General features: G+C 32.2%; 10 protein-coding genes across 12 annotated transcripts; 6 read left to right on the forward strand and 4 right to left on the reverse strand.

The window, feature by feature from the left end:
• The first annotated feature begins 2,362 nt into the window (after positions 1–2,362).
• LOC123703043 (S-methyl-5'-thioadenosine phosphorylase) lies at positions 2,363–7,465 on the forward strand. Its single transcript, XM_045650915.1, has 8 exons — positions 2,363–2,386; positions 4,320–4,495; positions 4,870–5,007; positions 5,441–5,620; positions 5,801–5,876; positions 6,616–6,702; positions 6,995–7,117; positions 7,334–7,465. The coding sequence occupies exons 1-8, from the start codon at positions 2,363–2,365 to the stop codon at positions 7,367–7,369; spliced, it is 840 nt and encodes a 279-aa protein (XP_045506871.1). The 3' UTR covers positions 7,370–7,465.
• Positions 7,466–10,087: 2,622 nt separating this feature from the next.
• On the forward strand, positions 10,088–15,690 carry LOC123703236 (S-methyl-5'-thioadenosine phosphorylase-like). 2 transcript variants are annotated; one of them, XM_045651176.1, is made up of 9 exons: positions 10,328–10,926; positions 11,219–11,442; positions 12,797–12,972; positions 13,415–13,552; positions 14,521–14,700; positions 14,829–14,904; positions 15,079–15,165; positions 15,303–15,425; positions 15,580–15,690. In XM_045651176.1, exons 1-9 carry the CDS (start codon positions 10,542–10,544, stop codon positions 15,613–15,615), a joined length of 1,425 nt encoding a protein of 474 aa, XP_045507132.1. In that variant the 5' UTR covers positions 10,328–10,541; the 3' UTR covers positions 15,616–15,690. The 2 variants fall into 2 exon arrangements, with proteins under 2 accessions (XP_045507131.1, XP_045507132.1); XM_045651175.1 differs by lacking the exons at positions 10,328–10,926; positions 11,219–11,442 and adding an exon at positions 10,088–10,299.
• Positions 15,691–15,734: 44 nt separating this feature from the next.
• LOC123703180 (transcriptional repressor p66-alpha-like) lies at positions 15,735–35,306 on the reverse strand. Its single transcript, XM_045651093.1, has 20 exons — positions 34,797–35,306; positions 34,353–34,437; positions 32,944–33,082; positions 32,331–32,479; positions 31,750–31,890; positions 31,269–31,367; positions 30,504–30,620; positions 29,878–29,964; positions 29,417–29,461; positions 28,900–28,995; positions 28,380–28,498; positions 27,597–27,774; positions 24,501–24,659; positions 23,426–23,517; positions 22,692–22,771; positions 22,316–22,371; positions 21,781–21,868; positions 21,324–21,476; positions 20,427–20,555; positions 15,735–16,623 (listed from the first exon to the last, which is right to left on the reverse strand). Exons 1-19 carry the CDS (start codon positions 34,832–34,834, stop codon positions 20,428–20,430), a joined length of 2,049 nt encoding a protein of 682 aa, XP_045507049.1. The 5' UTR covers positions 34,835–35,306; the 3' UTR covers positions 15,735–16,623; position 20,427.
• Positions 35,307–35,783: 477 nt separating this feature from the next.
• LOC123703165 (exosome complex component RRP41) lies at positions 35,784–38,092 on the forward strand. Its single transcript, XM_045651074.1, has 6 exons — positions 35,784–36,081; positions 36,454–36,526; positions 36,613–36,749; positions 37,255–37,459; positions 37,676–37,770; positions 37,999–38,092. The coding sequence occupies exons 1-6, from the start codon at positions 35,911–35,913 to the stop codon at positions 38,068–38,070; spliced, it is 753 nt and encodes a 250-aa protein (XP_045507030.1). The 5' UTR covers positions 35,784–35,910; the 3' UTR covers positions 38,071–38,092.
• A 399-nt stretch (positions 38,093–38,491) lies between these two features.
• LOC123703246 (maternal protein exuperantia) lies at positions 38,492–44,724 on the reverse strand. 2 transcript variants are annotated; one of them, XM_045651186.1, is made up of 10 exons: positions 44,556–44,724; positions 43,760–43,926; positions 43,079–43,231; positions 42,706–42,848; positions 42,122–42,327; positions 41,663–41,798; positions 41,252–41,400; positions 40,534–40,673; positions 39,987–40,098; positions 38,492–39,302 (listed from the first exon to the last, which is right to left on the reverse strand). In XM_045651186.1, the coding sequence occupies exons 2-10, from the start codon at positions 43,910–43,912 to the stop codon at positions 39,253–39,255; spliced, it is 1,242 nt and encodes a 413-aa protein (XP_045507142.1). In that variant the 5' UTR covers positions 43,913–43,926; positions 44,556–44,724; the 3' UTR covers positions 38,492–39,252. The 2 variants fall into 2 exon arrangements, with proteins under 2 accessions (XP_045507142.1, XP_045507143.1); XM_045651187.1 differs by lacking the exon at positions 44,556–44,724 and adding an exon at positions 44,295–44,478.
• A 510-nt stretch (positions 44,725–45,234) lies between these two features.
• On the forward strand, positions 45,235–48,713 carry LOC123703074 (tRNA (adenine(37)-N6)-methyltransferase). Its single transcript, XM_045650953.1, has 6 exons — positions 45,235–45,407; positions 45,495–45,592; positions 45,980–46,208; positions 46,736–46,893; positions 47,353–47,545; positions 48,117–48,713. Exons 1-6 carry the CDS (start codon positions 45,340–45,342, stop codon positions 48,658–48,660), a joined length of 1,290 nt encoding a protein of 429 aa, XP_045506909.1. The 5' UTR covers positions 45,235–45,339; the 3' UTR covers positions 48,661–48,713.
• LOC123703073 (glucosidase 2 subunit alpha-like) lies at positions 48,712–53,904 on the reverse strand. The gene is made up of 2 exons (XM_045650951.1): positions 53,775–53,904; positions 48,712–51,952 (listed from the first exon to the last, which is right to left on the reverse strand). Exon 2 carries the CDS (start codon positions 51,930–51,932, stop codon positions 48,735–48,737), a length of 3,198 nt encoding a protein of 1,065 aa, XP_045506907.1. The 5' UTR covers positions 51,933–51,952; positions 53,775–53,904; the 3' UTR covers positions 48,712–48,734.
• A 936-nt stretch (positions 53,905–54,840) lies between these two features.
• On the forward strand, positions 54,841–60,093 carry LOC123703076 (proteasome subunit alpha type-5). The gene is made up of 5 exons (XM_045650955.1): positions 54,841–54,986; positions 55,079–55,335; positions 55,899–56,077; positions 56,735–56,847; positions 59,493–60,093. Exons 2-5 carry the CDS (start codon positions 55,079–55,081, stop codon positions 59,673–59,675), a joined length of 732 nt encoding a protein of 243 aa, XP_045506911.1. The 5' UTR covers positions 54,841–54,986; the 3' UTR covers positions 59,676–60,093.
• A 2,077-nt stretch (positions 60,094–62,170) lies between these two features.
• Positions 62,171–66,896, reverse strand: LOC123703075 (juvenile hormone epoxide hydrolase-like). The gene is made up of 9 exons (XM_045650954.1): positions 66,729–66,896; positions 66,249–66,425; positions 65,276–65,521; positions 64,911–65,054; positions 64,539–64,758; positions 64,210–64,341; positions 63,603–63,834; positions 63,084–63,293; positions 62,171–62,913 (listed from the first exon to the last, which is right to left on the reverse strand). The coding sequence occupies exons 1-9, from the start codon at positions 66,774–66,776 to the stop codon at positions 62,391–62,393; spliced, it is 1,932 nt and encodes a 643-aa protein (XP_045506910.1). The 5' UTR covers positions 66,777–66,896; the 3' UTR covers positions 62,171–62,390.
• A 21,214-nt stretch (positions 66,897–88,110) lies between these two features.
• On the forward strand, positions 88,111–93,198 carry LOC123703249 (repetitive proline-rich cell wall protein). The gene is made up of 2 exons (XM_045651192.1): positions 88,111–88,193; positions 91,822–93,198. Exons 1-2 carry the CDS (start codon positions 88,182–88,184, stop codon positions 92,896–92,898), a joined length of 1,089 nt encoding a protein of 362 aa, XP_045507148.1. The 5' UTR covers positions 88,111–88,181; the 3' UTR covers positions 92,899–93,198.
• Positions 93,199–127,894: the final 34,696 nt, after the last annotated feature.

The raw sequence follows: 127,894 nt of genomic DNA on the forward strand, positions 1-127,894 counted from the left end.
AAAAGATGGCATCGCACTTTCCGAAGTTTTTGCAAAGTGAATAAAGATATTTAAATAAATGGAAATTATTCTTTAAACATTGTTTTATTTTAATAGATCGAATGCATATATGTCTTACTTTTTTTCAAATTCCAATAAATAATTTTGCGATTTCAATCGCTTCATATGGTATCAAATTAATAAACTTGCAACATCTTCTGAAAGCTTCTCAGTGTTGTCCTATATGAAATCAATGCAGTAAAATAAGGCAAATGAAAACCTTTCTTTATTCAAAGTTTAAATGAATTAGAACAATAATCTCAGATTTTTAATTCAGTACCTATCTTATCTAGAACTATAATTATTCAGGAAAATATTTTACATAAAAAAATAGTGCGTCTAACTAAATAAAATACTGAAAACGTCTTATTTAATTTACATGAAAAGTGTTAAATATGATTTATTAATTGGTAACATTGACTAACTTTTTTTTTGTAATTTGTATTTGATAATTCTGTCATAAAATGGCGGCGACTATACGTGAACGGTGAAGTTTATTTACGTTAAAATTACTTAATTAGTTCATTTTGTTGATAATCGTGTGAAGTTTATAGTTCTCGTGAAAGTGTGGTGAAAGTGCGTTGAATCGAGCCCTACGTTCAGGCTTTCAAAACGTTTTACTGAAAATTATGTGCACGGACAGTTTTGTTTTAGATAAGTACTTAAAAATATGTAATATTACAATATGTGAAAGCATTTAAAAAATAAAGAACTAATTTCTTTTATTGTCGTTTTCTTCATTATCCTTAGTAAGTACTTCAATTTGTTTTAAGAAATTTGACTGAATTATACCTATTTAGCACTTCCAAATATCTCATTTTTAAAGACTCCGTATTTATATTCATATAATGAAACTAATATAAATACTAATTATATAAGCTAATTATCTTGTAATTATTACAACTGAAAAGTTTTTTTTTAAATCACCTAAATCTTTAAAAACCATCCATTTTGTAATCATTTAGATCTTAGTCTTATATTTTCTAAAATGTTGAAAATAAATGATAATAAATCAGTTGTAGGTATTCTCTGAAACAATATCGCTCTCCTATTTCAATAACGACGCAAATATAATATGTGAGCATTTATTCCAGGCACATTATTTTTGCCTGAAATGATTATTCAAATTAAATTGCGTCGTTATTTATAGAAGAGTAGTGATAAAAAAAATATACCTACTACCTATGTATATTAACGTATATATGTATGTAAGTTCTAACCCCAAAATCCAGAGGGCTCATTGTCGCCAGTCAAAGTCAAATAGGTTGGCCTTCATATGCTTCAAGAGGGCTCTCTATGCCCTATTATACATTATACTCTTTGATCAAATTGTAAATCTGTCAAATCATTCTAAATGCCGGGCGTGCGTAGACAGCTGTCTACGCACGCGCGGCCGCGGGCGCGATTTTTAAAGATTTGATTTTTATAAACGCACCATTAAGCATACATTGTATGATCTATGATGCAAAATCACAAGTGAGAAGTTAAGTGTAGGAAAAATAATTATTATAATATTATTTTTCCTACACTTCATCAAATAAAATCTAAGCGTTGCGACGTGGTTGCGATATGGTTGCGACCACAGGTTGCGACGATTGGGGTTGACAGTTTTCAGTTTTAAGCTCTATGAGCTTTGCTTCTTTTTTATGTAACTAGTGGTCCGCCCTGACTTCGCCCGTAGTACAATGTACATGTAACATGTTTACGTTTTCTCTCCTCAAGAACCATCCTATTATAATCAAAAAGCATTAACGAAATCGGTTCAGCCGTTCTCGAGTTATGCGCTTACCAACACAAATTGCGATTCATTTTTAGGATTCCGTACCCAAAGGGTAAAACGGGACCCTATTACTGAGACTTCGTTGTCTGCCTGTCTGTCTCCAGGCTATATCTCATAAACCGTGATAGCTAGAAAGCTGAAATTTCCACAAATGATGTATTTCCGTTGCCGGTAACAACAAATACTAAAAAATTAAAAAAGGTAAAATATTAAGGGGATATCCCCATAGTACGGAATCCTTCTTGCGCGAGTCCGACTCGCACTTGGCCGGTTATTATATGTGCTTGACAACTAACATCTATTACTGTGGGCTGTGATTCAATTTATCTTTTTATCTATTTTTATCTTTCGACTTTTATCAATTATTATCCGATTTTCCATAAGTATTGAATGTGATATCGAATAATTTAATCTTCAGAGTGCGCAATTTAAATAAAGATATATTTTTATTACCTACTTATTAGTTAAATCTACGTTTGTTTGATTAGAACAAACTTATTATTTTGCATTTATTTTTAAAATTGATTAATTTAAAGTTTTAAAATGGGAGATACAACTAAAATTAAGGTATTTAAACATTGATATAGTGAATAAGCGTCTAGGTACCTACGTACGACAAGGGTTATCATTTTGGCATATTTCAAAGTACCTACATATTTTTTAACCTCACGCGATCGTCATACTTTTGCCTAATATTATTATAACATTACAATAAATAAAAATGCCTTACGACTTAAAAAATAAGAAAACCTCAAGGACTTTGTAGAGAACCTTATTATATGTAAAAAGGGAAGCGAAAATCGAAATGCCAACTAGAAGTTTCCATACAATCATAATTGGAACGAAGTTCCCGTGCGGTACGTTGGCTAAGGCCTAAGGGGGCTAGGCTAAAGTGTCACGAAAAACCCTCACGACACTTGCTTTAGTACGCATTGCAAAAGTATATTTACCATTCGTTCACTTAACTCATTTCATTTATGATTTATTTCCTAAATATTTTTAATTAATTTAATTTTACTTCCTATAATATTTATTTCAAAACGTAAGGAATTAGACATAATCAGCGACAGTAACGACCTGACCAAGCTTTATAAATCCGACTTTAACCCTTATTACATATAGTCCATTGAAAAGTTACATTTGGGGTCGCATTTTTTAGAGGACGCAATTTTATTTTTTTGATATGTAGGGGGGTCAGTTTGAAGCTATGACCAAGTTTGTGGGGTCGCCACCCTTGTCCCACGGCCGCCATCTTGAAAATAGCGGTTGAAATGGTTTTTACGGTATATCTCTTAAACTATTTATCTGATAAAAAAAATTGTTAGCATTATTTGTTGCAAATTAAATTCTCTACAACTTTGGTCCAGTAACTTTTTGTCGTAGAACTATAAATAAAAAAGTAATAAGTGAAAATGTTCAGAAATTAGAGCTGTTTATATTTTTCAATAAAACTTTTTTTTATCATTTTACGAAGAAATGGTATCAGACCATTTTTGTAGATTGTTTTTCGAGGAACAACTTTTATATACAACATTTTTTCATTGAGTAAAGAGCTAAGGTTTTACAGCGCTTCGAAGAGAGTACTATTTTTCAGTAGTCTTAACTATACAGTTACATATGTGCCTACTAATAATAATTGGTCATCAGTAATTGTTTTTTTTTTGTTATTATAATATTTTAATAATTAATTTTGTAATATTATTAATAACTTATTATTGACTCTTTTCCCCACCACCCAGGAGGTAGAGTCTGGAAGCGCGTTTTTTTTACGTCGAAAAGCAGGGCTGAAATGTTCTGCAGTGTTCTTCCATTGTTCTAGAGTCTGGGAAAAGACCCAATAGCCAATATATTATGTATAGATAGTACTGAAAAATAGTACTCACTTCAGAGCGCTGTAAGACCTTAGCTATTGACTTAATGAAAAAATGTTGTACATAAAAGTTGTTCCTTGAATAACAATCTACAAAAATGGTCTGATACCATTTCTTCGTAAAATGATAAAAAAAAGTTTTATTGAAAAATATAAATAGCTCTAATTTCTTAACATTTTCGCTTATAACTTTTTACTACGACAAAAAGTTACTGGACCAAAGTTGTAGAGAATTTAATTTGCAACAAATAATGCTAACAATTTTTTTTTATTAGAGAAATAGTTTAAGAGATATATCGTAAAAACCATTTTAACCGCTATTTTCAAGATGGTGGCCGCGGGACAAGGGTGGCGACCCCACAAACTTGGTCATAGCTTCAAACTGACCCCCCCCTACACATCAAAAAAATAAAATTGCGTCCTCTAAAAAACACAAGGTTAGGCTTAAAAAATGTAACATTTCAATGGACTAATATAACTTAGAGCTAATAAATAATCGAAATGCCATGCATATTGCATACCATGACCGATTTCGAAAATTCCTTCACCGTCTAAATATTTACTACTCACGAACGCTAACGTATCAGAGAAAGGGCTTTTCCATATTGTGTGTTTTCCATATTATTTTAGATTGGTATCATCGGAGGATCCGGTTTCGATGACCCAGGCTTGTTCGAGAACCCTGTAGAACGCGCCGTTACGACGCCGTTCGGAAACCCATCTGATGTTCTGCTTGAAGGTTTTATTATGGGGGTGCCGTGTGTTATACTCGCACGACATGGCAGGAAACATCAGTATCAACCCAGGTGATTTTTTTTTTAATCAGTAGGTACGTAAAATAAAAGTCCTCCCTTCTCTGCATGTTCGCGATAATCTCAAAAACTACTGCACAGATATTCATTCTGTGTTCAATGGCGTGGTTCTCAAAGGTTTAAATTTTCTTTATAAGTAATTTAAAAACTCACACAGACGGGTATTATACAAATTTTTCTTTAAATCTTACTTACGCATAGAATCAAACGGTGGAAAACGCTATCACTGTTCACTAATTTATTTCCCTCTCAACATGTACTTAGTATTTCTTTATTTGTAAAGTTATAGGTACCTACCCTTCAGGGATAATAATTACGACTTATTTAATTATTAACAAATATTCATAACTTTAACGTTTCCTATACAGTGACGTCAATTACCGTGCGAATATATGGGCGCTAAAGGAAGTTGGGTGCACGCATGTGCTCGCCGCTACGGCTACGGGCAGCCTTGACGAGAAATACGAACCGGGCAGTCTGGTTATTATCGACGATTTTATTGATAGGTAAGTTAGTCAATTTTTTTGTTAAAATTTGATTTTTTTTAAAGAATTATGTGCTGGCCGAGATTTCCGAGGTTGTCCCGGAATTTTGCGTAATGTCCAGGAAATGATCAGCTTGGATCTGGCAACCTTAATGTACTTACAGAATGCGAATCCATTTTCCGTAAATAATAATAATTAGTAACTACATTATAATTTAGGGTGCTTTTCCACTAGAGATGTGCTACGCTACGTTGCTGTGGATGCGTTTGATATCGACCAAACACATTCGTTGATACATACAATTTAGCAGTGGTGGAAACGGTCAAATAGTTACATAGCATAGCTATTGCCTTTTCGTAGCATGGCTGTATAGCACATCTCTGGTGGAAATGCACCTAACAGAATATGAAAGAAGCAAGAAAATATACAAATAAATCAAACGAATATTTTACAGAACATGGGGTCGTAAATGCACGTTCTACGACCGCACTGAAGGGGGTCCAAAAGGCGTATGTCACTTGCCGATGTTTCCCGCGTTTTGTGCGTCGGCTCGTGACGCGCTGTTAAGTGCCGCGAAAGCAAGAGGTTATGCTTGCCATCATAGTGGTACCGTTGTTACTATACAGGGGCCTAGGTGAGATTAATAAAATTAGGATTAATAAATATTTCGATGTAAAAAATTGAGTTTCGCCAACCTTGTAATGGATGTGTCTCCATTAACTACTTATAAAAGTCGTGTCAGAGACACATCAAAAGTTTAAACTTTTGATGTGAAAAAATATTATTTTAATATGAACTTGATTGTATTTTTTAGGTATTCCAGTCGAGCAGAAAGCTTAATGCATCGCCAGTGGGGCGGTCATCTTGTTAATATGACTACAGTACCAGAGGTGAGATAAATAAAAGGTTGTGTCAAAATACCACACCACCAGTATTGCCAACTAAAATTAAGATGGATCTTGTATGCAAAGAGGATATAACCACTACCTTGTATGAATGGATCTTAATTTTAGATGACCTTCTCCTTTGTTCTATCTGAAAAAATACATTAAATTATGATGTACAATAGTGTAAGGGGCTGTCCATTAATCACGTGAGGCTCGAAAGGGGGGGAGGGGTCCATCAAAAAATCACGAAATATCACCAGGGGGAGGGGGGGTAAAGTAATATATCACGTGTATTTAATTTTTCGACAAGTGCGCGATACTCAACCGAAAAGCGGCGTTACATGTATTTATTTTTAGTCAAACGCACTTTCGCATTTCTTTCATTATTTTTATGTCATTCAAAAACAAACTGCAATCTTTCTGTCTACCTCTGAACGTTTATTATAGTAGTCTTTAATTTTCTATAATAAAATTAGATGATACTAATTTCAGTATTTTTTTATAAATAAAAAATAGATTCTTTGCAGGTACGAAAAAATACACGTGATATAGGGGGGAGGGGGGAGGGGTAGTCTTAAACCTCACCACGTATCACCAAGGGGGAGGGGGGTATAAGTATTTATTTAAAATTATATATGTATGTTTATCAGCCATCTGGTATTCATAACACAAGCGAAAGCATAAGTATGGGATCAGATCGTGGCGTGTCTGAAAATTGTCCTGTAATATTTATTTATTTTAGGTGGTTTTAGCGAAGGAAGCAGGGCTGAGCTATGCAGCCTTAGCCCTTGTCACTGATTACGATTGTTGGAGAGAAAATGAAAAATCGGTAATTTTATCTTTTAAAACTTTTGTGTAAAACATGTTTTTTTTTCCTATTTTTTGTTTGTGATGGTAAATAATAATAATTGAACAATAATCAAATAATCTACACAATGTGATATAATTCAAGCTTAAGATATAATATATTATATCTTAAGCTTGAATTATATCACATTGTGTAGATTATTTGGTAGGTATAAGGTTCTGATTACGGATTACCTATAGGTAATCAGAACCTTAAAAGCCTTAAAATAAACTTGTGACGCTTATAATTTTTTATATTCAATTTATTTTTTCAGGTATGTGTAAACGATGTTCTTGGAGCATTTGCGAAAAATGTGAAAAAGGCATCCGATGTTATCGTCGACGCTGTTCAGATTTTGGCCGCTAAAAATGATCATGCCTATTTGGAAGCTCATAAGGTGTTTATTTTTTATTTTAATACTTTTTTGTTTCTGCATTTATTTTATTACATAGCAACACTCAAATATAATATATTCCGGATAATACCTACTTTAATAATTTCTGCCTACATCAAGATAATATCACAATCTCAATAGAATTTCCTTTGGTGACACCGTGATACGAATGAAAACGAGTGTTTGATTTTATGTTTTAACTATTATTATTTTTTTCAGGAACTGGTTTCATCCAACATCATGCTAAAGGAATAATCGAAGCATTTCATTATTATATAAGTGAATCTTATATACTTACTTTTATTGTATTTAAATTCTGTAAAGAAATAAAACAATACATTTTGCATGTAACTAGGTAATTATTTATTTAAAATCCACATAAAGAGTAAGATCCCAGAGCCGTTAGAGCGTTTTCACATTATCCGATCCGATATCGGACGCCGATAGCCGATATCCGATATCGGATACAATTTGCCCTTTCACATTGTCCGATAAAATCGTTCCGATATCATCATGAGTGTTGCCAGATTTTTTTAGAGAAAACTAAACTAAATTGCTAAGTAGTTGATAAAAAAGGTATAATTAAAAAAAAATCAACTGATCGATCATAGTTGTACATACATTAGAAATAACTAAAAACAACTTCAAAAAAAGAAAAGTAAAATGTAAAAAAGATTTGATATCATTAATTACTACATATTATTTAGATGTGCTATTTACTAAATAGTTTTGATATCGGTCATTTGTATAGTATATATTATATTACGTTAACACATTATAAATTAAATAAATTTATATCAATACCTACTACAACCTATAGTAGAGCCATTTTAATAGGCAACATTTGACAGTTCAACAAAATTCAACAACGTAACCTCGTAACGACGACATAGAATAACATGATATTTCGTTTTGTTAGAACTGCACATTTGCTTAACTTTTTTAAATTACGATTACATATTTATAATAATTATGACCAATACAAGTAATTTTAAGATTTCATTTTACTGATAAACCATTATAAACATAATAAACAATTTCTGAATTGAAGAACTGACGTCGCTACAATTTTGTGTCAATAAACCTTTTTTCTTTTTAAATACCAGAGATGTTATAGGTCTACCAGTATCTGATGGCATATTTATATTTAAGAAATAAAAGATTTTCATATGGCAATTTTATTTGACAACTATCAAATTGGTTGTCAAATTAATTGTCTTCTTTGCAAATTGATGAATAATTTTTAGGATTTTGTCTAAAAAATCTTCTAAAATGTCGATAAAGCCGCTGCGATCACAAGCAAGAGGTGTTGTTTATAATGTGTATAGAAAAACATTCGATGAAGAAGGGTCAAACACATCACAATTTTCAATTTTGAATATTTTATTTGTAAATTGGACTTACCCGTTTTGATATTTAAAATTAAAAATATTATAAGTAGGTAACTAATAATTATGTTTGTTGATTACAATATAATTTTATGAAAACTTATTATAAGAGTTTCCAATACGGTTATTCGTCAAGTCCAAGCTGTCCAAGTCAATTTTATAATGTGTGTATCTGTTAATACTTACGAAAATAAACATAGTTTTATTTTATTTTTATGCTATTTTATAAAAAATTATTAGCAATCTAGTTTTGATCTGCATTATCATTACATCCATATTTTTACATGGCATAATGATAATGAATATACAAAATAATATATAGGTACGTGTAAATAATAATATGTATTACATAGATAAAAGTTATATTATACATGTAAGTATGTACCTACATAATATTAAGTGGATATCTCATTATTAAGTAGAGTATTTTTCACTTATATAATGTGACTAATTATGTTGAGGACAAAATAAAAAATAAACAGTATCAAGATCGTTCAGTCCATTTTCCCTAGGGTTGCACACTCAAAATTTTGATTTCCCTAATTGCCATCAGATTCTGGTTTACCTATACTCGAAAAATCGAAATCTGACATCTAGAATCGAATGCATTAATAACTTGTGAATAAAAATCATCATAAATAAATAAATTCGATTGACAAATGTTTCAAATCCGTATCGATTAATTCACTTTAATCGATGTTTTTATACAAGTTACATCTCTTCGAAGATAAAATTGATAGACGTCAAATGTTGCCTATTAAATTGGCTCGACTATAGTATTAGTAATTAATAGTTTTAGTAATACATATTAGTAAATACCTTTCAAAATCTATTAAATGTATTTTTAGCAAGACGTACCGAGTCATTAATTAGTCATTTTTTCACTATATACATTTATAAAAGTTCATGTAGTACCTATGATAAATTTATTAAGTTCAGTTCGTTCACATTTTCTTATTACACTGAAGACATCCTAAAATAATATAGAAAGGGTTTTAGGTTAAAGCAAAGAATTTTTTTTAAGATTTAGCGCCCTATAAGACTGAGAATACACAAATTAGTGCTTTTTTTGCTGTTGGTATACTGCCTTTTCGAAAATTGAGTTGGCAACACTGAATATTATCGTCCGATAGCCGCTGGCATATCGGTGTCGGCTCCGATATCTGATATCGGATCGGACAATGTGAAAGACAGGTACATATTTCATACATTTTACTTCCCTCCGATATCGGATATCTGCTATCGGCGTCCGATATCCGATATCGGATCGGATAATGTGAAAATGCTCTTATAGACACAACATAATATTATAAATGCCGTTAACCGTTTAACCACCGGTTATCCATGGGATAATATCTTATGACTTAGAGCATTAAAGATAATATATTATCATAAAATTATGTACGCGCGATTCACGAATATGCAAACCGTAAAAGAAATATTTAAAATCGATGCATTGCGACCACGATTGCGGGTTGACAGAATTTTTAGCTCTTGCGACCTTTCAACTTACTTTACTTGACAGCTGACATATATTCCTGTGATTTTAGTTATTTTTCAACTTTGGAGTTTCATCATAGAGTTTCATTTGCAATTTGAGTTTGATTTGATCAATAAGCCAATTTTTATTTATTATCCTATATTACTTGCTCTGTGTTTATTACTGAATGAGTTTAACTTCAGAATGCACAATTGTTGCATTTAAAAAACTTATTCTTTGCTTTTATTTATTACAATAATACATTAATTGCGGTGGTTGCAGTCACTTTAATAATGGGAGATACAACTAAAATTAAGGTAATTGAACATTAATGCAGTGCACAAGAAAATATAATAAAAATCTATTAATTTTTCAGTCACTTTTATTGATTTATAGGGTGGATAATCTTTTTATTTCTTTAAATAATAAAAAAAGTTGCTCAACGGTAGTGTTTACCTATTGATAAGGGTTATCATTTTGACACATTTCAAAGTGTTATCTAACCTCTCGCGGTCGTGCTGCATATTGCCCAATATTATTATAAAATTACGATATAAAAATGGCTTATGACTTAAAAAAAGAGGAAGAGGTCAAGGAATTTGTAGAGAACCTTGGCGTTGAATATAGATTCGGTTGTTTCAAAGAAAAGAAGCCAGAGGTGTGTCACCTATTAGGTGATTATTTAGAAGCAATTAAAAAAGATTTTACGAAAGCAGCTGCAGTATTTAAAAGCAATTGTTTAGACTATAACTATGGGAAATCATGTCTTAAGTACGGGAATTATAAGTTGGTCGGAAAAGGCGGAGATAAAAGTGATCTAGAGGAAGCTTTAAAGTTTTTCGAAAAAGGTTGTGAATTAAATGATCCCACTGCTTGCTTACATGCTGGCTTGTTGCTTACTGCAACTGGCCCGAACGCCACAGCTCCTAAGGATGTACCTAAAGGTAAGATTTCAGACTTGCAGTACTAATATAATTAAAATAATATTTTTAATAGCTAATGAATAATTAATTAATGAGGAATGTTTGTTATAACGATTAACTGCATTTTTATGTAAAAAGGCTTACACCAAACTTATGAATGTGTAAACAGCACACAATAAAGATGATTTAACTAAAAAATGTATATTTTGTTATGTCATGATATTAATTAATGTGTAAAATACAATATTGTTGTTAATAAAAAGGTTCCAAACTTTTGGACAATTCAAATATTTATTTTTATTATTGATTACAGGTTACAACTACTTGAAAAAAGCATGCGACAGAAATGAATCTATGGCTTGCCACTACCTCTCAGGCATGTACCTCAGTGGCATACCAAGAGACCCTAAACAAGTAAACCCACACAACCCTGAAAAGAACAAAACTCTTGACTATTTGATCCGCCCAGATATGAAAGAAGCCTTTTCTTTTGCAAAGCGAGGTTGTGAGCTTGGCCATGTATATGCCTGCGCTAATGTCAGCTTAATGTACAAGAAAGGAGATGGAGTTGAAAAGAATTTAGATGAATCAAAAAAATACTTTCAGATTGCACAGAGCTTACAAAAGGCACATGAACAAACAAAAGAAGTTAAATTCCAACAAGGACTTGAGAAATAATTATGAAAGTGTTGTACAAAGTGTTGTTAAATATGTTGCATTTGGTGTATGTTAGCTTTTAGAATAAATTATTATAATTTTTTTTCTTTATCTGTGTCTTTCATTTATAATAATGACAAAATGCTGCCTAGATATTAGCCAAATTATTTAAAAGTATAATTATATTATTATATATTATAAGTAATAGAGTTACGAATAAGAAATGAATTCCAAAATTTCCATCCATATCCATATTTATGATGTTTTTACTTTAATTTTAATATTGCTCTGCGTTAGCAAATAGGTTCATTATAATTACTTATAATTGACATGAATGCTTAATGACTGCAAATATTATAAACAATCATAATAGCTCAATGAATAGGCTAGCTGCACACACGCAATATTATTGATCAATATTATTGTTGACCATATTGAACAATATAATGGTACCACACAGGAAAAAGTTTTTCAATATTGGGCAATATTTAGTTACTTTAATATTACATTATACACAGACATTGAAAGATTGTTTTGCAAATCTTATTTCCTATTGATTATGTAAAAATATGTAATGTGGGTGCTTAAAAAAACACTAGTTTTATAGGTAGCATAGGACCTATTTATTTTAAATAAAAAAATAAAATAAATAGGTCCTATCCTTGGTCCTATCAATCCTATACTTCGATCATTAATAAAAACTAGACATAATCAATGACAATAAAGTTCAACAAGATGCTTAATTAATCTTTAACTCATATGAAAAAGGTTCAATTTATTTTAGTGTAAATTGACCAGCTTCGGTCTTTTAGATGTGATTATTTCTTTCGACTAGAATCATAAAAAATACATTTGAGAACAGTTTTAAAATCCATTTTGCATCGGATAGTGTGGTTGTTTTTAATAATTGAAGGGCTTCTATTAATTAGGTACATGTTAGAACATAATTAGACACAGGGCAGATACACAATATCTTGAAGGGTAATTAAATCAAGTCATAAAACCGATCGGCTTTAAACTCAAATCCTATTATATACCTACCTAATCAACTGCCCATAATTTGCTAGTCTGTCATATATTTCCTACTTAGGTACATATTACATCGAGGAACCAATTTTTTTATACCTACCAATACCATCCCATATTATATACTTACCCTTATATCCTTCTCCCCCTTATTTAATTAATGAATATAACTTATAGGGACTTTCCATGTTGTATAATTTTATTTTAGATTGGTATCATCGGAGGATCCGGTTTTGATGAGCCAGGCTTGTTCGAGAACCCTGTAGAACGCGCCGTTACAACCCCGTTCGGAAACCCATCTGATGTTCTGCTTGAAGGTTTCATTAAAGGCGTGCCGTGTGTCATACTCGCACGACATGGTAGGAAACATCAGTACCAACCCAGGTGAAAAAAAAAGATGTATAAGCTCTCAATTCTACCTAATTATATTTTTAATAAGAAATAATTTAAAAACATTATGATAGTTAATTTTCTCAGAAAACGTGATCTCTCATTTAAAACCCAACTCATAAATCTTTCTATTCTATTCATATTCTATTCTATGTAGTCTATTTCAGGCACCAGTTTCTCACAACGTTATCTTCTACTAGGTATACATTGTGTAGTATTACTAAGTTTTTGTAACCTTTTAATGTTGTGAGAACCAAATAAAGACGATTTTATTATTTTTCGTAAAACATGGCGAAAAATCATATTTTCTTAATATTGTTCTTTTCCAACAAGCAACATCCTATTCCTTTGAAATAATTATTTAATTAAGTCTGAACATACTCCTAGACACACTACATACTAAAAACATTTGTTACAAGATACATTCCCTATACAGTGATGTCAATTACCGTGCGAATATATGGGCGCTAAAGGAAGTGGGGTGCACGCATGTGCTCGCTACCACAGCTACGGGCAGCCTTGACGAGAAATACGAACCGGGGAGTCTGGTTATCATTGACGATTTTATTGATAGGTAAGGTAGTTGTCCAAATGCTATACATATTATATTAGTCTTAATTCGTACATTTATACAACTTAACAGAATATGAAAGAAGCAATAAACTAACCATTACATATTTAAAAAAGAGCGTGTGTGCCGAGCACGTGTCAGAAGTGAAACTTCTGCGGCAATATTCAAAGATAATAGATCAAGAGCCCATGACGGCCAGACTTTCCTTTCTTTAGGAAAGTTGAAAGTGTCTCTGTATATGTCTCCAATACAGATAAGAACGACTAGCGATTATCAAGTCTGAGTTGTGGTTACTTTGGCAGGAAACAGGTAGTAAAGGTGTATAAAATTGTACCTTAAAAAATAATAGTATAATAAGTTATTAGTTATTACATATGTTTTACGGGGACTTATGTTGATGGAATTTCACGTATCTCGATGACACAATAACAAAGTCATAACTTTATTACTTATATTATACTATTATTTTTTAGTCATTAATTATAGTAAACTAATGTTTTGAGTGGGTTATTTCATATTTGATACACTTTTAGGTAGTAGCGTTAATTTGATGATATGTTAGTTATTTTTTAAATGTGTCTGACAAGATGTAAGAACCATGAAAACTGTCCGGCTCTTGAGGTAACATCTTTTTATACGTCTCCAAGTAACATATATAAAATTTAGCTTTTAAACTATAATGAAAGTTAGGTATAATTTTATACACCTTTACTACGTGTTTCCTGCCAAAGTAACCACAACCCAGACTTGATAATTGCTAGTCGTTCTTATCTGTATCGGAGACATATACAGAGAAACTTTCAACTTTCCTAAAGAAAGGAAAGTCTGGCCGTCGTAGGCTCTTAGATTATAACAAAATCATCGCCTGACGCCTTACTCCATGACGTGACAGTATTGCCATATGAAATTTTACTCTCAACGCGCATAAAGAAGTTTCACTTCAAAAATAAATATTTAAAAATGTTTTTCAGAACATGGGGTCGTAAATGCACGTTCTACGACCGCACCGAAGGGGGTCCAAAAGGCGTCTGTCACTTGCCGATGTTTCCCGCCTTTTGTGCGTCGGCTCGTGACGCGCTGTCAAGTGCCGCAAAAGCAAGAGGTTATGCTTGCCATCATAGTGGTACCGTTGTTACTATACAGGGGCCTAGGTGAGGTTCATAAAATTAGGCATGAAATGTTTTCTAATTTTTCTTTATGTTTAATATTTTGTTTATTTTTCATACAAGATACACATTAACATTAAAAATTTTGTGTACTTAATAGATTGTATTTTTAGGTTTTCCAGTCGAGCAGAAAGCCTAATGCATCGCCAGTGGGGCGGGCATCTTGTAAATATGACTACAGTACCAGAGGTGAGCTATGCGACTCCAATTTAGAATAGCTAATATCGTTTTATGGACAACACTTTATTTTATATGGCAAACTTTTTCCTGTGTTCTGCCTGGAAAAATATATCTAAATACCTACGTAAAACATTTTTTTTAACTTACCATTTTACTGTACAGTTAAAACCTTTTATATTTTAGGTGGTTTTAGCGAAGGAATCGGGGCTGAGCTATGCAGCCGTAGCCCTTGTCACTGATTACGATTGCTGGAGAGAAAATGAGAAATCGGTAATTTTATATTTTACCCTTTTTTATACTTATGTGAATAAGTCACTTAAAATTTTGTATGCGATGGAAAAAAAAGCCTTATAAAACCCTAAACGTAGTGACGCTTATAATGTTTTATATTCAATTTGTTTTTTCAGGTATGCGTAAGCGATGTTCTTGCAGCATTTGCGAAAAATGTGAAAAAGGCAGCCGATGTTATCGTCGACGCTATTCAGATTTTGGCCGCTAAAGCCGATCATGCCTATTTGAAAGCTCATAAGGTGTTTATTCATTATTAAATCATTTATTTGTTAGAATGTTGTGTGTACGCATTTTTATTTCTACATTTATTTTTTAACATGACGACACCAAATAATCTCTAATACTTTTTTAATCTCTAATATGCTGTATTTATTTTGTTTTTCTTTTTTTCAGGAACTTGTTTCGTCCGCCATCATGCTTAAGGAATAATCGAAGCATTCCATTATTATATAAGCTTACCTTTTATACTTTTATCATATTGTAAAGAAATAAAACAATACATTTACCTTTTATACTTTTATCATATTGTAAAGAAATAAAACAATACATTTTGCATGTAATTATTTATTTAAAATCCACATAAAAAATGACAAAGTACATTATTCACGCCGTCAATGTCTGTGATAATTCTTACTTACATATTATTTATTTATTTTACGTATTTGACTTGTGCCAACGATTGCGTTTGTAGCACAAACAATCTTTAGCGATATCTACACGAGCTTTATTTAGCATAAAATATATTTTAAAGCGTTAGCATTTAATTTATATTTAATTTTTTGTTTCATTACATTAATTTATTAGTTTTTTTTTAAGAATTTAAAACTAAAATTAACAATGCGACATTAAAAACATAATATATCGAAAAAAAATTCAATCAATCCATTTTATTGCGTTTGGAAACTTTTTTTGTAAATGCTTTAATTTACTTTAAATGCGTTTTGCAACTTAAGGTTTATATAAAATCAAAAGATATTTCATAAGCGATCATAAAAACATCTAATTTGAATGTAAAATTAGTTTGACATACATGATGTTCAAAATTATTTATAGTAGAATAATTTATTCGTCTGAACGCATCTCAAGAACTATTTATTCGTTTCAAAGTCCATAAGCTATACTAACATTTACGCTACAGTAAAAAAGAATGAAGAATCAACATAAGTCAAAATAGGCGGGAAAAATCGTCTCATAGACTCCCATCAAAAGCTAGCACATATAATTACATTAAAAATGAGAATTATTTATCAAAAATAATTTTAAAATTAATTAAAACAACTCGTGTAGACCGCGTCATATAACCCTTATGTAACTCCCTTTACCCACAACACATTACTTAGTATCTAATCTACGCTTATCTAAGCGACAACTATCTAGCTTTAATTATAAAATAAAAGATCGAATTCTACTCAAATGCTTCACGAAGTATCGATGGATCTGTGGAGAGATAGAAATTAATTTTTATTATAGTGTCATAATTTTAAATAAATATTTTGTTACTGATTAATATAGAAAAATCTTTTGTGAATAAGAAAAAGGAAAACCGATTTAGAAGAAATTTTAACATAGCGCGAGTTCATCGTCTGTTAAACCACTATCTGACAGCCTTCTGGGCACAGAGGTTAGCACGAAGCTGAAGTGACCAGAACATTAAAGCTAAGGTTCGATTCCCTGGTACACAGGAAGAATCACACACAAAAATACATTTAGATACAATACAAATGTGCAATTAGCTCATATTAGACTACACTTATGTTAAATGTAATTTACTCTCTATCTCTATTTATCATCATGTCTCTTTATATCTATGCATCGTTAGTCTCTCCTTAAAACTACCAATAAAATCGTTTGCTAACCTAAAACTACTAATCTACTATCTTGTATCGCAACACAAAAGTTTTGGTCCATCTCTGCAGCTCGACCATTAGTAGTCAAGCTTTGCTTAATCTCTATAGACCGGGATCCCTCGCCCTTTTTCGTAAGTGATTACTAACAAGCTAATTTTTCGTCAGTAGCTTCATTTTGACGAGACGCCCAACATTAGCTAGTACAAAAATTTCGTAAGTGGTAGCTAACAGGGGTAATGAGAACATAATTTGTTGATTTAGTGGTTATCAAAAATTCATTACTAACTGGTTTTTTTATTTATAATTCTTATAATAATAATCTAAATTAGCCGAAAAAATATTTGTCCTACAAAATGCTAGGTTTGATCAACGAGGTCCCATTTTTGCAACATGTACTATTTACGAGGTCATGAAAAATTATTACTAACCAGCTGATTTTTTTTTTTTGTTGGTTAGTTAATAATTATATAATTTAACGCCCACATTGTCCTACACATTACGTGGAACGTTTTTCTAGTCCGACACTCTTAGGTTGTAGTACAAATACTAGATGTAAAAATAATTAGTATCAAGTTGAAACTTCGTGAGTAGCTTCGTTTCAATGAGACGCCCAAGAATTTCCTTTACGAAAATGCTCGATTGTGGTAGCTAACAGGGGTAATGAGGACATAATTTGTTGATTTAGTGGTTATCAAAAATTTATTACTAACTGGTTTTTTAATTTATAATTCTTATAATAATAATCTAAAGTAGCCGAAAAAATATTTGTCCTACAAAATGCTAGGTTTGATCAACGAGGTCCCATTTTTGCAACATGTACTATTTACGAGGTCATGAAAAATTATTACTAACCAGCTGATTTTTTTTTGTTGGTTAGTTAATAATTATATAATTTAACGCCCACATTGTCCTACAAATTGCATGGTATATTTTGCTGATCCTCCAATGGAATTTGAAATTCATAACAATAAAAATCTATTCATTCTGTACATTTTTCTATTGGAGTTTAGTTATATTAGTACGCATGCGCGCGATGCTGCGTACTGTGTTTAGTTACTCCATGCTGAAGCCGACTATAACCGTGCTGTTTTTTTCTGTTGACTACGTGTTGGACGCTCTGCTATTTCAGAGCATCGACCACACAACCACTGGTGGTTGTGTGGTCGATGCTCTGAAATAACTTACATTTTTTTTTTAATTGCTCAGCAAAAATGGAGTGTTTTTTATGCAGTGTATTGTGTGATAACCCTCGCTTTAGAGAGAAACGCGAAGAGATCAAGAAATTTTCTCAAGAAATTTTGCTTTCTTGTCGAACTTTTTTGTCTGCTCGAAAGCATCATAAACATAAATATAGTAATGTCGTATTACCGGAAAATTGGAATGACGACATAATCGGGTATCATTCCTCTTGTTATAAGGAATTCAGAGTGAAATCTCAATATTTGTGTTATCAACGGTAAGTCGATTGAATATTTTTTAATTTTATTTTCAAAATAAGGTAAAGCACGCAGCCGTTGCTCAGGAATTTGTATATCTATATATATGAATATAGATATACAAATACATGGAGTAAGCAGTTACTGATCGCTGAGCAGCTACTGGGTGTTTTACCCTATATGATAAATAATTTATTAAGTAGAAGTTTTCACATAATTATATAAAAAGCATGATAAAATTATAGCTATTTTTTTTTGTAAACAATAATTTTACAAAGTACATTGTGCTTTACATATTTTACTAAAAATTTTGAAGTATAATATATAAATATATATATATACATTTAAGAAGGGTTTATCGTTCAGTTTGTCCATAAAATGCTCTTAAACAAATAAAAATGTTTAAGAGTATTTTATAGACAAAATTTGCATTTATCGTTCAAGTGCAACAAGGACCTTACTATTTATCTCAACGGATGCAATAAAGAAACAAGTATAAACCCTTCTTAATACAGAAGTTAATTTAACCGCGTGCTTCTCATTTTCTCCATTGAGAGTCAGAGAGCACAATTATATTTGGAAATGCCCATACATAATAAAGTTGATTTATTTCAATAAATATATTTTCACTTTACCTCATGTTGCACATAGGAAAAAGGAAAATTACGATTATTGTAGGACTACGGATGCATACCAGTTTTTTTGTAGGACATTGTTTTATTCGGATAAAAAACACACTAATGTATCACGTGATACTTTTGTCCTACAGTTACTAATAAAAAAAATGGTCCTGTGGTATGGACAACTTAGGAGTCTAGGACTAGAAAAACGTTCCACGTAATATGTAGGACAATGTGGGCGTTAAATTATATAATTATTAACTAACCAACAAAAAAAAAATCAGCTGGTTAGTAATAATTTTTCATGACCTCGTAAATAGTACATGTTGCAAAAATGGGACCTCGTTGATCAAACCTAGCATTTTGTAGGACAAATATTTTTTCGGCTAATTTAGATTATTATTATAAGAATTATAAATAAAAAACCAGTTAGTAATGAATTTTTGATAACCACTAAATCAACAAATTATGTTCTCATTACCCCTGTTAGCTACCACTTACGAAATTTTTGTACTAGCTAATGTTGGGCGTCTCGTCAAAATGAAGCTACTGACGAAAAATTAGCTTGTTAGTAATCACTTACGAAAAAGGGCGAGGGATCCCGGTCTACTACCACTATCTAGGTTTAAAGACTTTATTACTCATAAGAACAGTTTGTTCACTTAAAATGAGTTACACGCTATCTTAAATTAAATTAACTTATTTCTCTAGTTTTAGTTATCATGTAATATTTATACAAAATAAGCATAAATTCTACTGTACTATTCTTAATTACAGTAAATCTACTATCTCAACTTTCTTTCCACTCTACCGCTCTACCCACAACTCTACATACATCGCTCTACATTTCTACCGCTCTATCGACAACTCTCCTTACCACTCCCCACACAACTATTCAACTCTGCCCTTCTACAGGGTGACTGGTAAGACGTCAGACGCATTTTGACAGGAGCTTCTTCTCATGAAACTGCACAACTTTTGTTCTACAACTTTGCTGAATTCGTAGAAAAAAAAATTGGACTTTGTATGGAAATCGGTCAGCTGATTAGCGAAGTTTCCTTAAGTCCAATTTTTTTTTTACGAATTCAGCAAAGTTGTAGAACAAAAGTTGTTCAGTTTCATGAGTAGAAGCTCCTGTCTAAATTCGTCTAAGGTCTTTCACCTGGTATAATACCTTTTTAATTACCACCTGGTAAATGTTAAAAATACTTATCTATGTAATGACGATTCGAAAGTGCTACTAAATAGTAGTCTAATTGAATAAATGAATGTTTGAGTTTGAGTTTTGATAATTCTACTGCTCGAGCCAACCCACTCAACCCCACAACCCTCCCCACCTCAGTTCTTAGTCCAGGGGTTGCGTGCATGCTGTCCCGGTATCATATCGAGCAGGTACTGGCGCTGCGCGTCCGCCACGCGCTGCATCTCGGCCGCCATCGCCGCGCTGCTGCTGTTGCCCTTGCCGGCTGAAACGGGAACATTCAACAATAACAATGTCAGCTAGTGTTTAATTTTATTTAGTCTACGCGAGTATTATACATGTAGAAACTAAAGATTTTAAACGCGATTTATTCATTATATTGTTTTTCCCATGACCACGCTCGCTGCAAAGTTTGCGAAACGTCGGGAAAATAATCGCGTTTAAAATCTTTAATTTCTAAAAAAATAATGTTATCTATACGTCGGGGAACAAAGTTATTAATAGGTTGTAGATGCGCGTAACATGTCACAGAGCTGCGCAGCTCGCCATGATGGCACGTAGCACGTCAAAGTCTTTCGTGACATGTCATGGTGTCTCGTGGCACGTCATTGTGTCGCATGGCACGTAATAGTGTCTCGTGGCACGTCAAAGTGTCGCGTGGAACGTCATAGCGTCGCATGGCACGTAAAAGTGTCTCGTGGCACGTCATAGTGTCACATGACACGTCATAGTGTCGCATGGCACGTCATAGTGCCTCGTGGCACGTCATAGTGTCGTGCAGCACGTCATGGTACCGTGCGGCACGTCACAGTGCCGCATTGCACGATACAGTGGCGCATAGACATATACATATAGACAATATACATTTAACGCGCTAATCCCAGGAACTACTGGTACAATATGAAAAATTCGTTCGGTGTTAGATAGCCCATTCATCGAGGAAGGCTATAGGCTATACATCGGCCAGGAGCCATGCGGGTGAAACCGCGGAGTGCAGCTAGTCTAATAATAAATTAAAGCAAACACTACTCACATCGCTTGAGCGCACTAGCCTGCGCCATAGCCAGCTGATAAGTGTACAGTAGGGGAGAGAACTGCATCATGGCTGCTGCGGCTGCTGCTGGGGACACTCCCCCACCGCCGCCCACACCGCCGACACCGCCCACACCGCCTGCACCACTTAGACCTGGATGAAAAATAACATTATTTTCACAATAAAAGTGTTATCATTATCTATACAAAGTCGTAGGAAACGGAAAGGCTGTACAATTAATCATTTATCAAAAGAATACTTGGGCGTGATCTACAATCGATATGGAAGCCAAAAATTTACTTTTTAGAATTGCCTGTAAATGCCGATACAAATACTTTGGACAATAGTTTTCCCACTATATTTGTGTAATAAAAAATCGATCACTGGGACCATCGGCATCCTAACTTGGAGTCCAATCATATTATTATTTTTTATCTAATATTAAAATGTATAATACCTCTCAACAGTTGATGCTGCAAAGCCTGCATGGCGGCAGCGCTGTGTTGTTCAAATGCCATTTGCGCCGCGGCGGCCGCTGCCAATTGCTATTGAAAAAACACATTTGTAAAGATTTTTTTGTGGAATAGATGTCATTAAAAAAATATTTCTTGTTTTTTTGGAGATTGGTTTGAATAAAAAAAATCTAGATTAAATATATTATAAATGTGAAAATCGGCGAAAGATGTGAAGCCTCAAAAAAATTAATAGTTATTAGAGAAGTTTTATGGGAAACTACAATTTATTCAAACGAACGGTTTTATTTTTGAAGTGAAACTTCTTTATCGGGGTTGGAAAATAATTTAGTGTAACACTTTTTCGTTACGCGTGACATTTTTTCGTTTTCGAAGTGGTAACTCGTGATTCGACGTATTTCTGTAAAGTTGCATATAGAAAATTATTTTTTTTAAAATAAGGTCATAAAGAAGTTTCACTTCTTACGTGTGTACACGCACATATATCTTTTTATTGTCGTTTTTATTTTTCGTATTTACCTGGTGTTGTTTGCTACTGCTACTGCCTCCTTGGCTGTTGCTACTCGACGATGAAGCTGCGAACATATTTTTTATACGTTTTAATAACTAAAACAATTTATTACTATTTCTAAACTCTCTGCAACAACTGATTTTGCGAAATTGTAATTTTAAATACAAACAAAAATAAGTATTATTTTTTAATATGCAAGTGTGTTTCATATTTTTAATGTGAAAGCTTGGTTACTAATTATTTAATAATATAATATTTAAACAGAAAACATTACCCACCCATATATTCCTAACCCCCAAAATGACTAAAAAAAAACACACAACAACAACAAAAACAAATAAACATTAAATAAATAAGGAAATAAAGAGCGTCGAATCGAATTACCTTTACCTTTCTTGGCGGGCACGTCTGATTCACGCGCACGGTCACTGTGGTGGCCGCGCAACGACTCGGACGAACTACGACTGTAGAACGAGATATTTAATTGTGGAGGGTACATTTTTAGTTAAAATAATGGTATTTTTATAGTTTTATAAGACTAAAGAATAGAAAAAAAGGTCCATCAACAATTTTTTGACAGTTTTTAGAAAGGACCATGACATAATGTCAAATTGTGCGATCTCAGCAGTTATGGCATAAATGAAAAATGTTAATTTATTTATAATCAATTTTCAGACAAGAAATAAAGGACAACGAGAAATATGGGAGAGTTACATACATTAGATGTATTAAATTTATATATTTATTTTTATATCGAATTAGGTTAGATTACAGAAACTTAATTTCGAAAAATTATCAATAACAATTATTATAAATTGCAAATTATTAGACAAAATACTAAGCAAACTATTTTTTTTAATTAATTTCAAAAAAGTTAAGTGAGTAAACGCTAATAAAAAAAAATGTGCGTGTACTAGTGTACACACGTAAGAAGTGAAACTTCCTTATTTTTAAAAAAATAATTTAATATATGCAACTTTACAGAAATACGTACAATCACGCGTGGCAGGGATAAGAAAAAGATGGCGCGTAACGGAAAAATGTCACGCGTAACGAAAAAATGTTACACTAAATTTTTTTCCAACCCCGATAAAGAAGTTTCACTTCAATACACATACCTGTTAGGTTGCGGCGAAGGTTTAGGCGGCGGCGCGGACGCAGCGGGCGGTGTTGGAGCGCCCGAGCCGCGGGACAGACGGGATAGAGACGACTGTAATATCATACAGTTTAGTATACTACTCATTACTTTTACCAAAGAGACCTTTGGCTAAGAGTTTGTGTTAGGCTGGTTGCAGAGCTTGGCCGACCATCAGTGCGTACCGTCGGTCCTGACGATACGCATTAACAATGTGTATGACTATGACACTAATGCGCATGACAATACGCGTGCGTATGGTCGGTCTAGCTATGAACGGTTTTATGAATTTCTATACATATGACAAGCGCGACTGACGTACGCACTGATGGTCGGTCAAGCTCTGCAACCAGCCTTAGAGTTTTTTTTTGCTCTATTTAGAGTCAAAAAGCTATTAATGTTTTCCCGTAAAGTGTAAGTATTAGAGCCTATAAACTGCTCTACAAACAAGCTATGGGGCGTGTATTTCAGTTGTGATGCCAGGCCATTAAATATTAAAAAAAAAAAAAAAAATCAGTTGTGATGTTGCGAAATGAGTGTAATATCATATCATGTATATTGCTCTACCTAGAGACATAGAACGCTCTGCAAGTATCAGTAGTGCTCTACTTACAAATCTACATAGAGCCTTACATGTCTTTCAACTCCATATCTATACTAATATTATAAAGTTGAAGAGTTTGTTTGTTTGTTTGAACGCGCTAATCTCTGGAACTACTGGTCCAATTTGAAAAATTCTTTCAGTGTTAGATAGCCCATTTATCGAGGAGGGCTATCCATACTAATATTATAAATGCGAAATTAACTCTGTCTGTCTGTCTGTTACTCAATCACGCCTTAACTACTGAACCAATTTGCATGAAATTTGGTATAGAGATATTTTGATACACGAGAAAGGACATAGGATAGGTTTTATCCCGGAAATCCTACGGGGACGGGTTTTTCTTTGAAAACGCGGGCGAAGCCGCGGGCGGAAAGCTAGTAGGCTATATATAATCACGCTAAGAGCGGAGCAATGCGGAGTGAAACCGCGGGGAACAGCCAGTATCCCATATTACCTGCGAGCCGCGCGCGGAATGCGAGTGTGAATGCGCTGGGGGAGGTGCGGGCGGGGCGGGCGGCGGGGACGCGGACGGGGCCGCCAGACGTCGCTCTATCTCTTGCTCCTGTTGGAGAGCCCGTACGAACGCTGTTTTGAGTCGCGCTGTGTGCTCCGCCTGGGGATATGAGAAAAATTTGTATTTTTTATTGGATAAATAATCGATTGTATTCTAGCTAAAGCTTTAGGCTTTATAATGAGAATTTCGTCTGATTTCAAAAAGGCGAAAACGTTTAAAATTCTATTTTGTGCTTACGTACGCAGCATCTTAGAATGTGCGTCGCCAATATGGAATCCGAGATACGATAAATATATAACTAGAATATAACGAATACAGATGAAGCTTTTGAAATTCCTATGTTACCGATTACATGTCCCGTACAAATCTGAGGATTATTTCGAGGTCTGCAGCAAATTTCATTTCCTACCGCTTACAAATCGCCGGGATATTGCTGATGTCTTATTACTTTTAGGTATTACATCCAATAAAATAGACTGCCCAGATCTACTCGCCAAAATTTCACTATACACACCCTCAATTTTATCTCGTAAATATACTCCTATCTTTACTTCCGCAGTCAGCACTAACTATCGTCAAAACTCGTTTATTCTGCGCGTAAGCAATAACTTTAACAAGCTATCAAAACAGTTCGATTTTGACTTATTCTGCAGCAGTCCTTACTCCATTAAGCGTCAGTTAGCAAATGAGTTCTTTCGTCAGTTTGGTGGTCGAGTTAATATGTAATTTAATTAGTGTTACAATAGTATTAGTAAATTTGAAGGCATTTGATTCATGTGCGTAATCGCTTACATTTGAATTTGTTACATATTCTAGTCGTGAGAATCTGTAAATGGCTTATTGTGATTATTATATTATGTGACTACTTTTTAAGAATACAGCTGTAGATTCTAGAATCCGTAGAAGTTCACATGAGCGAATAGAGTACTTTTAATGTTATAAAAACGAAAAAAAAAATAGTATGAAAGCGTAACAAACATACTCTCACATATATTATGTTACGCTTTCATGCAATGGCCACTTACAAGATTATCACGTAACTGCAGAGCTGTAGCTTACATACCCAAATATGCTATAAGATTACTTATTCTCCATTATTTCTCTATTATCCAACCTATAATACTGACTGACCGGTTGGTTGGTAATAATTTAATTGAATTTATATTTTTTTGGTTTTTATGGCATTCAAATGCTTTATAAATATAAAGGGGTTTGAAACTTTTTGTATGGACGCTGGCATATCGACCCGCCGCCATTTTTATTTTTTTTCAAAATCGCGGTGCACGATTAAATGGTATGTATGGATAGAGGACACATAGACAAACAAAAAATGTCTCATAACATAGTACCCTAAAGCGTCACATTACCGAGATATTTGGAGGTAAACATTCACTTATGAGTACGACAAACACTAAAAATAGACTTATTACGTGTCTAAAGTAACCGTCATGAGAAGCTATAAATTTTGTAAACAAGTGTTCAGGAGTTCACAACATTTGGACCAACAAAAAAAATGAATTTGTTTAAGATTTAATAAATTATTAAGTAACAAATATTAATTAACATAAATATTATTTAAGAATAATTATTCGTCAGATTCAGATGTTTCCATTTCTGTGTCAGAATCAGTGACATGTATCAATTAAAGTAACAACAATTAAAGTAACAACAATAAAAAAGTGATAACGAAACAATAACAAAATTAACAATAACAACCAGATCCGCGATATATGCAAAGCAATGAAACAAACTCGTACGCATTCGAAACTCGAATGATGCGTTTATTTCAAAATGGCGTCCCGATAGTTCACAATCCCTGCGACGGACGCGTTCCGGTACCAAGAAACACAAACGATAGCGCTTTGCGTCGTTAAAATATGATCCGACTAAATTAAATAGGTTGTTACTTTCATATAACCCGTCTATATTTCATGTCGATTGAATATGGTCAATTTATTATTATCTCGCAGTATAAAATGTTTACTTAGTAAAAGATGTTTGTTTACATAATTTATAGCTTCTCGTGACGGGTACTTTATATGCATGATATTATCTCCAACTAATCACTCCCAGGTAGATTATTATTATTACAGGAAGAAAGTAGGTATTCATTACATTACTTACATTTTTATGTAATGTATGTATGTTTTTATGTAATGAATCTACTTTCTTCCAATAAACTGTTATTTACCTCCAAATATCTCGGTAATGTGACGCTTTAGGGTACTATGTTATTAGACATTTTTTGTTTGTCTATGTATCCTCTATCTATACATACCACTTTAATCGTGCGCCGCGATTTCGAAAAAAAATCAAAATGGCGGCGGGTTTGATATGCCAGAAAGTTTCAATGCCCTTTATAAAGAATAGAAAAAATTTACTTTAGACTTAAGACACATAAAACTGAAAGGATAGAATAAATTCGATTGCTCAGGCGGGTCACGAGTGGCTGAGTTGGTTAGGCATCCGCCCCGGAATGGCGCGAAGGATGCGGGTTCAAGTTCCGCCTCGTGATCGAATTTTTTGTATTCTTTATAAATCTATACATATAATAAATCTGTAGAAGGGTCAATTCTGTACATTGAAAATATTGAAAAAATAACTAGCAGGGGGTGTTACTGGATCGATACCAAACCCAAATATGTGATTAAAAAATTTTTGTCTGTCTGTCTGTCTGTATGTGAAGACATCACGTGAAAACTACCGGTTCGATTTCGATGAAACTTGGTATAATTATACCTTATTATCCTGGGCGTAAAATAGGATACTTTTTATCCTGGAAAAATACGTAGAAAAAAAATTAATCTCAATTTTTCAGTTATCCATAGACGTTGTTCTGTAGTAGGTACCGCGAACACACGTTGCGTATTATTATAGACCTAGCCGTATTTGGGTCCAATAGATATTTATAAGATGTCATCGTCCGAGTTACTCAAAATGGAGAAATAAACCATCCACGCAAAGACCGACATCCGCGCGGACGGAGTCGCGGGCGGAAGCTAGTTTATAATAATTGAATTATCAAGCTACGGTGACCTTGAGCGCGCGCTTGACGTTGCCCGAGACGCAGAGCTCGCACAGACGGCGCGCGTGGTGCGGCGCGGGCGCGAAGGTGGCGTCCTGCCGCCGCGCCGGCGCGCGCTCCCAGCGCCACACCGGCGTGAAGTCGCAGCCGCACTGCGCGCACACCGCCGGCACCGACGAGCGCGGGAACCTGCGCACGCACCGAGCTTCAGTACAGACTACAGAGTATGTGCGAGTGAGACACAAGAGCAAGGGAACCTGCGCACACGTACACCAAGCTTTAGCATAGTGAGACACAAGAGCAAGGGAACCTGCACACGCACGTGCGTCAAGCTTTAGTATAGAGTATGTATGTGCAAATGAAACCTGCGAGCGCGGGAACCTGCATACACACACGTACATCAAGCTTTAGTATACAGTACAGTACGATTCACGAAAGATTTGGCGGCCGTCTGCGCACGTACACTCATGGGATTTTTCCGTAGGACTTGTAGTTTTGTCGGAAATCGAGAGAAACCATTTTTTTCCCTTAAAAGCTCCCCCCTCCCACTTTCCGAACTCGGATTGACCGTAATTTATTTTTCCTTACATTTTTATCATATTTTCTTCCTTCTCTAATGAGTTCCATCCTATGGCGAGTTTTTTTCACTTTTTGTTATTTTTAAATGGATCTACCCTGGTGTATGTAGCATCCTACTAATATTATAAATGCAATGCTTCACCTAGCTTCAGCCCAGTTATTTTAGTTCAACGAGAACGAAATCACATACTAGTAAAAAAATAAAACAAACTCACCGATCTTCATTAGTAAGGTAGTCGACCACATGCTCGAGACCCACCAAATACACAAAGTCCGTATTGCTAGGCGACGGGATGAAGTTCATCTCTGGCGGGGGCGGTTTTGGTGGGGGGATCTGGTCAATAAAAATATTATTTATGACTAATATACCTGTGAGCCAATTTATTATTATTGATTTTTTTTAATGCAGTAAACATTTGTGCCACTTTTTTATTACAATAAAAAATGGCTTGCGACAAAATAACTTATAGAAATAAATAACATCATGTGTCAATTGAAAACTTAAAATTGATTAAATGGACAAGTTAAATTGTAAGGCATGAAAAAGTTTGCAAGAAATAGACCATAATATATGCGGAACATATTTGTTTATTCTTCAATTTCTTTCTCTATCATTTCTACAGATGCACATACATAATATCTATGTACAATATGATTTCTTTCAAGTTTCCGCAGAAGCAAAACTTCTAAAAAACTGATTTAATTGATATTATTTCTCATTAAGTTAACCCTTACCTGCAATAGTGTCTTCTCTAGTTGTTTTCTAAGCGCCAACTTGGCGGCCGCTTGACGTTGCGCCGGCGTCTGCGTGTCCTCCGAACTGCGACTCGCCTGTAGCAACAATATTCGTATGGCTTTGTTAAATAAATGGTTTTTTTAATGGATATTGATTTTTTTACTGGATACATAATAATATGTTCTTAATCGAATATTTTGTTTTTAATTTTTTTTAATTTTGGCCGGACAAAATTAGCTACTATGACAGCTTGAACCTAGTAATTATTAAAAATTGGGATTTATCCGACAGGTAATTTGAAACTTTTATTAGGTGCATGGATAGTAAGATACAGGAACCTGGCATTATTTTATCTTTATCCTGTCTGTTATGACATATGCGAAAACAAATTATTATTGACAATTTAAAAGGAGATATTCAAGATTTCCATCAAAACTATCCCATTCAAAATAATATTCTAAATACTGGACTATTATTTAATAAATATTAAAAATGGACATCACTTCTCATACTCACTGCATCACTTGTGCTACTTGTCACTGAAGAGTTGTCCTGTGCAGGCTTGTAATGTACAATTGTTTATTTTATTTACTGATTTCAAATCAGTTTGCGGGTAGTTAACGTATTTTTTTAAACATACCGTATATGGTATACAGTATGTTCCAAAACTTCAAATATTATTCTTGTGTATGTAAAAAATAAAAATAGATTTCTATTATTTGAACTAACTATTTACAAGACTATTTCAACGTCAAAATTTTAATAGCACATAATTAAATACAGTCATTTCATTTGTTGATATAAATTTGAGAATATGTACTCGACAGAAACTTACAAAAAATAAAACTAATAGCGTGTTAATAAATTGTCTTGATGGATTGTGCTGAACATTTTTGTTTGAAATAGTTTAGACTCATAATAATTCTGCACCACCACACTTTTTATAGTTTGAAATAGCAAATAAATATTAATATCACCTTAGGAGCAGCAAGTTGTGAGGCCGGCGGCGGTGCCGGTGTGATCGTAACAGACGGGGTAATACTTGCACCGCCACTCGTTGACGACTGGAATTCAATAATTAAAGATTTAGTATTAAAAATATGGTTTAATAATTATTAAGTTATTGCATAGCTTCTATTGCGGGCCTTGAGCGCGGGGACCGAATCGAGAAATTCCGTAACGAAAAACCTCACGCTTCCCACTCCGACGGGCTCGGAGGCGTGGCTAGTAGGCATGCTATGCAATAACTTTACCGCGGCAGTCCCCGAGTGCCACACGTCTTTTTTTATGGTAAAGTGCTCGTACGAGTACATAATCTTAAATGTACATAAGAAAAATACAAATACACATAGATATGGTAAATTGTAAAGTATGGTACAGTTGTGGGTAATTAAAAATGCAGTTATTTTTGAAGTGATCCTTGTTTGGGCACGTTGAGAGTAAAATTTCAAGGTCGCCTCATGGCAATACCGTCACGTCATGGCAATACTATCACATCATGAAGATTGGCGATGATTTTGGTATCTTTGAATCTTGCAAAAGATGTTTCACTTCTGACACATGTGCTTTGTAATTTAATATTATCACTCTTATTTGAAATTACCTGAGTGCGGTACGGGCCGGGTGTGAGTGTGGCCCCACCCGGCAAGCTGGAGGTCCTCCGGGACACATTGCTTACTGCGCTTGTGCTGCTTGCTGTGTTGTTGTTGTTGTTTGCGCGCTGTAAAAAGAAATAATTTATAATTAATAGTTGTAACCAAACAATATGTGAAAACTATGTTTACAGATCGCCTCACTACTTAATATCTGGGGTCGTATTATGTATGACCTCTTATTTCCAGGCAGTTTACGCCGTAAATTGAACTGACTATCCGTAAATAAGAGGTCTTAGACGGGCCCTAGGCTAGATAGCAGTCAAATATATTTTTCATGATGGAGGCAACAGAGCAGACGCGACATCTGATGGTAAGCAATCAGCGTCGCCCATATATTTATCTACATTCTACAGATAATATATTATAAACAGGAAAGATTTGATTGTTTGTTTGTAATTCAAAAATTCTTTCACAAACAGAAGGCTATATTATTCCTAAGTGACATGTAGGCTGTATTTTATTTTTTCCATTTTGAGTTAAGCGTAAAATACTTAACATAATAAAATATAAATTTATACTTAACATAGTTAAAAAATAAAAATAAAGCATGCCTAGTCCTCATTAAATTAGTATTGTAACTGATCCTTGAGTTGTAGAAAGTTTGAATTAAATCTGTCCGTTCAATTGAATCAAAATCGAGTTTAAAGGAGCCAGTTATATGATGATTACATACAAACATACAGTAATATTTAAAAAATAGCGTATTAACTAACCTTGCCCTGCTGGTGTGCGGGGGGTGGTGCTGGGGTCACAGTCACTCCCGGTGGCACCACACAACCACTGCCAGCCAACGCTGTTCCCGTTGATGATTCCTGTAATTTACGGAGTGTTTTATTTTGCTTGTTAATAAAAGATTTGGGTTTTCTTAACAAACAAAAAGATGTTCATAGATATGTAAATAAAATATGAATAATAGATCGCCTGTTTACTTGAGGAATTTAGGTTACATTCAGTTCGAGATTTTAAATTTTAATACCCAAAATGGCAAAAGCAATCTTCAAAAAGTGCAAAAATATGTAAATAAAACATTTAAAAAATGACGAGATATACGTGTACGCGAAAGTACAACAACTGAGTAAAATTAATAATTATTTTGATTTTGATTCTATATCGTGTTTATATTATAAAATAATTATTTTATTTAGCCCAATTATTAATCAAATCAAATATATATCAAATATCTTATCAAATTACCTTAACAGGTGGCAAACTGGTTGCCTGTTGCGATTGCCTCAGCTTCCTCAACAGCACAAGTCTAGTTTCTTCGGCACGCAATTTCTCTCTCAACGCGCGCAGACGACGATCGCGCTCCCATATTTCGGCGCTTGATAATTCCTGTAATTATATTAATGAATAAATAAAATAAAATTTCGTGTTTGTTGCTATATGTATTGGAAACGGCTTGACTGATTTTTATGAATATTTATTGACATTTTAGTAACAAAAAGGTAAAGGTATAAATGTTAGTACAGTTTGCTAATATCTAAATATGCCTTTTGACTTCTTTCATCATTTTTCGAAAATGTTTCGGATTTTGCGTACCGAACTCAGTTAAAAATTTACCCTGTATATTATAAATACGAACTAATATGAATACATTAAAACTTAGAATATGCACGAAATGTACATACACTCAATTATTTCAAAACTGTAACTAAAAAATATACACAACTACTAAAATAAACTACAAAACAAGCGCTATAACTATAAATCAATAACTGTTAAAAATATACATATAAAGTATACAACCACATAAAATTAAAAGTAAAACTCACTCTATGCCCCGCGATAGGTAGCGGAGGTTCGTTTTCCTCCTCCGATTCTTCATCGTCTCTGGGATCCCTTGGTGACTCTATGGGTGGTGGTACAGCACTCGCTGTTATAGACACGTTGACTGGTGTCGAGTTTAGCTTGCTGCTCACATCTGTGTGTGGAAAACATTATTTTTATTGAAGCAAATAAAAAAATTCATTTGTAGAAAAAAAAAATACTGAAATTGGCTTAACTATAACAGGAACAAATTCTTATGTAGCAAAGATGTTGTATGTACTAAAAGAGTACAAGATACAAGCTGAATAAGTTATTTCAATAATAATGCTTCAAATCTGTTGTTTTTAAATGTTTCTATTATTAGCTTCTCAGTTATTAGATCTTTAATTGATTCTTTTATGTGAAAATTGTAAGTGACAATTTAGTATTGCAATTACATAATTATTCAATACTATAGTATTATATTGGAAAATCCTCACACAAATCTAGCTGAATTTCACAAATAATTGCCCAATCTATAATCTATTTAAAATCAATTCATAGACAAACACATCCCTTTATTAGGCACCAAAATAAAATACTATAAGAAAAAATAACAAAATAGCTTACACTTGTTACCTGTAAAAGGTGCAGGGGTAGGTGGTGCTAATGTAGGCTTTCTATGCGGAGGCACGGCTGGTAGCAACACAATATCGGGACTCTCCGCGTAACTACGTGTTTCTGAGCGGGGGCGAAGCACCCGCTTACCACTAGCACCCTAATTAAAAATAACAGTAATCTTATTAATACAAAATTTTCGTAAAATGAAATTCAATTGAATTTTGTATATTAAATTATATGAAAAGCAAAAAAAGTAAAAATACCAGATAAACATTCAATTAATATATTAATGGGCTTATATTATAAGAAAACTAGCTAACCGCTCGCGGCTTTGCCCGCTTTGTCTAAAACCTAATAAATTATATACTAAAACCTTCCTCTTGAATCAATTAAAAAACCGCAACAAAATCCGTTGCGTAGTTTTAAAGATTTAAGCATACAAAGGGACATAGGGACAAAGAAAGCGACTTTGTTTTATACTATGTAGTGATTATGAACAAGATTTTCTATAATTATGCTGTGTTAAAAAACATATTTTAATAGCAATCAACAATTAAACTTTTGTGTAGCAAAAGTTGTAAAACAAAATGAAATAATATAATTGTTAATTATTATTTTTAGTTAAAGATAGTACTTACTCTCTCAATCTTTGGTTTGCATTAAAAGGAAAATAAAGTTTATTACATACATAATAATTATGATTATCATTTATCATAACATTAACACCATTAAACATATCTGTGTTAATTACAAATATTTAATTAACAACACTAATTAATTACATATTTCTAAGTGGCTTGCGTGCACAACACAACACAGAGCTGTTCAATAAATAACAACTTCATAAGAACATAAAAGGAATACATAATTGAATTCTATAAATTTTTAAAATTAAGTATCTAATCATTTTATGTATGCATGTAAAATAAATAATAGTTAATGCATTTAAAACTCCCAAATCAGTTGGATTTCCAATTCATACAGGAAGACAATTTATAATAACACAAGAAGAGTGTTTTTATTGCACTTTGACCACTTCATATTTGTGTTGTAATTTCTTAATGTAGTTATTGTAATGTAACTTATTGCAAAATGCAATACACTTACTTTTGTCATATTAGAGCTGTGATGTTTTATTTAAATGTCAAGGATAGAAAAAATAAATTGAATACTAGATTCCATATAACTATGAATTTGTCTCTTTATTAAATTAGCAGTTGAGACAAATAAATATTAAAAATAAAAAGAATGGTTTACTTTATTCATAGTAATAATTAATTGTTCTAATAATAGAAAAGGGATAATATAATACAGTTTACACATTGAATAGGGGGGTAGAGAAAACATCTATTGTAAGTTAATGTTTCAATCAGATTTAATGACACAGGAATAACATTATATTATAAATTTAAAATTTAAAATCTTACATGTGGAGGTGGTTGGGCAGGAGTTATGGTAAGGCCACTTGCTGTAAGGGCTCTTAACTCGCTCAATTCCGGTGGCAAGGACCTGCTGAAATAAGAGACATTTTATTGTATTTTTTTTATTACAGTAAAGCCATAAATTTAAATGAAGATCAATTATATAGGATATCTTTAAGTTTGGAAATACATCACCCATGTCTAGGATATGTTATTTTCTCAATCTTAATATTTTTGTCTTGTTTATTTTGTTTATTGTTTTGTTATAAATATTATGGTGTAAAAATTCGTAAAAAAATTTATGTGATCTTGTTGAACATCTGCATTTTGAAATTTTAAATATTTCCACACAATAGGTAGTTAGTTTGTATATAACATACAAACTAACTACCTATTGTGTGGAAATAGACACCAATTAATCATGTTTATCAATAAGTAAACATCATTTACCTCACACTCAGGTCGACCGCCGAATCGTCAACGTCCATTGTTGTCTGAACAAATACCCGAAATTATACAATCACTACGAAAATCGATACTTCCCAATTAGTTGGCACTAAATAAACATGCGGCGTAACATAATAACACCAAATTAATAGTACTCTATATTGTTTTCTGTTATTTCAACATGCTAAACACAAAATGTTCAATACATATTTAGATTATGCTAATAAAATTGAATTATTTAGATCATCACAAATCACAGGTCACAATCATCCAGACGGCTTCAGGGACGATTGATGACAGTTTGACAATAGATCCTAATTTCTATGCCACAACAACATCAAATTTACCAATATTTGGAAATAGTTTTGTATTATTACAACTTGAACTTCTATGTCACAAATTCGTACTAATTGTTCATTAAATTAAATTTAATAAAATTTGGAAAGATGCAATATTTATAATTAATTATTTCACAAAATATTTCATTAGTTTCAATCTCAATAATGAACAGACGCAAAATACAGATAATATACAGATTAAAATTTAAAGAATATTAACATAAGTAATGTAAATAAGTAACTGCTGCAAAGTGAAATAATTTAATAAAATAAATAAATAAATTACGTATACATTATTACGCTTAGAGTATATATTACAATAGTAATATACTATAAGTTATTACGTGTAAATTACGTATAATTTCGAGTTTCAAATTAATTGTACTCTATACTAAATAACGTTAAAAGTTTTAAATTAAAAAGAAATAAGTTCAAGAAACTTTTTAACATAATATGGCCATAGGAATGTATTTAATATCTAAGGTTTAATAGTATTATAGGTGGAAATCTGTTGTAGATTTCCTGTATATAATTTTATTGATTTATTATGTCCTCACAAGTTAAGTCACAAGTCTTTGAATTGTAATCTGTGTGTAGGTTATAGTGATATGTCAGGATTGAGGATATGTCAGATGATCAATCAGATCAAAATCAGATGCATGAGGAGGTTATGTTGTGACATGTGAAAAGTCGAAAACAAAATTCTGCACGAAAAAATTAAATATTAAAAGTATTTGTGTGTTGTGCATGGATAAATATTCACAGTTTACTGCTTAATAATGCCTGGTCCAGATTTACTTTCCAGTCAGGGCCTGAGGTTAGATGGTCGAAGACCGGATGAATTACGCCGAATAAGATGTAAACTTGGTGTTTTTACACAACCAGATGGAAGTGCTTATTTAGAACAAGGTAACACGAAAGTATTAGCTGCTGTCTACGGTCCACATCAGGTTAGATATTAATCATTTAATTCTATAGTTGTATTCTATGACATAGATTATGAGCGATCCTACTGCGTTTGGCGGGCTGAGCAGGGTGACTAAATCTGCTAATCTTTAAACAATTTGACGCTTTTCGAAAGCTACATCCCCGTAATTTAAATATGTTATTAAATTATATTTATTTCCTCGAGTTCTGAAGGTTTAAAAGTGCTATGACTATAATACACTAACAAAATTAGTATAAATATTACAATAAAATCTAATAAGCTTGCATTTATTTCCTTATCAATAAAACATATTGAGATTTGAACTGAGCACATAGGCTAGTTGATACACGAAACTAAAAATTAAAAAACTACTGATTACCTACTTTTCTTTCAGGCTGCAAAATCAAAAATGTCGACAGAAGGTGTTGTAGTTAACTGCCAATACAGCATGGCTACATTTTCCACTGGTAAATAAAAATCTAAAATAATCAGTGTTTTATTTTAGCAACATTGATATTATAGGTTTGCACTTGAATATTTTTTTTTATTTTAGGTGAAAGAAAAAATAGACCTAGAGGTGATCGTAAATCACAAGAAATGTCTCTGCATTTGAGACAAGCATTATCTGCAGCCATCAAAACAGAATTATATCCACGATCACAAATTGACATCTATGTTGAAGTTTTACAGGTATTAAAATAATATGATAGCCTTATCATAGTTTCTACAAGTATCTGTATAAATTTTGTGTATGTTACATTTTCATTAAATTACTTATAATAATACCTTCATAATGGGAACTAAGCAGAGATAGAAGAGGTATACGAAACATGTTCATTGTATATATATATAATTTTATGATACAATAAAAATAGCTGTTTATTGTTCTTCCAAATGATTTATAAATACAACAAAATAGACTGCTCTGTGTACGCAGGTGTGAATGGCTAAGACGCCAGTGTTCCCTTCCTTATTTATTGCCTGTAATAAAATCAAATAGTCATTGGTATTTCTTAATCTTAAAATAGTGGCATGGCCAAATTGGCGCATGCATTTATTCCACCCCGCTCATCAATACTTTTGTTCTCCTGCTTCTTTATTTATATTGAATGTCTAAATAAAATCAAAATGGCTTTTGTTATTCATTATTTTGAACAATTACATTTGTTTATCATGATTTAAAAATGTCACTCAGGCAGACGGTGGCGCGTACTGCGCATGCGTGAACGCAGCGACCCTAGCGCTCATAGACGCGGGTGTTCCCCTCCGTGCGTACGCGTGTGCATGTACTTCATCTGTGGCGTGGCATGGCAGTAAACCTGAAGCGTTGTTGGATGTAGGACATGTTGAAGAAGCCGCTGGGGGCATTTGTTTGACGGTGGCTGCTTTGCCTAATACAGGTAAGGAAAGAGTAGCTTATGTCTAAGGAAATAGGAGAAAATTACCCAGTCGACGCAATCACAATATGATAATTATCGACCTTAGGTTGAGGTTCTAAGGCCAAAACAAGCAACTCTGGCATATACAAATATTTATATTGGAAATTGGGCATTAAATAAGTATACATAATTTTTGTATTTTAAGAATTACAAAATATTGTATGTTTATTGTTTCAGGCAGCATAGCATTACTTGAAATGTCGCACAGACTGCACATGGATTACTTTGAAGTAGTTTTAAGTAGAGCTATGCAAGGCTGCAGAGATATTGAGGTAATCAATAAATATTTATATTTTATACTAATCTTTTATTTGGTAGAGTAAATTATTCATATATTTTTAAAGGGTTCTTGGTTCTAATTAAATCACTCATAATACAATTTTTAAATTATAATTGTTTATTTTTTGTAAATAATCAGCTTATAAGTTATAAAACTTTGTACTGAGTTATTTAATATGCAATTCTAAAAATCATTAATTATTAAAATTATTATTTTACAGGTAATTCTCGACAAAGCTGTTAGAGAACACTTAGCAGAAGGCTGGACGAAGCAAGATGTTGTTACCATATGAAATAAATTATTGCTCTTTCTCATTATGTTTCTTTTTATTCAGTCACAAATCCACCACAACCTAAACAAGGAAAGCTTTTCTTGTATTGAAATATTCTTGGTGCATTGATATTTCTGGTATATAGCTTAATACCAGTGTTGTGATTATAATTTTTTAAATCTATACTTATATTATAAAGCTGAAGAGTTTGTTTGTTTGAACTTGGTTACATACCTACACCGAAATAATTTTTCCGATCTGACCAGATTTGAAAAATACTTTCGGTGTTAGATAGCCCATTTACCGAGGAAGGCTATAGGCTATATTATATCATCTCGCTAAGACCAACAGGAGTGGAGCACTGCTGGTTGCTTATAAAAGGTTATAACTGAAAATTTTGAATTCCCTAATTCCAGAATAGGGGTTAAAATAAAACAAAATGTAGACTTACATATTTATTAGAGATCTGAACAAAATAAGAAATTAAATTATATGTACAGTCTATGTTAAAATTAACTAAATTAGGTAGATGTAAGTTAATAGGTACACACTCGTAAGGTATGCGGTAATGTTTAACTTACTCTATGGCAGAGTATAATATTATGCGACGAATTAGTATAGCGAAATGCGTTACTTTAAAATAAAGGGAAAAAAAGAAAATAAATAAAATTGGATGCAAAAATCAGTCCATCCGTTGCTTAGATTGCTCTTTAAAATAAATAAAACAATTTCATCTCTATATAAATAAAAGTACGTAAAAATTGTACTTCATCTAATAAAAAGTTAAAAGCTATTCGCACGCGCAAAATAAAAAGTACGATATTTGCAACAACCCTTATTATTATAAAACCAGCAAAGCTGATATTTCACAGACTGCCAAAAATGGCTGAAAACAAAATAAAATCGACTCCATCAACATAATGAATATATATAAAACGTTACATCTTATTATTACTGAGTTGCTAAGGCACTCATTACTACATGTCTCTAAAGTTTTAAGCAAAAATTGTGTGTGGGGTTAACGAGAAAAAATAAAAAAAATAAATAAATGTAAACTGGATCACCAATGCATGCAAAACAAATAATTCAATTCCATGGTGGACTTAACCTAGGTGTATAATACGAATAAATGTTTGTCACATCTCTATGGCCGATGCTAAATGATAGTAATGTTAAGAGTAAGCTTGCTTGGTATTTATTTTGTTAGTTTGCGGCCACCGCTTCTGTCTTTTGATCAGAGTTTGCTGTCACATCTGCAACAATAAAAAAATACATGTTAAAAGGGCATACACAATTAATTCTGTTGTAATTACTAATTACCATTTACCGTTAGAATAACAACAAATACATCCATACATATTTTTAATATGTACTTGTGTAGTTGTATATATCCTAGGTCAATAATTTGGATTGTAAACTAATATGTATAATTCTATAATATCAACTAGAAATTAAACATGTTGCGCATCTAAACGGAATGTGCACACCACATTGAAAATGTTACAAAAAATTTATATATTCCACAAAATTTATAGAAAAGATAAAAATACTCTGCACTCATCACACAGTACATAACAAAGTTCGATGCTATCTTCAAACTTCACAACGGATTTTTGTGTTTTTTTAATTGATAGGAGTAGTTCCAGCGGAAAGTTAAATAGCATATATCCATACTAATATTATAAATGCGAAAGTAATTCTGTATGTCTGTCTGTTACTCAATCACGCCTAAACTACTTAACCAATTTGCATGAAATTTGGGATGGAGATATTTTGATACCCGAGAAAGGACATAGGCTACTTTTTATTGCGAAATATGTACCACGGGCGAAGCCTCGGCGGACCGCTAGTTATACAAAATACAAAATTTATGTAGACTATTTAGTTTATTTGTGAAGAATTATACAGTTGTATAAAAATATACACAAATACATTACCGTTAGTCTTGGTGGGCGAGTTCTGCTGCGAGCTCTTCTGCGACTCGCTGGTACTGCCCTCCGCTTCGCCCGTCTCGCCCGCTTCGCCCGCCTCGCCCGCTGACGACGTTGTCTGTGGGAAAATATATATTTTAAATACATATTAATTATATTATGGTAAAAGAAAGAAGTCATAAATGGGGGGTGAATAGGAGTGATGATACATACCGAAAATTAAAAAATCACAAAGACTATGGTCAAATTGACAACATGAACTTATTTGTGAATAAATTTCCTATATTGAACAACAAATGTTAATTATAATATGATTATTTTTGTTGCATTGTATATTATAAAATTTTGTATGATCGATTAATATATATTGCAATCTAAAAATAAACGACAAGATATTATAGGAGGAAGATATATATAGAATAGTAACTGACACACTTTTTACACTTTGTAAGATTAATAAATACTAAGTAAAATGTTGTAGTATATAAGTACATTTTATGGACATAAATATAAAACTTTTATGCATATCAATATTTGCTAAATGACAACTTACTCTATTTTTATTATTGGGTCTTGGCTGTGGAGCTTTCGGCTCTTTGGCTGGGTCGAAGTGACAGTCAAATATCTCAATCAGCTCCTTTATGTCCTCTTCTTTAGCCGATACCGACAATGCAGACAATTGTTTCTCTAAACCTGCAAATTTAAATATGTAAATAAACATCACAATATATTTTTATATATAGATGGTATTATCCGCGTTGTCTAGCGACCTGCTGCGTTTACATATAATTCATGTAGGGTAGCACTGATAGCCGCAAAAGCAACAAATAAAGATGCTATCAATTATATTTGATAACAGCATAGCATAGCAATGATCTGCTCTCCATGTTTTACGCGTCGACTATAACGTATCCAAATTGCGAAAGCATACTAATATCTATACATCTATACATATATAATAAAGTTGAAGAATTCTTCAGTTTGAACCCGCTTATCTCGAGAAGAGATCACTCCTGGTTTGATTTGAAAAATTCTTTTGGAGTTAGATAGCCCATTCATTGAGGAAGGCCTCATCTTGCTAAGACCAACAGGAGCGGTGCACTGCGGGTGAAACCACGGAGCACAGCTAGTCTTATATAAGAGCATCACCACACACTCGTTGACCTGCTCCTGTAAGTCATCATGCTGCCACAAAAGAGCGTCACCAGACACTTCCCATTGACATGCCACTTTTACATATTATAGCCTAAGCGGCAGTGGCACACACTCACCGGCCACCTGCTGCTCCTGCCAGGCGGCGCGCAGCTGCTCGTACAGCAGCCCCGCGTCGGCGAGCAGCCGCCGCAGCTGCGTGACGCGCTTGCGCTCGGGCCGCGCGAGCCGCAGCAGCGGCGCGAACACCGGCCGGAACGTGTTCTGTCTGGAAACGGCATTACAGACATGTATTATGCATGTCAATATATACTTATCACAAAATAAAAGGTCTATTTTGACAGTTCATGTTCTTAGTTATTTTTATTTATCTTTCGCAAAATTAAAGTACATATAAAATTGTAAAATTCGAAAATCGTTATTATTATTCAATGTCTATAATCTGTGACAGTTTCAACAAACACATACATTATTATATTATATTTATTGAAATAAGTTATTTACTGTAATGATTTTTGCTTTTTCCTCACCTTTCTAGAAGTTTCTTAAGATTATCTAAGGCCTCCAGCTCTGTGTGAATGGGTCTAGCCCAGGCGCGGGCAGTTTCAACCATGTCCTTGCTGGCAGCCGACCCTTCACCGCCACCTCCCACTTCTTGCTGCTCACCTAGACACAAATAGAAACGTTTATCATAACATCCCTTCATATATTTTATTACAATTTTACGACATGTTCGATTTATAATACACATAATATGCTTCATATTACTTATAAATGTAAAATATTAAATACTATAAGAGTTAAAAAATTTAGTCAACTTCTGTAAAAAATTTCACACTGTCCACAGATAATGTATCCGCGTCTAGCAACACTCGAGCTAGCACTCGCAACGACACATACTTAACCCGTCACTTACACATCTTGCTTACAAAATACCTTCTCAAAAGTACCATATAAATTGCCACTCAATTCATACAATGCACACTTACTCTGCGACAAATGCTCCACAATCCGATAGGCAGCTGTTGCCCTATCGAGTGCGCTGTCCACAGATAACGTATCCGCATCTAGCAACACTCGAGCTAGCACTCGCAACGATACCGACTTGACCGTCGACTTGCACTTCTCAGCGGCAAGCGCATAGCTGTCTGTGAAACCGGCCACTATGGACTTGAATCGGTCCAAGAGCTTATAGCTGTAACAAATATAATAACCATATAATGAACATTATTGATTGAAAACTACATATGTGCATTTACTATAAATTTATTAATTTACTATATGTGTGTAAAATACATATTAAAGATTACAAATTGATAATGTGACTATTTGACAAATTTTTATCCATATTTAACCACAAATGATCACAAAATGCATAACTGTAAGGTCCTACTTCCAAAGCTCCTCCTTTTTTAATATGAAGTCTGAATTTTATAATTCTATAGATACATATATATAAATAAGTATTCACATACTTATATAGTTAGATACATCTTTTCTATACATCCAGAAATAACTTAATACAATAATACCATTTATGTAAAATGTAAGTAATCATTTTAAAATATCTTACCGAGTAAGTGCTTCCAGAAGCATTGTAGGGCTAAGGCGTCTTGGCTCATGGTAAATTAAAATAATGCTACCATCTCCCTTCTCTTTCTCCAACCAGTCAAGAAAGTCTGTTAAGGCAGATATCTCCGACTTTGTCTTCAATATCTGTAAATAAATCAAATCTTTAGTAAAATATGTATAAAATATACCACATAAATGTGTTCATTTTTTATGTTTAGTTACTTTTTCCTGTTTATACAAATTTTTATTCTCTAGTTCGAAATAAAAAAAAAAAATTCATAACCAAAAAATATCTTTCGATTTTGTATTAGAATTATTTTTGTTATGTTTTGTAGATTTATTCCATACAATAAGAAAAGCTCATAAATTCTCACCTTATGTGTAACAGTATCCTTCAACATCCTATATCTACCAACAGTGACAACTCTAACGTTATGCCTCCGTCTCGCTCCCGGATTCAGATCCCCGTATGGCATTATATATTGCGAGTATGTTTGTTTTGGAGTATACGCTGCTATTTGACATATCTAAAATTAAAATTTTCAAGTAATTTCTAGAAAAAATCACTAAATACTAGATATAACACAAAAATAAATAAATTGTAATGGTAATATTTTTTACGACTCAAATCATTTTTAAAAATACAATTTAAAAATAATACTTAATAGACAGTATGATTTATTAGAGGGATTAAATTATTAAGATATAGATAGACTAGTGGTCCGCCCCGGCTTCGCCCGTGGTACATATTTCGCAATAAAATGAAGCCTATGGCCTTTCTCGGGTATCAAAATATCTCCATACCAAATTTCATGCAAATTGGTTCAGTACTTTAGGCGTGATTGAGTAACAGACAGACAGACAGAGTTACTTTTGCATTTATAATATTAGTATGGATACAATAGATATGTGTAGCTTCTGATATAAATAATAAACATTCAACAATAATAAACCATTGTTTTAAAACTAATCTGTTTCAGCAGTCGGCAAACAATTGCAAACTATAAGACCGCAAATTGTTATATAGTAAAAAAAATCCATTATCAGTGCCGCACCTCATCGATAAGCCTCCGGCCAGTCGTATCCATGTCCCATCCCACTAAAGAGTACTTGCCGGGCGGCAAGCCAGCTGGCTTCTCCGCCAGAGCAGGCAACACCTCAGTAGGTGCATCATTACCATTCACCTTTGCTTCCGAAACCATTGCCATGTACACTTAGTTAACTGTAATTATTATAAATAAAAAAATAAACAACTGTAGATTAAAAAAAAATAACCAAAAAGTATGATTACATTGAAATGAAAATTACAGATAAAACAAATAATATTTGAGGGTACTTTAAAATTAAGTAGAAGATTCTAGTAAATTCTATGAACACTTAAATATATAAACGTCTCATAGGTAAATATTTGTCTATTATATGACTAGAACTATAGTTTACACATATTATCATGAATCAAGTCTATTTATAAATAATGTTAGCAGTGAAAATGTCAGAAACAACTAGGTACATAATATTGATAAAATTTAAATATTTTGAAATGATATCTCCTATTAAATTTCAGTTTCTTATTAGATTAGAAATAACAACCTTAAAAACATTCACGCCGCTCTAAAACAAGCAGTCAAAAGCCAATCGATTGATGCTATCACTTTTTTTTAAACCTGACTCATATTGTCATAGTAACCAAAATAAATGGTCGTCTATCTCTGTACACTAAACTTATCTATTTTTAACATTCAATTAATCTGAATAACGAGAAAAATAAATAGAAAATAGGACACGTGGCTATCTTTTCTGAGGACATTTTGCCCCACCCCAATATGTCAAAATAAAACATAAATTACTTACTTTTTTGTTACGATGTTTCTGCAATAATAATAAGTTTATTATCTCAAAATATGAGATATATTGTTATTCTATAATAACAGCAAAATAGAAATATATTTAAAAAAATATCACAATCAACTTAGCACAGCACGTGTGCCGCAATCGGAAAAACGCAAGCAATTTAATAATAGTGCTGAACGTGATTCTATCCTTTTTGATACAGATAATTTTAATATTTTTATTTAAAATAATTAACCTGTATAGCATAAAAAGTAATCAATTATTCAATAAAATCTATATAATTTGTAGAATTTGGTTAAATATAAAAGATTTTTCTTAAATTTAACACGTATATTAAGTTAATTACGAGGCCTCATACTCATTTGACCACATAATGATTTATTAATTATGTAATTTATTTCCTGAAGTAGTAAATAAAATAAAAAATCGAGTATATGTACTTTATATTCAGATGAGTAAATTTAAAATTATATTCTAATTATTATACTGGAAGGATGATTTAATACAAATTACAGATTATCAAATACTTACTTGGATGTTGTTTTGCACGAATTGAAAACACCGTAGAAAACACTTTACCTACCAGATGACATAGCTGTCATTGAATTTTATTGAAATGACAGATGACATTTGACATTTGACAAATAGAGACGAACATTGTTTTGTACTACTGTGGTTTTGTATTGTGAATTCTGTACTTAATTAGTGATCAAATTTGTATTAAATAGGTACTCAATAAAATATTCGTTTTATTATAAATTTCTTCATGACAACTTGATTTAAAATGTCTGAAAATATAGAAGATTACCAAAATCAAATTATTTTAGCAAGAACAGAAATTAAAAATTTAAGGTAAGGGATGTATTAAACTGATAATTTTGTATGAAAAGTGGTTTTAATCATATTAATTCCATTTGAACTTTAATATTTGTGTTTTAGGCAACGTATTTCGGCTCTAAAACATGAGCACATAAAGGAAATTAAAGAAATTAAGGGGTTATTGAACGATCTTCGATGCGTTAAATGTGCCGAAAAAGGTAACATAGATTACAAATATTTATATAGGAAGTGTATAACTAATGCTGAATCTCTTTCATTTATAAAGATTAATTAATGTTGAATCTCTTTCATTTGATTCAATAAAACAGTGTGTAAAAGTTTTATTTATGTTTGCGGTGTGCATTTAATCCTAATATTATTAGAAATGCGAAAGATACTTTGTCTGTCTGTCTTTTTCACGCTTCAATCATTGAACCGATTTGTTGAAATTGTTTTATTTCTGGAATATCATGGTTTTTCTATGACTATGCAACCTTATCATATAAATATTCTTGTCATTAGAAGGCAGTGTGAGACAAACTATGGCAAATAAAAGTAATACAAGTAATATATTAACTAACTATGTATATTTAAAAAAATTCTAGCTACACAGTACAATCCCAGGCAAGAATCAGATAATGTAATTGCACCTGTCTCAGACAATATAACATACAGTCCTATTGGATTCATTGAAACAACATTTGAGAATAAAAGAGCTGTACCGAGACAGCCTTCAATACTATCACAGGCGAAAGGTGTGGTTGTTATCAATACAAACACATTTAATAATCCGGAACATGCATTAAGTGGATTGGAAGAGTTCTCTCATATGTGGTATGTTCATTTGAAATATTAAAATGGATAAAGATTTTTTCATTAGTAATTTGAATCTTTAATAAATAGTAAGGATCACTGCAGTAAGCAATCTCTGTCAAAAGGTAATGTTGCAAATTATAAAAATACTTATGTTTCAACCCTCCTTAATAAATGTATACCTACATAATTGACTCTTTTGTTAGATTATTATTATAAAGAATAGAAAAAAATACTATGTGTACTAGTGTACACACATAAGAAGTTAAACTTCTTTATGACCTTATTTTTCAAAAAATAATTTACTATATACAACTTTACAGAGATACATCGAATCACGCGTGGTAGGGATAAGAAAAAGATGACGTGTAACGGAAAAATGTCACCGTAACGAAAAAATGTTACATTAAATTTTTTTCCAACCCTGATAAAGAAGTTTCACTTCAAAAATGTGTATTTATTTGTTATGGTTAATCATCCACTATAGTTAAATCACCATTTTAATGTGAAAATTTATTCAGCATTGTCATTAATTCGAATTTTTTCAGGATAATATTCCACTTTCACTCAACCGCAAGTAATAATGTACCAGCAAAGGTGGCTCCGCCGCGTCTTGCAGGTGAAAGAAGGGGTGTATTCTCAACAAGATCACCGCATAGACCATGTCCGATTGGCTTGTCGTTGGTCAAAATACATAGTGTGGAAGGTGAGATTTTAAGTAAATGATTTTTTTTTTAATATAAATATGTGTTGCTCATACTTTAATGTTTAATTAAAATAAAATATCTAAACTCGCTGTGCCCCGCGGTTTTACCCGCATTGCTCCATTCCTGTTGGTCTTAGGGTGATGATATATAGCCTGTAACCAGCGCGTTCAAACAAACTCTTCAACTTTATAATATTAGTATAGATTTAGTAGTCCTTTGTTGATTTGAACTTAATTTGCTCTCTATGAACATGATATTATGATGAATCCAGTTAAGAATGCAGGAAAATACCTTCAGCCAACCAAGTTTCTAACTTTAATATTTTATGTGCAATGTCATCATTACTTGAATGCAAATTAATACAAATAAGAAAATTAGGTCTAAAATAATTATTTACTGCCCTTTTCTTTGTAATATTATGACACAAGAAGTCACAGACATATATTTTTAATTTACAGGTAATAAAATTTACTTCAACGGCGTTGATATGATAAACGGTACCCCAGTTCTGGATATAAAGCCTTACATACCTCAGTATGATTATCCAATGCAATCTTTCGAGCCAGTACTAGACAGGCCACTAACAGAGGGTATAAGTGATACATTGACTCTGGATAATTTGCAAATAGACGACGCTCAGGATTCAATAAGGTTGGTAATTCTATAACTAGTATAGACTATAGAAATAAAAAACAACTGCTTTTGATATTTTTTTATTCTTCTGTATAATATAGAAGTCTTATTAAATACTAAAAGATATGAAAATACTGTAAATATATAAATGCTTTATATTATATTGCTAGTTACAAGTTCATAATATATTCTCTTCGATCACTAATAACAACTGGATATACAATCAGCAACAATAATTCTAACATTTGTTCGAAAAGGTAAATTTTTTCGTATGTATAGTAAACACTGAACAGCTAATAAAATATGTTTGCTTTTAGAATGTTTCGTGACTAAAATTTAGACAAACACATTTGAGTATAGATTGAAATTCGTATTTGTATATAATTGTTTATCCAGTTGTTTATAACCATATTTTCGTGTCGTAATATAATCCCAATAAATTCTTTAAATGTTAACATAAATATATTGATTATTCTAATTCAATATTCTACTGTCCCACAATATACAGATATAAATTGTAATTATCATGCACAATGGACATACATTACATAATACTATAACTAAAACACAACATAAATTTCTCTTTTAGCCTAAGTCCACGATTGATAAATCCAATTGGAATTGACACTAGTCCTTTATCCGACTCGCCATATGATGATGAAATTCCTTCACCAATAAATCAAGATATCACACCCAGTTTATCACAAGAGTCACCTATAAATATAGATGCTGTTGATGGTAGTAGTAGATCGCCAGTACGGAGAGTTGATTCAGAGCGTGGAGCTCCAGACGGACAAGAAAGATTTACCCCTCCACAAAGAAATGTCATTAACCTCAATGATGGTATAAGAGTTCCAAATTGGATAACAAATCCACCGTCACAGTCATATGACGTGAGATTCACTGATGATGCACTTGAGAGACTAAACAGTCTTATTGGAGATAGAGCAGACATATTCAAAACAAATATTGAGAGACTGCTCTCTGATGATCCAAGATCTTTGTACGTGAGAACACGGTACCCTGATCATGAATACAGTTGTGTATTAGAAGATTTATCCATAAGTTGTATTTTTGACGCAAATTCGTCTATTTGTACTATAGTTGCAGTAAGGAATGCTGATGATTTATAATGTGTATGCTGCCTTAATTTATTTTGCTAATTAAATGCGTCGTTGGTCACAAATATGTCTTATTGGTCTATTGCTTACTTTTTATAAAATATCACACCTGAACTAAAACTTTCAGCGTTTGGCGCGATGATTTCAATGTATCGAAACTTTAAACCGGCCAACGATATAATTTTGGGTGAGTTGTCCTGGTCCAATTTACAAATATCAGATGCTGGTGTCCATTCGATGTTATCTTTTGAGCACCTGTATTTTATTTCTGAAAGAGAACAAGTGCCATCTTTACTTTCTATAAATTCTACACGGTCGACATCGTACACCTGACCTAAATCAAAATTCCGTGACAAAGTTTTTCCGCTAAATATGCTACGAATCATATTTATATTTTCATCATCAAGTGTATTGTTTTCCGAGTCCTGATTAGACTGGCAAGACATTTCTTCTACTCCTGTTATAATATCTTTAAATAGAGAATCAATTGTTATCCCTTCAACAATTGGACTCCATTCTGACACCACGTTTTTATTAACAGCTCGTATTCTAAATGTATGCTTACTGTTAATAGCAAGATTATCGAATGCAAATTTATCCCCAATAATATAAGTAAAAATAACTCCGTCTTTTTCAATTTCATAATACTCAGCGTAATTTACCGAAGTCCATTTCATTTCAATGCAACATAATGATGTTCCTTCTTCATCAACTCGAAAATCTTGCGGTATTTTTAAATCTCTATTGATATTTTCTTTCTGTCCAAATACTGTAGCTTCGTTTGTGTAATTGCTTATTTTTATATTTATTTCATTGTGAGTCACGTCCAGTTTTTTTATTTTAATCAATAAACATTCTTGAAGAACATCTTTACTGAAATCATTCATATAAGGATTTATAACAAAATCTTTTTTTAAATAATAACAATTATTATTTTTCTCAAATTCTTCATCAGTTTCCACTTTAGCTAAGTTAATACCTTCTCCATTTATAGCAGTTTTTATATGACCAATATTATTGCAAGCCATTATTTGTAATATTGTAGTTCTTTCTTTCGTCATGTTTGTGTATGAACCATTCGTTTTGTTTATCGTAATTGATAAGCTGCCATTTGTATTTAGTTTAGGTCCAGAAACACTAACGTTTGTGAAAGCATTTTCGCCATCTAAGTATTTTGAAGATACTCCATCATCTTCGTAAATAGTAAATTTGCTTTCACCATTTGGATAAATAGTAATTATTCTAAGGTCTCTTTGGATTTCTTGGGGATTATTATTCGGCTTGGTCATTGGTATTATTGATCCATCTTTAATGAAAACAGGGATTTTCCAAAGGGGCGTAATAATGTTATTGTAAATTTTGCCGCCTTGAAACCTTTGTCCAGTAAAAAAGTCTATCCATACTTGGTCTTTGTTTGGAAGGAATATACCGTTACGGATAGAACACGTATCTTTACAATTGTCATTAAAAATTGGAGCTACTAATATGTTTGGCCCCCACATAAATTGATACATTGATTCGTTTGTATATGACGTCCTTTCATCCGGAAATTCTAGAAACATAGCTCTGACCATCGGTAATCCATTGATCGCCTCATATCCCAAAGTGTAATTATAAGGCAAAAGCATTGACTTCAATTTTAAGTATGCTCTATTTATACATGTCGCTTCTTCATCGAAAATAAATGGTGTTTTTGGTTTATTACCCCAGCCATCCATATTTAATTGTAATGGTGTGAAGGCTTTCCATTGGTAATCACGTATGTTTATTTCCTTGACACCTCCTGCATAAATACCATCCATATCTGAACCAATTATTGGCATTCCGGATAAACCCGATCCTATATAAGTAGGTATATGAAATCTTATATACTCCCACTCCCCTCCACGCTGATCTCCACTCCATATACCAGAAAGTCTTTGAGTTCCAGCCCAGCCGTCTACCATAATGATCATTGGTCTTGCAGTTTCTTTTGCATTATTTACAAATATATCATGAGCGTGTTCAACAGCGGATAAAGCAAATGAATATCCATCTCCAATCCACGCCACGTCACATTTAAGAGCAACTACTTCAGCTACGCTGACTTCTTTACCCAAATCTCTTTCTCCTTTCTTGGGATGTAATGGATCAGCAGGTTCTAAATTAGACTCCGTCCACAATGCAACTTTGACACCGTTTTCAAGAGAATATTTAGAAAATTCCTTTAAATTTTCAATATCGCCCTCCAAAGAATCAGTTTGTCCGTATCCCGAACCATAACCATCGTTAGGAATGAACCATCCTAAAGGCATGTCATGTCTTTTATACCTATCTATCATTGCACGAGCAGAGAATTGATAATTATTCTTTTCGCCATTCAATGATTCTAAAATACCTACTTTGCCATCCATATCGTTTGGTTTAAATTTTTTATAATACTTTCCATCTTCAAATAAAATAGCACCACGAACATTGCAGTCCACCGGTACCCAGTAATCACGGTTAAACGTATTTAAATGTGCTTCATAATAAGCGTATTCGGGCATGAGTAGAGGATTGCCAGTTAATTCATAATAATCTCTTAAAATATTACGAGGATTAGAATTTATAAAATAATATGCATCGTAATCTTCACCTTTATGTGAAGTTGTTATTACCTCATTTGAATTATCCTGAAAGTCATATTTGCCTGGCTGCCAAGTATTTCTAAGTATACCGTAACCATACGTCGACCAATAGAAAGGACAAGGGGAGGTTACACCACCATCAACCCAATTATTAGTGTTGGCAATATCGATTACATTTCCTTTGTGGGTGAATCTTCCATTTTGCATTCCACCGCCAAAAAAATACTCATCAGCCCGTTGATATGTCGTTTGTTTGCTTATGTTATTTACATACGATAAGGGACAGTATTCAATCAATACGTCTCTATTAGTTCTCAGATCATGTATTTTCATTGTTCCCGTTATCTTATCAAAAATTATATTCATTTCCTTTGTTTCTACGATATATTTGGTTACAGTATCATGCAACGTCGATTGTTTGAAAGCTTCAACACCATAGCTGCTTTCTTCTTTGTGTATAATTTTTGCGTTATCCCCGGGATTCATTGGTTTTGGATACTCCAAAAATTCTCCTGAAGGTGACATGTAATATCGGAAAACGTGATCGTTAAGAATGGAGAGTCTAGACATTTCTCCAGCTCTGAATTTAATGAAGTAATAATGTTCTTGTTTCTCCATAAAATCAATGTTTCCCAAAGTTTTACTGTTAAGGTTATCTGAATATGTATCGCCCATTTTGTATATTAATAGTGTACCTGAAAAAAAAAATGTCTATATAATGCTCATCACGAAATTTCGAAGATCGATATAGGTAAGTATATAGATGTAATAATTCTACAAATTAGCTTGTTAGTAGTTAGTACTAAGTAGATATCCACAGAACGAATTGTGCAAAATGTCTTAATTTTTTGTGAAACAAATTTGTAATTTGGCAGAATTCTAACAAATACCCGCGGCCCCCTCATTAAAGCGGCTCGACGGAACACAGTGGGGTTTTAGTCGGTAAGAATCCGACATAACCCACGGCACCTTCCCCGGGGGCCGTGGGTATCTTTGGAAGATTTCCCCACTATAAAAAAAAGGGATTTTTTTAATAGTTAATATATGGAGTTAAGAAGGTAGGTACTTTGCAACAAGACGGGACTAACGGGCAACTGCAACAGCTTCTTTGGACAAAGTGGCGGGCAACAGTATTATACACGTATTTCTAGTACAAATTAGTGCTCGAAAAAGTGATTCCTTATTAGAAACACATGTGGAAAAAACGCATTGCATAAATTATCTTGTTAGAGGAAAACGCTGTTATTATTTTAAAAGAAACCTGTTCGCACAAAAATATGCCAACGGGGAAATTGCTTAAAAACACCGAAACGTTTGAGATCCAGTTTTATTGTTTATTAAAATTAAAAAATCATAAGGCGCCTTTGAATTCGTTATTAGTTATTGTATACCCTAATACGGTGAGATAAGATCTACAATAGTTTGAAAATTTTGTTGTAAGCTCATAATAAATAATAACATAGTAATAATTAAAATGTATTTTTAATCGTTTTTTTTTTTTTTTTTTGTAAGGTGTTTCTCAATGTTAGCCAGAAGGGCTTCTACATTTTAACGCAGACGCGGCCGCGGGGGTGAACTGAAGGTTCACCCTGGTAGCGACATGCACAAGGGCGTCCCCCCTTGACGGGGACCACGAACCTCGGCTTGAGCTGTCGCTTGAGTGGAGGAGGCCAGAAGGGCCCTAATCGGACGGGTTTTAATTGTAAAACACGCGAATGACTGGACCAATTTGGCTATTATTTAACGTTTTTGTTAAGACACAATGAAGGTTCTCGAGGAGAAAAAGAACAAAAAAGGGATAATAGGGCAGAACTACTTCTTTTGGGGGTTGGATTATAAATAAAGTACTAAAGATGGGATGCAATAATTAAAAGATGTAACTATTAATAAAAGATGTAACTATTAATTATTAATAATAAGTGCGTTTATGCGGGTAAATTTTTGACACAGCTCCTTTTATTTTTAAACTAGAAATCTCACAGTGTCGATGTAGAGTGTTTGAGTCGCACACAAAAAAGTTTAGATAATTTGAAAAAATATAGAAGATTTGATTGAGTTAACAATAGGGCTCTATATTACGCAGGAAAAAATGTAGGCAATATAACTATATTTTTCAAATACGAAAAAAATATTTTCCTTTTTTAATATTTTTATTCGGTAGGTAAGTAATTAAGTAGGTATTCAACCCGTTACCGCAGTCCATAATATAGGGATGATTTAGCTTTCTAATGTAGAAATAATTTTTCAAATCGAAAAGGAAGTTATAAGAGTTAATTAAATCGTAACAAACAAACCAAAAATCTTCTGTACCTAATATTGAACACAAATATAATTCAATGTGTATGATAACATTTTGTGTTGAATACTAGGTAGACCTAATTTATGTACAAATCTAATATTAATTTTTGCAAAACAATAGAATAACTGTTTACACAAATGTTCATGTAAAAAAGAAGATAAATTTGATTCTTATTATTATGCTTAATAAAATAGTTCACGTATCATAAAAGTACTTACGTGTATCCTAAGCGTGTATCAGATAAAACGCAGCAGTAAATAAAACATATAATATTGTTGTCGCAATAAAACAAATATTCGATAATTAATGAAAGCTCTATTCGAATTGAACCGCGTTTCTTAACGTCCGCGTCAGATACAGAACGCCGCGCCGCGTAGAAAATAATGCAGAAATAAATACCCAGCTATGCTATTTATTGTGACTTATCGCTCTGAGCTTATCGCCAAGGCATTGCTGTCGTTGGTTGTCATTTTCTCTATGTATATCTTAATGTTTGCTTGCTTTTTGCTTGTATATAGATATTAATTATTTCGTTGTTATTACTATAACCAACCAATATTATTATCAAATTTGTCCTGCTTTAATGTTCTTTGTTCATTTGTTCACACGAAATGTGAACGACACAAAATGTACACGTCAAGACATACCTAAATAAATATGGAACTGATTTAATCGTTCCAGTTTAGAATTATTCTTGAATTATTAGATAAATTTGTGCATAGTGTCTACAGTGTTCGTGCTATTTCTTAGGCCGCGTTTCCACCTGCAAGAAAACTTCCGCGAGAAATGTCCGACAGTCTGTCTGACAGCAACTTGCAAGTCTACTTGCAGGTAGAAACGCGGAATTAGACTTGCAAGTTGCTGTCGGAGATTTTTTCGCGGAAGTTTTCTTGCAGGTGGACAGGCGGCCTTATACCGCATTTACACATTAGTATAATTTTGAGTGCAACTGCAGAACTGAATAACGAACAGACGTATATTTAACCTCGCTTATAAATTAATTCGCCTTGCTATTTGCACAAATGTGTAAATTTTGTAAACTCTGCATTACTTTAAATAAATAAATAAACGCATTGTATTTGGGCTTAAAATATTGATTCCATTATAGGTGTTAGATTAATATTTAATATGTACGTATACAACTAATGATTGATTGATTATAATTTTCTTTTACCTAAACGATATATCTAGTGATAAATCATTGTAATTATCAAACATTCAATAACAGCAATGAAATATTATTATAAATAAAATTTTATTTTTATATAAAATAACCACATATATTATTTTAATATAGCAACCCTATCATTACAGTTTGGTTTGCTGATTGCTTGTCATTAAAAAATATCAATTTTGATTACTCACGAAGTGTTGTATCAAAATTTGTTGATAATTCTGTAAAAGTTTAACTTTCTATACAATAAATAAAGGTAAGTACATAAGTAAATTAATATATTCCATTTTTCAGTAATTCGGACTATCCATAACCTGAAATAACATACTTCTTTTATTTTGTTTGCAGATGTTTTTAACACGCTCAGAATACGATCGAGGGGTGAATACCTTCAGCCCTGAAGGTAGACTTTTCCAGGTGGAATATGCTATAGAAGCGATTAAGCTAGGTTCAACTGCTATCGGTATTTGCACTTCTGAAGGTGTTGTGTTGGCCGTCGAAAAAAGGATTACTTCACCACTTATGGAGCCAACAACCATTGAAAAGATTGTTGAAGTAGATCGGCACATCGCCTGTGCTGTGTCAGGATTGATGGCTGATTCAAGGTATGTTATTTATGCCAATTTAAAACACTTTTGTTATTGTCTTTGTCTCAAGCAAAAATTTTTGTAAAATATAAGATTTCATGTGTTTGTTTTGCGCTGTCCGCTGTTGTATAATATTTTCATGTCACTGTAAATTATACATATTTATGATAGGTACTGTATTCAAACAAAATTGCCACAATTTGAAGAAATTGAATTGATTTACTTATGATCCTATATATATTATGCATTTGATAAGTTATTGAAATACCAAACAAATTATATAAAACAATTGAAAACATCATTATTATCACATAGAGAAACACTGCTTTATCTTAACTGCTTATTTGCTATTCCCTGTTGATATACCATTTTTAATCCTCTCATTCTGTTATGTATCTGTCGTCGTCATCTGGTTGAATCTGCTATATTACTAAATTACTATTGAGTAATGTTACAATCCGCTAGATGGACATTGACTAATGCTTGTTAAGTCAACGTTTGGCCTAGTCATTCAATCAATGAGCAGATTCAACCTGATAACTGCGACATATCCATCATAACAATAATTCTATTTGCTACAGGACCCTCATTGAGCGTGCGCGTGTTGAATGTCAGAACCACTGGTTTGTGTACAATGAGCGGATGAGCGTCGAGTCCTGTGCGCAAGCCGTCTCTAACCTGGCTATACAGTTTGGTGACAGTGATGACGATAGTGGTACAGCTATGTCTCGGCCGTTTGGCGTGGCTGTTATGTTTGCTGGTTAGTTTTATTCCTTTACTAGTAACTTACTGTATACTCATGTTTTATTTGCATGGTCAAAGGAAATTACCATGAAATGAGAAGTTTGACTGTGGTAAAAAGTGGCCTATATCACTCTATCTAGATCTAATCTTAACTTTCTCAAGACACAAGAATGATATCATACTATAGCTACATTGATGCAATAGGAAGACATGCACTTTTGCATTTATAAAATTATATTCAGCATAAAAATGTTATTTATCTTTTGTAGATTGATACCTCAATACAGATAATATTGGAGAGGTGTTAGAATACCCACATTAGTGTAATCATATTCATTATGTGCCATACTATATGTTTTATCAGACAAACACATAAAGTATATTTTTGCATAAAATAGCCATAAACATAAAGGAATAAATAACATTCAAGTTCATATTTTAATGCAGAATTATTATTGTGAATAGTTAATATAAACGTAATTGTGTTTTCCAACAGTCAAATTCTACCTTGTTAATTTTTATGTTGAGTACAACTGACTTCTTACAACCTCAATACTCAAATATTTTCCTTACTATTGGTAATTTCTTTAATAATTCTAGTTCACATAACAAATTATATGTAATGTTGTAAAAATTACATTCATTATAATTTACAATATTCATATTATTGCAGGTATTGACGAGAAAGGCCCTCAACTCTTCCACATGGACCCGAGTGGTACATTTGTGCAATACGACGCTAAAGCAATCGGCTCGGGTAGTGAAGGAGCTCAACAGAGCTTGAAGGTAGAAATAATAAAATAGAATAAAATAAAAATAACTTTATTTCTAAATCATACAATTTGTACCATACAATCATACGTATTACGGAATAAGAGCTTAAAGGTAATCAATGAAATAATACTAGGTATAAATAAAATATTACAACAAACAAGATACAGAGATAAGGAAAAATATCATTTAATTATATAAAATATGCATATATTAAAAATATTGTGCAGGGTATACCAAAACGCGTCATAATACGAGTTTGAACGTCACATACATGCATATTTTATTAATTCTTTAGTATTTATGACTTTACATCCTCTCATACAACTATTAATTATCAAAGTTGACCATAATTAATTATCCAATTGTGCAGGATCTACTTTGAACGAAACGTAAAAAAGATTGTTTGTAGAAAGATCTTTTCAAATGTATTAAGTATTAACCAGCTATCACCCATCAAATTATGAATTTATATTTGGGAGTCTCGCTTGAAATGATGGGATGCTTTAAGGTCACCAAAACTTTTTCTCTGATATAGTCTTACAATAATCTCTACAAGAATGTGATTCTAGTTGTTTATAGTACGACAATGAAAGTTAAAAAAGTGCAGTACATAGGTAGGTTTTTCCTTAAGTTTTTCTGTAGTCATTCTAGTGACGTCTATTTTTAATTTTTATTATACTGACGCACATAAAATTAATGTATCTCTATTACAGTTTAATATGATTTTTCTTTTACTAGGAAAACTCTTTTCCTCACATCATGAAATGAATACTTATATGACTCTGTAAGTCTTAGTCTAAGATCCGGCTGCAGGATTAGTGCGTTCATCGGTTTTTTGCTGAAAACCGAATTTTTATGTATATTTATAATTAGGAGAATATATATCGACTAGGTTGCCAGTCAAAATTTGGCCGCAAGCATGTTTAATTAAAATTTTTCTAATCGATTTTTGGGAAAAAAATTCGTTCACATTTTTTTTTGAATAAAATGTAGTCTACATCACGGCAAATGATATAAAGATTCAAAAAAATCACGGTTGCCGCTTTTCACCTGGCCGCAACATCTTGGCAGCCTGGTGCAAACAGGTATGATTTCGATTCATTTTTACGTTCATAACGTACATTTATGAATCATATATCAAATTAATGCTAATTTTTTTCTATTTATTATCATATATGGTTGCCTAATTAAATCCGGCCGCAAATAAGGGTTGCCGGCTGTTAAAAATTATAAATATTTACGCCTATTAGTACACCGACGCATTATTTTTATGTATATTTATAATTAGGAGAATATATATCGACTAGGTTGCCAGTCAAAATGTGGCCGCAAGCATGTTTAATTAAAATTTTTCTAATCGATTTTTGGGAAAAAAATTCGTTCACATTTTTTTTTGAATAAAATGTAGTCTACATCACGGCAAATGATATAAAGATTCAAAAAAATCACGGTTGCCGCTTTTCACCTGGCCGCAACATCTTGGCAGCCTGGTGCAAACAGGTATGATTTCGATTCATTTTTACGTTCATAACGTACATTTATGAATCATATATCAAATTAAAGCTAATTTTTTTCTATTTATTATCATATATGGTTGCCTAATTAAATCCGGCCGCAAATAAGGGTTGCCGGCTGTTAAAGATGTTGAATATTTAAGGTTGAGTGAAAGAAAATATGTCGTCCTTTTCAAAATGACAAATTTAAAAAGTAATATTGATTTAATATAATTAACAGCCGATCCTCTCTTTTTCTAGTTGTTTCGCTGCCGCACGCGAATGCGTCGGTGTACTAATAGGCGTAAATATTTATAATTTTTAACAGCCGGCAACCCTTATTTGCGGCTGGATTTAATTAGGCAACCATATATGATAATAAATAGAAAAAAATTAGCATTAATTTGATATATGATTCATAAATGTACGTTATGAACGTAAAAATGAATCGAAATCATACCTGTTTGCACCAGGCTGCCAAGATGTTGCGGCCAGGTGAAAAGCGGCAACCGTGATTTTTTTGAATCTTTATATCATTTGCCGTGATGTAGACTACATTTTATTCAAAAAACAAGTGAACGAATTTTTTTCCCAAAAATCGATTAGAAAAATTTTAATTAAACATGCTTGCGGCCAAATTTTGACTGGCAACCTAGTCGATATATATTCTCCTAATTATAAATATACATAAAAAATCGGTTTTCAGCAAAAAACCGATGAACGCACTAATCCTGCAGCCGGATCTCGTACTATCTGTACAGTTTAAATCCTTTGCAGCATTGTTAAGAATAGTTTTTCTCTTTTATATTGCCTGATTTTCTCTTTTATATATTGTATTTATTGAAAAATTGTAAATGTACTAAAACGTACGATGTAATAAAAAAAAGCCATAAGGATGATTTTTCAAGATGTTCATGATGATGAATAGACAAAATATTAAAAAAAAAAAAAAAACATTTTGCACTCGTAACACCAACACATAAGCACTCTCTCATCTTCTGAAATCTTTTCTTCCAATTTAGAAATTAAAGAATTACAGATTTGAAACGCGATCTTTTCATCATATCTCGACGTTTCGAAAACTTTACAGCACAGCAGCAATACATAAAATGAAACAGAAGTAAAAACTAACTACATTAATAATTATAAAATTTCTCCCCACAGGAAATCTACCACAAGTCGATGACACTCAAAGAAGCTATAAAGTCAGCGCTTACGATTCTCAAACAGGTTATGGAAGAGAAACTATCGGAGAATAACGTAGAAGTTGTCACCATGACTCCAGATTCCATGTTCCATATGTTCTCGAGGGAACAACTCGCTGAGGTTATTAAGGACATCCCTTAAGTAGTTCGACGGTTGAGTTTATTTCTTACTAATAGTAATTTATATATTTTTTATGACAAGTTTAAGCTTTGATACAATATCAGTAATTTATTACACATAAAATAACAAGGTAAAGACGAAAAGAAAATTGGCACAAAAAATGTCAACTGAAGTTTTTGGCGGGAAAGTTATGGTTACATAAAATTGCGCTTTTCTAAAGTACAGCAATAACTGGTTCTATTTACTATGTACGATATGAATTATTATTTAGTATTGAAATAAACTCGACCGAAATTTAGAGTATTTAGTAATATTTTGAGTAAATTGTTTTTCATTGTAGATTAGTTAGTATCATATGGAAAAGACAAAGTTATGTCAATGGTAAGTGGTATTAAATTAATAGACAATTTGTTTGATTATAAATATTTTTATTTATGTGTATTCAAAAAAATCACAAATTTTGCTAAAACTTTTTTGGAAATTGATTTATAAAAAATATGTCACAGGCACTAAATTTACGTTATTAATATTATGTACTAATGAAAATATCGTGAAAAACTATTTAGTTAAGATATTACAATATGTGGGAGCTGGAGAATCTTAAAATAAGCAATCATGGTTTTTAATTAAAAAAAATATATACATAATTTTGTTTATTATTTCTATCTTTCTAAGATTATAATCTTATCTTAATATATATATAAATCTTGTGTTACAATGTTTGTCCTCAATGGACTCCCTAAACCACTTAACCGATTATAATAAAATTCGCACACCATGTGCAGTTCGATCCAACTTGAGAGATAGGATAGTTTAAATCTCAAATCGTTTTAGAGAAAGCGGGCGAAGCCGCGGGCGGTAAGCTAGTAGATCTATAAGAATAACTAACATATGATTGATTATAGTTTAAATAAACAAATTTACTCATATTATTTAATGTAGATAGTTATTCAGTAAAAAGTAGTTAAAGGTGAATACTACGGTGTTTTTAATTATGTAGTTGAATTTAGGGTACCTAAGATATTAGATTTGAAACAATGAGTATGTAAGTAATGAAAAGGTGAGTACAATAATTTTTATAAAAATATTAATCACTACATAGTATAAAACAAAGTCGCTTTCTCTGTCCCTATATCCCTTTGTATGCTTATCTTTAAAACTACGCAACGGATTTTGATGCGGTTTTTTTAATAGATAGAGTAATTCAAGAGGAAGGTTTTAGTATATAATTTATTAGGTATTAGACAAAGCGGGCGAAGCCGCGGACGGTAAGCTAGTAATATATATTCTTTGATCACACACACAGTTTTCGTTAACGTAAATACAAATTCAAGTAAATTTTTACCCTATTGCTCTAAAAATCTATTTGCATCGCAAATTTCGACCTTTGAACTTTGAAGTAAATATTTTTTAATAGTAGGTAATGCTTATTCTTTTTAATTTGTTAAATAAATCTTATACTGTGCAAATTTAGATGATCGCTGCGAACCCTGATCTTCAATGGAGTGAATCGAGTTCCAGGAATACATTGCAAGATTTCTCTAAACTACGGCTATCAAGACAAACTGTGTAATTTGGAATTTTGAAAATATTTTTATTTCTGAAAGAAGGTTTTATGTTTTGGTAAGTGTCGCAAAAGTGCCAGTATTGTTAAAATATGTAACTATTGATTTTAGCTCTGAGATATGAGTGGATTATATTATTATAAGAGGGATAATTTTTTAGTTTCTGTATGCCTTTTGAGAGTAATAAAAGTTGCTTGCATTGCATTCATTTACAATGTGTTCTTCTTCTATACGATTATTTACCTTTATTATGGATATAATAAACTTTATTAGTAAATTTTGCCGATTCATTTGTTCAATGTGTATTTTGTGCTTAGGTCAAGTACAAAATACGAATATAAAATATGGGAAAGTTATTATAATTCAATGTCTAATGATCCTAGATAATATAAAAATAACATTTGAAAGTAAATAAAACACAAAAATAGTTGAGCAAGATATTTATTTCATTGAATAACAATGTATAAAAAGTAAAAATCATATCAAAAATTGTAAATTTAATAACAAAATATAAATTGGAAAATGGAAATGCGTATATAATATCAGATCAATGAACGTAGTTTGACCCTAGTGTAGGGCGGTGTAGGTATGTGCGGTGAGGCGTGGACCGGGTAAGAGAGAGCACGAGTTAGGCCGGTTGCAGAGCTTGACCGACCATCAGTGCGTATGTCAGTCGCGCTTGTCATATGTATGGAAATTCATAAAACCGTTCATAGCTAGACCGACCATACGCACGCGTATTGTCATGCGTATTAGTGTCATAGTCATACAATTGTTGATGCGTTTTGTCAGGACCGACGGTACGCACTGACGGTCGGTCAAGCTCTGCAACCAGCCTTAGGCCGGTTGCAGAGCTTCACCGACCATCAGTGCGTACGTCGGTCGCGCTTGTCATATGTATGGAAATACGCGTGCGTATGGTCGGTCTAGCTATGAACGGTTTTATGAATTTCTATACATAATATGACAAGTGCGACTGACGTACGCACTGATGGTCGGTGAAGCTCTGCAACCGGCCTTAGAAGTTAGAAAGAAACGGAACGGTCGGTACTCTCCCCCGCTTCGCCGCGCATATACAGCGGTACAGCCACTGCGGTCAAGCTATACATAAACATTATAAAAATATAATTGCATGTCAAAAAACATAATGGACCCTCTTCACAATGGGCATCTACCAATATTTGGCTAAAGATGGTTCCAAATCTATTGGATCAACGTTCGGTCCAAATCTTTCCACTGGTCTGCCATTTTTATCAACAATAAATTTAGAAAAGTTCCACTTGATAAAATCACCTAATGTGCCACTCTGAGTGCGTTTTAGGAACTTCCACAATGGATGAGCATTATCTCCATTAACTTCAATTTTCTCAAAGACATCGAATTTAACACCTCTGTTGTTGATAAATTTGACTATATCATTGGAATTTCCCGGTTCTTGGCCATTAAATTGATTGCAAGGGAAGGCTAGTATTCTAAAATCTCTCGCTTTAGAATATTTTTCATACAATTCGTTTAGTTGTTGATAGTTTTTGTCCGTCAAACCACATTGGGATGCCACATTTACTATTAAGAGGACATAGCCCTTATATTTATCGAGTTTTATGTTTCGCCCGTAAATGTCTTTAACATAGAATTCGTGGACAGATGTCGCTTTTTCGGGATTCGGTTGTTGTTGTTCTTGAGGATTAGTTTTACTGTAAAAGAGATTAAACAAATAAATAATAGTTTAAAATAGAACTTAATCTGTAATCGATCAAGCCAGGATGAATAAAAATACATAAGCAGTTTTACAGAACTAAATAAAATCAAGTTTTTTTTCTTGAATAATTTCTTATTAAAAATAATAAAAATGAATATATATTACCTAACACCCCAAAATTCTCTAAACGTCATGATAGCTTGTAATATATCTTGTCCCAGTATTTTTGGTGATTCGAAAGCAGCAAAATGGCCGCCAGCATCGACTACTGTAGTGTGAAGGTAGTTCTTGTATTTGAGTTTTAGCACAATGTCTGGTTGAGTTATCAATTCGTGTTTGAATTTTATGCCCCATGTTGGTACGTCTGTTGGTATCCTGTAAATAAGATGATTCTTTTTATAAAAAAGCGCAAGGAGTAATTTTTTTTATAATATTATAAAGTAAGACGTAATAATGTGTAATAAGGTTCTTTAAATAGTGTCTAAACTAGAGCTAGAACTATTGTGTTAATTTTTTTCGGAAAAATATCGATTAATGAAATCCTACATAGTAAACAGAAACTCTGCTTGTAATATATTAAAAAAAAAATGATTGATAGGTTGCTGTTTAACGAATTTCTTATTATCATAAGAAATTCTTTCATTAAATTTGCAAAAAAAAAATACTAAACTTTACACTACTTACATATCAAACTTAGTTTCCAACCGTTTCTTGTTAAAAGCCTCCGCATACAATCTCATAGATGTCGTTATACTATTACTGACCCAATACACCATGACATTATCAAGTAAATGTGTTAACATGAAGTTTGTGAGATTTCCGTCGGCTGCCTTTTTGTTTTCAGCGTTTGTCCATGTTGAGAATTTCTCTAGAATGTATGCGGCAAGACCAGCTGGAGAGTCTGTTAATGCTATGCCTGAAAGAGATATATAAGAATAAGAATATGACATACTTTTGGTAATAATTAGACATAGAATTTTGAAGGGAAGTGGTTTATGTGCATTTTTTTGCATAATGGTGATATAGCGTGTGAGTCAAATTAAAAAGTTTTTCCAGAATTTGACGTATAAAGAACTTATAAGTACGCAAAGCAGCACACATTGTTTAGCCGAATGTAGCATCGTAATAATACTATGTCTGTAAATTACAAATAGATGACATTTTTAAAGGAGACTAAATAATAAATATTATCCAGAAAATTATGGTTACTTACTCCATTGTTAAAGTAATCATAAGGAAGACAAGGATATAAAAGAAGACTGCAGTTTAATTAATTTTGTTACAAACTTACCCACTGTGTCCGGTTTAGTAGCTTGAAGATGCAAATAACCAGATTCCTCCATAATAAACGAAATCTGCTTGCTCAAGGGGTAAACTCTGTCTTGAATCTCTGGTTCCACTATGTAACTTGGGAATATTGATCCTGCAAAGTTTTATTAATGAGAAAAGTTAAAAAGAACAAATTGTCACAAAAAAATGGAATTAGGATTATAACATAAAATTATAAAAAAAAAAATATAATTGATAAATAATAAATATGCTTCTGGGAATAAAAAGGTGCATAAAATGTCAGGATATAAAGTTACTTAATAATTTATTATCAATCATAAAAGAGATTACCTAAAAGCATATAAATGGTTCCCATTGGATGAGATAATACTATTGGCATGTTGCTATGGAAACCGAGGACATTGTCTGTGAACATAGTTGCCATGATCGAGCCAATGTTATGGCCGAAATCACCGCCTTGTACATAGTACTTTTTATGGCCAATACGGTCCATTAGATTCTTCATTACTACAGCCACTTCTAAAGGTCCCATACCGCGACGTACTGGAGCCTACAAAAAATAAGTATTTGTACTGGTAATTGGTATATTCTTTTTTCATTCATATTATGTGGCTTAAATTAATTGACTGCTAAAATAGACATTTGTTCATTGTTTATAAAATTCATTTTTTTATATTATTCATAAAAATGCTTCATACATACCTTCGAAAAGCCAAACCCAGGTAAGCTAGGTATAATAAGTTCTAATGCAAAATTATGTTCTGGTCTATAAGCTAGCTCTGGTATCAGCTCATAAAACTCCCTGAATGACCCAGGCCATCCATGTAATAGAAGTAAGGGTACAATCTGAAAAATAATTATTAATATCTTAATATACGACCTATGTCATAATTAAGAAGAATAAAGAAGAAATTGGTAAGAAATTAATTTAATTTTTAAGTTAAGAATCTAATAAATAATTAATTATTTGATAATGATAACAATTTTGGTATTCAAGCTAATAATTCGGATAAATAAATGTTTTATGTATAGGAAGACATATTATCAGTCTTTTTAATAATACTTACTTCAACATCATCAGCCACATAAGGTTTCACATGAACAAAGTGAATATCTAACCCTTGTATATTAGTCATGGAGTGGTTATACTTATTAAAAAACTTCTCTCTATCAGCAAAATTGTATTTATTGTGCCAGTAATCCAATACTCTGGTGATGAAGTTGGAATTGAAGCCATATGTAAAACCACTGTCTTCCAGAGGTGGAGGAAAGGGTCTACGGTGTAGTATGAGGTTTCTTAATTCATTTATCATCTGTAATTAAAAATGTAATATCTAAATACAGTAATATTATAAAGCTGAAGAGTTTGTTTGTTCGCTTCAACACACTAATCTCAGGAACCACAAACCCGCTTTGAAAAAATATTTCGCTGTTAGATTTAAAGAGGCTGTCTGAAGGCTATAATATGTTAGTACACTAGTCCCTAAGATCAACAGGAGCAGAGCAATTCATCATGAAATTCTAAACATGATCAGGCTGCAACCAATAGGAGCAAAGCAGCAAAATTTTGGAAAATATTTCTTTTGAGAAATTTGTATTATGTAATATTGTTTATTATAGCTGAAGAGTTTGTTTGAACGCACTAATCTCAAAAACTACTGGTCTGATTTGAAAAATTCTTTCGGTGTTAGATAGCCCATTCATCGAGGAAGGCTATTCATACTAATATTATAAATGCGAAAGTAACTCTGTCTGTCTGTTACTCAATCACGCCTTAACTACTGAACCAATTTGCATGAAATTTTGTATGGAGATATTTTGATATCCGAGAAAGGACATAGGATAGGTTTTATCCCGGAAATCCCACGGGAACGCGAAGTATGCGAGTTTTCTTTGACAGCGCGGGCGATGCCGCGGGTGGAAAGCTAGCTAGCTATATATTATCATCACGCTTAGATCAACAGGATCGGAGCCACGCGGGTGAAACCGCGGAGCGTAGCTAGTGTGTTATAAAATTTTGTTATGGTTTCACATTCTTACCACATCAGAAAATTCAACAGAAAAAGGTCTGATTGATAAATCTGGATTTTGTTCCATGGGGTAGGGACCCCAGTAAGCATTGAAGTCAACTTCTGGTTTTGCTTGAGGTGCATTAAGTTTGTAATAAGCATAATAAGATGCCCCTAATGCAGCAAGCATCGATAAAATTGGAAGTACCTGAAATTATATATAAAAGGTATTCATTATCAAGCAATTTGGAGTTATTATTATTACGATTTCACGTTGTTTTTGTTATATCCTTCGCAGGTTTAATCATATGCAATAAATACTTGCAAAAATATCTCATTAACACATCTTGTTATGTTAATATAGGTAGGTATGTCTAGATATTTAAAAATTTGAAAAATTTTCCACTCACCACAAAAATGAATTTTATTACTCTAATGTTCCCAAAAACTCGCATCTTTTGAAAGTTTGTATATAATGGAAATAATAATATAAAAATGCGGAACGACTTACCAAGTTCCTATTTCTTTTCACAGGTCTTTTTTTAGTTTTTTCTGCCATTATTATATTATATGTATGATGAAGAACACAATCTAATTTAATTTATTTACGTAGGTACAATAACTTGCAATAATTATTATTGTGTGTACAAATCTTCGTAAGTTCGTAATCGTAATTCCAATTCCAAATACCGAAACTCGAGTGTTGAAACATCAAACAGCTGATTTTACCGGCTCATGTTTTTTAATTTTAATTTTATTAAATGGATACAAGCCTTTTGATGAACGTTATAAGAATAATGTGCTCTAAAATATTATTTAAATTAAAAGATAGAATAGCTTACGTATTTCTTAAATAATAAGTTATTTTTTTAAGCTATTGCATAGCTTCTATCGCAGGCCTTGAGCGCGAGGACCGAATCTAGAAATTCCGTAACGAAAAAACCTCACGCTCCCCACTCCGACGGGCGGAGGTGTGGCTTGAAGGCATAGCATGCAATAGCTTTACCGCGGCAGTCCCCGAGTGCCACACGTTTTTTTTTATTTCTACACTAAGAAGTATTATTTTTTATAGGAAAGATTTGAATGTTTGTTTCAAATCAAAATGTGTGTGTGTTTGTTTTTTTGTTGAAATATAATGAGGACACTATCGTATCTCTAGCAGAAAGCACTATTTCTGAGTGACAAAGGCTATATTTTTTTAAATTAAATAAAAAAATGTTTTGCTTGTTCATGATGATGTTTGATTAATATTGTTATATTATCATAACTAAGTATAGGTACATATCTTATACTTATCGCTCAATTCTTAACAAAAAGCAAAGGTTCTATTTATAGAAAATAAAATAAAATATACCTAGTTAGATTAATTATTTATTTAATACCAAACTTTCTTTGAAGTTTTACCAAAAAATAAAAAAATGATTAAAACATATCAAGTGACGGCAGCAGCCTGCGGCCTGTCTCTGTTCGGCAATTCCTAATATTAGGTACTTGAGATTACTTACTTCTTTTGAACCAGTTTGGCTAATTAAATGTAGTAAGTAATTGAGTCTACGACAAAATGAAATAAAATTGTAGCCATGTATACTTCACTAAGATCCGGAATTACTGGGCGTCAGATCTCATTTTCAATACGTCTTAACAGTGCCGTCTTTACCATAGGGGCACAGGGGGCCAGTGCCCAGGGCCCCCCATCGTCAGGGGGCCCCCCTGGAGGAGATGTAGGACTGACAATTTTTCTCACATAAATCTCAAAATATTTTATTAAAAAGCAATACAGCTTTTTAATGCCAGAACGTCAGATCATTTTCAGATTTATTCGAATCAAAACATCTATGTTATTACAAGGTTATTACATGGAATAATTCGAGTGATTCGAACACCATTATAATTAACTTATCAGACATTTACTCGAATTATTTATTTACTTATTAACGTAATATAATATATTTTTACTTGAATCATTTTGAGATTTATGAAAATTACTAACAAGTCTAAGTTTACAGAATAGCATACAAGGGCGTTGTGACAAAACTTTAATCTCTGGGCCTCTAGACAAGTGGCAGAAACGCTAGAGAATAGAATCCACTATTGATACTAATTGATATAAGCTTATGACGTTTTGCTAATGTTTCGGTCACACTACCAAGGACGACGACGACCACGACCAAAATTCCCATCCAGCCGAAATTTGGTGAAATTATTAAAAACACAATCTATACTTAATATAATAAAGCTGAAGAGTTTGTTTTTTTGTTTGAACGCGCTAATCTCGGGAACTACTGGTCCGATTTGAAAAATTATTTCGGTGCTAAATAGCCCACTTCTTTGGCAAGATTATAAGATACCAAAATCGTTGAATTACTCCATGACGTTACGGTATTGTTATGATGCAACCTTGAAATTTTACTCTCAACGCGCCTAAAGAAGTTTCACTTCAAAAATATATTAAAATTTCCCGACCTTCTGTTACTACGAAAAAATTTTTTCCTAAAAGTCAACAGATATAGGTTTTTCGTGATTTTTACCGAAACGGTAAGTTTTATCATATAACCACTTTTACCCAAATTGTAGATCATAAAATTATCTACTTATATAAAAGAATCAATACATTATTTTCCTAAGATGTAGCTTCCTACCATTTTCTAAGATATAACGATTTATAAACTCATTCCATCCTTATAATATGCACACGTTTCTTAAATCACTTCACACCTAAATGATTTTATGATAAAACTTATCGTTTCAGTATAATTCGCGAAATCACCTATTTTTTTATTTATTTATAACCTGGAATATGTTTTTTAATTCACGTACCGGAATGACAGTTAATTTTGAATTTTATTTTTAGTAATCCTTATTCCTTTGAACAATTTTACTAATTTTCTGCTGGATATGAAATTTTGTAGTTTTAAAGGTCCTAGAATTTAGTGAACTCTGTTCACACCGGACCATTTCTATACGAATAGATGACAAGCGTTTTGACTTTTGCCATTTGCCTAGGCTTTGAATAAATTATGTTAATAACGCACGCAATAATTTTGATCAATATGAAACGGCTACGAAAGAAAAAATCCAGATGCAAATTAAAAAGATAAATTTGAAAAAGAGAAAGGTATAAATTTATAAAGAACCGAACCGACTCGAACCCGCATCCTTCGCGCCATTCCGGGGCGGATGCTTGACCAACTCAGCCACTCGTGACCCGCCGGAGCAATCGAATTTATTCTATTCCTTCAGTTTTATGTGTCTTAAGGGACACACCGCACGCCATCTATTGAGATGATTTAACAACCATCTCAACCAATATGAAGCACTTTTCAGTGAATACAATATTGTAACGATGGAACACGACCTTTTTTGTTGAATTTATATTTTATTTATAAAGCATTTGAGTGCCATAAAACCTAAAATATAAATTCAAAGAGAAAGGTAATTTGAAAAAGTAATTCTTAAAATATTTCTTAATTAAATTTAATTAAAGTCAACTTTGGAGCGCCATTACAGCAGCAGCGTTTCAAATGAATTATATAAAAAAAAATAAGGAAAAAAGTTTCCTCAAAAGACCATATTATAATACAACATTGGTCAGAAGTAACTTTTTTGTAAAATGTATAAAAAAATGGAGCAAAAATTTTACATAGAAATTTTCTTTAAGTTTTCTTATTACTTCTTTAAGTTTCAATTTAGGGCAAAAACATATATAATTGTGGGAAAAAATTTGCGTACCTAGTTTGATTTCTTTATATTTCAAAGGGCCCCCAATTCTTGTGTGCCCAAGGGCCCCGGCATAGTCTAAGACGGCCCTGCGTCTTAATTTTTTTTGTAATTTTCACGTTTCAATCTGTATGAATGAAATTTTCTTAGGCGGATAGGAGCTCAAAACAAGGTTTTTTGGATGGTTATCTAGTGTGATAATATTCACTTATCGATTAGTGACTACCAAGATTACAATATTTTAACTACTTATGCTTGTCACAACGCGAACCCAATTAATGAATAACTTTAAAAACTAAAGAAAGATTTTTATAACAAACTGTTTCATTTCTTAGGATATACAATGACCATGAGTCTTATGAGTCATATTGGCTAATAGAGAGTTACGATTAAAATATAACGCAATGAACATTTCAAAGACCTTTGTATTTCACGCGCTTTCAAAAACGCGTCTCCTGTGCCCACATATGCGTTAATAACCATATCACATTGTTACAGTTGTCTATGACCGTGAAAAATGTTACGAAAAGAACAAAATATGTAGGTACTTACCTAACTAATAAAGAGTGTTTGTCTTTTCTAGACAATACTCTGTTTTTTGTATTTACTGTTACCTAGTATAGATAATGTATTATGCTACAACTATTTGCTACCAGCCAACTTTTTGTTATTAGGTAAAGATACAATTTTTGAAAATATGGGTTTTATTTATAACCGTCTTAGTTTTTCGTAATGTAAAATCTAAATTAATACGCCTAACAGTTTTTTACAGGCTACACATTATGTTCTGAATTTATTTATGACCCAGATGGGCATGGCTTTGTAGTTAAACAAACTGGATAAATCTTAAAAAAACCCAGACATAACTACATATTTCAAAATAAATTATAGAATAACTACCTTTTCTATCAAATAGTATCACTACTTAATAAAAATTTAAACGAATAATTTATTGGAAATATTTTTTTTTCTAAATATAAGTATTAAACATATTATATAAATCGAATATGTTTTCATTTCATGATAAATGGTAATGAACATTGTAATAATTATTCTTTTGAGAAAAAATTAACACCTTTTTATTAAGACGATATTTGCTATTTACATAATTTTATGATTTTAATTTTAATGTAACAATAGGCAGGGAATTTGTATAATCTATCTTAAATCAAGAGAGTTACGACAGATTTTTACATCCGCTCTACATTTTAGCTGGAACTAATTCATACAGTCGTCATACAGCCTTGCGAATCGGAAAAATTACTTTAACACACACATACCTACTTACATGTAATTCTTAATACTAACAATATAAAGAGGTAATTTGTATTGCGATTTAAATTGTTATTTATTAAGTTACATCAGATATGTTTGGATGTTGTTAGCAAAATATAGCAATTCTACTTATAAAACGCGAAAGTTTGTTAGAATTTGTGGATGTATGTTTGTTACTTTTTCAAGCCCAAAACAAGCTAATAATACGTCATAGTACTATATAATTATATATAATAACATAATAGTCCAGTCTGTGGGGAAGTGTAAAAGCCTCTGCTCTACAAAAGGTGGCGTAGAAAATGTTTTGAAACAATATTGTTTAGGTATGAAAGGTTAATAAAAATCCAAGTTTTCGACCTTGATGGACCCAGGCGCTAGCCGCCATCTTGAATTATAGGTGCTAAAATTAGGTATAATTTAAATAACTTCTCAATTGTTTACTAAATCACGAAAGTGTCTATGAGGGGTTCAAAGAAGACAAAATTACCTACATTTTTTTCATACATGATTATTCTGTAAGTCTTAAAGGTAAAAAGTTACAAGCGACGGAAATAATAATATTTACAGAAATCATATAATGTTAATTTTGTTTAAAAATTGTGCAGCTATCATTTTTTAATTCTTTTTGATGGCCCGGACTGGTTAATGGTGGCTTCTTCATTATCGTCGCTGAAATTTTCTGTTTCATTGTCTGTATTTTTAGTTTCCAACCATGAAATTTCGTCGTCATCACAGTCTTCGTTATCTATCTGAATCTCTACTGTATGTACACACAGCTGACCACTACAGAATCCACAAACAATAGAGCATTTTAATCCAGCTTTTCTGCAACTACATGCTTTGCTGCATCCTTTTTTACAGTGGCAAGAAATTACACTTAAAAGCATCTGAGGTGGTTTCTCTGTCGTTGTTATTGGAGTGAGCCTATTGGTGTCATATCTCCTGCCCCAGTCTTCTGGATTTTTTTCAATTCCATACCATTTTTGGACTTGGTGGTATGTCCTAAACGCATGATACCATGCAGCGTCCTTTGTTGGCGGCAAAGAAGCAAGTTTAATTTTACTTTTTATTGGTAACTAAGGATTCCTTATCCATGTTCCCTCCGTACAAAGTTAATAGAAAGCGTACTCCAGCGTCTTCGATTTCTTCGACGAAATTTCATGGTTGGAAACTAAAAATACAGACAATGAAATAGAAAATTTCAGCGACGATAATGAAGAAGCCACCATTAACCAGTCCGGGCCATCAAAAAGAATTAAAAAATGATAGCTGCACAATTTTTAAACAAAATTAAAATTATATGATTTCTGTAAATATTATTATTTCCGTCGCTTGTAACTTTTTACCTTTAAGACTTACAGAATAATCATGTACGAAAAAAATGTAGGTAATTTTGTCTTCTTTGAACCCCTCATAGACACTTTCGTGATTTAGTAAACAATTGAGAAGTTATTTAAAATATACCTAATTTTAGCACCTTTAATTCAAGATGGCGGCTAGCGCCTGGGTCCGTCAAGGTCGAAAACTTGGATTTTTATTAACCTTTCATACCTAAACAATATTGTTTCAAAACATTTTCTACGCCACCTTTTGTAGAGCATATAAATACCTACAGACTGGATTAATAACGGTTTTTCCTCATTATATCTCTTATTTATGTAAATCTCATAAATAAAATTGAGATCAACTTGGTGTTACAGTTTTTAATTTTGAATATTATATTACATTTCTATTCTATTTTAAATATTATTGATTTCAAACATTCTCTGCAAGCGCATCCGTACTCAAAACACGGTAGATAATTCCAAATCCGTACGCATTAAAACCAGCCTTGCAGAACTTCCTCTATTACATAATATACTCATTTGAGATGTGCATTTATAACATTATTTTATATTTATTTAAGGTAAACCTAGAAAAGTATTGTCTCTATCAATAAATAGAGAGCATATATTATAACAACACGATTAAAGTACTCTACTCGATGCTATTCTTCTCTGATAAATAAAGTATAGACTATAGAGCATAATTGAATGTCATTGAAGCAAGAAGGCTAGTTTTCAATAGCCTCTACTATCTATGGTGTGTATAGATCGGAACAATGTCTTTGGCGCACCAATCAGTGCACGGGCGGGGTGGCGGAAACTTTGCTCGAATTCAATTAAACTTGAGCGCCGGCTCTTATCTGATGACTCCGTGGAGGCTTCGTAACGAGATCTGTAGGGTTGTCACCATATAGTTGTAATTTGCTTTTATTAAGAGATTTAAAGTGAAAATCTGCGAAAACTGTCGGAAGTTAAAACTTTGGGGCATAATTGATGAGCTTTCTATATCGGTCTCCTATCGTTAACCACTGCATAGGAGAAGAAATCTCGTAAAGCCGCTCAATTCGTTAATATCTATAGAATAAAGGATATCTACAAATAAATAGTTCATCATTTTATTTTACACTACATATGTATATTATCTTACAGTACCTAAGTCACATGCCCAGTGGAAATTGGACACCTATTAAAAGTACTCAAATATTTTCTTCCAAACATAAAATGAGTACTTATACAGAGACTTGAAAAAAAAGAAACTACATATTTTGAAATGACTTATTCCTACTTATCATTAAATTACTACACTCTTACAATTCACTACATTTCTTTTAGCTTCTCTATAACCACAAAGTTTAAAAAATTAAATACCTAATACCTATACATATTATATTATTTGCCAACCCTATATCTTGAGTCAATATACCTAGTAAATCCCAAACCTGTAAAGCGAACCGTCAAGCGTCCTCTAACCGCTAAGCTTTGACGACACCTTATCGTCCTTCACTTTATTAAACACCCTACCATCGTATTTCAGGAACTTTATATTATAAAGGAAAATTCTTCTGTTTCGTTTTGAGTAAACTAAGCTCATTCTTTCTGTGCTGATGATGAAGTTTATAAGAGAAGTAGGTATATTATGTAGAAGTAGTTTAGTATTTCTTGTTGACTTGACCGATGGTTATTTTAATATTGAAATATAAATTTGGATATCTAAGGTAAGTTGACAATAAGAAAATAAGTAAGTTGGACTATAACTATGGACGAATTTTTAACTAGGTACCTACACTCAAAAATTATTGGTCCCCAGTAATTTGGATTAAATAGGTATATTATATTTATTATAATTTATTTGTAGACTGTATTATATTGCTATATATAAGCACAAAAGAAGAATGAATATACCCGCTTTTACAAATTTTGTATTGTAGATATCTAGCTTTATGAAGTAGGTACCTATTTCAATATACATAAATCAAAATACATACATGACATTTCTTAATCCACAGCTGTTAATCCAATCTCATCCACACCCAAAACTACTCGGAAATACAGGGTAGGTATATAATAAATATAGGATAATTTCATGGCATTATATGGGAGCTAAACCGTTGTAAGACGCTACGAGTGCTGCGCCCAGATAAGCCCTGTCACCCTGACGCCACTCCCTCGGGCTTTCCCGCCTCCTACCACCTTATTTATAATCTGTGCTTATATAGATATAGCCATAGAGTATAGACTGTGTCACAGGAGGTTGGATATTTTTTATCTGTTATTAGAATTTGTAATTGCTGAATACATAGGAATTAGGAACTTAGGAAGTCGGGAGACAGAAGGTTCTTTTTTTCTTAAAGCCTATACGAGTCTTAGATTTACAATAAGCTATATTAGGTACCTATATGTAGCGGATAGCCAAATAAAAATGACAATGTAATGTTTAAATTGAAACAAAGCATTGCATCTGTAGGTACTAGGTATATAAAATAATATGTTTAACCGCAGCTGCAACTATCGACAGTCGAGATAATGATGTGAATATTATTTAAATGCTTAAACCAATATTAAATTCAGATGTCATCCACAAAAGAGGATCCATTCGGAAAACCACAATGCTTTTTCTCCTCCATGACAAAATGTTGCATGTGTAGAAATATATCAAATTATTAACAGATTAAAATGCACAGCAATAAGGTTGATTATTGAGTGGTTTTATTTGAATTCATAATTTTTAGTTCGGTTTTGTATTGGCGGGAAAAATGTTCAACCGATGACAGGGCTGAGAGGCGTGATAGCGCACTGAAAGCGTGCTGGGTGTTCCGTAGGGTTGGGCTGAAGTTATTTATTTTTAATTATAAAGAACTCTGCACAAATACTTAATATTATTAATGTTTTAATTATTCACATTAAACATAAATTAAATTAATCAAAGAGCTGCTAATTACACCAATTATAGGTCATTGAAGTATGTTCTAGTTTCGGATTGTATCAAGAAAGAAAGATAAACATTTTTTTGCAAGTTCCAATAACAATAACCATTCAAAAATATGTGAATTAATGTCGGGCGGCCATAGAGATTGCTTTATGCGCCAGTATGCATCACCTCGCTTAAAACTTGTCGTTTCACTGAACAATATGCATTTTGTTCATATTATATTGTTGGTTAATTGCCATTTAACAATGTTAGAAAATAATTGTCATATAAAAATTAAATGAATGCCTCGATCAAAGGGCGTTCCTCCATGTATGTAGGTAGATAGAGGAACGCCCTGCGAGCGCGAGATGCGAGCAAATGGTAGACTGAAATAATTTTGAAATTGCCTTCAAACATGTTTTGCAATAATTTTTATTTTTTTTAGCAAGGGACCTGGGTCAATGTTACTTGGTCAAAGTATACCGTCATTTTAATATGTAGATAATATTAAGGTAGAGGCGTGCTTTTTAATAGCATAATTATAATAATTATGTATTATTCGTTGTTTTTCCTTATAGATTATTCACCATTCATTCAATAAATATTAAGTAGCAACCCTGTATTGTGTGGCTGTATGATATATCCATTACCCCGGTTGAGTGGAAAAATTAAAAAGAAAACCGCCATATTGGCCCCGGAAGTTCAATTAACGGGACTGCGGCGTTGTGACAGAGTGAATTGTGTCGGATTTATTTTGACAATAATTCTCTTTTTAAATAAAGAATTTTTATAGATCATAAAACCAACATAAAACAGGAGATATTTTAATTTTTATTCCTTGTTACATTTTTCAGTCTATTACATTATGCAGTAGTTTTATAGAGCTTTTTTATAGAGTACCTAACTACCTACATACTAGGTATTTTAAAAAGCTTCTTCGAATTATCAGCAATAAAACAGACTATAGATAATATAAGTACATAATCTAATTAAATATTTATAGTGTCTCGCCTCACGCCTGTTACTAAAGGCTTTTTTGTGGAGAAACATGGGCCATTCTTTTGTATAAGAAAAAAAAAATAGAATTACTAAATTGTTATTATAAATAAATTCAATTAGCGATGACTCAGACAGTAATCTAATCCGGACATTAGCAATGGATGCTGTAATCCGTATCAATAGCACAGGGAGATAAAATTTCATTGCAGTACTACGCAATAACGTGAAAGTAGAGCGCGTCCATTTGTTTATTCCTACTTTGTTTCCTATAATTGTGTCTCATAGCACAGATAATATAAGGCTCATAGATTATAGACATGGAATACCTTAATTGGAGCGTAAGAGGCACTAAGTGAACATAAACATAAATATTATAAAGACATTAGAAACAATACTTATACCTAGTACTTATGTCAATACTTAAAGAGGATGGATTTTTTGTAATAATATGTAATGAGTAAATTAAAAGACTATATGTACTTTATCGATTTTTATATTATTTTTATTATTACATCAGAATTTAGATACATAAGTATACATTAAACGGATAACAAAGGCTTGAAAGCATTTAATCTATTCTAATATTATAAAGCTGAAGAGTTTGTTTGTTTGGACGTGCTAATCTCAGGAGCTACTGGTCCGATTTGAAAAATTCTTTCAGTGATAGATAGCCTATTCATCGAGGATGCTAATAATAGGCTACGTATATAATATCATCACGCCAATCACGCTATAACCAACAGGAGCGGAGCCACGCGTGTGAAACCGCGGAGCGCAGGCCGCCCGCCGCAGCTAGTGGTCTATATTGGACAAATCAATACAACAAACATAACTACTATACAACAAAACATAAGAATCGAATCGAACAATTAGCTTGCAATTAGCCTTAACGTAAACCTTTCCCACTATAAACATGTTAGAGTTAAAATAACAAACAAACTGCACTAGATTCGGGTGTATATGTACTTGAATATCAATTAAATATATCTCGTAATCACCTAATTCATCACTGTTCAAATCCGACCGGTATCTCGCTTTCTACTTACCTATAAAGTACTTACAATCATTCGACAAATATGGGTGCAATTTATCTTTTCTTATAAAGAGGTTGTATCTTAGTTGTGTAGTGAGTAATCTTAGAAACTGCTGATCAGATTATTAAAATTCTTTCATTAACAGAAAGCTAGAATGAGGAATAATAAAGCCTTTATTTTTTTATCCCGGGACAATCCAAGCTATTGCTCGAAAACATGTTACACTGTAACAGTTACAGGAAGGCTGACTAAAGTTTTGTGGCATAATTTTTTTTCAGGGATTTTATTTAAAAGCGTCATATATATTATTTTTCTATCGTATCGTTATTTCTGCTGCATATTTATAACTGTAAACCATTTTAAAATATCACGCAGTTTGTAATATACCTTGATGTGAATATATTTTAAATTTCAATTACAACTTAAATTTCGTTCCTAGCTCAAATGTCTAGTCCGAATTTTATTTAAATTTCTCTAGAACTTATTATCTACGTAATTGTAAAAGAATATTTTTTATTGTTATTAAAACTAGCGCATTGCATAACACACAGTTTACACCTTATAAGTAGAGCCTAGAACTTAACATAGAATTACATAAGGCTATTTTAAAATGTGTATCGTAGTTTTTTCTTTATTGGTCCATTATCAAGAGCAAAAGCAATATGTTGCACACATAATGTTGGAATGGAATGTAACACAATGGGTCGTAATAAACACAAATTTGATCTGGTATGTGTGTCAGACGAAACTATTGTTTTTATTTTGCGAGCACACGCCTCATTTTACATAATGTTATGTAACTTACTACTTACTACAGTTCATTTAATGACTGAGAAGCGGATTTAAAAATGACCGTGCGTGTAACGTCATGAATCATGATGTTCCCGGTTCCGCAAATAAATAATAAGCATCGCATTTTATTAATATTTAGTTTTTGAACATCTGGCGAAAATTACAAGGTCGCGTCATGACAATACCGTCACATCATGGAGTAAGGCGACGATTTTGGTATCTTTGAATCTTGCCGAAGAAGTTTCACTTCTGACACGTGTGCTCGGCACACACGCTCTTTTTTAATAAAATTAGATTTAATGAATAGATTTAAGTACTCAAAGACTTATCGTTTTCATGTATGGGGGAAATGGTACTATATTTAGATATAATTTATTAGTTACTAATAATATTTTTAGCAAATAGGGGTAGGTAATATTTTTAGCAAACAGGGAACTGATGCAATTTCCACGATGTTTAACCAACATCGTGGAAATTGCATCAGTTCCCTGTTTCCATAGTACAAGCTTTTTCAAATTTTACACTAGATGGCGCGTTTCAAATGATTTTAAAATATAGGTATGTATTTATATTGTCACCGCTATATATTATTGTAATTTGTACTTGTGTAACAACATGTTGGTTCATATTGCCAATCAACGACTATCTTTATTGCGTAGAAAACTGTAAGTTTATGATGGCGGAAGCGTTTGTATTAATGCGTGCGTTTACTTAGAAGCTAGTTGCAGTCCTGACTAGTTTAAAACTATTTTTTTGACGTCTTGATAACTTTTTTATGTAAACTTTAGTTTGATTCCGTGGTATTGCCCGGTATGTTGATATGTGTTTATAAAAGTACGATTTTGTGCATCCTGTATGATATTGGCATCTTAAAATTTATCTCAATATTTTTAACAATTGGAGCTTAATTTATTTACAAAAGTATTAAAAAATAAAACAATGTAACATTTTTTAATAGCCGTTGGCAGTAAAATAAATAATATCTCTCTTCTTGAAAAAGTTTGTTTCGTGCATCTGCTTTATAATTTATTTATTATATATTTTTGCAATGAATGGATGAAGTTGAATAAAATTATTTGTTAAAAACTGCATAACGCTGTCTTAGCATGAGAAAGTCGGTCATATTTTTCATTAAAATTATTTTTAGTAATATAGACCATAGTGCTTTCTCCTGCTTAAATAATATATCTAGATTTCTGATGATTTTATTTAATAACATTATTTAAAATATTGAATACTTACTCAAATAAAATAACTTGATTGAGAACGGTCGTTAAGTATGTACCAAATTTCTTAACAAAAACTTTCCTCCATTCTCACTAAATTAATTCCAAAAATTATGTAATGTATTGTGTCCTTACCTGTACTTTTCTCTGTGGTGCACAATAAAGTATTTTTGTAAAAAACAATAATTGCAAAACATTTTAAATGACGAAGATAGGGATAGGATAGGTAAACATTATAATCTAGATTCTAGTTCACTCCAAAATGTTTCATTTATACCAAATCCATATTAAAATCCTATAAATATTATGTAATGTACGCGAAAGTTTGTATGGATGTTTGTTACTCTTTCACGTAAAAACTACTGAACCGATTACAATGAAATTTAGCACACATATAGAGTTTTTATCCCTGAAATCCCACGGAAACGGGAACTATGCGGGTTTTCCTTTGCAAACGCGGGCGAAGCCGCGGGCGGAAATCTAGTTAATATATAAATCCTTGAGGCACCCCTGTATAAGATCCAGTAGTGGACGTCTAACGGCTGAACAACAATAGACAACAACAACAAAAGCAACAAATACTCATATTCTCTATTTATTATGTTGGTAACAGTAATAGCAAACTACAAAACTATCGTATGGCTAAAATATATCCCATCTCTATGTTATAAACAGCGATTACAAAGCACTAAACGGATTATTTTCACTTTTAACAACTTTACATGATGTCAGTCACTAAAGGTGCTAATTGATACACTGACCTGGCACAATGTTACGGATTTTAATTTTACGGCGCTCGTTTGCATAATTTGCTAAATTCCAAGTAAATCTGTTGCAGTTTTGCATACCTACCTAGTGCAATTTTTGTGATGTTTGTGGTAGCTTAGTATTAATTACCTATATAAGTGACTTATGAATAATTTTTATTGTAAGAATTTAAACAATAACGACATTATGCGTTTATATTTCATTAACAATTACCTGCAATTTCTATAATACCATATTTATCCATACTGTATCAACAGCAAAAAATCAAGGACCACTTTTGGCTTCAAAATAATCTTACAGATACGATTGGTATGCGCATGCTGCAATATGCGTATTAGCTGTTACCCAGGGGAATGATATGTTACCGCGATAATAATTTGCATATTAAGTATAATATCATTCATCTCTAGCTTCCTGCAGACAAAAAATTTGTATAATAAAATCGCCCCGATGTGATGTGAAATAAAGACAAACACACGTACCTATACGTATGTACTTATAACATTTGTAAGGATAAAGTAAGGATATGAAAAAGCGTCACGTACTCACGTACGTAGACAACCCTACACTGAAACTTATATCACCAAATACATTTGGTTTGTATGAAACGAGATCAATTTTTCCAAAACCTTGGGAGTGATTGAGACATGATGGCTCGAATTACATGCGACATGCCAGTGAATGTTGACACCTGGGATTATGTTACGGCAATACTGTAACTGATTTCGTATTTGATACACCAACGCGATTAGGGTCTAGTGTTAGTGGGTTGAACGAATTGGCATTTGAAGGGATAATAGTATTCAAATTTTAAGGTGGTTCAAAAAGTTTTTGAAGTGAAACTTCTTTAGGCGCGATGAGAGTAAAATTTCAAGGTCACGTCATGGCAATACCTTCACATCATGGAGTAAGGCGGCAATTCTGGTACATTTGAATATTGCCAAAGAAGTTTCACTTCTGACACGTGTGCTCGGCACACACGCTCTTTTTTCATATTGTCAATTCCTGAAGGGTTACGATGTAGACAGAATTGTAACGACTCTTATAAGTCTATTGTTTAGTAGGTAATAAGAAATTGAACTTCAGCTAAAAGGTTTCTGCGACCTTTTTCCGTGGTTGCATTCTGCATAAGTATAAAAGTAGACAAGACATTTTTATCAATTCAAGGTTGATTCAAATTTTCAGCAAGGTCGTTAAATCTATAAAAGCTTTCACTGAAAATCTAGCCCCATCAATTAAAAACTTACTGATTGTTTGTTATCTGTTACAGTACTATAGTTTTAGCTTTCACATAATCTATTTTATCTTCAAGGGTAATGAAAAAATGTGATCTCTAAGGATTATAATCCATTATTACATCGAGCAAGAATTTGAGCAATTTTCATTTAAAATGTAATATCACGGAATTATCAACAGACTTGCAATACAGATAATAATTAAGTTTTGGGGTTCCTTATGATATATACGTACGAATTTTTAATAAAAAAATCATGTATTTATTTTAATTTGAAGGTTCCTTTAAAACATACAGTTAACTACAAAACTGTAACGTTTTGTTTAACTTGACCTATTAGTTCAGTGTATGCGAAAATTTGAACTTTGTGGCGTGACTGCGTGACAATACAAAAAAATTTTAAGGCGAGAGTAGAGCAAAGCTTGGCTCATGAGGCGTCAAAATTAATTGTTAAAATTGGCTTATAATAGCATACCTATATACTAATTAGTCTAAATTCAATGTGTACGGAGCCATTCATATTGACTGTCGACTCTCACTTGGCCAATATTATTTAATACAACAACACCTATCTGTTAATTTGTCGTTATGTAATATCATTGCGCTCATGTTGGTAGGTATATATTTTGTAATTAACTTTTTTATATATTTTTTAATTTAATTGTGTTACGAAATTGAACAGTTATTTTATCATTCAATTTCCATCTTGTTAATTGTAAAATGACCGAAAAGTGAATATTAATTATATAGAAATTGGTAAAAATATTTTTGCGAAGTTATAGTAAGCTCAATGTTAATTCATTTGTTTCTATTTCAAATACTCAGCTAACATTTTGAGTTCAGATCTTTCATTGCACACATGATAAAAATTGACCGTTAATTTTTGTTATGTTAATTTTCGTTAAAGTAAACCTATGTTAATTGATCTTATAAGTTATAACATTTCCTTTATAACTTAATAACTGAATTAATACAATAGTAATTGAATTAATTACATGAGTGTAAAAGCCCGAACTATGTGTACCTATTGAGAGTAGAAATATTTGGTCGTCGTCATTTCAGCCGGGGGATAACCACTGCTGGACAAAGGCCTTCCTCAAGGATTATTACATATATAGATATAAAATATGTATATAAGAATATTTACAAGTAACAAAAATATTGTATAGTCTATTTTTATGCCATCTAAAATAGTTTTGTGGTAAAATAAACATTAATAATAACGTCACGTATAAAATATATTATAGTAAGTAAGTGTATTATATTATTATTAAATCATAGTCATTAGATAACTCTTATGTGATTATTGGCACGAATTAGGTCAAGTGCCGAGAGAGTTACCGCACCCTCACAGAAGGTCGCTACAATATTATATCGCATAGCATCTTAAAATATAATATAATATGTCATACATATAACTATAATAATTAATTAATTAATTAATTATATATTTATGTACATTATATTTAGATATCATATTTTTGCATATGAATAATGGAAATGTACTAAAATATTATAAATTGGTGTTAATTTTTTTTACAAAAAATATACTAAGAGGTGTTTTCTATATAGGCTGCTTTGATGAAAGTAGGTGTTTCCCACGTGTTTCCTGTCTATCTAGCACTTTCGCCTTCTTTCGGCTTTGCCCGAGGTATTTATCGGAATAAGTGACTGTTTTTAAAATAACTTTATTATACACTTAGTGGAAGATACGTATGATAATAAATATAACATTGTTTGATGTATATGTGACCAAATTCTAAAATATTCTAAACGAAGAAGACTACCCAAGTTCATGAGTCGCAATGTCCAAGCTACGAAAGCTTTGAAAGCTTGGACATTGAATACCATTTTAAGCTCTATTATATTAATAAAAAGCTATAACAATTATACAAAATGGAACCTTGAAACCTAACGTCTATATCCATTAGACATTAGATAGGTTTGAAATAGGTATATAAGCACTAAGAACTTATTGCTTCTCATTTTATAACATTCCTTGCGAAACATAGAGCCTTGAGTGAAGGGTAGTATTATATGAATTTATTAGATTATGCACGGCATAAATTATAGATGCATTTTATTTAAATTTAATCTATGATAATATATTATGTATAATTGAGGGTCTCTATGTAAAATATGCTTTTTTATCTTTGATCGTGGTCTTCTTACAAAAGCTCAGATCAATTGAAAACTGTAAAGCACTAAGAAAAGATAAGTGTAACCATTTCTATAGCTATGTGTGAGTACTGAAGTGTTGTCAGATTTTTTATTTTTCGTAGTAGTGTTAGCTTTTTAACGATGTAAGAATTTTCAAAACCTGTCCAGTGATTTCATACAATTTTGTTCAAAAGTTGCATCTATTCGCATGGCCCTGTCCTAAATTAAATTTTCACCATTTGGTTAGTTTCATTTAATATCTATAACTAAAGAAGAATGAGATAGCATTCTTTAAGTAATCTTTGAATAGGAATTAATTTAGTATAGGTAATGTTTGTTTATGTAGACTAGTTATAGGTAAGTACCTATTCACTACTCATTGCACGAATTGCTTTGAGACTAGGAACCATGAGTGTAGAAGAATATTAATTATTAATTATATAATATAATTTAGATACACTGCTGTAAGAGTTCAAATACATATTTGTATTCAGAGCGTGTAATCGTATCGATACGTTTAGATATTTTACAATTCCTTCCTAATTGTGATGTTGAATTTTTTATTTATTTTTTTGTTTGTCTACTTTCAATAAATAATATTTTTAGATTAAGTAATAATATAATATTAAATATCGAAGTTATTTGTAGCAAATATGGTGTGAAGGTTGCAGAATAAATTAGATGAAAATTCGTAGATACGATGAACCGGGTTGTCGCTATTTTTAGAACCTATTATATTATTATTTAAATGCAGTACCTATAGAGAAATTTGTTTCAGTACTTTGTTTATGGGACCCTTTGTCCCATCAATTGAGTTAGTGTGTTAGTATATACAGGGTGTCCCACCGTTGGTATTCTAAGCTCAATGGAGGTTATAGTTTTGCATTCGCTGAGTACGTAAAAAAATATTTATAAAATTCCATATGCGTTTTTTTCAAATAGATGAATTCTTAAAACTCTTTGTGTACAACAAGCAACCCGCCCAATTTTGTCACCCGCACGTGAGCTATCGTTTAAGATTATGTTTTTATCTTAAACGATATTTGTTTGTTGTTTGTTGATTGTTGTTTGAGTCTTTTTTACGTGATTAGTGTATGCAAGTCTACAAGTCCCTTCGCGCTTAGTATACTGATAGTGGGACACCCTGTATATTATTGACATAAAATTATACTGTAAAATATATAAATGATCCACTGACTACCGAACTAGTTGAAAACTGTGTTTCTTAAAAATTAAAATATTGTAATGTCATTCGGTATTAGCCCGGAAATGATACAAATGCATTTTTTTTCGATCGGTTGCATATAGATACAGGAAGGATGAAGTAATAATTTGATATTATTTAAAAATAGTTTCCGTATAACATCATGCTCTTTTTTTCGTTTTTATTAATTACTGATCAATTTCATATCATCCGTTACACTATGTTATTGTTTTTACAATGATAAAGGGGTCAAAAGTTGAGTAAATAATTTTCCCGTCTCAATAGCTTACATGAAGCCTCGTATTTAAAGTAAACAGTAAGCAAAAAGTAAACATTTGAGCATCAGTTGATAAATAATATAATTGGGAACATTAAAATGTTGTCGCTCATTCGGTGAGAACTTCAACATGCGTTGTTGTTCGAGCCCAACGGGCTGTCCTCAAAGCTCTCGTTAACAAACCTCTCCGCTATCCGACCAGCGAATTATATGCTCTTTGCCAAGTTCCCACCGTTAGACAATTGTTTATTCTCAAAGTTTTTCTGAGGAAGCACTCAGACACTGTGTATGACTTGGACTTTATAAATACTAGGCGCAGAAACGACAGAGTATGCGTTATTAAATATCGCAGAACAGCAATAGCTAGTCGCCACTATCTTTTCATAAGTTCGTTAATCTACAATAAAATTAATCAAGTCCTCAATATTTACCCACTCTGTCATTATAAGCTAAAAACCATACTCCTAAATTGGCTTATATCCCTCTCGTATGATGAAACTGAACTAATTATTAAAACCACCATCTAAACTTCTACATTTCTCACTCAACCTCACAAACTCACATAATCTCACTCTCGCATACTCACACACATAACATTCTCACACTCTCTCACAAACACATACCTGCACATTTTTGTCTTTTTAATTTTGTATAAATCGTCTTACTTACTTTTATCATTACTTTGTGTTTCTGTTTTGGAGATATGAATGTTAAAATTTGATTAGTGGAACTACTAATGTTTGGAGGCGGGCGTTGGCACCTGTGCCGCAGCTTATTTAAGCTTTTATGGGTGCCATCGTGCATAAAGTTTTTGTAATGTGTTGTTGTGTTCCAAATAAACAATTTTGATTTTTTGATTTTTTGATTTAGCTCTGCATCTAACAATTTTATATAATATTTATTTCATTTAGTCCATAAAGCTCTTTATTATACAGATCAATGATTTTCTTCCAAATTATACAATGATACCAAAAACTGGCTAATAAAAAAATATAATATTTATTTCATTTAGTCCATAAAGCTCTTTATTATACAGATCAATGATTTTCTTCCAAATTATACAATGATACCAAAAACTGGCTAATAACAACTAGATAACCAATTGTTCAACGAAACCTTGTCACAAAACATTTTTTCATTTTTTTTGAAGCATGAACATATAGCTGTAAAATCTAAGGAGGCGGGCCAATACGATGTTCAGGTGCAATAACAAACGACCAAAAGCCTTCGGTCAATATATTTTTTATGCTAATTTTTTTATTCGTTAATCGTCTTCTTTGACTATGACATTGGAATCAAATGTTGCCAGTTGATATTTGAAGCAAAGAATTTTAATGTTGAAATAAGATATGTTCGTCTCGATAGCACGCTTGATGCACATTTTTAGCAACGTTGCATAATTTTAGCAAGTTGGCTAAAGAATCTTTTCACTTTTTACAGAATACAAATAAGAATTAGTACAGATTATATTAATTAAAAATATAAAATAAGGCTATAATTGCATGGAAACTAGAGACAATAAAATCAGTGAAAAATGCAGCTTTAATAGATTTGGACGGGACATGGAATTTTTGAAGATGACAAATATCATTATATTATGGAAAAAACAAAGTTATTACTCTTTCCTTTCTTTTTTCCTTTAATTTCCAATTAAAATTGAAACATATAAGGCTGATCAAGTACGAAAGTAGATTAAAAACTACAGCCTAGTTCTATAGTCTACATAATATGTTAATACCTACCTAAGCTTTTGAGTTAATTATTTTTTTAAGATATTCTAAGTTGTGATAGAGTTTCTAGGGTGATAGAGTTTCCTAATCTCTACATTTTTATTGAAACTGCTACATAAATACTTTAAATAATGTATATAACAATGAAGAATTTCAATTTACATCTCTTCCTGCACTCCATTATATAGCAGCTTTTTAGCTTTACAGTTATATATAGTAAAGTTTACAAGTTATATATAGCTAAATATATCTTTATATACTGATCATTATGTCTTGATTGTCTATCCATTTGTAATTGAAGCAGCAATTACGCAAGTTGTATGCGGTTTATGTCCACAAAATGACTCTATTTCAATATTGTAATATTAAACGTTCATTTTATAATAAGGATGAATGTTATAGGAGTGCAGTAGAGAGCATAGCCCATTGCAAATATAAGGAATATCGTAAAATTTGTGAATGGTTTTTGTTAATGGTTTCAGAAGTTTGACTATAAGAATCATAAAGATATAGGTAGGCATGAATATAAATGTTTTAAAATAATAGTAATAATATTCCTTACTACAATTATAAGCTAATGAATTAGTTTATTAGAAATTGTATCTACTTCAAAGCATCTTATTACACGCCATTTAGAAATATAGTCTAGATAAATCTTATAGCTAATACTTTATATATTCTTATTACGCTATTGCTTCAGTACCAAGTACCTATTTTTTCCTTTTGGAAGTTAGCAAGATAGAGCTTTTCTTATAATCAATTGTATTTAAAGGACTTATCTAAATATATCTTTGTTAGCTTTTATCCTCAACTAGCTTCCGCCCACGACTTTGTACGTGCATCCCCGTTTTCCCCCGTTCCCGGAAGAATTTCGGGAAATCCTTTCTTAGCGGACGCCTACGTTATGACATCTACCTGCATGCCAAATTTCAGCCCGATACGTCCAGCGGCTTGGGCTGTGCGTTGATAGATCACTATATCAGTCACCTTTGAGTTTTATATATATAGATTTAGTAATAATAAGAATTAAAATAAGTGTCACAGAAATTTTGTTCATTGCTTCAATTTCCCTCAATTTTTCTATGTTTAATGTAATTTTTTTATTTGAAACCTCGAAAAATGAAACTATCTCAAAATCGAAAACAATCAAAACATCGCTCTAATTCGCAACAAATAAGTATATTACAATTAACACATAAAATTATCGGGCCCAAGCATTCACCCTTCTTGTGTGGGCGTAGTGGGAGGGACAGTATAAAGAGTGATCGGACAATTTTACCAGCACCAACCGGTCTTCGACGACGAAGACAGCAACATGAAATTAACGGTGAGTCAAGTGAAGTGTGTGTGACAGTGATTTGAAAATCGAAACAAAATTTCCCGCGCTAAAAATGGATTGTGAAAAAAAAAACGTGGGCACCTCTATGGTATCCTTGATAGGATCGAACGGGTTTGCTGATTTTGAAAATTATTTTTGGTTTTTTATTTTCAAAAATAAAATTTCATGCTTGTAGAAATGGAATTGGTAAAGTAAAATGTTATTTGTTTCTTAATTAAAATAAAAAAAATGGTGGCAAAAATTTTAAACAATAAAATTTTCACGAGTTTTCTTAATCCATCTAATCTCTCAAAGGAAAAACTTAATAAGCTATTTTACTACCTTTTTTGATCCATTATCGGTTCACTAATTTCATATAATACTAAATCGTAACAAAACAGTGTACCAATAGACAAATTAATAGACAAAGGGGAAAAAAACTAGTCTGACTAATGATAGGCTTATTCCCACGGTCTATTGAGCTGTTGTTACATAAAAAGCGATTTAGTTAATAACATGCTAGGCATAGCGTTTAACTAATTTTCCTTAGCTTCGCGTTGTTCTAAGGTAATTTGCATTTCACTTTCTGTTTCTACGTGAAACAAAATTATAGCCATGGAAATTTATAGAACTGTAGCATTGTTTTGTTCATTTGAAATTACGTATAATTTTGTTTTAATTATTAAAATAAGTATTATAGCTATTGTTTACGGTTTAAACTAATCAATGTATTTAAATTTTAAATAATATCTTTTGAGTATGGTGGAGCATTTTAAATTAAGAATAAATACCAGAATAATATTCGTACATGAATATTTATTAGTAAGTAATATACTTAGTGAAAAACTATAATGACTTAATATGTCTTATGAATATATTTCATCACAAAATAACTATAATTCAGTTAACATAACGTTAGTAATCCATTAAGTAAAAGCTATTATTACTCATAATGTTCTTTACAGTGTGATTATTTGATATTACGGGCTGTAACATAATATTATTGAATGATGTAATAGAAAATGTATTATCAGGTGTTACTATTAGTTGAAGAATACGACTTATGTGTTCAATGAGGAATAACTTATTATAATATTATGTATATGGAATCAAAATATAAACGCAAGTCAAAATACTTATATTATTAATACGAAAAAGAAAAAAACGCATTGAGTTCCGTTTTAATTTCATTCATTGGATAGGTAATTAACGAAATTTTAATATCTTGATAACGAAAAAAACCTACTTTTGCATTATTGCGAATTATTATTTGGTAATTTTTGAAATACGCTTCTAATGAGGAAAATAATTGTAATTTCTGTTTGCTAATTGTATTTAATTAGTACGAAATTCCTTAGATACTATCTGTATGAAGAATGACGATTCAATTCCTCAGCAATTTTTATGTAGTGTTTGTTTACAACCAGACATAACTTTCTTTCGGAGACAGGCGACGATACATTACTATAAATAGCACAACTTGTCTATAACTCGGAAATGCAATGGTTATCTATGGTTGCTTGATCTTGATTTCTTGTTTTCCAGCGCAAAACTCGCAGGTTATTGACCGGAATGTCAAGTTTTCTTGTAATATTTTATATGGAAGGTATACAAGTGCGTATACACGTGATCAAATCTAATACACTTTCTTTTATCACGTTAAGTGACGTAACTGAAGTAATTACATGTATGAGTGTAATAAAGCATGCTGTCGGAAGCTTCTGTTCTTAAATGGATTCTATCAGGGCTAATTTATTTTTAAATTTATCGGTACATTATCTGTATATTTAATTGTCAGTGTATTAATTGAATATAAATTATGAGCTAAAGATGTTAATAAAATCATTCCTTTCAGCGAGTTAATAGCATCAATAAGTTCATAGAAAAAGTAAAAACTGCCTCTCTTCGGGAAGTCGCTATAATAATTGGGTTAAATTTTAGTGACCAAAATTATAGATTACGCAATCCAAAAGTGGCACTACTTAAAATAATGATATAACGTATATAGAAAACGTAGAAAGTTTTAAACAATAGTTAAACTTGCGTTAAAAACACAAGTTAGTGACTCGCGAAAGTCGCTGTATTGTGACTTGTGAGAATAGCAATTTTGATTGAAGCAATTAAACGAATGGTTATCATTGTTGACTATTTTTTGCACAGATAACTCAGAATTGACTTAGAGCTATGTAAAGAACGATCCGTGACGTATGTCATTCATACTGTCTTCTTTTGTTTTTGCTTATTGTACTCATGTAATATAAATAAATATTACTAATATTTGAATGACTGGAAATGCATATTCTACGGTTGATTTGCATGTTTGAATTAGAACGAAAGAGATTAAAGTTTTAAATTTTAATAAATTATCGACATCCTAATTAGCATCGTTAATCGATTATAATTAATGTACCAACCAAACATACAAATTCATTATAAACTAATTTTATTTGCTATAAAATAAATCGTTTCCTTATATACGGTAGGTAGGTATACCTATGTTTATGTCAATTATACATATTTAATATCCACACTAATAAGTGTAATCAACAAATACAAAGAACGACTCAATTTATAACTGTTAAAATCATGGTTATAATATTTAGTACCTACATAAATTAGACAATCTCATATGACCCTAATAACTCGGTAGCTAAATTATGCAAGCCATGTTTCATTCACTGTACTGAGCGAAGCGTGCTGATTTTATCATCTAATTTGTTGTATAATTACTAATAATGTATTGAAAAACTTCCGAATTAAATTATGTTTCTTTTTGCAAAATTTGATCATATTAATTTCACATTTGGGTTTTTTGTTCTTTGACATTCGTTTGTGTTCGAATGTCAAATGCAACATGTATGCAAATTAATATTTGCCATAAATATTTGTTATTATATGAATTTATTCATTGATTATTAAATATGTAATTAAATGACTTAATTAACAACAAGACTATAATAATATACGAAAAGTTAGTAGGTATACCTACTTATTACCCAATTAATAATCTTTTGGCTAGAATTAGAACATATGAAAACTTTAATGTATTGGCAATTTCTTTTTTACAAGGATATACGTTTCACATAGAAACATCTCTTAACACCTATTAAATGTTTTAAATGCTGATCACGTGGGATTAAGCCCGCATTAAAATGTTTGAGACATAGCGGAGATTTAAAGCATGTAAATTTAAATGAAATAGAAAGTAAGTAGAGCGCTTGAACATAGATTCGTAGAGCCGATACGAGCCGGTAACGAACTACTAGAATTTGTTATTGAGTACGGTTTTATGTCTTTTGTTGGCCTACTATTAATTTCCGCATAAGTCACACTACAATACTATACTTAAGTACGGATTATAATATCGTGGCTAGAGTTGGATTACTGTAGTTCATGCATGAAATATTTATGTCGTACTAGCTTACCACCCGCGGCTTCGCCCGCTTTGTCTAAAACCTAATAAATTATATACTTAAACCTGCCTCTTGAATCACTCTATCTATTAAAAAAAACCGCATCAAAATCCGTTGCGTAGTTTTAAAGATTTAAGCATACAAAGGGACATAGGGACAGTGAAAGCGACTTTTGTTTTATGCTATGTAGTGATATAATAATTAAACTTTTTATTTGTTCGCAGGTTGTATTAGTTGCCTCACTGGCGGTGGTGGCCCTCGCTACTGAAGAGAAAGGCACCAAGAACGCTGCCACAGAAGAGAAGAAGCAGGACAAACGGGGCATTTACGACACTGGCTCTTACGGTGGTGGCTACCAGATCGGTGATGGCGGTCACGGCGGCTACGGAGGCCAGAGCTTCAGCAGTGGAGACTTCAGCGGACATGGCGGTGAATTCGGAGGTGTCTCCGGCGACTCATGGAAACCAATCCAAAGTGACCACGGACACAGTCACCATCACCACGTCAAGACCATCGAGGTGATCAAGAAGGTCCCCGTCCCCTACACTGTCGAGAAACACGTCCCCTACACCGTTGAAAAGAAAGTGCCTTATGAAGTCAAAGTACCTTATCCCCAGCCCTACACCGTCGAAAAGAAGGTCCCAGTTACCGTCAAGGAGTACGTCAAATATCCAGTATACGTTCCCGAACCTTACACAGTTGAAAAGAAGGTGCCTTATGAAGTCAAGGTCCCCGTCGACAAGCCCTTCGAAGTCAAAGTGAAAGTACCAACCCCTTACACCGTTGAAAAGAAAGTACCTTATGAAGTGAAGGTCCCATACCCCCAGCCCTACACCGTTGAAAAGAAAGTACCCGTCCCCGTGAAATACGAAGTGAAAGTGCCCCAGCCCTACGAAGTCGTCAAGAAGGTGCCTTATGAAGTCAAGGTCCCAGTAGACAGGCCTTACCACGTATACGTCGAGAAGCCTTACCCAGTGTCCGTCGAAAAGCCTTACCCCGTTACAGTACACAAGCCTGTCCCCTACGAAGTTAAGGTTCCAGTCGACAAACCTTACAAGGTGGAGGTTGAGAAGCCCTACCCAGTCCCAGTCAAGGTGCTCGTGCCCAAGCCTTATGATGTGTACAAGAAATTCCCCTACACCGTTGAGAAGAAGGTCCCCTATGAAGTTAAGGTGCCCATTGACAAGCCATACCCCGTGTACAAGGATGTCCCAGTGCCCCTCGTCCAGGAGGTCCCATACCCCGTCAAGGTCCACGTTCCCGTACATCTGAAGAAAGAAGAGCACCACGGCTGGCATTAAACAGCAATACAAATTAGGTCTCACACCAGTACCTTATAGGTTAAGTTCGAAATGTGATCATTAGTATTCGTAGTGTGTATGTAAATTTAAGATTTTGACGCTTCCAGAACGTTCTAGAAGCGTGAAAATTCTTTGTGATTGATTATATTTATCAAACGCATTTGACAACTTGAATGTCGTGTATAGAAATCTAAAGAATGATCTGTTATTACTTGTTTATGCTTGTTTTATGTATTTGTGAAAGTGATACTTTTGCAATTACCTTACGTTGAGGCTGATATAATAAAAAAGTTATAAATATGTGCTAATTTTATTCAACCCAATTATTATCATAAAAGTTAAGGAAATTCTGCAAATAATAGGTACTAAAGATATAAAGACTTGAAAGTCCAAATCCTAAGTACCTACTAGTAATCGTTGCGTAAATATGGCTGAAACATTTAGTAATAGATCTCATATAAAGCGGCTACGTCATGCTAGCTAGGTTTCTGAGAAATAAATGCTATAATTTATGGGAGATTTATTCATCCGCTGAAGTGATAAAGTGCTTGGTTAGTAAACATAAAGTAAAGATTTTCAATAGAATGGCTCTACCTATATAAAGTTTTATTTAGGTACATTTTAATTAGAAAAAATCCTTTAAAATATATACGTATATACATATTATATCTAATATAATTCTTTATGATAGATATGTAGCACGTTCATGATTGAAATTGCCTACAACCAAGTAACACATATAGCTCTATATTCTATAATAGTTTTCACAAACAAATCTATTGGTTCGATTGTTGCTATTTGCTTGCTAGCTATTTATTCTAATATAATCTTAGAATATAATATTGTTTCAATTGATAATAAGTACATAATACGATAAGTAAAATAATTAGAGCATTTCATCACAAAACGATCTCGCGATGCACCAATTATCCACAGACTATAGTAATTTCAAAACACATGTTCTTATGCAAGTTATTGGTTAAAAACCAAGTTAAAAACATTTGCAATGATTTCGCAAAAGATAAAACTGTAGCGTGACTAGAATTTGACGTTTGAATATAATCTGTATTGACTGCAAATTGCATTGTCTTTGCTAAGATCGGATTTTGAAAGTTGTTATACGCTAATAAATATAAATATTGACGTCGAACACGGCTAGATTGGCCTACTGTTATTATTTTAACCCATTAAAAGCACATTTGAATCGGACTATTTTATAAATAATTGGTTTGTTTATGACGAAATATTACAAACAAATAAAAAGTGTACTTATATCTAATACGACTGCTTGCATAATTATACTTACCTACTTCAATATAAATATAGAGTTTTAAGTTTTCTTGATTCGATTGACATATTATTCATATAAGGAGCATGCTTTGAATAAAAAAAGAAAAAGTTACTATAATAATAGTTTAGTTATCAAGTTATTTTATTATAATAATTCGGAATTTCCTGTTCTTATGTCACGTAACAACTTACTTGATACTACGGTTTAATATAAAATATATTAACGCGATTGTTTTAGTATCTACAAATAGTTATGTATTCAAGTTTATGTTGTTGTTACCCTGGGATTAAAAAAAATAAATAAAATATTACTATATTTTCAAATAAATTCTAAAACCGGTAGTCGTTTTGGAGTTCAATCGTAACAAGCGCAGAAATTAAAATCAAATTGATGCTCTTTTTAATATTAGTTTCTATTAGATATACCTATTATCCTCCTATTTACATACGAGTACATGGTATATGATACATAACTTTCATATGTGTCTGCATTTGACTTATAACCTTTAGTGCATCTGCTATTTTAGCTGAATAAGGTCAAAAGGCAACTTAAAGATGCAAGCGTGAAGATATTAAACATAATGTAATATTATTTGAGAGATGGTTGAGTATACTGGTTAATAATTAGACATATAATTAATAATGTCTGTTTACTGTTATAAACGTAACTTATTAGTAGGTACGAGTAACTAAGAAGTGTATATAATAAATATTATTATTCAGTAATAAAAATAATAGGGCTCAAATTTGAGTTTATTGTTACTCGAGTAATATTATCTGTGGCTCGAGCTTAAAGCTCTTTCGATTAGTAAATGATAAATAATGTGAACTTGTTTAATCATTTTCTTTCCTTGTAAAAAAAGAGTCTATTCTGTAGAGCTGTCTGTAACGCGCGCGCGTCTTTAGAGCAAATTAATATGACAGAAATCTTGATATGTTGTTTTGTGACTCGACCAGCAGATTTATCGGATATTGGGAAAGCATATGTGTTCCTTTTAACGTACTAGCGGAAACAATACATTATGCATATACTAAATGGTTCCAAGCCTTACAATGCATTTTAAAAGCTACATTATATCCTGACCTCTTCTATGTATCTGTAGTCGTATAACATAGAGGTCTAACTATACTGGGTTATTTTTTAGCTAAGACGTAGAAATGGCGATTCATTTGTTACATACAAGTCTTTATACTTTAGTTTTAGTATGTCATCGTCGTAAGAGTTAATACTCTTACTACATAATTGTAGAGATTTGGTTCGCACATATGTTGAATTTTAAAGTATTATATAAATAATAAGGCTTAATGTAGTCTCATTTTATAAATGACTATTCTAAGTGACTATTACTTTAGAATGAAAACTAATCAATTTTCATTATAAATGACTATTACTTTATAAATAAAACAAAGCAATTTTCATTACTAGGTAAAGGTTTAAAAAAGTTGGATATAGTTATTCCACATTAACCTATTCTTTAAATAAATCTATTCCTTGTTTTGGAAATAAATCTATATTCTATTCTATTCTAAATATCAAGATGAGTTAGTTCTTGATTCACTATTACAGTAAATTAAAGTAAAATTATTTGACCAGTGCCAGTGGTTGTATGCTTTGAAATATTTCGAGTTAAAATTAAATATAAATAGGTACAGAATCTAGTGTACAACTAGGTACCTAACTGAATCTCCTGTAGCTTTTAGAACAAAATATACTTATAATAATGGTACAGGTAATACTTAAAAATATCACATTATATAAGAATAGTTAATTTACGGGTTTTATGTACTTATAAGAAAACAATAGAAACCAAGCAATTATGTTCGTGGTTGTGCCTGCTAGTTTGAAGGTTTACACTTATCACGCCAAAACTACACTCTAATTGGATACGGTTTTAAAATTTCGAAATAGTATTTCACATAGATGGAATAAAATAAAAATGATTTGAAGAAAGTATGAGGAGCAGATTTGTATTAAGCATTTATTAAAAAACTATCTATTCGTTTCATTTAGAAATGTTGATAGAAATTTGCTCTTTGAATTACAATCAAATATTGATATCGCAGTTAATATCAAATATATTATAATGATAAGTACATATGTTATTAAGTAATGGGCGAATGTGATTGACTTGCATTTTAAAAGGTCAAAGATGTTACAATCGCTCGTAAAATCATCAGTTTATCTTATTATAAATTCATTCAAAGAATAATAATATGTGTTGATTATTGGTTATTGCAAAATTTCAACATTTGTTCAGTGATTTGTATCTTTGGTGTAGTGGTTATCGCTTGAGCGTTGTAACTGCGCTGTCCTAGGTTCGATCCATAATAGAGGCGGTAGAGAGATATATCGCATTGAGTTTCTTATGTACAAAATACTACTTGTTTCTTATGTACAAGTAAAGGTAGGTTAGGGAAAGGCTTTACCTAACCTACCTTTACTTGTACCTTTAACTATAATATAAGGCATGGTATTTTCCCTATAGTATTAAACTTCACTTAAAATATCTCTAGGTACCTTTAATAATTATATTTACGTCATGAAAGAATATTTCACAGTCGATTCGTGCTATCTATGGGAAAAGGTAAGATTAAGAACAGGAACATTTAAAAATATTACATTCAAATACTTTGTTTTTAAATTTCATTAGTGAGATAATGGAAAATGATTACGAAAGCATTCGAGAGCAGAAACGTAAATATTTTATCAAAAGATTACATTTTACAAGATCTAAGTAGTAAGTATACTTCTGTATCGTTAATTTTTTTTTTATTATATTCCTTGAAGTACGAGGATGGTTCTTATGTAGAGAAAACGTAATAATAATTAATTAAATAAATTTTAAAATCATTCTTATTCGTGGCTACTAACCATAGGTATCGTATGCAAATGAGATCACAATGAATAAAATAATAAAAAATTGTTAATTTAAACCACTAATTAAGTAATTAACAATTTAGTTATGCTTTTAAATAAGTGCGGTATTGTAGCAATCGTTACAAAATGGATTGTAAATTGAGATACATGTGCGTACATTGCGAAAACGGATTGTTACGAAAACTAATCATTTTACTTTATTACTATTACGATTGTCATATATGTATAATGGACTTTTAGATATGTAAGATAATAAGTAAGGTCTTTAAATTAACAAACTTTCAAAATAGAGCGTAGTAAAAGACATTATTTATTGAAACTATCCTACTAATATAATAAATGCGAAAGTTTGTGAGGATGGATGTTTGTTATTCTTTCACGATTACAATGAAATTTGGTATGTAGGTAGCTGAAGACCCAGAATAAGATATAGGCTTTTTATCCTACAGGAATGGGAACTATGCGGGTTTTTCTTTGATAACGCAGGCGAAGCCGCCGGCGTAAATCTAATATTTCATAATAATGCGTAGTTTAGAAGATCGTTAAGTGAAATTGTGTGATTTGAAATTAAGACAATTATAATATAATTCAGAATGATCAAGTCATGGATATTTTAGATTACAAGTTATTTTAAAATGAGGATTAGCCAAAGCCATTGCAATAAAGGCCATATATACTTATTACTTGCCTGAAAAGAAAAACAATGTAATCCATACTGTCCTAGTTAAGCATCCATGCACGAGCGTAGGAAGTATCTTATTGTATTGTTTGTGTTAATTGGAAATTATTGTAATAACCGACATTTTGTCTCAAACTTATTATTTGCAAATTGTTCTCATTTGTAGCTAGGTATGTAAGTGTTTTTTAAGGTTGTCCATAAACAATTTATATATACCTACTTTAGTTAAAAAAAAAACACGTTTCTATGAAATTATTGTATTCTCACCGAGCCTTAATAATTGTACAAACTTTAAATGAAATCAATCCGTTTAAAGTGGGTCAAAATCGAGTCGAAATCGGTTAGATCCGATATAATGTGTATTTGGAAAATAAATATTTGTTTATTTGGTTCATGTATCCAGTAACTAAAAAGAGATGGTACTGGACAAAGAAAAGTAACGAATAGTTGTTGTAGGTCAAGGTTGATGGACCACTTATGTCGATTACGTTATTAGAGTACCACTTTATTGAACTTGTGAAAGTATTGTTTAAATCTGACTTCAATTATATAGTTGACGATTGGATACTTAAAATAAAAATGCTGTATTCAATATAAGTACGTGGAGATTATTTAAATCACTTTTACATTGTTTATCTTAAATAAAGAATTAAGAATGTGGAAGGAGAGGAAAAAATATATAGAAAAATATAGAGAGGAGCGAGCGCTACGAAAGAATAATTAAACTTTATTACCTCTACATACCTCTACATAAAGCAAAATAATAAAATTTTCATGCCAACTTTATTTTCAATACATTCGTATGATACGTTCAATATGTGAATTCAGAGAGAACCGTTAATTTGAGCAATCCCGATTGAATTTAATAAGGTTATTATTAAATTCTCTCTGAGCAAACACAGTGAAACTCATTAACCATGCACTGCTTTATATTCTAGATGATTCCGTATATTCAAAATTTGTATGGTCTTTTGCGATCGTTGTGGAAGCGTTACGTAATCGTATCGTAATACGTGGAAGAGATCGCCGGGTTTAGAGTACCGCTGGTAATGGTACCATTCACTTACCGACACGACTACTGCACGACATCGGTTTAAAGGTGTTTTGGATACTTAGCCTAAGTGGGCGCAAAGATTAGTTTAAATAGACGCTCCACATTTTTTTTACTTTACCGTTGGAAATGTTTTTATCTCTTTGGAGATATTGTTTTTAGAACTTTACTGTTCTTAGAACTTAGAAGTCACTTAACGTTTGTGAAACATGTTGTTTTTCATTGCTAATGCTTGAAATGTAGATTTAATATTTAGTACAAAATCATTGTCATTAATCTCTATGTAATGAGCTATAATAGACTTAATAATTCTTATTTATCTTGGGTTTTAGAAATTATTTGTTTATTATAAAAATAGGCTTGATCGCGTTATACCTAAATACCGTATGTAGTATACCGTATATAATAATCTATGTCTAAGTATCACGTAACTGGCTATATTATTTTATATTTCGATTTTCGACTAAACTTTTTTTGTCACGGGCACGTGAATAAAAAAGTCTAGTCTTACACTACAAATTTTTTGGCAGCCCATACTAAATAAGATGCGAACAGAAATGTTATGGTATATAAAATTATTTGTTTCTTTTTACTGCTACAATAAGTCGCATTAATGTCTGTCAATGAATGTACCGCCTTACGTCACTTATAATGCAATGTTACTTCTAACCCGATAGCACACTTCCTACTATTTACATACTATAGTATTGCATACTTACGTCACACGTTTAATATTATAACATCATTGAAATTAATTTACTCCTCATTTAAAGAGCAGAGATTTAAGAGATGTAGAGCACATACTTAGCGATTTAATCTAACATGCTGGGTATGGGCTTTTTGCGTCATTAGATCATTTAATTAGATAGATTACTTTTAGCATTTATTAAATGAGAAGATTTGGCACAATCACCACTGCTTCATTCGGTAAGGGAAAACATCGTGAATAAAAATATTATGTCCAGGAACTAAAAAATTCGACAGCCTGCTCTTTAGTAAGCTTGCGTTTATGAACCTTATATTACCTTACCTATCCTTGCTGATGATGATGATGATGATTATGGTGATATTATATATTTTTAAATAGAACAACAGATGAGTAATAAATATGGAGTCTAAATGCAATTTTTATGATAAGTAATAAGGTTGTATCCTTAGTTGTATCTAAATCCTAACCTCCTTAATTCTTAACCTTTTTAACGAACAAAAACCGAAAACTAATTACGTACAAGTCTATCCTTTATCATAACGAATATCGAAGCTATAAAATATTTGAACTGTTATATTATCTGTGCTGTTTATCAAATAGATTACGGTCGGATTGTGAATGGTCCCAATGGGGTTTGGTAACAAGATTGTTTTATAGCAGTTAATTGATTTCGAATACACCTGTAGATAGATAAATCAATTTGTAGATATGTATTTATTGTTTGGTTTTAATTATCCTTATTGTTGTAGATATTAATAAAGTTTGTATTAGCTTTTATAGTGAAATCGATCATCGGATAGACATATCGTATTCAGTTTCTAAGTTATAAATATAATATAGATCTCCGTTCTCTTAGGTTTTATTAATGTCTCTTCTAAAATTCATCAAAACAAGAAAGCGGAACATACATAAACTTTCAGAATTACATAAAAGTAATAATAAAAATAGACATACAATTAAAACTAAATATAATTTAAAAATAAGAGATTAATTAATAAAGTCATTAAATATTGCAACAATTTTAATAATGTACCTATTTTTAAAATTGTTGCAATATTTAATGAGTACCTAGTGATTTTAATTTATTTGTATACGTTAAACAGCAACAATTTTTATTATTAAGTAATCATCAATTAAACATAATTTTTTTAAAGAACAGACAGTAATTAAAGTAGGTACTTATATATATATTTTTTAAATACTACATTTCAAAGCGAGGTCAATTAAAACAGCTTTATACCTCAAAATAGAATTCTTTCGATTGATAGAATCCGTTAACTTATCTATCTCTAAACAAACTAACCAATCTTTTATATGGATGTTGTATATTTCGGAACTTTCAAGCCTTATCAACAAGCTCGTTAAAGTGGATATCCCACAATAGATATCTTCATCATATTGATTTGTTACCCTTTAAAACAATTATTTATTCTCTATTGTTTTTAATTACATACTATACTATGCTATATAAAGAATCTAACATTTAAATAGCATTAAAATAATGACAATAATAAATAAATAATAATAAATAAGCCATTTATTCGAAATCTCACTTATTAATACCTAATATCAGGGCTCGGAACCGGTTTGAAAAGAGCGGTTAATTTAGATTATATACCGGTAAATATATCGTTCCTTCATTTACCGGTTAAACAAGTGAACTGTTTATAAGTAACCCAAATGATTAAGGTTACCGGTTACTTCTGCACAAACGGTTTTGACACCCAAATTAACCGGTTAATTCCTTTATTATTTTTGCCTCATTTTTTAACGCTTGCCACAAGATATAGTGAATCTAATATCTATACATATAATAAATCTCTAGAAGGGTCAATTCTGTACATTGAAAATATTGAAAAAATAAATACCAGGGGGTGTTACTGGATCGATACCAAACCCAAATATGTGATTAAAAAAATTTTTGTCTGTCTGTATGTTCAGGCATCACGTGAAAACTAACGGTTCGATTTCGATGAAACTTGGTATAATTATACCTTATTATCCTGGGCATAAAATAGGATACTTTTTATCCCGGAAAAATACGTAGAAAAAAATAAATCTTAATTTTTCCGCGCGGACGGAGTCGCGGGCGGAAGCTAGTATCTAATATATTCTATTCTAAAATATAGTTTGTAAGTATAGATGTATGGATGTTTAGCACACATATAGAGGGTAACTTGGATTAACACATAGGATAGTTTTTATCCCGGAAATCCCACGGGAACGGGAACTATGCGGGTTTTCCTTTGCAAACGCGGGCGAAGCCGCGGGCGGAAATCTAGTTATTAAATTCAAATCTATACATATAATAAATCTGTAGAAGGGTCAATTCTGTACATTGAAAATATTGAAAAAATAAATAGCAGGGGGTGTTACTGGATCAATACCAAACCCAAATATGTGATTAAAAAAATTTTTGTCTGTTTGTCTGTCTGTATGTGAAGGCATCACGTGAAAACTAGCGGTTCGATTTCGATGAAACTTGGTATAATTATACCTTATTATCCTGGGCGTAAAATAGGATACTTTTTATCCTGGAAAAATACGTAGAAAAAAATTAATCTTAATTTTTCAGTTTTATCCATAGACGTTGTTCCGTAGAACCGCGAACACACGTTGCGTATTATTATAGGCCTAGCCGTATTTGGGAATTGGGTCCAATAGATATTTATAAGATTTTATTGTCAGAGGTACCTACTCAAAATCGAGAAATAAACCATCCACGCGAAGACCGACATCCGCGCGGACGGAGTCGCGGGCGGAAGCTAGTTTAAAATATAAACTAAAATTGCGAACTTGAGTGCGATTAAGAATTTTGTAACTAAATGACTTCGCAACGTCCAGGCCCGTCGAGCGAGGGTAGCGGGGGCCGAGGATCCTTATGTAACTTGGTTTTAACCGGTTAATTTTCACCACCAAAACCAATATTAATGAAAAACCGGTATTTCGCATAAACCGGTAAAAACCGGTAAAGTGCAACCTTTAACCTAAATCAATTTCGGTTTGGGGTCAATGACCGAAACCGGTTAAGAATTTAAACCGGTTTCCGAGCCCTGCGGCTAATATACAATTTTGTTAGTAAGTAGATAGTTACTTAAAAAAACTAAGGTTACTTATAATTAGTGTTAGTTATATTCTAAGAGATTTCGACCCCTATTTGGGTAAAGGCCTCCTCCATCCTTTTCCATAACTCTCTGTCCTTGCCTGTCTTTATCCAGTCTTTTCCTGCGACGTGTATTATATCATCAGCCCACCGTTTTAATGGTCGACCCACATTCCTTTTCCCCTTTGGTCCATTCCATCTTGTAGCTTCCATGGTCCACCTTCGGTCTTCATATCGTGAGATGTGCCCTGCCCATTTCCACTTTAGTGAGAGTGCGTGTCTGAGAGCATCAGTGAATCTAGTTCTTTGACGAATATTTTCGCTCTTAACTTTATGTATTTTTTTAATTTTTAATATGCTCCTCTCCATCGCTGTTTGACTGCATTTGATTTTTTGTTTTATTTTATTTGTGAATATCCAGGTTTGGCAGCCATACAACAAACAGGGTAATAGGCATGTATCATATATAGTCTTTTTCATGTGCAAGTTGTAGTTCCCTTTTAAGATTTCTCTCAGTGCCCAGAATTTTTTCCAAGTTGCGTTGATTCTTCTTGTTACTTCTTCTTCATTACTTGTCGTTTTAAATGAGATTTGCTTCCCCAAGTAGATGTAATCACTGACATATTCTATATTGTTCCCTTTTATAGCTATTGGTCGTTCATGATTGTTGGTTAATATCTTGGTTTTGTTTACATTCCGAAAATAATGACAATAAAGATATTTATTAGGTTTGTTATGAAATGTATGCCAATATGCATTTAAGCATAATTGCTATTTTTCTTTGACAGGCTCAAATATTATCAAAAATTCAGTTGCCTACTAGATAGGGAGGCGAAGAGGGGAATTTTCTGTAATACTCGAGCGTGGCAGTTTAAGATATGAGAGATACCTTAGACCTAATAGAACAGCCTTGTTAACTATTTAGCTCTATATGTAGTGACGCGCGCCTAGGATAGACGATCAGATTAGTAAAAAAAATCGATAGTCTGAAATACTCGAGCGCGTCAGATTAAGATATTGGGGGTTGATTTTAGTGTTTTAAGACTAAATTTAACTAATCTGACCATAAGTCCTTAACGCCGCCTAGTTATAGGGTCACGAACTTGTAAAAAAAAAAACGTTAATCCGGCATTCTCGAGCGCGATTGTTTTTATTTTTATTTTGAAGAATATAATCTAAAACTTACTAAAAATACAAAATCTGCCGGTTTCCGCATGACCGGAAGTCTGGAGGAGCCATTTCATCTTCCGAAAAACGCGTTGCACCATATAAGTCGCGAACTTTACTTTTTCAAAAAAAAAAGTTTAAATAAACAAAAAAGGTAATTTTATTTTACAAAAAAAGGTCTCTTTTCATTTTTGTCCAAAGTTAAAACTTTTTTTACTTGAAGCATCGTAAAAAGTCAAACTCCCGGTTTTTTGTGTATATCTCGAAAACTGAGGGAGTTAAGAAAAATTGATATGAAATAACGATGTTTAAAAAAAAGAAACCCACAAACCTTTTTCGGTCAGATTAAGAGAACCCACCAACATTTTTGTCAGATTAAGAAAATATGCTTTCAGGATACCGAGATAAACCTCCCCTATGAAAATCTGACGCGCTCGAGTAGGTATTTCAAAAGGACTCTTTTTTTCTGCATTTTCAAAAATTCATCATAACTTATCGTCATGTCGTAATCGTCAGTTTTTTTAAGGGGAGCTTCCTTGGGGCCTACTTAACACCCCTTCCGAAAATCTGACGCGCTCGAGTAAATTTTTTTTTTGTGCATTTTTGACGAATTTTTATGCCTAGCCCCACCACGCAAACCGGCAGATTAGTATACCGTTGTTATCAGAGGAACTTGGAGCATACGTAGTATGAATATCTGACGCTCTCGAGAATGCCCAAGTAACTGTTTTTTTTTACATTTTTGAAAATCCGTACACGCCAAACCCACCGCTAAAATGGTTTTTACCATAGAAGCTTTTCTTTTCGAAATTATTTTCTCTTTCGATTTTGATAAGTCTCGACGACGCCGTTGAATTACGTCATTTAGCTACCTCGCCTCCCTATCTATACTTGTTCCATAATTTTAAAATAATTGAATAATGTATAATGAACGAAAGCAAGTTTATTTTATGAAAATGATTAGAGTTGTCACTACAAAAAAATTAAAATCCCATTGTTTTAGTAGGACATGTATTTTGCATCAAATCTCTTAAATTATTTTATGTTTATATTCAATTGAAACCGACTCCATATTATTTATTATCTAAAGAATACACTTAAAAAAAGTTACTATTGCGACTGAAACAACTTTTCCCGCGATTAAATCTATCCCATCACTAATGACAGTCAAAATATTCGTTAAAAATAAAAATAGTGAGTATTTTGGAGTTTCACGGCTCACATACTTGTAAGTTGATAAAATCTGGGGTTAGAGGAATAATCTGTGACTAAAGAATTTTAATAAGAAATGTCGGAGTGTTCCGCTTCTGTAGGTTTGTGATTATATGAGGGATTTTCGAAAGGGTACAAATATTTTATAAGAATGTCAAGTACTTATCTTGTTCATATCAAAATAAAATAACAATTATAGAAGTCTGTAGTTAAATTAAATATTAAGTCGGAGAAAATATTTTTAATAAGGTAGGTACTTACATTATCGCGTATATATATAAAATTTCGCGTTATCTATGTCATATAGATCCTATGTAGCTTTTTTACAAGCACAATAAAATGAAAAAGTAGCATTATGAAGCCATTTTCATGAACTCAAATGTTTTATGTTTTAATACTGTAAACTTGTAAAGTGATAGGACATGAAACAATAAGTAAAAAAATAATGAAGCGTTTAACTGTCTTTGATAAATAAGCACATTTAAAATCAACTTGGGACTGTGAGGGTTGTTAAGAGAATTAAAAAACTTATCTCAACACAAGAATTTGACCGCAAAAAATCAAACGTATCCAATGCAGTTAAATTGAGCAGAAAATTAAAAGGCGCCGATGTCCTTTTGATAACAGTTCTCTTCAATGAAATGAGACTCGGTTTTGATGTTTTATTTTTATTTGATGTGTACATACCATGTTGATTTCGATATTTCACCTGCATTTGATTTGAATGTATTTTGATAACTTTGTGTAGATAAACAAAAAAAAAGCTTATTTGAATTTTTTGCTTTATTAACGAATCACTGAATACTGGGCTAGATATCATAAAAAGACACAAATCACCAATAAAAACATAATAGTCATCAGATAGTGCGAGTACTGGTTCAAAGAACAATTATTATAAACGATTTAATTTAACTATTGACTACTTAAAACAAAACACAAAGCCGAAAACCAATAAAACAGCTGTTTAAAACTATCTTCACCGATCTTAATTGAGTTATAAAAAGCAAAAACTATTAAGCATCGGACCACCAAATAGTTATGTTCAACATTACCATAACAAAGATGTGATGATTGCTAAAAGAGTTTACAATAAACCACAACTGTTAGACTGATTTTGCACTGAAAAAATATGTAAGGGAAAAACGCCTTTTGCACCAAGTGATAAACGTTAAATTTGCGTACTATGTGTGTAGATGTTTGAGTAACTTTTAGGAATGGTGACCCCCTGCTGAATCTTTGTGACAATTGTCTCGTGTGGGTTGATGATAGGGCTCCTGGGGGCCGTTATAAGTCAACTTTTTTACGATTTTTCGTCCTACAGGGTGGCCATTAGCTTTTTCAAAGCTAAGCGAATCTTTGTTATGCGATTAACAACGCTTAGAATTTGCTACATTATAATATCAGAAAGCTGGAGAGAAAATACTTACCGACTTACCTACAAACGAGAACGTTCTTAATTTATTGCAAAAAATTATTGGTTCTTGTTATACAAATAGATAATAAAACACATCTCATTATAATATTTCTATGAATCGGCAGATTAAAACTTACTTATTACTTACTACAGTCAACTTATTTTCTTAACTCCTGCGCTCTTACCTTAGCAAAGATGGACAACGGAATATTATACTTACATTATTTTTTTCATATTATAATATGAATACTTTACGATCTGTGTGAACGACGTATTAAATTATGATTATTATTAAAAAAAATAGCTAATTGTTATAGTTAGTTGTATGAAAGTTTTTAGTAGTTTTATGAATTTGTGAAAACATTTTCAAAAGTAGGTAGTTAGTAACCGTAGCTATTTATAAATGTTATGATATGTAACTTAGCATTACAATACTAAAATAGCCGTAAATAAAATATTTTATAACCTCATCCAAAAAAACAAACAAAAAACATCTTAAAAGGTCCATTTCTTTCCGAAATCCGCCGGTCACAGCGGGGAGCGCTACTGAAATGTTTTTATTTCGACTTAATTTAGTTAAACGCTCATTTGTTGCTTAATTTATAGTCTTGGGAGATAACTCATTTTGCTGAGATCTGTGCTGATAAAACCCCGCCTTTATACATGACAGCTGATGACATTTGCATTCGGGTTTCAATATGGTGGGAAAAAATTACATAAAATTAAATTTTAGTTTAAAATAATCTGTAAATTATGCTTAGAACTTAGTCATATTATAAATACAAAAGTTTGTTTAACTACTTATCTGTTACATTTTCACAATTCAATCTAAAGTCCAGGTCCAAACAAACTCTAAGTAAAAAAGTTCTACTAAAATAATTTATACAGTATTATTGTTTCATTATTGTTTTACATAAATTTCCTTCTTTAAAATAAGCAATATTCATACCCATTATTACCCAGCGTATTCATACCCATTACCTACATATTTCTATAACATACTTGTTGGCTGTAAATAAATTAAATCGAAAAGACCATTAGACGCTCATCGCCACAGATAATAAAATGACCATAAACCAGCTCATATGTCCCATATGCCACCCCTAGCGGTGTTTACACTATTCTTTTGTCATCAAATTGTTGTTACCAGTTACCACATTATCCTATTACGGGCTAGCGTTATAGAGATACGACTTGATTATAATGGGCAAAAATTCTCAAGGCTGCTAAGGAAGCTGCGCGTTCAGCTAAGTTTTTTTTATATATAAGAAAAACTCATAATCTGAATCATTAGCAAAACCTATTGTACCTTAATAGATATCCTCCATGAAAACATTGGTATCAATATTGATTCTGGAAGAGTTCCTATGATTTGTGAAGTGTCTATGTCTCTATGACCTACAACAAGTTAGAGACAGCAGAAGATATGTACTCTCCATTCATATCAAATTTAACTCAACTATTACACGCAGATAAAATAATATAAGCATATCCATACAATGACAACGCATGACCTTATAGCAGAGGGGTACAAAACCGCAATATTTTGACCCAAGTATCCCAATTATTCGATTATTTATGAGCGTCAAGTTCAGTGCATTTAACACTTGTTGGCAACTGGTTATTTCGACCCTCTATCCATCAGAAATATGTTAAGGTTAGGCGAGGTTATAGTATTTAACTGCTGTTTGGATTTTACTATTTGTAAATCTGTGAAGTGTGAATAGGTACTCGTACGATTTGCGTACGGTACCTACTTGCATAGAAATGAGTCAAAATTTTAATTACATATCTGCCTCCTTAAAAATGTCGTTGTGATGAAAATTCGTAATATTTTCCCTAGTTAACGTACGAAAATTCTTTTCAAATCTTATCTATGTTCTGACTAGCTGTCCCGGCAAACCTTACCTTATCACGGTGCATGAAAAATAGGTATAGAGGAGAGAAGATGATTCGCAAATTCTTCTAGAAGAATTCTATTTGAATAAGTAAATGTCTGAGTTATCTCTCTGACTGCTCATAGGTATTTAAGGTAAAAAACTACGAATATATAAGACATCCATATTTACGTTTCCATATCTATATATTATTTTCTGTTTGTACAAAAACAAATAAACAATCATCCACAGATGCGTTGACAGGTTGCAAATGTGATCACATCACTGTATTGTTATACCATGTAATATATTGCCAATTTTGTATTTTACATCATTATTGTTGGTAGGGTGAGTGAGGGACTAGAATGGAGAATTTTTGGTTAGTTTCGATTAAATTATTTAAAAGATATTGCTGGTACCTATGATTAAATAATAGGTATGTAATAATGTGTTGTTTTATTTTATTTTATACACCCTGATGAACTGACTGGACATATTTTTTTGTAATGAAATTCACACCCGTATGGCGAAAGTTATATTTTTTTAAATATTTAAATCTTTTGCTATTATTTAATATTTAATAATATTTAGTGATCTGTGATAATAATTAATTGCACACATAAAACATCTTATTAATAACAGTATAAAAGTTACTTTGAAATGTGCAATAGGTATTTAAGAAAAGTTTCATTTAAGATTCCTGTCAATTAACAAATTACATTTTAAATAAATTTTATAGAACTGGGCCTCCCACAATACTTTGTCATTTCAATAAAAATCCTTATCAACAACACTGTCACTATTCACAAAGCATCTTCCACTCGTTGGCTCTTGATTGACAACTACTAAACAGGGAATTAAATAAAAATACAAGGGATTAGGGTAAGTGCCACGCGACTAAATTAACTTTATGTTATCCGCATTGATAGGCCTTATCTGAGGGTGCAGGGTGCTTTGGGACTTTTTTGTGTTGGATTTAGCTTGGTGTAGTTCTAGTTGACTTGTATGATGCGACCTACGGGATAAAGTATGTAATCTTGTATGTAAGTATGATTATGTATTTTAAATGCGTATGAAAGGAAAGAATTAGGAATTATTGTGTCGCTTTTTTTTCAGATACATAAAGTAATCGTTGTAATATTATATGTTTTTGATACATTGATGTTAAATAAATAGAGTTGCGTTTAAAATTTATTATATCAAACGAACGAACGAACGAAACTAAAAATAAATTGGCATGTCTACAAACATCCTAAATTATTCAGTTTGTTTCAAATTGATACTTTTACGTAATTGTTCAATAATATAATCCAAAAAGTTTTGTAGAAAGCAAATGGAATAAAAAGCACAATTTTTTAAGCTACTTGTAAATTACAAAACCATTATAACTACACGTTGTCCTATCGAATTATAATTGTAGAGGGTTGTTTAATTCTTAGATAAAAGCTCATGGGTGGTCGAAGGGCTGTATAGATAGGTTGGGGTGCTGAATTATAGTAATGGGAACGTTTATTGGCTTTACATTGAGTTTTAAAGACCTTATCACTTCACTAGATAGTTTTAATACTTATAATACTTGTATAACGGTAGAAGACTGAAGAGACTGTTGATAATTAGGTATCTACTATGTAGTTGTGTCAACAAAATTATTGTTGCGAATTTATGTTCCGTTAAATAATGCGTTTAGCTCTAGCGCAGCGTCTAGATAGAGTTGAAAATAGGGTGAAATAAAATCAAAATATATTTTTATCATGCCTTTATTTCGTACACTATATAAACAATTTCGTCATGTTTTAATATGAACAAAGCAAAAAAGTTACAATTATAGAGAAATAACATAAAAATATTAAACTTCAAGAATTATGAATACTCTGGATTGATCTTACAAACTATCGGTAATAATTTGTAAGCTCATACTTAACTAGTGTCATAATTCAATTAAACATGAACATTGGAATTTTAAATTTTAAAGTCTAATTATGGCATTAATGAAAACAACACACAGAGGCAAAACATTCAGCCGCCACCAATTTGTACCTATTCGCTCACTACCAATTTGAAATGCATCAAAATTTAATTAATAAACAACCAAAAACAGCTTATAACATTTGATTAAAGTTTAAACCCATGAATCGATTGACGGTCGATAATCATCATATAATAATTTTTTGCTAATCAAAACGCTACGCAGTTTTCATGTATTCAATCGAAAAGTTCAAAAACCGATAAAAATATGTCTTCGACTGGATACAATGTGCTCAGCAAAAACTCCTTGGCCGAATGATCTTTATTGTATGCAATGAGTTAAATTTTTATACGCTCAATACTTATTCATATTCATACATAAATGAGTTGTGACTGCTGCGTGATTATATCTCGATCAGAGGAAGTCAATGTTTAAAGCCTAGGCTTGCCCGGTTCAAATACTTTTGTTTTTGTACGTTTATAACTCAGAGATATCTATGATATTTTATATTATTTATAACGAGTATAAGATTTAAAATATGCTTTTACAAAGCATTTACGACAGGATATGGGCTATCACTAAACAAAAAGAATTTTTTAGGAGTGCATAGAGCCGTGCTTTATAACGTAACCTTAGGTAACTATTGAATGCAAAAATAGCCAGATTTTTAGGAGTTTTACAGAAGACACCGTTCTTTAACTTTGGTGGAAAGCTAAAGAATACATTGCTACAAATTTAACATCTATTAATTATATAAAATAAAAAGTAATGAAACAGAAACAGGCGTCTTTGTAAGTCGCTACGTTCATATGGGTGTTTAAGCAATATAAATTGGGCAGGATGTTTTGGCGGCAGTATTATTACAGGGTACATATCACTTGGTAGTAAAATTTGTCAATGACCCGTCATTACGTTAACTGACGGCTGATTTTATATTGTTACTTTATACTCATTTCTTGGTAGTGTGCAAAATGTCTACGTGGTTATACGTTGCTGTTTATAACAAAAGCGTCTTTTACTTAGATAACCCATTGAGCACTAGATTTTCTATTGTGTCTGTGATTCCGGAGGCTGAGTTATAAAAAAAATAATAGATAGTTTTTTTAGGATGTATTTTCATATAAGTATTTCATTAAAATTACCAAAAAATATATTTAGAGCATGAAGTAATTTTGAAAATATATTCAATGTACTGTTTATGTTACGTTTATAAATGAGCAGATTTTTTTCAACAGCAGTGTAGAATTTTTTGCTTTTCTGTCGTTCATTCTTAATACACTTCTCTTCTTTCGTTCTTTCTCTAGTGAAACCACAAACAATGCTATAAAATGCTGTATGACTGAAATAATTTACATCTCCCCATTTTCCATTTGTTGAATTGAACACAATTAAAAATTACAGATCAGCGCATATCAATTTACGTATGCAAAGAATATTTCGAAATTGACGCCGCCGTACGTAATTTACCAAAATATTCCTTTATAAATCAATATGAAAGAGATCTCCTTAGACGTAATTATACGAGAATCCTTTGCGGAGTGAAAATTAAAGCCTGCGATGAAAGCTTGCCGCTTTAATGGGGAGCCTTAGGGACATTTTAATAAGAAAATGTTCGGGTGCAAAGGTATGGCATGATTATGTGACATTGTTGTAATTTATTTGCCGGGTCCGATCGGATAATACAAGCCTGTCATCATATGAATTCATCTTGATTAGGGCTTCTATGTCCAGATGATGGTAGCATTATTTAATTTCTCATATCCGCTCATGAATGTCGTCTGGATATTGTGAAGACACAAAACGTAAAATTATTAATAAATGGGATAGGTACAAACCTAGTTCAGATATATAAACAGCTTATGGAAAGCATAATAGATATGAAACTTATCTCTAGAACTCGAAGAGAGAAACTCTAGAGAAGAAGATTTGGAAATATACAAAGTGATGAATATACAAAAATAATTTTCCAAGTGTTTTGTAGTAGCTATTTGCCATTTTCCGGTGTTAAGTTTAAAATAATAAACAATCATCTCGTCAGCAGAATAAAATTAAGCCATTAGAATTCCAGTTTTTATGAAGAAAAGCCAGAGCACAATATTGCATTACATTACATTGTCATTGTTAATTATATTGACATACTCAGTAAGGGTTTTTATGGATTCACAGGTGATTACCCTTAGTTTTATTTCCACGTGGTCTTATGACGATCGTGGACCATCAAATCGCTTGCCCAGTACGGTAAAATTTCGTACTTAATTAAATTTAAGCTTGTTTAAAATATAACAAAGACAACGCATACAAAATTAATTTTGAATTTATTTCTTTATATTAATTTATAGTTTCATGAACTATTGGGAGCTCTGGAAGTTTTGTTCGGGTTGTTAAAGAGCACCACTTTAAACTGCTTACATAAATCATACAATATTATAAAATAGGCAGTTGCTGGAACAGTCAACATTCAATATGTTCTCTTGAAAGAAACTGTAAGCACAGAATCACGCAATATGGAAAATATATAAAGACAATACTAAATCCGTGAACATATTGTTAAGCAGCACACGAAGAGTTGGCACACCCAAGTAGAAGTGGAATTCGAAGAAAACTATTTGGACAAATTGCGCTGCGTATTGCCACCCACCTATCTCTTAGCTCGAGTAGAATTCCTATGCGTTTACATTTTTACTGTAATAATAAAAAGCACAAGTATTCTCTTAAGTTTATTACACGAATACCTGTCATAAAACCATCTAAACTACTCATCAAAGAGACGTTTCTCGGGCGCAATATAATACTTTGAACTGAACACCAATCAAAAACGACGTCAATATGAACGCTTTTTACTCACTGAGATGAGACTTCATACATTTTTCATGCGGACGATCCGACGAGATCCATTCAACATTCTTAACACTATCTTCGCATTCACTGATAAGCGGCTTTATTCCGTTACAATAAGGTCTACAAGAATTGTTTTTGATATCGTGTCTGTCTGTTTGAACGCAATTAAAGCGCAGAAACGCACGTCATTAGCGCACACGGCAATATTCCACGGTGTTTCTTGCTGGCAAACCGGTGGCTACAGGGTCCATCTCATATTTATAACTCATCTATCCCACCTGCTATGCAATTCTACGCCAAATATAGAAGAGATTTTAAGTGTATTATGGCGTGAAGCATTATTGTAGAACGTGGCGACGCGTGTCGCTTGTAAACATGGAAGTCATTTTCATCCAGATACCGTAACCGATGCCATTGTAATATGATCTGTCGATTGGTATTTTGATGAGATCCTAGCAATTTTATTATGGCTTCATATTTGGAAAAGTCGTTTATTAAATTGTGATATGTGAACGAGATAAAATAGTTAAGATCGCTCCCCGTACTTTTGTTTTTTACTGGATATTGTTTATGTCTATAAAAACTGTTGGGTAAATACTCCCGGTTGGTTCTTAAGATCATAGATTGTAGTAATGATGGTTTCTATACAGCTAATGACACTCTTATCAGTCTTGAACGATTTCAAATAAGATCACTCACAGCCGTGGATCGGACATTTATCAAAGTTATTGCCGTTATGTATTATACATACTGTTGTTAAAAGTTTTTATCCAACAAGAAATCGTCGTTTAACTCGGCATCTGATAAAAAATGTTGTGATAAGTAACGTATGTTAGTTATTTATGAAATTATAATTGATTTCGATACCCTCACCAGTTAATTGCTTAGCTAACGAACCTCAGTGGACATCGTGTGATTCTTCAATGATAAATAATATTTCACGTATAAGTAAGTTTGTATGAAATCCTGGAAGAAAATATTTCGAGCAGTCTGCCGGATATTGGTTGAAAAACTTAACTTGAAGCATATTGTAAGCTCAATAATGTTTGTGTATTATAATTGTAATAATTGTAGATATATAAGCAAAGGTTTATCGTCAATTTCTTTTGTTACTTTAAGTGTAAGTATTTAAAATATTTTCTCAATTATTAGCTTACAAATATTTCCCTTATAATAGGCCAACAGTGGAACTTTTTTTTATTATCTAAGCAAATTTTTAAGTTAGAAACAGTAGGCTTCTCAATCGATTGGTCTATCTAGAAAAACAATGATTACAAAGGAATTTATGGACACGCATCAGGTAGGTACCGTGAGACAATAACAAAATTTGGTATAAAGTGACACCGTTTCTTCTGCCTTTCCATACTTGTAACTCCGATACGTTCGTGAAAACAATGAGATTTTCAATTCATTTTTTCCAAACACCCGCGGTTCCAATCATATCAAGAAGCAAGAAGCGAAAATCTCCCGCGAACCTTTTTATGTCTTCTTCACGAATCGAATTTTTCGGGCAAAACTGATTGTTTACCGGAAAAAATTACGCCTGTTAGTCGAATCGCCGGGCATAAATAAAAGATGGGGCGATCTGAGAATTTTGATTCGGTGCTTTTTGCGAAATGAATACCGACTGCGGTGTGCGTGCAAAAACACGGACGATGTTCGATTGAGAAGGGAACGGTGTCAAGTGGATGTCGAGATTTATGTGCTGCCCTTTATAGCGTGCGATTTAATTGGTGCAGTCGTATCGTCACCTGTGACATGTTCAACGTATCAAAGTAAGTGCGTGTATATGTCGCAGCTTCAGGTTGCAGACAAATAGCCTAATCAGCCTTTAATTGAGAGCCTATTAATTGGCGAAGATTTATGAATAAAGCAATAACAATTATTAGACTAAATTAATTATGTTTGTATAATACAGAAATACGTTTTGTTTTATGAACACACTGAAATCGAATTGGGAAAAATTACAGCAAAGGGTATCGTATTGTCGGATAATCGTATCGTATAAATATATTTCAGTCGATTGTCTTAGTTGTGAAATTTGAAGTGTTTTAATAAGCGGTAAATTCATTTATGCGGAACACCATTTACGGCGTAATTAATAAGGATGAGTCTGTGAAGAATTATCTATCTATTTACTATGGCAATATCAGGTATGCTAGAGGAATTATAATTTTACACTAATACGGAATACCATAGCTAATTCCCGCAACGTCTTTCGCGTTTGAAATGTGTGATGCGTATTTTTTTCGAGACAATGATTCCTATATAATTAAAGGAAGCCTAAGGCACGCCTTAGAGGCTAATTACTAATAAAATGAGATTAGCAGCCTGGTTGTTTGTTAGTTTATTATTATAATAGTGTTCGAATTTAATTAAAACTAATAGACAAATAGAAACAAATCACAGAATTTTAGTAAGCTATTATAGTTTTTCTGTCTTTAATCCTCTGAAAATGTTTAAAAAAAATGCTAGAAAACTACGAACAGACTCTTCAATTTTCGATTGTGCAGAAATATCTAACTTGTGTTATAATTACAAGTTTTTGTGCGATGCCTAATTATTTGGTATTGTCGCCGCCAATTGTTCTTGTTGAGTTGATTAATTAAGTCATTATTTTTATATCTACTGTTCGGAAATGTGGTAGGTCATTATAGCATTTGTATTAGAATGATGTGATTGGTATTTATGTTTTTGCTTCTACAGGAAATCGATTAATAGAGAGATATATTTTTTACTAATAAAAATCCAATGAACAGATGCCATCCTTGATCTAGTCTTGTAAGCATTACATTTTTCTATTATTTTTATTTATTAATTATATTTATGGAATGTAATTGCCCTGAGGTATTTGATATGGAAGCAGATGGAATTGTGATGTTATTTTTTTGTTGTTTCCCTTTTTCTTCATTCGTTTCCTGAAGGTTGTAGATCTCTTGAGAGTTATGTTGTTAAAAGTTCCTAAATGTCTATGTATCTAGCTTGTATTTATTCGGACGATTTGGATGTAGGACGATTTCTATTCAGGGAAAGTTTTTAAATGCCTTAAAATATCCTTTTTTGGCAGTACGTAATTCAGATTTCGATTCAAATGTAGGATGTATTTGAAAAAATATTAATATTTTACATTGAGAAAGTACCTAAATCTATAATTATTTCGAAAACCTGTCAGAATTTAATAGAAATTGAAGTGGTCACAATTCACATTAAAATAATAATTATTGTTCAGGCTAGACAGCACCCGGTAAAAAAGCGTTAAAAACATTTAGTAAAGGCGTGTGAAGACAAACACGCAAACACTTTCGAAGGACCATTCTGAATCGTGTAATCGTTCATAATATCGACTGTTAAAACAATAATTCCTTGTGGTTGGCGCACCTGGCTGACCGTCACGCGAAATATGATGATCCTAAAGTATTGGATCAATGTCCGTCTATATTTATATCAGTTTTCTGTATAGATATTATGTTCAGAGAGATGTTATATCAGTTAAATTTCAACCTATTTGCTTGTATTCTGTAATGTATAGTAAATGAAGCGGGATAGCGTGAAGCGAGTTACATCTGCCCCAGACCGCATCATGTCCACGACGTTTGTGAAGTCGAAGAATTACACGAAAAGAAGGAGAGACAACTAAAGGGGTAAAATAGGGGATGAAAACTTATACCATAACAATTTATCTTTTCCACGCAAGCGAAGCTGCGGGCAACAGCTAGTTTTCGTGTATAATTTATGTTAGCGAGAAATCCATACATCCATAACATTGCAATACAGACGTGTTATAGCGAGGTACAGATACTTTCCTTGCTTGCTTGGTAACTATGTACATATAAATATTGGGAATTTAACGAGAAAAATGTAGTTCTTAAAATTCAACTTTGATACTATTCCATACAAGAATTTAACACAAAAAAACTTGTTCAAATTCAAAACCAAGAGCTCTACCAATAAAAGCGTATTGTATAAGCTGTAAAAATACAAGCTAAACTTCAAGCAATCGGCCTTCAATTAAATTGTATAGGTGCCGGTTTGTTGGCCACCCTGTGTGATTAGTTTGCAATTTGGCAAAGTTGGCAACATTTGGCCTGAGGCGGGAGAATGCGCACGCGACAGCAGCATGCGATTGACGCAACACTTGTGAAATGTATCTAATTTATTGTCAAATTTATTGTAAGACAGACTTTATACGTATTTGTTTATAACATTTTATTGTATAAAAATATCAAAAATCAATCACATTGTACTCTTACAGGTAGAAAAGGATATTATGTTACTATACATAAGATGCACATCATAACTTCTTACTATCTTACTAATATTATAAACGTGAAAGTTTGTGAGGACGGATGCAGTAGGTACATATCTACCTAATTATCAATATTTCCCGCGAAAACCACTGAACGGATTTTGATAATAGGTACTTTAGGTATTGATTATACGTATGAGACTAACATAAATGGGTATAGAAATAATTGTTTTTAGCTGCGGGCCCGTCCGCAGATGAAACTGTACGGCATAGCTAGTAGATATAACAATAAAAGTATTGTGGTTACTTTTTAGGTTTTTTGATACCTACAAAAAATATTTTTTTATCCGTCCTCACCATATTTGTATATCAGAGATGATATTTTAAAATATTATATGTATTTTCTTACTTACTATACTGACCGTTCATCGAAGTGTGTGTGTAACCTTTAAAGAAATTAATCACTTTATTCCATGAACTAAAATGCTGGTATTGTTACATTGAAACAGCCAAACAAATTTTTCTTACACATTAAACCCTATATAGAAACACTACCAATTAACAGTAACAAAACACTAATAAAGTTGAAATGAAAATGCGAAATATTAAACAAAAACTAACAAAAATGCTGCATCATTATGTCCTTACCGTAAGTGACTCGGTAAAGAATCAATTTTGTTTGTTCTCATGATTAATTTAAAATTCAAATTTCACATCGCTTATTAAATTAACTTATTCCGAGCGTAATGGTGCGTCCACTTCGTGTGGTGAATGAGCAAATTATTAATAGCAGTGTGATTTTAAAGCTTTTATATTGTTGGGAGATGGTTGTATTTGGAACTTGGTAGGTATTTTGGTTGTTACTAATAGCTTAGCTGGACAGGTGAGTGAAATGTAAAATTTTATGTAGGTATATTTCGTGAATTTTTTAGAATGGTATTTACTATTTACTTAAATTATAATTATATTGATGTTGTAAAGTTTGTTATTTAAAAAGAAACTGAAAAAGCAATAGGCGATAATAGTTTAGAAATTGGAATAAATCTAAAACGGTGATACATTTTCACAGACTTACCCGGATTCGTATTTCGTAAACGTTTAGTTCGTACCTAGGGCCTTTTCTTTTCAAGCCCGTTATAATTTAAAGTATAAATATTTTTTAAGTGTCATTATGTTAAGCAGTATTAACGGATTTTAAATCGCAATTATTTTCTGTCAATGTTTTTTTTCTGTTGGTTCAAAGGTTAGATTATCTTGGTACTTTTGTATAATCTAAATTGTATCTGTTTACAAACTATTTTTAATGTTTACACTAAGCTTATTAGGTCACGTGTTCACTTACTTCCCATCCCAACAGTCCAGCAGCATCACAATTAAACCTAATATTAATTTCAAAACTATAAATGTATCAGATATTTGCGCGTGCGCTCCTTCATGTGTTAAATCCGTGACAGTTCACACGGAATATAAAGGGGCGGTCACATGATCCGATTGTGAACATCTTGACGTTTAGTACGCCCATATTTTGTAGTCCTACGTAATATTTGTATTCTCTTTGTTTTGTAGGGTGAAAAGGGTAGGTTATCTTGTTTGGTTTTTAGCGATTTTTGTAATGTATATTTAGGCGATTAACTCTACAGTAGTCGCGTGGTCTACACGTGTAATCCAGTCATACAAAATTGCAAATTTCTAAAAATCTAATAGCTTTCTATTTCATCCTTCAAGTACTCTCTAAGTTGAATAATTGCCGCATGCACTCAGTGCAGCTGCAGTGCGGAGAGTCGGGTGCGCGTGGTTATGCAACAGGAGCTCCGCAAAATGCGGTCTACGTAGTACGTAGGTACGTATGCCACGCGACCAACTACGTACCTAAATTTTTTGTAGTGAATGTTTCATTTATTTTTTACAAATTATATTATATTTTGCTTTTAAAAATAATGTAACAGAGTTATAAATTATGAATCTTATAGTGTATTTATTTATATTTGCAGGTAAAAACAGAGTTATTTAGATAATTATGGACAACAGGCAATCTAGTTCCAGAAAAAAAAAATCAAGAAAATCTAGTTTTTCAATGACAGATCGGTCGTATGACGTATCGATATAAAACGTTAAACAATCCACCTTTTGATTTAATCGTAGGTACCTACTCACGAAACATTGACCACCAAAAGTCAAAACCTTGATATTTTACATACGCAATCCACAATAAACAGAAGCCTAATTACCGTACATTTAGTTGAAACGAAAAAGACAAATACCCGTCTGCAGGTGTGACTGTAATAAGAAGAACACTTAATAATAATCTGTATTAGTGTACACGCATTTGTCAAAACGCATTATATTTATGCGGGTGTACCTATATATTTATGTGACACTGCACCGGTGTGATGTTAATTACCTTTTAGTTATTTTGAATTAAAAAAATATATATACCGGCCGAATAGAGAACCTAATCCTTTTCTTTGAAGTCGATTAAAAAAGACCACTGTACGTCGTTGTCCAATAATTGAATACTGTAGAAAGATACCTAAGAGAAAGATTCTTAACGATGACCATAGAGAAAATATTAACTTTTTAAGGAAGCATAGATTATAGTTATGATGTTCACAGATTACATAAATTATTATTATAAGGGATGTGTACATATTTTTTTCTTGGTGTCAAATATACACTATAGATACTTCATATTATTTTTTACTGGCCATTTTATTGTCAATCATAAAACAACAAAGCCATTTGCAAAACTACAGCAATAACATAAAATTATTCATCACTGAATCAATCAAAGAGTTCCTGTCAAACAACGTGGTTTAATTAAGAATATGATTGAAGTATGTAAAAATGTATTACTAGATACACAAAGCTACAGACTATCACCTGTCACGAGAACAAAAAAGTCCATAGACTGTCGTGTTCGAATGATAAGTAAAGAAATATAAAAATCAAGTTACGCGCACCTGCCTGCGCACGAGTTCACGAAATAACTATAATTTATAACAAATTACTTCACAGATGCCATTGGTTTTGGGTGCGTTTAACGTTGCAGGGGTACGCAACCCTCTTTGGTGCACACATGCGTAGAGTTTAAATAGGAAGTGCCATAGATAATAGAAAAAGAAAGTGTTTTGATAGCGCTCGAATCGAATGTTCCCCTATTTCCTTGTTCTTTGGGAGTGGAATATACATATTTTTAGACAGTAGAAGTAAGTAAATATATACTAATGCAGAACAAGTTAATTATTGTATCATATCTATTTAATACATGATAAATTGTAGATTTGTTTTTTTACTTTCCTTTATAGATATGGTTACATACATAATTACGAAAAATTACATAAATATTTCAATGTAAATAAAGTACCAAAATATATTATTATGTTGTAAAACGTTAACCCTTTTTGTAAAGAATGTTGATGACCCCTGAATGAAGAAGTTAAAGTGACGACAGTTTCTCCAACTCGCATAAATTACCACTTTTATAAGCGATTACATAATACAAGTTATAATTACCGGGTTGGATTGCCACACATCAGGCAAATACTATGAAATTATCTGTCCTTATAGTTCATTATACTTAATGTTCTAGTAGGCTTAAATTGAAAATGCAATGAGCACGAATTGGGTCACAAATGTAATTGCTGTACAGGACTGCTAAGTAATGTGATATTTTATTTTGTGTTCGTATAAATGATAAATAGTAGTGTGTGTAAATGATGTACATATATTCTATATTCAACGTATATGTAGATAGAAGACAATACACAGTACCTGCTATATGCAATTACTAGCTGTGTCCCGCAGTTTTACCCACGTTGCTCCGCTCCTGTTGGTCTTAGCGTGATGATATATAGCCTATAAGCCTTCCTCGATAATTGGGCTATCTAACACCGAAATAATTTTTCAAATCGGATCAGTAGTTCCTGAGATTAGCGCGTTCAAATAAACAAACTCTTCAGCTTTTTAACAATAGTATAGACTATAGAATATTATGTTGACCCGACTTGTAAGTAATATTCAATTATTCATGCACAATTTTTAAGTAAATCCATGCAGTCCTTTTCGAGTTTAGCCCGGACGTGCATCCAGGTCTACATATCTACTTCATATCTACTGTGTATCTGATCCAGTTATTAATAAATTATAACAAATTTAATAAAGACATAAAATCTTATCACATTAAAAATTGCGTACTTCAGTCATATTATAAGTTATTAATTAATAATTCATTGAATATAAAAGTATGTCCATATTATGAGCTTCTACTCATTATTCAAGGTTCAAAATGCAATCACATTATAAAATATTTATAAATAACGAGACTAATTTGTCCGCTGATATCAGCATCTCCCAATTTCATAATTTGATGTGAGCATTCTCGTAAATTCTTATGGTGGGGCTCGAGCGGTCAGTCAAAATGATAGTTTAGTAAGGACATGACTTTTGTTTTCAAAGTTTCAAGACTGACTTCTTTAGTAGGAAATAGGCATACACTTACTACATAATACTTATAGGAATTAGGAATACACTAAATAAATTTCGTTTATTTTGTGTGTTTGTTTGTCATTCATCCTTGCCGGAAAGGAGCGCGATTTTACGATATTATTTTTGTCTCTAGATAGTTAGGAGGTTAGAGAGGCCAAGTACCTACTTGGCGGTGAAACATCTCATTCCAATAGGAATTTACTATCACTAGACGGGCGAAAATCTAGCTTCAGCTTATTAAAATTAATTAAAAGTTTATTTGATCGTATCGTATATGGTATGTACCTTATATTATTAGTAATAACTAACTGGGTAATAACCCATACAAACATCGAAAGGCACATCCACACTAACCTCTACAGCGGCGCGTGCGCTCCGTGTTCCGTCTCCCGGCGGCGCTTCACTCGCGCTGATAGCGAGCATCTGCTTAATTCGCTCATTACCTCAATGTCAAAACGATTATCAATTTATTGGTCATCGAGAGAAGAATTTTAAGTCTTCGTTGGGGTGCTTACTGACTACAATGGACATCCTACGACGTTGGTTTGTAAATAGATGAGCGTTGAGCCATTTATAATTACCAAAAATATAAATGCCTTATTGCATAGGTGAATGTTTCGAGGAGTAGTTACGTACCTACTAAAAAATAAAAATACAATGACAACATTTTCAATAAGTTACGGAACGATAAAGAAATATTGATTAAATCTGTCAGGATTTCTAGCGAATTGGTATTTGGTACATCTTGGTCAAGAACAATATCAATAATCAATATCGTCCCTGTAAAATAAAAAAAAATCCCTACTATTATTATCTATAAATGCGAAAGTAACTCTGTCTGTCTATCTGTTACGCTTACCTCTCAACCGATTTTGATGAAATTTAGCCCAGACAATATATTTTAGACTCTGAGAATTGAGAAAGAACCTACCTTTTATTGCTAAATATGTACCACGGGCGAAGCCGGGGCGGACCGCTAGTATTCTATAAACCTACCTAGGTTTATTATTTGATATTTTTAACATTTTTATATGAAACACCTATTCTATTAGCTAAGCTATTACCTGAATAAGATGATAAGACACATTAGAGTTTAGACGAATTTCAACATACCTACCTATATATACCTACTCGTAATAAAAATTGTGACAAGAAACAAGCAAAAAACTAAAATTATTCGACGGAAGTCACTATATTTAATTGAAATGTATCAATTAACATTTTGACATAAAAAGACTTTTCTTAAGCATGGCTAATATGTAGCTATTTCATTAAATATTATATAAAATTGTTAAACGTTGCTAATTGCGCGAATCTTGCTAAATTAATGTTTAAAGCACGTTGGAGGCAATAGAAATGTGGAATGTCTAAGATTGTGTTCCAGTGTTTGTATCAAGCTATATAAAATAATGTTATCATAGTATTGAAATTGACTATATCTGTTACAATTTTATGTATGAACCAAAAAGTAGAAGCGTTATACCTACTTACAAAGTTTTTTCATAATAAATACCAACGTAGTTACCAACTTCCCTGTGAAGATGTTATTTTCCCATAGTTTTACCATTCACCACTAGGTACTGTAATAATAGTAATACCTATAAAATAGATCATCTGGAAACAATAAGCAAAATTATTAAATATTTTAGTTAAAACTTAGGCTGGTTGCACAGCTTCACCGACCATCAGTGCGTAGGTACGTCAGTCGCGCTTGTCATATGTATGGAAATTCATAAAACCGTTCATAGCTAGACCGACCATACGCACGCTTATTGTCATGCGCATTAGTGTCATAGTCATACAATTGTTGATGCGTATCGTCAGGACCGACGGTACGCACTGACGGTCGGTCAAGCTCTGCAACCAGCCTAAATGTTAACAACGAACTAAATGTTAACATGCAGGGATGTAAAATGTAAATACCTAATAATGATGACAAAATGTAAAAAGATGGAGTTAGTTTTACATTTTGAAACACCGTCCTTATAGGTTCACTTAACATCTGAAATTTTGTAACGGTCACTATAAAGTGTCACTACCTACACACCAAAACGTTCGCTTATTGGAAGTGTTGAGAAAACAAAGAAAAATCGATCGAAATGTTGCAAAACCTACGTATTTTTATTTTTAAACAAAGAGAAAAAGCTGATATAAATAACATACTTACCATAATTTCATACTTTACGTGAATAGGTACGATGAAATATTTTCTCGAAGCTCAAACAAGCTTCCCTAAGGACTTCAGGAGACAAGATGAAGGTAAGTTTAATATCTCCAATTCTTTTATGTGTGCAATCTTAAAACAACTCAGATTACAGGCATTCCCGTGTTACAGGTGATTGGCTGAATGGTAATTAATTTTGAAGTGAGCTTTTATTGCCCTAACAAATTAGACATTCCAAATTCAAATTTGTAAAATTTTTCTTTTTTTGAATCACTTACCAGCCAGCTCATATTAGTTGATATCATTACAGATAATATAAATCATATCGAAATGTCATATCTAGGTATTAATTTGACTGTAAAAGTTAGAAGGAAAATGTTTTGTTCTATTACCTACCTACACTATACTATCCCTTCAACATCCGTTTGTGTTCATATATATCTACTTTTTTGCTTCAAAATATATTCACTCAATGATTATTTTGGCATTGAACTAAATGAGTAAAGTAAAAACTCGTTCGCACTCCGTAAGAGTACTATATTAATAAAATACACAAATGCAAATGAACCGATCATTGAACCAGAAAAATAATAACTCAATGTTGAATGGAATCCTGACACCAATTAAAAGTTTTTGCCGAATGGAATTAATAAAAACCTAATGGGATGCGAATTGAATCCACGTTGTCTATCCGACCACGCCCTCGAGGCGGCGCTGACAAACATATATCTATTTCATTCACTCTCGTGTAAAAAGCGATAACTTTATTCACATGTACAAACTTTCCAAGGTGGAATCCGTGATATATGAGAATCGAGTTTTAAATTTCAATCGATGCGTTCAAAAACTCGTTTTCATTCATAAAATTTTTGTACATTAATTGAATTAAATAGAACAATGGAGAATTAAGATGTCAGTAATACTGTTTTAATGTATAAAACTTTTTCGAAACATTTTCCAAGTAGTTTGGTTATTTTTATAAATTTTATAAGAATGATGGTTTTAGTAGATATTTATTAGTTACTCCAACAGATGAAAAATTGAAAAACGAAATTTATGACCCTTTTTTAATAAATAAAGAACATTAAATCTAAAAGCTTTTGTTGAAACAAGTCTAGTACTCCACCTATTTAAATTAATATTTACTTATCGCCGATAAAAAAGCCATAAAACATTTAACAGCCTTATAATTTATTTGAAAACATTACGTAGGTAGTTATAAGATTTAAAATAAGCAGATGTTACGATAAATGTGTAGTAGGTAAATAACAGACAGTTTATTAACTGTGGAGCGCTTATTATAAAAATATACTAATTATAAGCTTAGCAAAGACTTAAGTAATTGTTCAACACTTAAACGATTTGATGACTTACTATAAAATATTATATTTTAATAATCTACAATGAATTAAAGGTGCCTACCTATCTCAACAGAATGTTAAAAATAATACCTAAACACGATTTGTTTTAACAAATTTTCTTTATTTGAATTTTAATTGAGCTATCCTATTCATAGAGTAATCTACCTTAATTACTTTACTAAATTGGCTTAAGTAGGTACTTAAGCCAATTTAAGTACATTTCATCTTTAAAATAATATGTTATTACCTACATGTGGTGTGGAATTAACTTATAAAGTACCTAAGGGATAAATCATGGAAGCAATGGATACCTACCTGTGTACTACCTACATGTTATAAGGTTATAGGATGAAGGATAATATGTCAACTGTCATTGTTATATTATCTGTATCAATTTTGTGTGCTTTATTAATCTGTGGCACATATTATTACGCGCCATTTTTGCAGTTGCACATGAAACAATGACTCATTAGGGGTAATTTTTTGGGGAGATTATTACTTATTTCTTACAAGATGTCTGCCAAAGGAAAGTTGTTAAAATTGAGTGTATTTTTGTTATTTTGCTGTGTAATTGCTATGTGCTGACGGAAGGCAGATGCGTGTGACTTTTTTTCAAATTTTACGTGCACAATTAGTGTGACCGCGTATGCTATGAACTTGACGTGCTTTTTACATAATTGTATTAGTTTTGCTGATAATTTTTGTCCGTTGATATGAATTGGGTGAGTACTACTACTAATTAAATGCTACTGGATATTTATTTATTTTTTATTGAACACATTAAGCCATTGTTTTTCGAAGTCAAACTCAAATATTTACCTCTCTATTCAACTATCATTCGTTTAGAGGCGCTTTTGAATCGATACAGAAAAATAATAATTTACCATTGTTATTTGAAAACATTAATAAAATCTAAATCCTACGTCCTCATTATCCTAATTTGTATAATATGATAAACGTGAAAATTTTGTACAGGGATAGATTAGGTATTTCGATAGGTATAGGTATATTTAAAGCTATCTTTTACGCGAGTTTTTCCTACTGTTGAATTTTAACACTTTTTTCTACCCATATGTCAATCATTTTTTAGCTAAGTCCAATTAATCTTTATAGGTACCTACTACGGAACTACCTACCTAAGTATATGTTCATGAATATTTAATTAACCAAAATATTACTTATCTACCAACACTATAACTGTGTCACACACATTATACCAACAATTTTCTCCACAATATATTATCTAACTCGTAAGTTGAAACATTGAGTGGTCGCCAAAGCCCATAATACCAGGGTGCTTGCTCGGGTGCAAAGCAGATTGTGAGAAAGAGCGGATGCACGCTTTGACATACAAATAAATTACATGTAATTTCTCTAATAAAATTTTATCTGTGCAGATATTATCGTTTTGGAAATACGTCGCAAATTCATCTTTGGGTTGAAATTGTAATTGTAAACTAATTGCTGGGTTTTAATTGTCGATTGTGCCAACGAATAAATTTTATCGAGCATTTTTATTTTTAAATATTATAACCTGTTTTCTTATGATATATCATATATGTATATCGATATAATGTATCAGTAGGTAACACCTATAGTAGTATATATATAAATATATTATTTATTAGATAGGTACCTACTACCTACTATAAATGAAAACCATACAACATTCGTATCTTTCAGGTGATAAGGGATAAACGAAAATGCATTTGCTTATTCTCATATTAGGTATCAATAAAATATTATCATAACAAGCACCTAAGTATACTTCTCTAGGTATAAAAATCTAAGCTTGATGCGATATCTACATTAAACAAAAATCCATACTAATATTATAAATGCGAAAGTAACTCTGTCTGTCTGTCTGTCTGTTACTCAATCACGCCTTAACTACTGAACCAATTTGCATGAAATTTGGTATAGAGATATTTTGATACCCGAGAAAGGACATAGGCTACTTTTTATCCCGGGAAATAGGATAGGTTTTATCCCGGAAATCCCACGGGAACGGGAACTATGCGGGTCTTTCTTTGACTGCGCGGGCGAAGCCGCGGGTGGAAAGCTAGTATATTATAAAGTTTCTAACCTAACCGAAAATGACATTCCTTCACCTGATAAATTATACTAAAAACATACATAGGTATATTATAAGCATATAAATTCTAATTAAAATCAACAAGACAGTAAATAAACTTCACTCGACTACAGCGAGAAATAGGTGCGTAATGAGTGTACATCAAACACCATGACTGCTAACTAAGCTGGTGTAAGTGACGAACTTAAAACATTAAATATTTCTGAAGAAACAAACAGACAAAGAAACCAAGAGATACACAAAGTTGATGACTGGAACAGAGTTTTTCTTCTCTGTGAAAATTTCTTTACAATTTGTAGATACTTGATAATAAAGCATAGGTTAACTACTACGAGATACATTATATAATATTATGTAGATACATAAAAGTATCATAACCTAATAACAAAAATTACTTGAAAACGCCTTATTTAGATGGGTATTACCTATAGCTACCTAGTACCTACTACCTAGGTAATATA

The sequence above is a fragment of the Colias croceus genome, chromosome 25, assembly GCF_905220415.1.
Source record: "Colias croceus chromosome 25, ilColCroc2.1".
Classification (NCBI taxonomy): domain Eukaryota; kingdom Metazoa; phylum Arthropoda; class Insecta; order Lepidoptera; family Pieridae; genus Colias; species Colias croceus.

Coding starts and splice junctions, on each gene's coding strand:
- LOC123703076 (XM_045650955.1), top strand. CDS start 55,079: ATGTTTTTAACACGCTCAGAATACGATCGAGGGGTGAATACCTTCAGC. Junction 55,336..55,898: donor GGATTGATGGCTGATTCAAG/GTATGTTATTTA, acceptor TATTTGCTACAG/GACCCTCATTGAGCGTGCGC. Junction 56,078..56,734: donor CGTGGCTGTTATGTTTGCTG/GTTAGTTTTATT, acceptor ATATTATTGCAG/GTATTGACGAGAAAGGCCCT.
- LOC123703074 (XM_045650953.1), top strand. CDS start 45,340: ATGTCTGAAAATATAGAAGATTACCAAAATCAAATTATTTTAGCAAGA. Junction 45,593..45,979: donor CGTTAAATGTGCCGAAAAAG/GTAACATAGATT, acceptor AAAAAATTCTAG/CTACACAGTACAATCCCAGG. Junction 47,546..48,116: donor GACGCTCAGGATTCAATAAG/GTTGGTAATTCT, acceptor TTTCTCTTTTAG/CCTAAGTCCACGATTGATAA.
- LOC123703043 (XM_045650915.1), top strand. CDS start 2,363: ATGGGAGATACAACTAAAATTAAG. Junction 5,621..5,800: donor GTTACTATACAGGGGCCTAG/GTGAGATTAATA, acceptor TGTATTTTTTAG/GTATTCCAGTCGAGCAGAAA. Junction 5,877..6,615: donor ATATGACTACAGTACCAGAG/GTGAGATAAATA, acceptor TATTTATTTTAG/GTGGTTTTAGCGAAGGAAGC.
- LOC123703236 (XM_045651176.1), top strand. CDS start 10,542: ATGGCTTATGACTTAAAAAAAGAGGAAGAGGTCAAGGAATTTGTAGAG. Junction 13,553..14,520: donor ATTGACGATTTTATTGATAG/GTAAGGTAGTTG, acceptor AATGTTTTTCAG/AACATGGGGTCGTAAATGCA. Junction 15,166..15,302: donor GGAGAGAAAATGAGAAATCG/GTAATTTTATAT, acceptor TTGTTTTTTCAG/GTATGCGTAAGCGATGTTCT.
- LOC123703073 (XM_045650951.1), bottom strand. CDS start 51,932: ATGGGCGATACATATTCAGATAACCTTAACAGTAAAACTTTGGGAAAC.
- LOC123703075 (XM_045650954.1), bottom strand. CDS start 66,776: ATGGCAGAAAAAACTAAAAAAAGACCTGTGAAAAGAAATAGGAACTTG. Junction 65,522..66,248: donor CTGTTGAATTTTCTGATGTG/GTAAGAATGTGA, acceptor TTTTAATTACAG/ATGATAAATGAATTAAGAAA. Junction 63,835..64,209: donor TACTAAACCGGACACAGTGG/GTAAGTTTGTAA, acceptor TATCTCTTTCAG/GCATAGCATTAACAGACTCT.
- LOC123703246 (XM_045651186.1), bottom strand. CDS start 43,912: ATGGCAATGGTTTCGGAAGCAAAGGTGAATGGTAATGATGCACCTACT. Junction 43,232..43,759: donor GCCGGAGGCTTATCGATGAG/GTGCGGCACTGA, acceptor TTTTAATTTTAG/ATATGTCAAATAGCAGCGTA. Junction 41,799..42,121: donor TGTGGAGCATTTGTCGCAGA/GTAAGTGTGCAT, acceptor ATTTGTGTCTAG/GTGAGCAGCAAGAAGTGGGA.
- LOC123703180 (XM_045651093.1), bottom strand. CDS start 34,834: ATGGACGTTGACGATTCGGCGGTCGACCTGAGTGTGAG. Junction 31,891..32,330: donor TACCTATCGCGGGGCATAGA/GTGAGTTTTACT, acceptor ATATAATTACAG/GAATTATCAAGCGCCGAAAT. Junction 20,556..21,323: donor GGCTAGTGCGCTCAAGCGAT/GTGAGTAGTGTT, acceptor TTCCCGTTTCAG/CCGGCAAGGGCAACAGCAGC.
- LOC123703165 (XM_045651074.1), top strand. CDS start 35,911: ATGCCTGGTCCAGATTTACTTTCCAGTCAGGGCCTGAGGTTAGATGGT. Junction 36,082..36,453: donor CTGTCTACGGTCCACATCAG/GTTAGATATTAA, acceptor CTTTTCTTTCAG/GCTGCAAAATCAAAAATGTC. Junction 36,750..37,254: donor TCTATGTTGAAGTTTTACAG/GTATTAAAATAA, acceptor AATGTCACTCAG/GCAGACGGTGGCGCGTACTG.